At 44.5% G+C, this 119,497-nt stretch overlaps 2 protein-coding genes across 11 annotated transcripts; one reads left to right on the top strand and one right to left on the bottom strand.

Moving 5' to 3' along the window:
* Positions 1-7,564: 7,564 nt before the first annotated feature.
* On the bottom strand, positions 7,565-24,241 carry NTHL1 (nth like DNA glycosylase 1). Its single transcript, XM_030213243.1, is given in 7 exon segments — positions 7,565-8,138; positions 16,279-16,384; positions 17,754-17,804; positions 17,807-17,912; positions 18,239-18,409; positions 21,077-21,348; positions 24,157-24,241. Coding segments are annotated over 7 exon segments (858 nt in total). The 5' UTR covers positions 24,185-24,241; the 3' UTR covers positions 7,565-8,014.
* Positions 24,242-24,476: 235 nt separating this feature from the next.
* On the top strand, positions 24,477-116,547 carry TSC2 (TSC complex subunit 2). Of its 10 annotated transcripts, XM_030213657.1 has the most exons (42): positions 24,477-24,558; positions 27,532-27,693; positions 32,121-32,207; positions 34,167-34,277; positions 34,648-34,792; positions 42,858-42,975; positions 43,612-43,660; positions 43,792-43,917; positions 44,413-44,486; positions 48,319-48,445; positions 48,744-48,887; positions 49,042-49,179; positions 49,764-49,867; positions 50,797-50,878; positions 51,132-51,287; positions 58,911-59,018; positions 59,538-59,660; positions 59,770-59,876; positions 60,379-60,535; positions 61,913-62,035; positions 62,342-62,476; positions 66,556-66,745; positions 67,897-67,990; positions 72,174-72,276; positions 72,585-72,679; positions 78,049-78,177; positions 80,631-80,795; positions 82,877-83,029; positions 83,137-83,249; positions 83,500-83,673; positions 84,343-84,558; positions 86,427-86,495; positions 89,327-89,484; positions 90,798-91,282; positions 91,602-91,680; positions 97,339-97,425; positions 103,565-103,751; positions 105,312-105,451; positions 105,902-105,980; positions 106,387-106,478; positions 106,606-106,704; positions 114,963-116,547. In XM_030213657.1, exons 2-42 carry the CDS (start codon positions 27,556-27,558, stop codon positions 115,128-115,130), a joined length of 5,427 nt encoding a protein of 1,808 aa, XP_030069517.1. In that variant the 5' UTR covers positions 24,477-24,558; positions 27,532-27,555; the 3' UTR covers positions 115,131-116,547. The 10 variants fall into 10 exon arrangements, with proteins under 10 accessions (XP_030069517.1, XP_030069511.1, XP_030069510.1 ...); XM_030213651.1 differs by lacking the exon at positions 86,427-86,495; XM_030213650.1 differs by lacking the exon at positions 86,427-86,495 and having other exon boundaries at positions 43,777-43,917; positions 80,634-80,795.
* Positions 116,548-119,497: the final 2,950 nt, after the last annotated feature.

Raw genomic sequence — 119,497 nt, 5'->3', positions numbered from 1 at the left:
GAATGATGTGGAGCTCAATCACTATCTGCATTTTAATTTGACCTTTTAGCACAACCAGCACGCCAACCTGTTTTATGTTTTGGAAATATATATACAACAGCTGTCCACTTCGGTAGCCAGACTAACTTCAAAGAGAAAAATAAATGATTATTTACCTTTGATATACCACCTTTCTGGGTTACAAACAGAAAGTACAAGAAGGTTTTTTAAAGATGCAAATGTGACTCTTCTGAGGTCACAGAGTCAGCCCTATTGATGGGGGATCAGAAGTGAGGGATGGGATTCAGCTGTGGTAGCTAGTTTTTTTTTTTTTTTAACTACCACATATATTAAGCAGTGCCAAATATATTTAGAGACCACTGGACAAGTGGTGGTTATATGTATAATACTGATATTCAGTCTCTTTACAGAAAGCTAGACCATATTCTCTCATTATGACCCAACAGTAGCCATCTAATGCTGGAGTGTTTAGAACAGGGGTTTCCAACCTAGTCCTCGGGATATACCCAGCCAGTGGGGTTTCAGGATACCCACAAGATCCATTTGCTTGCACTACCTCATGCATATTTATTGCAGATATCCTGAAAACCTGACCTGCCTGGGGCTTTGGAGGACCAGAATTTATTTATTTACTATAGAGTTTGCTCACACTTTTTTCAGTAGTAGCTCAAGGCAAGTGATATTCAGGTACACTGGGTAGCTCTCTGCCCCTGGAGGGCTCACAATCTAAGTTTGTACCTGAGGCAATGGAGGGTTACGTGACTTGCCCAAGATCACGAGCAGCAGCAGTAGGATTTGAACCGGCCACCTCTGGATTGCAAGCCTGGTGATCTAACCACTAGGCCACTCCTGGCACAGATACAGCTAGGTAGACATAAAAAAACAGGCAGACAGACACAGGATACGAGACAATCAGAGATAGCCGTATCTCACAGGTCAGGTGCATCAGGGCTCTGATATCACATCGCCTCGGGACAGAAAAAACAGCCTGAGCTGGGACTTGCCCTGACTTACCTGCTCCTATTTCATCCTTCGTACCTAGACCTATGGATTGCTTCACATAAGGAATGACTCCAAAAGAGTAAACTCTCTCCGGACCCTGCCACCTTCCCCTGAATGGCTGCTCAGGCTGGGAAATCTGGCAGCAGATTTTGGCTGTTGAAGGCGAGCTGATAGCAAGGACTATGTACAGCATTGTCTCACAGATACCACCAGTGGCAAGGATGACAAATGAAGGTGGAAGGGTCCTGCTGGAAGGTTGAGCTAGAGGCGAGACACCCAGCAGGACTGTCAGTGTCCCTATCACAGTAAAAGGAAGCTGACAAGTCTTGGAGAGACTTTGGTCAATTGGCTATTGTTACAAATAATTTATTTTGGGGAAAAAAGAGATGGGGGAATGTAAAGCCCAGACTGGCATATCTGAGGAAGTGGAGCAGATGGAAAACAAGCTGATGAATCCATCCTGGCACCTTGACTTTCAAGTGTCATAATAAATAGGAAAATCTCGAGAATGTATTAGAAGGCAGAATGTACACTGCATACATTATTCCTTTATCCACGGAACAGGCCCAGGAGATGAAAGATGTTATATGAATGTAAAGTTCCTCCCATGGCTAGCGATTATAGCATTTGCCCCATTTAAGAAGGCAGCAACTGGAAGACTAGATGGACTGATCTTGTCTGCATTTCTTGAAACTTCAGATTCTAAGCGGTCTATGGCCGCAAGAATGATTGGAACTGGCTTTTCAAGACCTGTTTTTCCTGATGGGACTAAGTCACACAGAAGAAACAGTGTTTGGTAACGAGGGCTGGAATAGTGCAATTTGGCATGTCTTTCTTTTTCAAAGTTCCTTATAAACCTCTGGTTAGGCGAAGAGATGTTTTTTTTTACACTTTGTGAGCCATCGCAGTGGACCGTGTTTCTTGATGATAAAATGTCAGTAGTAACATAGTAGATGACGGCAGAAAAAGACCTGCGCAGTCCATCCAGTCTGCCCAACAAGATAACTCATATTTGCTGCTTTTTGTGTATACCCTACTTTGATTTGTACCTATGCTCTTCAGGGCACAGACCGTATAAGTCTTCCCAGCACTATCCCCGCCTCCCGATCTTGACTAAGCTCCTGAGGATCCATTCCTTCGGCACAGGATTCCTTTATGCCTATCCCACGCATGTTTGAATTCTGTTACCGTTTTCATTCCCACCACCTCCCGCGGGAGGGCATTCCAAGCATCCACCACTCTCTCCGTGAAAAAATACTTCCTGACATTTTTCTTGAGTCTGCCCCCCTTCAATCTCAGTTCATGTCCTCTCGTTCTACCACCTTCCCATCTCCAGAAAAGGTTCATTTGCGGATTAATACCTTTCAAATATTTGAACGTCTGTATCATATCACCCATTTCTCCTTTCCTCCAGAGTATACGGGTTTAGCTCAGCAAGTCTCTCCCTCATACGTCTTGTAACGCAAGATTGTGTACTGTGGATTAAAAACCGGTTAAAAGATAGAAAACAACAGAGAGTGGGGTTAAATGGTCAGTTTTCTCAATGGAGAAGGGTAGTTAGTGGGGTTCCCCAGGGCTCTGTGCTGGGACCACTGCTTTTTAACATATTTATAAATGACCTAGAGTTGGGAGTAACTAGTGAGGTAATTAAATTTGCTGATGAAACAAAGTTATTCAAAGTCGTTAAATCGCGGGAGGATTGTGAAAAATTACAAGAGGACCTTACGAGACTGGGAGTCTAAATGGCAGATGACTTTTAATGTGAGCAAGTGCAAAGTGATGCATGTGGGAAAGAGGAACCCGAATTATAGCTACGTCATGCAAGGTTCCACGTTAGGAGTCACGGACCAAGAAAGGGATCTAAGTGTTGTCGTTGATGAGACGCTGAAACCTTCTGCTCAGTGTGCTGCTGCGGCTAAGAAAGCAAATAGAATGTTAGGCATTATTAGGAAAGGAATGTAAAACAAAATGAGGATGTTATAATGCTTTTGTATCGTTCCATGGTGCGACCGCACCTCGAATATTGTGTTCAAGTCTGGTCGCAGCGTCTCAAAAAAGATATAGTGGAATTAGAAAAGGTGCAGAGAAGGGCGACAAAAATGATAAAGGGGATGGGACGACTTCCCTATGAGGAAAGGCTAAAGCGGCTAGGGCTCTTCATTTTGGAGAAAAGGCGGCTAAGGGGAGATATGATAGAGTAGAAGTCTATAAAATAATGAGTGGAGTTGAACGGGTAGATGTGAAGCGTCTGTTCACGCTTTCCACAAATACTAGGACTAGGGGGCATGCGATGAAGCTACAATGTAGTAAATTTAAAACGAATCGGAGAAAAGTTTTCTTCACTTAATGTGTAATTAAACTCTGGAATTCGTTACCAGAGAATGTGGTAAAGGCGGTTAGCTTAGCCGAGTTTAAAAAAGGTTTGGACAGCTTCATAAAGGAAAAGTCCACAGACCATTATTAAATGGACTTGGGGAAAATCCACTATTTCTGGGATAAGCAGTATAAAATGTTTTCTACTTTTTTGGGATCTTGCCAGGTATTTGTGACCTGGATTGGCCACTGGGCTTGATGGACCTTTGGTCTTTCCCAGTATGGCAATACTTATGTACTTATCTACATGTCTGAACTCCAACACTGCTGGTGTTCTCTGAGAATAGTTAGTTAGGCCTCATTTTAATTGCTTTTTCCACTTATTACCTCACTGATACAACTTCCAATTATTTCAATCATTGATCCTTTAAACTTGATTGTTTTCACAGACAAATGTTTCTTCTTTTTCTGTATGAAAATGGATATAAAGATTTAAAAGAGACAAAAAAAAAAAACCACAGGGGGACAGAAGAGCAGGAGAAGCATCCAAGTGCCCCCCTCCAACTGCTGCCATATCCCCTATTCCTGCTGGGCTGGCTCTTAGTGATTCAGATGTGCATTTAATTCTGTTTGTTGCAAAATTTTTTAATGTGAAACCTAGCAATGGAACCATACAATTTACTAGTGGTTGCTACATGTGCTCTTTTGGGATTCGGCCAGGTATTTGTGATCTGGATTGGCCACTGTTGGAAACAGGAGACTGGGCCCGATGCACCTTTGGTCTGTCCCAGTGTGGCAAGGTTTATGTTTGTATGTACTGCCTCCTAGTGTTGCACTGAGACAATGACACCCTATGGTAAACAGTAAAGCCCCTCCTTTGAAATCAATTGATCAGGACAGCAAACACTTTCATTTTTAACAGTTGATTTCCTTATGTTAACGTTTGGGTAGCACCCAGCTCCTTCAGCTCCAACACACACACAGACTGGTGGGAAATAATTATATCAGCCATGCTCTGTATGCTTTTAAACTAGTGTGTTATTTACACACTAACGAGCTCAGCTTCTAGGGTGCAGAAGACTCTGCAGAGTGTGCATTCCAATTTTAATGACAAGCTGGCCATTTTTATGCTTTTCAACCAAAGGGATGTTGAAAAAAAATATTACTGCATAAGCAGTATTTACCCCAGGACCCTTTATAAGGGCACAGCACCTGTTGATTTTATTGACCATCCAATTAACAGAACCATTTAGAATACTGCTTAACACTCCCCTGCCTCCCCCCCCCCCCCCCAGGCAAAAATGTGTGGGGCGAACACTGCATAAGTGGCTGAGAAGGTATATCTGGATGTAAAATAACTGAAAATTTAACACAACAGGACCAAACTTTGCATGGGGGAAAAATGGTGTGGGTCAGATCACAGTGGGAGTTATAGAGAGATGAACTCCCCCCCTCCCCCAAATGATCAAATGCAATTCCTTGGGAAGAGATCCAGCTTCTGCAGGAGAGAAAATAGGATACACAACCACAGCAGTTAGGGGATCGCTTCTTACAGACTCTCTCCCCTCTGCTGGAACTATTCCCATGAGGCATATACTGAATGCTTTCCCCTACCATGCAGTCCCCCACCCCCTTCCCACAGGGCCACCACGTGCGCTTCTTACCAATACTGATGTACATTTCATTTTAAATTCTACTGTGAAGCTTTGGGGCCCTTTTTATGTAAGATAGGTAAGTGTGGTAAGCGCAGGGGGTGGGGCCCAGCATTCAGCCTGCATTTACTGCAAGGGCAGACACCGTGTTACCTGCAGTGACATCTAGAGTGGGGGGCTCCCTTGCTATCTGCCACTCCAGCTAATGCAGTGGGGCCCATGCATAAAGTAAATCTAGCTAAGGACCTGCAGCACCCCCCCCCCCCCCCCCCCAAAAAAAAAAAAATCTGGCCCCCTTCCTGGTACAACAAAGCTGGGCTCCCTGACCGTAACCTCCCCCCAACAAAGCATCCTGCCCTCCTACAGCCTTAAACTCTCCCCCCTGCACTGGTAGTTCAGCTTGGCAACAGTCACCTCCTGCCTCCTAGCAATAGTCTTTTACTGCAGTACCATGAGACTACCACTAGGGGCAGTGGTGCCATTTTGGATGCCTATGCTGTCCAGGGCAGAAGCATAGCATGATCACTGAACTAGGTAGATCCTAGAGAAGGGGTGGGGTGAGCTAGGAGGAGGGATGAGAAAACAGAAAGCTGAAGGGAGCCCTGCTATGAAACGTCGCAACAACATCCACACCATTGGACTGCTGATGATATACTTCATTGTGACAGCTAGTCTGTGCTACTGCACCACGCACTGGCTGTCACTGCGTCCACACACCGCCCATTCTCACATTAAGCAGCTAGCGTGTTGTGTGTTTTTTTTTTTTTTAACATACTTTACTTGTTAGTGTGGATCTGGGCTAACATTTAACATGTGTAAAACCCCACCCTAGCTGTTAATACAGCTCAGTAATAGACCCCCCTTACTTACTGTCTAGCTTTCCTACTGGTTGGTAAAAATACTTCCAATTGATCATAAAGAAGATTAGTACTAGCTGCTGCCGTGGGAAAGCAGCATCCCTTGGTTTGTAATTTATCACACATGGGGGCTCATTTTTAAAGCACTTAGCCTTCCAAAGTTCCATAGAAACCTATGGAACTTTGGAAGGCTAAGTGCTTTGAAATGGTATCACTGTATTATTCCTTCTAAACCAACAGATTGTTTGGATATTACTCAATTCAAACCATCCAGGTCTGAGAGAAGAGTTACTGAAAGAATTCCATGAGCCATGCTCCGCATGCTTTCCCTTCTTGCTTCCTTTGAGAAAAATCCATAAATACCATAAAACAGATCATGAGTAATATCAAGACGGCCTAAAGATAAGAAAACGTGCTGGGTGTAGTTCCCCCTTTGCTTATTAAATTAAGCCATTTGCAGTGGCTGAAAGTTCACCTTCCTGTGTCAGAGATGATCACGGCAGTCGGGTGGGGTGGGGGTGTGTAGGTAGGTTGTGCTTTCTCTCTGCATGACCAGCACACTTAGAGGGGCATAATCGAACAGGGACGACCATCTCTAAGGATGTTCCGGCGAAGGGGCGGGGAAACCTGTATTATCAAAACAAGATGGACGTCCATCTTTCGTTTCAATAATACGGTCGGGGACACCCAAATCTCAACATTTAGGTCGACCTTAGAGATGGTCAACCTAAATGTTGAGATGGTCGACCTTAGAGATGGTCATCCCCGGTTTTCGCCGATAATGGAAACCGAGGACGCTCATCTCAAAAACCACCAAATCCAAGGCATTTGGTCGTGGGAGGAGCCAGCATTCGTAGTGCACTGGTCCCCCTCACATGCCAGAACACCAGCTGGGCACCCTAGGGGGGCACTGCAATGGACTTCACAAATTGCTCCCAGCTGCATAGCTCCCTTACCTTCAGTGCTGAGCCCCCCAAAACCCACTCCCCACCACTGTACACCACTACCATAGCCCTAAGGGGCGAAGGGGGGCACCTACATGTGGGTACAGTGGGTTTCGGAGGGCTCCCATTTACCACCATAAGTGCAACAGGTGGGGGGGGGGATGAGCATGGGTCCACCTGCCTGAAGTGCACTGCACCCACTAAAAACTGCTCCAGGGACCTGCAGACTGCTGTGATGGAGCTGGGTATGACATAGAGGCTGGAAAAAAATGTTTTTTAGTTTTTTGTTTTTTTTTTTTGGGTGGGAGGGGGTTGGTGACTACTGGGGGAGTAAGGGGAGATCATCCCCGATTCCCTCCAGTGGTCATCTGGTCAGTTCGGACACCCTTTTGAGGCTTGGTCGTGAAAAAAAGGGGCCAAGTAAAGTTGGCCAAATGCTCGTCAGGGACGCCCTTCTTTGTTCCATTATCGGCCAAGGATGCCCATCTCTTAACCATGCCCCCGTCCCTCCTTCGGTACACTGCCGACAAGCCCCCGTGAACTTTGGTCGTCCCCGCGACGGAAAGCAGTTGAGGATGCCCAAAATCATTTTTCGATTATGCCGATTTGGGCGACCCTGAGAGAAGGACGTCCATCTCCCGATTTGTGTCGGAAGATGGGCGCCCTTCTCTTTCGAAAATGCCCCTGTTAGGCTCCTACATTCGCACTGGTGAGGGGGGGGGGAGGGGTTTGTTTCCTTTGCTTTTCTCATCACCATTTTTTTTAAATCCAGAAAACTATTCTACCAATTCGTGGCAATAAAAAAACATTTATTAATCAACAACTACAACTTTGTACAAAACACAAGAGTGTGGTGGTATTCAGCATTCATTTTCTGCTAATGCTGCAAAACAATTGTTCTCTGTAACTGTGCACCACTGGCTGTTGTATGTGGATGTCCAATCTGTAATTGTAAATCGCAAGACCACCATAGTGGACCTTTCTAGAAGAAGGATACTTACAGTGTGAAGGTGGCAGGCAACACTGTCCTAATGCTGCCTGTGCCTGGCTGCTCAGCTGCATCTTTTATTATAATTGTTCCACTTCTTATGAAGCTTCTCATTAGAAACATGTAGGTGGTGAGCACATGCAAGTAGCTGTCTGTTTTTGAAGGCCAGTATCTGGGGCAGGACCATCTGAAGCACTGTGCAGATCCAGGAGGGACGGCGACTCCACGAACATGTAATGAGGAAGCAACATCCTGGTCTCAGAATCTTTTAGCAGCAGGGCAGGTGTCCTGGTTCAGACAGCGTCTGCACTGAGGTTTCACAGGGAGGCAGACCTGCTGCCCAAAGCCCACCAGAAGCCAGTTTATCTCACTCCAGAGGTCCCTGCAGAGGAAGGAAGTTATGAACTGTCAGGTTGCAAAAGGTGAACCAGAATTGTGACTTTCCTGAGGATCCCGTTCTCTCTTCTCACCTGGTTGAACAGCATTCAGGCTGAAGCCTGGAAAGTGTATTGATCATCTTGCTTTTCATCTTACCCCACCCCCGTCCCCAGAGCAGTGGTTCCCAAAATTGTTTTGGGGTCAGGTTTTCAGGATATCCACAATGAATATTCAAGAGAGATTTTCAAATCTCCCTTGTGAATATTCATGACAGGCTGGGGGTTCCCTTAGGACAGGTTTGGGAATCACTGCCCTAGAGGATGCATTGCCATTTGCCCTCACAACCTCTCCTCCTACAGAGCAAATTCAAAGACTCATATCTAAAATCCTAGATCTCTTTCGCTCCCTGCCCCTTCCAATCTCCAACTTCCTACCCCCAGTCAGTACTCAGCAGCAGGGGCGTAGCCAGACTTTTGTGGGAGGGGGGTGAAAGCCAAGCTCGGGGAGGGCCACAGCAAGATTCAGGAGAACAAGCTACATGAGTGGGTTTGAGAGAGTAAGTGCCTGGAAGGGTTGAGAGGTTGGGTAAAGTGAATGCCTTAACTTAGGGGTTGGGAGAATTGTGCATCTGTGTATTCCGAGTGGGGTCTCAAAGACAGTTATGGATTTGTGTGTGTGCGGGGGGGGGGGGGGGGGGGGGTGGAGGGTGGAGGCTGGAGGCTGGAGGTCCGACATAGCACAAGCTTTTGGGGAGGGAATCTGAGAAAGAGAACGGAGAGAAAACTGTATGGGAGTCTTCATGGGGAATGGGGAGAGAGAACAAGCTGGAGGCTTTTCACCTTGGGGGGGGGGGAGGGGGAGGGGAGAAATGAGAGCCAATTGGCAGTGGACTAGTGCTGGGGTTAATCTGCACGGAATGTTCAGAGGGCTTTAGCGCAGAACACAACATTTGCCACAGATGGCCACAAATTGTAGTCAAATGGATGTTAATGAACTCATTTGCTATTCCTTCTCAGTGCTCAGAGAACAGCGCACAAACCCTACTCTTAACTCTGGAAACCTACCGCCAGCTCAAAGCTGGCGTTAGGGGGTTTGAAGAGAAGATTTATGATTCTCTGTTTAAAATATGCTTGTTTTGATTTGTTTTGGAAGTAGAAAGAAGCTTGAGGAAACCTCTAAGCACTGGTACTGAGAAACAAATGTGTGTGAGTCTGAGTAAACCCGAAAGTGAAACACACTTTAAATATAAGCCTTTAAGGAGAAAAAAAAAAGTTCTGAAAAGCTTATATTTACAGGTGCAGAAGAACGACACAAACAGTACTTCGATACCCAAGTCACAATTCTTCTCATGAGATGGTGGACAATATACCAACAATTTAATTACTCTGCAGCTGGGGATTCTAAGAGATATACAATCCAAAAACTAGAATCCCTTTCATCTTCAAGTTCAATCCAAAGGGCAGTTATTACATATAATAGTCACTGCTCCACCTTGTTTAATCGTTCAAGACTTAAATAGACAGGAAAAACCAGTTGCAGAAACTCATATACTGAGGCATCATTAACAAGGGGAAATTTTTTCTTAACCAATTTTGCATTTACCAATCCTACTACCCTCATTTTAGTACCTTGGCACAAATTTTTGTTGGATCAATACTGATTAAATACCTCATTCTTTCTACAAACCCGTGATCCCTCCTTCTAACCCACAAAACCTCAGTCTCTTTAGTTTCCAAGCTAAATCACACATTATCGGTGCTAATAGCAAAGTAATATCTAACTGAATGGGAAAGCCTTCTGACGTTCAGCATAAAATTACTCATCACAAATACAGCAGAGAAGCAGAGGTTTACATTAAAACTTTAAACTGAAACCAACTCAAAATCATGCATGAAGTTGCATACAAAATAAAGAGCACACAAAGGTGCATGGCCCTTTGGCAGCTCCTCTGCTGCAGTGCTGTGGGGGCAGGGCATTTTTCTGCTGTCCCAGTGCCGACATTATCAAGGAGTAGAGGGCTGGGGTTCCAACACTGCAGGCAGCTGAACGGCAAATCTAGCCACAAAAAAAGCAGCTGGGTAAGTTGGAAATCCCGGGGAAAACTGCACCTTACTCCTCACCTCCCTTCTCAAGTGCAAATGCAGATACGAGGCTGCTCTGAACTGCTCCTGGTGACAGCCCAGCATCTTGTTTCTAAAAGTGGCCAATCCAGGTCACAAGTACCTGGAAAGATCTCAAAACAGTACAATACATTTTAGGCTGCTTATTCCAGAAATAAGCAGTGGATTTCCCCCAAGTCCATTTTAATAACACTTTTCATTTAGGAAGCCATCCAAACCTTTTTTAAACCCCGCTAAGCTAACTGCTTTTACTACATTCTCAGGCAACGAATTCCAGAGTTTAATTACACATTTAGTGAAGAAATATTTTCTCTGATTTGTTTTAAATTTGCTATTTTGTAGCTTCAGTGCGTGCCCCCTAGTCCTAGTATTTTTGGAACGAGTAAACAAGCGATTCAAGTCTACCCATTCCACTTCACTCATTATTTTATAGACCTCTATCATATCTCCCCTCAGCCGTCTTTTCTCCAAGCTGAACAGCCATAGCTGCTTTAGCCTTTCCTCATAGATAATGCTCACCTTGCACTTCTCACCACTTGTCAGCCAAGCCAGGCAGATTTTAGAAAGGATGTAGAAATCAGAATTCTCATGTTGAGGTCGGGACATCTAAAGTTCCCCCTAGTATCAGAGAACAGTTATCTGTCGACACATCCCAGGTAGGAAGTGTAAATCCCAATGTGGATCTTTTCGGACATAGATGTGCATTCCTCATTACAAGGGGAACGCACACTTGTATTTTAAGCCCACTCAAAGCATACTCAGACCACGCCCCTGCGCCAGATGCACGCTCTCAGCTTTAGATGTGTCTAAATCCTGGTTTTAACAAAGCCGGGATATACATTTATGCAATATAAAAGCGTCAATATCCTGGTTTATGCGTATCTAAAACCCAAACAGCGCTTCTACAAAAAGCTGTTTTATTTGAATTTACACTGTTAATCTTTATCTTGTTTTCTCCTCTTTAAAATGCCTGCTTTGCCCTTACAAATAGACTAAAATCCCTCCAGATCTGGAAAAGCAAGAAGTAGCATGAGAACATCCTACCAGAATTAGACACACCAAGTGCGGCATTTCTTTTGAAATTACTCCTCTGAAAGCCATTTATACAACCTTTAAAATTGCCAACACTAATTACAACTTGGTCTTGTCTGGAAGAGCTGAGCTCAGTGCCTGCTGATATACCTCCCAGACCTGGAAAGCTTAGGAGGTGTTGACAACTCATTTATAGGAACCTCCAGAGCTCCATAAACATTGAACACAATTAAAGCACTGCTGCAATGTGGAGAGCTTTTAACAGCAAGTGGAAGCGTTGTGAGGGAAGCTCCTTCTACTCCCTAGAGTGGCCCAGGTCATTACTTCATAAGAAGCAACCAGGACCGTCTGACAGCTGCATACGTGCTATTAAGAAACCAAAGAGCCAAATCCCCCATCTCTGCAATGAGACTGGCTGAGAAATGTCTGCACAGGGAATGTTGCCTTCGGGCCACAAGAGACGAGGTCCTGATTAGAACATGGGACTCGTGGGTCTGGTGGGGGAATGCGAAGATTAAATCAGAATTGCTCTGAAGGTATATAATAATAAGCAGGATATTTACATGCCATCTCATCCTATTAAATCAAGAATGGTTTACAGTATATCACAGAGCAGGGCTCGACAAATCCTGGGCGCCTAAAAATTTCATCCTGGCACCTGGATTTCTTACCACCGTTTTATTTCCCCCTTCACAGTGATCGGGCTCTGCAGATACTTGAGCCATGCAGTGCATGGTTGGGGAAGTCTTGCAGGATTTTCATTTGGTAAAGCCATGCTGCCTTAGATCCTGTAACCAATTGGCTTCCAGAAAGTTAACTATCCTTTCCTTCAGCAGCGACTCCATTATATTTCCTACCACCAACTTGAGGCTTACCGGCCTGTAGTTTCCCACTTCTTCCAGGTCCCCGTTTTTGTGAAGAGGGACCACATCAGTTGGTCTTCAGTCCTGAGCAACTTCTCCTGTCTCTAAAGATCTCTAAATCCTTAAGAGGACTTGCCAGGACTTCTCGGAGCTCCCTCAGTATCCTGGGATGTATCCCATCCGGCCCCATAGCTTTTCTTCCGTGAACGGCGCAATATCCACTCCATTCCCAGATATACCCTCGGCAGCCAATCGCTGTCCTTGTCCAAGATTTTCTTCTGTGAACACAGAAGTATTTATTCGCTTTAAACCTCATCACTCTCCACATAGCTATTCTCAGCATCTTTCAGTCTTACAATTCCATTCCAATCTTTTCTCCTTTCCCCAATATATCTGAAAAAGGTCTTGTCACCTCTCTTTACATCTTTAGCCATATTTTCTTCTGCTTTCGCTTGACGTATTTCCCTCTTGGATTCTTTGAGCTTAAGCTGTTAATCTCTTCCAGGATCCTCCTGTTGTGTTCTTCTGTATTTCTTGAACGAAGCCTCTTTTGCCCTTATTTTTTCAGACACCTGCTTGGAGAATCATATAGGCTTCCCGTTTCTCTTGTTTTTGTTTACTTTCCTTATGCAAAGATCAGTTGCCTTATATTTATAGCAGCTTTTAGATTGGACCACTGCGCTTCCACTTCACATGTGCCTACCCATGGCATCAGATCCTTCTTCAGGTATTCCCCCATTGTACCAAAATCAGCACGTCTTAAATCCAGTACTTTTGTGCGGCTGCACTCTGCTTTCACTCTTATATCAAACCATATCGCGTTATGATCACTCCTGCCTAGGTGGGTACCCACCCGGACACTGGAAACACTGCCTCCATTTGTGAGCACTAGATCCAGCGTCGACCCTTCCCTCGTGGGTTCCGTCACCATTTGTCTGGCCAAGGCACTTTGTATCCACGATCTCCCTACTTCTTTCCGATTCTGCCGAGGGAACGTTCCAATCCACATGAGGCAAGTTGAAATCTCCCAGCAACAACGCCTCTCCTTTCTTACCAAGCTTACGGATATCTTCAGACGGATCCTTCTTTAGCTTCTCCATTTGTACCGGAGGGTGTAGACGGAACCTATAACACCAGCGTGCATATAGGTTCCATCTTCTCTTTCCAGAGCAATTCATATAGCGTTTTCCTTTCCCCAGGTCCCCTGCATTTCAGCCGCTCCGATATTATTTTTCGCACACAGCGCCACTCCTCCACCTCTTTGGCCCTTCCTAAAAAAAATGCTAACGCTGTCGTGCTGATATTTGAGCTAAATATCTTTATATTGCTTGAATTAGGATTTCTTTCAACGATTTGTGTTCAATTTTACACACAGCCTTTTTAAAGGCAGAGTGTTTATGAAGGCACGTCCAATTGAAAACCTTTTAAAGACCGATATCATCAAATAACATTGACTTGGTGGAGCAGACTCCTGACGCAGGCCAGTTGGGCCGAAACACAGCTGTGTCGAGTCATATCACCTCAATAAATCTACATTGCATTTTTTTCATTCTTTTCATTTTTTCTTGTGTCGTCTTCTGTTTTATTTTTTATTTTTCATTTTTAGTGTTGTGTGTTTTTGCTGTTCATTTTTCTCTTTTTCCTATTCCCCCTTTTTTTCACGTCATCTTCGCTGTTTTTGACTACAGTCATTGAACCATAACATCCAAGTCTTCTTCAAACATTAGGGCTTGCAAGTTTTTTATTTATTTATTTATAATTTCACATTATTACAAGATACACTTGTTAAAGAAAACTCGGATTTGAAATATCAATCAGAAGAAATTACAATAGTATTTCACATATCCTTAGAAACAATATTTTCCTATCTTAGACCACCAACTAATAGGGGGGAGTTAAGGAACTTGAGGAGAACAAAAACAATTTTTTTTTCTTATTTAGGCAATAGGACCTAGACCGCCCCACAGGTAGTCAATAATTCATTATTTCCCTTAATCCAAGAGGTCATTTGACAATCTTCTTTGTTTCAAGAAAGCTTTTCAATTGTTCTGATTCATAGAAAATATACTTATTATCCATGTATTTGATTAGACATTTACATAGATACGCTAGCAAAAAGCTAGCTCCCAAAGCTTTAACTTCATCTCTCAATAAGAGAAATTCTCTTCTTTTTTCCTGGGTAAGTCTAGTGACATCTGGGTAGATCCACAAACGAGATCCCAAAAAAGTTTTTTGAGCATTTTTAAAGTACAGTTTCATAATTGAATTTAGGTCTTGCTCAAAGACCAAAGAAACAAGCAAAGTTGAGCGGATATGAATTTCTGGTAATGAATTTTCAAGAAAAGCCGTTAAATTTTGTAATCCATCCTCTTGCAATCCCTGTATTTCTAATTTTCTCCTTTGTTCCTCCGTTTTCTTCTGTGGAATTGGAAGGTAATATATTTTATTTATAGGAGGAATCATCTCGGGGGAACAATTAAGAACCTCAGTAAGATATTTCTTGAATAATTCTAAACCACTCAGTTCAACCATTTTTGGGAAATTTAATACTCTCAGGTTAAGTCTCCTATTATAATTCTCCAATTGATTTATTTTACTATGAATAAAGGTTTTATCCTTTATCAAGGAAAGAGTTGTATTTTTGAGAAACTGTATCAGCTGCTGCCTTTAAGACTGTTTGATTCAAAGTTTTTAACATTGCCCATATGGCCTCGAGGGTTACCTCCGTGCGAGCTTCCTGCTCTTGTTGTTGAAAATCTCTCCCGTTCGCTGCCGCCGCAGTGCCAGCCGCCGAATAATCCTCAACGTCAGCTTCGGACGTTGTCGGAGAATCCACTGCTTCTCGGTAGTTCGCGGGACACGGGGGTGGGGAAATGTCCGGTGAGGATAGAGTGATGGTATCCTGTTCCAGGGAAGCCGTCGCTCCTCCGACCGTTTCCACAGCGGAACTCCTCACCGCTATGACCCGTGGCGTGCTTGTAGCGAAGGCATCGAGTGTCGACTGGACTGATCGGGTGGTCGTCGCTGCGGGTGGTAAGCTCTTGACCACCCCTTTCCTTTTAGTATGGGGCATTTTTAAATGAAGAAATCTTGTTTTAAAAGTCAGAAAAGGAAAAAGGTCGAGGGAGACTCGTTGAACGCTCTCAAGCAGCGTCCGCCATCTTGAAACTCCCCCCAACAGTGTCACTCTTATGGACCTAAGTCTGGGCTTGCAAGTTTTGAACCCTCAGGCTATGAGCATTTGTGCTCATTGCATTCTGTGTTATTACCTGCATTTCAATGATTATAACCCCACTGCTGTCATGTTTTTGCTGGGGGTGACTTTCCGAATTCCCTTTCTTCCTATTGTCACCCTCACCCTCTAGTTTAAATGTCTAGAAACATACCGTCTGAACTTTTCCTGTCACAGAAAGATGTAGCCCATCGTTACAGTACTTATAAAGTCAGAGGACAGAAATATAGAACTTACAGAAACCAGTAGATCTGATTCAGAGAAGAGGAAGTTTTTTTTTTTCTTAATATAGGATAGACAAAGATCAAGATATCTATTAAGGAAGGGGGACAGGGAGAAGACAGCCATTTAGAATTTATCAAAACAATCCCAAATATAAATTCGATAATATAAAAATTCAAAAGAGCTTAACTTCAGCCTTGCACTGCTTTTCAAATTTGTACGTCATAGTGCTATGACAGAGAAGCAGCACCCGCTGTGCCCAAAAGACTAAGGGCCCTGTTTACTAAGGTGAACTAGTGTTTTTAGCGCATGCGCTCTGTAGGTACCCATAGGAATATTGTGGGCGCCTACACAGCGAGCGCTAAAAGCACTAACGCACTTCTAGTGCGGCTTAGTAAACGGGGCCATAACCCAGGCAGGTAACCCCGGTGAGCCCTTCTGCCCCCTTTCCCACCAAGCCAGCATGGGAGAAATGCTCTAAACTTGGACAGGCTGATCTAGGATAGTGTGGCGTGGATGAGGAGGGTCTGCCCCGGTGCTACAGGCACAGAGGCATATTTTCAAAGCACTTTGGGAGGCTAAGTTCCATAGGTTTCTATGGAACTTTGGGAGGCTAAGTGCTTTGAAAATGAGCCTGACAGTCTGCCAGCTTTCCCCAGTGCCATGGGTACCTACCTCGGCAGCCATTCTTCAAGCGCCACGCGGGTTTCTTCAGGCAATTTTGTCTCCTTTTTCACCCATCCAAGCCTGTTTGCAATTCTGTGCACATGTGTGTCTACCCCTATGTGAAACAAGTCAGGTATCGAGAGAATTAGTCACTAGGACAGAGCAACCGCCTCACCGTTAGCCAGTGCTGGGAATGCAGAGAACAATCGTGTGCACACGAGTGTACCTAATACATAAATTATATGCCGTACTCACAGAACGCAAGGACTCGGTCAGGAAACCTAAATTCTGGAGAGCAGTTACATTTTTACGTATGTTACATATAAACAAAATAGTTTATTTCAAATTTGCTATATCGCTTGCAGTGTACAATACAAAATGTTAAAATAAATTATAATAAGCAACACTTTCATCCACATCCATCCAAAGTATAGGTACCCGAAAACCAATGGGGAGAGATGTTCAAATGAGTTTTCAACAGTTTCTTGAACCTTTTAAGGAAAACTTTCTCCCTTATATTACCTGGCAAATCATTCCATAAAATAGGAGCCGAATAAAAGAAAGCACTAGATCTCGTTAGGCCCAATGAGCCCGAGACACAGGGGGGCACCAATCGAACCTCACTTTCCGATCTCAAATGCCACCCAGGCACATACAATGATATAAGGCCACAAAGGGTTTAAGGAAGATCATATACCACGTTATGGGCCAAATATGTCTTCACTCAATGTGTAATTAAACTCTGGAATTCATTGCCAGAGAATGTGGTAAAGGCAGTTAGCTTAGCGGGGTTTAAAAAAAGGGTTGGACGGCTTCCTAAAGGAAAGTCCATAGACCATTATTAAAATGACTTGGGGAAAATCCACTGCTTATTTCTTGGATAAGCAGCATAAAATGTTATGAACTTTTTGGGAATCTTGCCAGGCATTTGTGACCTGGATTGGCCACTGCTGGAAACAGGATGCTGGGCTTGATGGACCTTTGGTCTGTCCCAGTGTGACAATACTTATGTACTAACCAACAATTTTAACAATATTCTAAATTTCACCAGCAGCCAATGGTAATAAAGGTCAAGTGGATGGGTGTAACCTTGGAGTCCCATCTGTCTCTCTGAGACCTTCAGCCCAGAGATACCCTGCAGTCTATGGGTCACACTGCTGCATACGGAAGTATGATGATAAGACCCAGAACTATGGGTAATGGCGCCGCCCCTTTCCAATTCTACCTTGGCAGAGAGCGTTTCAAGTGCTGGAGCTGGGTGACTGATCCTTCCCTTCTGGTACTGTTTGCACAGAGACTGATGATACACCAGATGAATAGACTGGGGCGAGGCAAGTGAGCTTTTTATTTGTGGGGGTGTTGGGGGGGAGGGGGAGAATCCATTGTGGAAATCAGTATTACACAGAGCGAATGGAAGCTGTTTTTCCATTCTTTTTATGACCCGAGTAGATAACCCTTTGCAAAATAATTTCTAGCACGCTTACCGATTCCTGAAACACTGTTCCAAGCGATGTCCATGATTAAGTGAGCCATTTGGGTCCCACCCCTGGCAGTTTCACAAGCTCCTCCACAGTGCTGGGGATATCGGAGTTGTAGTGTTGTCGTAGGATCTCGGTGGTCTGCTTGATGTACTGCGCTTTCCTCTGAAAAATTAGATGTGAACCTTCTTACTTAAAAATTCGCAAATTGCTAAAATCTTATTTAAGAAAATTTTGAAAATCTGATAATGTATTATTTTGTAATGCACACTAAGCCTTTGGGCAACCTGCGGAACAGAAGTTCACTGCCCAGCCACTTGCAGTAAAACACATTTTAAACAGATAAATACGGTTTCCAAGAGATCTGCATTTAAAGCTTGCTGCTTGCGGTCAGACACATGGAAACTTTTGTCCTTTCCTTACATAGCCCTTGTGTCATCCTTATGGCTAGTTACAGGGGCCTGGGTGCCAAAGTATCAGCGCAGTCTTACCTTCCAGAATCCAACAGGGTAAATGAGCTTCCCCAGCATATCTTCGTCTGTCTGCAGAATGTTGTCCACGGTCAGACCTTTAGACCTCAGCCTGGCCATGGCTGTGGAAGTCACTTCATCCTTAGTCTGACTGGACAGCATTAGTGACAGTAAAACCTGGTATCGCATCACCTGTAAGAAGCAGCACATAGGAGAGACCGAGGATTCATTAACAGGAGCCCCCACAGGTTCAGAGAACAGCCAGCTTTTGGTGTGTGCAAATACACAGAGTGCCTTCCATCAGAGCTGGCACCCTCCCTAAAGAGAAGAGACTGGGTAACAGTGCTGGGCGGAGAGTTTTTGGGGGGGAGGGAAGTCATTACTGAAGGAGGGGTGTCACAGCTGCCTGCTGAGCAGGTACCAAGTTCTGTTTTCACACAGGGCACTGGCAGATCAAACATATAAACGGCGAGTGACCGTACTCACTCGCAAATGCGCAGTAGAGACTTCCCTCTCTGCCCCGCCCCCGCTTCAATACGTGATGATGGGGGCGGGACAGAGAGGGAAGTCTCTACTGGCATGCTGCAGACGTCGGAACCGCTCCCCCTCCCCTGGAGTCGCCACCGCCCCTCCATCTGGCCCGAGCACTGTGAACTTACATCACCACGCAGCAGCAGGCACATCAGCAAAGCTGCCGTCGGGCTTCCTTCTCTGCCTTTGTCCCTCCCTCGCTGACGTTGCTTCACACGAGGGCGGGACACAGGCAGAGAAGGAAGCCCGACGGCAGCTTTGCTGATGTACATGCTGCTGCGTGCTGATGTAAGTTTACAGTGCTGCTCGGGCCGGGTGCAGGGGCGGTGGCAGCGACTCCGGGGGTGGGGGGGGCTCGGAACCCCCCCCATTCCAAAAGTAGCCCGTTTTCATATACCTGCTCCTAGATCAGCAGCTGCACTTCATCTCCTGGATTCTATATATGGCACTCACACCCAATCACGCAAGAAATTTAACACGCTAATTAGCACCAATAATTGAGCACTAACAATTATTGGCATTAGCTGGATTTATGCACACATCTTGCTATGTGCTAGTCTATAAAGATGTTCCCACAACTGAAAAGGGGTGTGGCCATGGGAGGAGCATGGGCTGGTCAGGGGGGCAGTCACTAAAGATGCGCACATTCGGGGAATCCACGCCTAATTTACCAGCGCAGATTTACACCAGGTTGATGTAAATTATCGTGTCCAAATTTGGACCCAGTGCTACTCGCTATTCTTGAAATGACACCCAACTTGGAGAGCCGTTTATAAAAGAGCACTCAGCGCCGATATCTGGGCACCATTTACTGCATCCAGTCCCGTGTGTGTAAAGACAGATGATCACCGGGAGCAGGAGAACTAAGCTACGCTATGCTGTGATCAGCGCACTCCATGTGGGTGGACGCCCCAAGCTGCTTTGTATATACTATTTCACCTCACTCGTGCTGTGCAAGTTTTATCTTGGCCATGTTTAAGGCAGTTTTGGATTTCTGATATTCATTACCCTTCCCCCTGTTTATTATTAGTATTTCATTCAAGGCGTTTGCTTTTATTCATATTATCCACCTTGAATGTGGACTTTCCTTGGAAAAGCAGAATATAAAAGCCACTTTAAAAAAAGACTAGCCTAGACCAAGCAGCCAGGAAGACTGTGCCATGGGCCACATGCTGCACACAGCCTGACTTTCTGCCCCAGGTGCGACAGGAGAGAATCCCTTCCAAAGCCAATGCAGCTTCTGTTACCTGCTCTATCCCCGAATAAGGATTCAAAGCGGTTTACAAATTCAAAACATGATCGTCATAAAAATGACATCCTCTGGAATATCCCTCCTGCAGCATACTACAAGTAATGATACAAGCGTGATGTCTAATAATCAAAGAGTACAGTGAAAATAAAAATTTAACAACTCCTAAACAAACAAGGCACTTACTGGGGCAGAATCAAGGTTGAGCACAGACTACAGCTGTGACTGAGGCAGAAATAACCCCACTGTGGGCATGTCACAGGCGCTGCCTTTTAAAATGTTTTAGATGCTAATTTCAGTCCAAAGTCACCATCTCTACCCCCATAGGTGAAGAGTGGCATGTCTGTCCCATCGCCAAACAACAAACTGAAGGGCTGCTCAGCTTTGTAACTTCCTTTTGCTTATCACTTTAAGACTGGAAGACTAGTTCATGCAATGCACCCAATGCTTACTGCTCTCTACATCCCTCACACATCCTTTGAGAATCATCTCTCTATATAAAAGGCAACCCCAACGTTCTGAAGCCTCCACGGAAGTTGAGGCGCCCGAGATATCCGGTGTGCCCTGGAGTGTCTGCACCGCCCTTGCGTCAAAACGTCATGACGTCGAGGGCGGAGCTATGACACTCGAGGGCCGAAACGGAAACTGTGGCGAACAAGGCAAGTAGCTCGGAGGGACGGAGGGAGGGGGCCCCTTGCTAGCACCCGTTTCATTGCGTTCTGAAACGGGCATTTTTTCCTAGTTTGTTTAATAAAATACTGTGCTGAAGCTAGGTTATCAGAATACAGCAGGTAGAATGACAGCATCAATGTCAGGTCATATTTTCTGATGGTGCAATAATTCAGCTTAAAGCTAGTATGAAAGGGAAATGGGACTTGATATACCGCCTTTCTGAGGTTTTTGCAACTACATTCAAAGCGGTTTACATATATTCAGGTGCTTATTTTGTACCAAGGTTTAGCCTATATGTCACCTAACAGTCTCAATGGGCTCCAGCAGGGCAGGTTCACAAACAAGTGGCTGGTAGAGGCTGGAGCTAAAGTTTTCCCCTCCCCTCCCCCCCACAGATAGACATTTACCTCGGGAGCCACACCAAGGTCATGACACTTTGCAGCTCCCATTAAATCCACAGGTGCATCTCTGCCCTTTCTCATCTCCTGGATGTGATCCAGCTGCTGTTTCCAGTTCTTGGGTTCCCATTTGGATTTCTTTGTGTTTGGCTCTTTGTCCTTCTCTTCTCCAGCCTCCGCTGAAAGCTCATACATGACTGGAAGAGTTTTTCTCCTCAGGGAAGCTCTACGTGAGAGGACGGGGAGATGCCTCATGCCTCTACCTTGTTTCACAGCCTCATCTACAAACAATGACATTTCAAGCTATGAAAACAGGCCTTTGACCTGCTCAACTGAGCCACTAACGCTGTTGGTTGGCTAGCATTAGAGGAAAAGACTCAAACAGGCAAGCGAATGGCAGGAAACAGGATGGGTAAAAATGATCCAGGTCTTGTTTAAAAGCAGCTATAACTGCTGCCCCCCCCCCCCCCCCCCGTAGGACACAGAAATCGAAGTCAAGCAACAAGACATGTTATAATATGACACCAGATGAGATCCAACTGGCCTACCCATGCTCAACCCATACATTTGTGAGGAGCCTTTGAGACCTGGCTCCTGTCATCAGATGTTGCCCAAATATACAAGTAAACACAAATTACATTACAAAGGTGATGCTCATTTTAAAGCTGTAGAGCAAAAGGACTGGAGAGTTGTTGTGTCCACAGAGGTGAGAAAACTGAAGGAGATAACAGTTTTCTAAGTGCGTTTGCTTCAAAAGTTTTGATCATTTTAGACAAACTAAATGTTTTAAAAAACAATTAAGAGGTTTATAAGAAGGCTGCTTAAGGGAGGAGCCAGGAGCCCAGATACCCTCTCTCCTCCTTCATCAGCCACAGCCTCTGAGCTCCTGAAACAGGAATAGAAAACGCACTTGAATATGTTTACAACTGTGTTGCTACAGCAGAGATATGGAAACCACAACTGCTGAACTTATCCTACTAAACATGCAAAATGGAATTCCTGCATCTTAAAAGTAATCTCTTTAAAGGTGAATTATGTATTCCATGTTCAATATGTAATACCAGTTACATATTCTCCTCTTTTGTACCTAATTGTTCATTATATCATCCATGTTTCTATATATATATTGCCAATGGTATCTGCACTCTGAAATGGCATATGTCATGTAGGAAATTATAAGTCACATTGAGCCTGCAAATAGGTGGGAAAATGTGGGATACAAATGCAACAAATAAACAAATAAATAAAGGTATTTTTAGAACCCGATAATTCCAACACAGATCTCCTGACTTCACCCTAGGCTGGCACCTCAAAAGGACGCTCTTTAGGCCCCACTCCCTCCTCCGAACCTTGGTCACCTTTATTGGAATTCCTTGCTCACAAGGGGAAAAACAAAGCCCACTTGAAGTGGGCTTAGAAATGAAACCTATTTACTCAAACTTCTGGAGACTTGTGAAGTGCCCCTCGTTGTGAGAATTGGGAGTTACATTGTCATCTTTTCTTTTTTCATCAATAACCCTACCTAGTGTATCTGAATGTAACTCAACTTAAGCTACTACTGAAAAAGGTGTGAACTAATGCCAAATAGGTGGCCAAGACTATACAATCTATTTCCTTTCCACCTACTGTAGGTTTCACATTGTAAATTGCAAACCACATTATTGTCCCTAAAGATCCAACAGGCAGCAGCATCAGGTGATCAAACAAACCAAACTATAGCTGGCCCCCATTGTTTTAATGTAAAGGACCCTGAACAGAGATGTTGGTGGTTTTCGACTGTAAGCTTCATAAGCAGAGATAATCCGTTATGTGGGTCTGAAAAGCACTGTGTAATCCAGAGCTGCCAATTTACCCAGTGCCAGGATGGAAGGTATAGAGCAGTCCAGGATTTCTAACAATCCTATCCTGTTGCATTACCAGACCTGCAACAAAACATAAAAATCAGCCAGTACAAATCCCACAGTACCTTAAGATGTAGGTTCAAAAACAGGCAAGTCTCCCTCCTGGAATTGGGTACCTTGGCAGCTGTATGCACCACACAAAACATTGAAAAACCTTTTCTGTATTTTTTTAAGGTATTGTGTAATTGTTTTTATTTATATATGCAATTTTGTTATCCACCTTGGATAAAGGCAGATTGCAAATGTAAACTTGCCAGACTGATATTCAACAAAAAAGATGTGATAGCGCGAAACCTCTTTGTTTGAAATTACACTGGCTCCCTATCAAAGACCGCATTACTTTCAAAATTTGCTCCCTGGTCCACAAGATAATCTAAGGTGATGCCCCAGGATATATGATTGACTTAATAGATGTTCCAGCCAGATACAGAATCATTTCATCACGTACTTATCTGAACCTTCACTATCCAAGCTGCATTTGACTCAGATACAAATCAATCTTGGATTGAATTTTTCTTACTTAGGAACACAGATGTGGAATGCATTACCAATGAGTGTGAAAGCGACACACGACCATCAAACCGTCAAGCGAACTTTAAAGACCTATCTTTTGCAGGGCCTACTCTATTGATTCTACTTCAATGCCATATATTTTCTTATTTCCTTGTACCTCATTGTACCCATTGACCCCCCGCCTACCTTATCTGATCCTTTTTTCTAATTATATTTGTTTATAACCCACCGTACTTGGTGTCCACCATTACGGTATTTTGTAAGCCACATTGAGCCTGCTAATGTGTGGGAAAATGCAGGATACAAATGTTACAAATAAATAAACAAATCTAATCTAGTAATAACTGCACATGAACGGCTGCTGCTACTCTCATGTCCTTCCAGTTACATTCATTTGTGTAAAAGGCATTGCATGTTTGAAAGCCACTACTTGTCCCTGGAATCTCTTTGGGGCTCCAGAATCTTGGACTGGGCTCAGAACCTCAGCCCCTGGCCTGACCCTGGCTATTGTTTCTTACTGGTCCCTAAAAAGGATTCAAGGCAATAATAAACAATATTGACAATCAATCAACAACTCTCGTGTGCACCGAACCACGTTTCACTCCATGCCAGAGGGGGGGAGGGGGGGAGAGAAGGAGGTTGCCCCGCCCCCACCTGTACCCCGACGAGTCTCACCTGCCCCCGCCTCTACCATACGGCTCATTATTATTCCAATCCCGACACTAGAAGCGCCCGAGCCCAGGGGGGGCGGAGTCTGCTTTGAGGCACGTGGTTTAAGCGTGTCAGGACGCATGCGCAACCTCTTCCACCTCTTCTATAGGATGGAATCAAGGGGGGGCGGAGTCTAGCCTTCAAACGGCTCTTTACGGCAAGCAAGTGCATTTACGCTGGAATCCAGGAAGTTAGACTGAGAACTACCTTGGCGGGACTACAGTACCCGACCTTCCCCGCGGTTGTAGCCGTGAAAAAGGCAGGAAGTTCCGGGTGAAAGGTGCTGAAAAGACAGACTGAGCGCTTGGCCCTATCTGGCAGGCAGTGGAGGTTCCGCCTCCTTTGCAACCACTTGTCTCTGTGCTGGTAAGTGAGGCTGTGTCTTGGGGTCGGGTCTCGGGCGTATCGTTCTGTGTAAAGAGAAGGATTGTGTGTGACCCCCCCTCCCCCGGTGGGGGCTGATATGGCCTGTGTCACGCTCAGCCTCTGGCCCTTTCATCTGCTCTTATCTGAGCTGTGGAATTTAAAACAAATCGGAGAAAATGTTTCTTCACCCAATGCGTAATTAAACTCTGGAATTCGTTGCTGGAGCAAGTGGTGAAGGCGGTTAGCTTAGCAGAGTTTAAAAAGAGGTTGGACGGTTTCCTAAAGGACAAGTCCATAAACTGCTACTAAATGGACTTGGGGAAAATCCATAATTCCAGGAATAACTTGTATAAAATGTTTGTACGTTTGGGAAGCTCGCCAGGTGCCCTTGGCCTGGATTGGCCGCAGTCGTGGAGGCACTATAGAAATGCTAAATAGTAGTAGTGGTTAGCTTAGCAGAGTTTAAAAAGGGGTTGGACGGTTTCCTAAAGGACAAGTCTATAAACTGGACTTGGGGAAAATTCATAATTCCAGGAATAACATGTATAGAATGTTTATACATTTGGGAAGCTTGCCAGGTGCCCTTGGCCTGGATTGGCTGCTGTCATGGACAGGATGCTGGGCTCGATGGACCCTTGGTCTTTCCCAGTATGGCATGACTTATGTTGTGAAGGCGGTTAGCTTGGCAGAGTTTAAAAAGGGGTTAGAAGGTTTCCTAAAGGACAAGTCCATAAACTGCTACTAAATGGACTTAGGAAAAATCCACAATTCTGGGAATAACATGTATAAAATGTTTGTACGTTTGGGAAGCTCGCCAGGTGCCCTTGGCCTGGATTGGCCGCTGTCGTGGACAGGATGCTGGGCTTGATGGACCCTTGGTCTTTTCCCAGTATGGCATTACTTATGTACTTATTAGTAGGGTGTCAGTGTGTGCAGCCTGTGCTGTGCCCCGTTTTTTTTTTTTAGGGGGGGGGGGATAGTCCCAACACAGTGTTAGACTTTGTGCTTCTGACTAAAAACCAGGGAAAGTTCTCCACTTTTTCCCAAGTCATATTAGTTCCAGTGAGGTTGCTTTGGTCTGTTTGGTGGTTACATCTGGTTATGATACAGTATTTGCTTTTCGAAATCTCGGCTCAAAAGCGGCTTGTGGTCAGGGTTTTTTGTGGGTGGGTGGTGGTTAACTAGCGACTTTTTTCAGTTTGTAGGTGAAGGCGACTTATATTTGACAACAGCATTTCTTTTCTGTCTCACGAGGGCTTTCAATGAATCTACACTTGTACCTGAGGAAGGTTAACTGACTTGCCCAAGCTTACAAGGAGCCACAGTGGCTTCCCTTGGTCTCAGCCAGCTGCACTAACTATTCGGCTAATCTGTGCAGAGGGGGGTAGTTGACTTCTTGCCAAAGAGTTTATGTTAGACAACCCAGACCAGCAGAATTTGAGCCCTGGTTTCACTTGCGTGTTGTCCTATCAATTAGGCTGCTCCTTTACTAATCTTTCTAGGCTGTACATTGCCTGTGATGGGTTTAAACATTTTCTGCCCCCCCCCCCCCCCCCCCCCCCATGATCTTGGTTCCTTATCTTCACTCTTTGTGGTAATAGTTCAGAATCTCCATTGCTACAAAAAAAAATGCATGGAGGTTGGTAGCTCCTTAGTAAACTGAGAAGGGCGATGAAAATAATAAAGGGGATGGGACGACTTCCCTATGAGGAAAGGCTAAAGTGGCTGGGGCTCTTCAGCTTGGAGAAATGATAGAGGTCTATAAAATGAGTGGCGTGGACCGGGTGGATGTGAATTGTTTTGCTCTTTCCAAAAATACTAGGACTGGGGGGTACGGAATGAAGCTACAAAGTAGTAAATTTAAAACAAACCAGAGAATTTTTCACTCAACATGTAATTCAACTCTGGAATTCGTTGCCAGAAAATGTGGTAAAGGCAGTTGTCAGCAATTGGCTGACAGCAGTTAGCTTAGCAGAGTTTAAAAAAAGTTTGGACAGCTTCCTAAAGAGAGAGTCCATGGACCATTATTAAATTAGACTTGGGGAAAATCCACTATTTCTGGGATAAGCAGTATAAAATGTTTTGTACTTTTTTTGGGATCTTGCCAGCAGTGGCGTTCCTGGCCTGGATGGCACCTGGGGCGGAGTGCTGATGTGCCCCCCCCCCTCTGGGTGCAGCGCCCCCCCGCTAGATGATACCCCCCCCCCCCGGGTGCACGCCCTGGGTGCACGGAACAGGTTACTTCCTGTTCCAGGGCAGAGGGAGCTGCAGCGAACGAACAAAGTTTAGCGAACTCGGAGGAGCAGGCGCGCGCCGCGGCACCCCCCAGCGGCGTGCACCCGGGGCGGACCGTCTCCCCCCCCCCCCCCCCCCCCCTTGGTATGCCACTGCTTGCCAGGTATTTTTGAGCTGGATTGGCCACTGTTGGAAACAGGATGCCGGGCTTGATGGACTTATGTACTTCAGATTGCTTAATGCATAAGTATCGAGGGCAAGAACCTACTTTCTCATAAACAAGTGTATGTCCTAGTACAGCTGAGCAGTCACCACCCTCAGTCCATTGTTGCTAGGGACTACTATGGCTAGTTCTAGAAGTCTTTGCTGCTGGTACTTTGAAGAACCCCCCCCCCCAGCCCACTGGAGATGTGAAAATCCACCTCCATCAATGAGACACATAGGGGCTCATTTTCAAAGCACTTAGCCTTCCAAAGTTCCATAGGTTTCTATGCAATTTTGGAAGGCTAAGTGCTTTGAAAATATGCCTGATAATGTACTGTAGCTTAATGGAGTAGCTGGATCTGCCACATTCTGCAGCCCTCTGGGTTTTGCTGCCATATGCTGACATGTAATAGGCCTATGCTAAAATACAAGAGAGCAAGTGGTACCTAAATGACATCTGTCTGCTATTAGAAACAATTATTGGTTGACTGTGTGGCCTGGTTGTGCTGTATTTCTTGCTTTCTCTCTACACAGGGACTTGTGACTTGATTTTCAGTGATGGCGAAGCAGCAGAGCAAGGATTCGGGGTTCCGGGAAAAGTTCAAGCACTTTCTCGGCTTGACACCATCACGGATTAGTGCAAAGCAGACAGAAGGTAGACAGACAGAAATAATAATCACTGCAGAAATATTGAAGGTAAGTAGACGCCTTATTGGTGTTATAGTAGGAATGTACTGGGTGGGGGGGGGTGTTGATGCTTTTCAGAGCCTTCTCTTATAGAATAGTCATGGATTAACAGTTTCTAGTCTACAGATTTTCCATCACTGGTCTTCTTGCCGCCTATAAGATTCTTGTAAGATTCTAAAACTCTTTTGCCATAAATTATCTGCTCACTTGGATATATATTGTTGTTTGTGTAACTTAACTAACCAAAGTGAAGTTTTTATTACCTGTAGTTCTCCCTGGCCCCAGATCTGCCTATCTTGAGTCCACCAAACATTGTGTTTCTTTGCTGTCCCATCCTTTTGGAACACTCTCTCCCTCTCGATATGCTCAGAATTGTCACTTAAACTTCAAACATGCATTAAAAACCTGTCTCTTTCAACAGGCCACCTGCTCAGATTAGGAAATTTGTTGCTAACTTGCCACTAATTTGCTTTCTCTTCCTTATTTTCTCTCTGGATTTGTGTGTTCCTTGACTGAATGTAGACACTTTTTTTTTTTAGTTTTCTCAATTTTTTTTGTTTGTGAGCTGCCTAGAATAGGCCTGCTAGTTAAGGCTGTATAGCAAGTCTCAAAACTATAAACATAGCTTTTTGATGCCTTTTCTGTTCAGGATCTGTTTGGGGTGGGGGGGAGCGCAGAGGTCACAGATGCACTAGGGCAGTGATGGCGAACCTTTTAGAGACCGAGTGCCCAAACAGCAACCCAAAATCGAATTATTTATCGCAAAGTGCCGGTACTCATTATGGGCGGGGTCACCACATATGACTCCACCCCTTTGATAGCCACACCCCTTACACCAGCCATGGCGCATATAAACAGACATCATTGAAAATATTATACTAGTATAGGAGAAAAAAATAACATGATTTTCTTCCATTATAAATCATTTCTGTAAGCTGTTACAGCTCCAGTATACCCAGTGCAAAATAAGACAGCAGATGTAAATTCTCCAATTTGACATATTCCAAACACTAAAATGAAAATGATTTTTTCTACCTTTGTTGTCTGGTGATTTTGTTTTTCTATCCATATTGGTTCTAGTCGCTGATTCTGCTGCTCTCTATCTGTTCTCTTAACTCTGTTTCCAGGGCTTCCTTTCCATTGATTTCTTTACTTTCCTCCTTTCTTCTTCATTTCTTGCCCTCCATCCATGTCCAGCAACCCTCCTCTCCCCTCCAGCCACAAATGTCCAGCCACTCTCCTCTCCCCCTTGCCCTCCCTCGCAGCACCCAACACTAGGCCTCCCTCCCACCCTCCCTCCCAGCACCAGGAACCCCCTCCTCCTAAAATTTAAAAAGCGTACCTCCTCGGCTCGGAGTCAGGGTTAAGGCGGCGTGCGTCTGTAGCGGCAGCAAAGCGCGTGTGCTTTGCTTGACGCACCTTTGGCCTTCCCTGTCTCTCAAGCTCTGGTCCCGCTACGGATGCACGCCGCCTAAACCCCGACTCCGAGCCGAGGAGGTACGCTTTTTAAATTTTAGGAGGAGGGGGGTTCCTGGTGCTGGGAGGGAGGGAGGACGGGCGGGCGGTCTGTTGCTTGTTGGGTTGGAGGGAGGGCGGGAGGAAGGCCGAACTGGGAGGGAGAGTGGGCGGACCAGTGATGGCGACGGCGCGCGTGCCAAGGGAGAGGGCTCTGCGTGCCCTCTCTGGTACACGTGCCATAGGTTCGCCATTCCATAAATAAACATATATGGATAAAGGCGAGTTGGTATCTGGAATTTCAGAAAGCTTTTGCAAAAGTTCCTCATGAGACTACTAAGAAAATTAGTCATGAGATAGGAAGCAGTGTTATGTTGTGAATTAATTGGTTAATGGCTAGAAAACGGAGGGCAGGGCTAAATGCCCATTTTTGTGAATGGAGTGCCACAGGGACCTGTGCTGTTTAATTTATTTATAAGTGATTTGGAAAATGGAAGGAGAGTGAGGTGATTACATTTGCAGATGACGCAGCTATTCAAAGTTGTCAAAACACATGCAGATTGTGAAAAATTGCATGAAGTCCTTAGGAAAGTGGAAGACTGGGCATCCAAATGGCAGATGAAATTTAATGTGGACAGATTCAAAGTGATGTACATTGGGAAGAATAGTCCAAATCAGTTACCTGATGATAGGGTCCACCTTAGGAGTCAACACTCAGGAAAAAGGACTAGGTGTCACGAATACTCTAAAATCTTGTGTTCAGTGTGTGGCGGCATCCAAAAAAGCAATGCTCTAGTTGCATCTCTGGCCCTTTTTAGATGGTGCCTGGGATCATCGGGCCATATGTTAGCAACTGATCTGCTGGGCAGGAAAAATAACATCAGCTTTGATCTGATTTTTTTCTCCCTGAATAACACAGCTTGCAAAATTAAATGTAAGCGGTGTTTATTTACAAAGGTTTTAAAGGCAATTATTTCAATAGACGTGTACAAAAATGTCCAATCAGTACAAGTTTGATGCCTGGAGATAGGGAGAACGTTTGTTGTATAGCTTTGTATGGTAAAGAGAAATATAAATGTCCAAGTGAAATTAAATTATTAAATGGTGTTGCGTTCTTTGCATCTCACGTAGGCAGATGTACCTTGATGTGCAGTTAAATGTTATTTCCTTAATGCATGTTAGTAACTACTTCTCGTTAACTGCCCATCAACCAAGGGAAGAGGATGTAGATTGCAACTTCAAACTGTCATGAACCTAAATTGTCACAAAATGCACTTTTGGGGTTGTCGGGGGCAGGCTGTAAGTCAATCTGAGTTTGCACCTTCCCCCCCCTCCCCACCCCGACCAGTTTGAAGGGGGGGGGGGGATGATAGGTTGCCACAGTTTAGGTGGGCTGAGTGCAGCTGCATGGTTGAGTCTTTCAGGGTCCTGTGCTTTTCTTTGGCTGCAGAATGAGATCATGATTACAGAAAGTTTGACTTAGAGCACTGTTGTAGATCAAGCTTTAACTTTTTATTCAAGAACTCATTTTTGCTTCTATAAGCTCCTTAGCTCTGCTGCTTCAGCAGTAGGGTTAGATAGGGGGTCATTAATCCCTAGTACTGAAATGTTTCTCTGCTGTTCTCTGACTGATTTGCTTGCACAACGTTAACTTAAATGCTACACCTAAGGCATTTTATAATACTGAGCTTGTTTCTGCAGGACTACTACTACTTAATATTTCTAAAGCGCTTCTAGGATTACGCAGCGCTGTACAGTTTAACAAAGGACAGTCCCTGCTCAAAGGAGCCTACAATCTAATGGACAAAATGTGCAGCCAATCAAAGTGGGGCAGTCTAAATTTCCTGAATAGAGGTATAATGGTTAGGTGCCAAAGGCGACATTGAAGAGGTGGGCTTTGAGCAAGGATTTGAAGATGGGCAGGGAGAGAGCTTGGCGTATGGGCTCAGGAAGTTTATTCCAAGCATAGGGAGAGGTGAGGCAGAAAGGGCGGAGCCTGGAATTGGCAGTGGTGGAGAAGGGTACTGAGAGGAGGGATTTGTCTTAAGGGTGGAGCTTACGGGTAGGGTGGAGGTTACAGGTAGGAACGTAAGGGGAGATGAGGATAGAGAGGTAAGGAGGGGCTGCAGATCGAGTGCATTTGTAGGTTAGTAGAAGCTTGAACTGTATGCGGTATCTGATCGGAAGCCAGTGAAGTGACTTGAGGAGAGGGGTGATATGAGTATATCAGTCCAGGCAGAAGATAAGACGTGCAGCAGAGTTCTGAACGGACTGAAGGGGGGGATAGATGGCTAAGTGGGAGGCCAGTGAGGAGTAGGTTGCAGTAGTCGAGGCGAGAGGTAATGAGAGCGTGGATGAGAGTTCGGGTGGTGTGCTCAGAGGAAAGGGCGAATTTTGCTGATGTTATAGAGAAAGAAGCGACAGGTCTTGGCTGTCTGCTGGATATGGGCAGAGGAGAGGGAGGAGTCGAAGATGACGGGGAGGATGAGGGTGTTATCAACTGAGATAGAAAGTGGAGGGAGAGGAGAAGTGGGTTTGGGTGGAAAGACAATAAGCTCTGTCTTCGCCATGTTCAGTTTCAGTTTTGTGTAGTAGATTGGTCTTGATATAAATTCACAATCTAAATGGGTTATCTGAAGCAAAATAGGGCAACTAACAAGTTTGTAATTGAGGTAGAAGGGGCTTGAATGCAAGTCCCTCTTAAACCAGGGGCTCTCAACCCAGTCCTCGGGACACAGCTAACCAGTCGGGTTTCGAGGATATCCACAATGAATAGGCAGATGAAAGTTTGCCTTTTGCACTACCTCCATTGTATGGAAATCTATCTGGTGCTTCATTGCACATGTCCTGAGGTCTGGGTTGGGAACCTCTCTAAACTCTTAGCTATTGTACAACAGTTTCTGATGAACCATTTACAGCTTGATCCCTGATTTCAGCTTCATTTATGGCAAAGTTTGGAAATTGTTTTTCCTCCCTTGCAGGAACTGAGTGCAGACTGTGGGTTGAATAATCGAATAAAAGCAATTTATCACATCTCTGACCTGGCAAAAACCAAAAGATTTGAAGAGGTAGGTTCAGCTTTATAGTCTACACTTGAAGCCAAGCTCTTCTGCACACTAATATCGAGGTGTTTTACAATCCAAGTCAGAAACTGCAGAAGCTGAGGAGGTGGAGTGTAGGGGAAATTGTGCTGACTGTCCCGTATTACAGTTTACTGCTGAGGATCTTAAGGATCTGCCTTTTTTCTGACCCTCGGCTGGCATGTGTGCAGCAGAAGGAGGCATGATTTCCACAGCAGAAAGCTGTCTGCTTTCTGGTTTAGATCTATAATGAAACGGAATGGGAGTTGCTACTTAACCTGTGAGAATTTATAGTGGAGGTGCCCAGTTCCACCAGAGCTGAAACCTATTTGGGTCTCGAGCACGCTGCTTCTAATTCTTCTGATGCAGAAGCCACTTAGAGAATTTACCAGTATGAAATGGTGTCATTATGGGACACAGTGACTGGTGCCCTGGGCAGTGTGGCAGGAGGAATGTCCCCTCTGATTCAGTCGGCACAGCTGCTCAGGTGCACTGATCAACGTGTACTTTCCCCGGGTTCAGCTGCCAGCCCGTCTCTTTCCAAAAAAATTCTGTTAGCGATTAACATTTCCCCCTTTATACTTTCCCTCAGCCACCCCTTTTATCTTGATCCTAGCCCTCTTTCTCCTTCGGGCTGACTTTCTTCCTAGTTTTAGCCCTTCTCGGGAGGCTGGAGTTTGCTGTCGGTATCCCTGGAACACCTGTTCTGTTTTGCACTGCATGGCTCTTGCTGAATTTGAGCCACATGGTACAAACACTTCCACTGTAAGAATAGTGCAGGTGTTTGGGTATTACATGGCTCAGATTCCCTCAGTTGTTTAGTGCAGGAGGAAAACAGCATTCCAGAGGCAAGGCTAGCAGCAAACTTCTGGAAAGGTGAAAGTATTGGAGGAAGATATTCTGAGAGCTGCCACTGGCTCCTGGAAAGGGGATGGGACTTGATATACCACCTTTGTATGTGGGTGGGTTTTTATTTATTTATTGCAACTACATTCAAAGTGGTTTACATAGTATATACAGGTACTTATCTGTACCTGGGGCAATGGAGGGTTAAATGCCCAGAGTTGCAAGGAGCTGCAGTGGGGATTGAACCCAATTCCCCAGGATCAAAGTCCACTGCACTAACCACTAGGCTACTCCTCCACACACTTCGTTTGACAAATGAACACTTGCGTGCAGGGCACAGACCAATGTGCATTCTTTCATGCTCACTAAAGACTTTTCCAACTGGAACAACACTTGCACTGTGTCTAAACAGCTTTTGTTCTGTTTGTGACAAACCAGTGGGGTTTTAAGCCTGTAAAACTGTTTCTTGAAGTGTATTTCTCTAGTTTGGCCAGCAGGTGGTGCTTGTTTAAAGCTGTTCCAGAGAACTGACTGTTCCTTTTTTTAGTTAATGCAGATAAGAGGTAACCTCTTTTTACCGAGACCCTGTTAGCAGTTATATTTCATTACCTGTGAGCAGCTATGTTTTCCTGTACTTCCCAGGTACTATTTAGACGGTAAACAAATGTTTAGATTTATAACCGATCCATATTCAGTTCAATATTTTCTTCATGACAGACCCAACACAAACCACCAGGACAAGCAAGAGGCAATAAACAAAACGTCTGAGTGCGTTCTGGGAACTGTGGGACCACTGGGATTGTGGCCCCTAGTAACCTAGAAATCACTGGGGATAAGACTCGCCCAGAGGTGGTTGGAACCCAGTCTGTGGGAGGAGGGTGCTAGTGTAGAGCACAAGCGGCAGACCTGCCCCCCCCCCCCCCCCAGTTGGGCATTTTGTGACACTGTTGATTCCAGCATCTAATTGGTAGGCAGACAACTTCTAGACAAATTACCTTTATCTTTTTGATTTGGAGGGGTTTGTTCTGATGCCCTGTACTTCTTGAAGGTTTTCTCCCCTCTTGTGCTTGGAAGGGATGTTCTGATAAGCTTTTCTTGTAGCATGCAGTAGAGTCCGTGTGGAAGGAAGTGGCAGATTTGATGAAGCCAGATCAACCAGCTGAAGCCCGTCGTGCAGTGCTCTATCTGTTGAAGGCAATCATTCATGGACAGGTAAATGTGAGCCTTCTGCTCTTCTCATAGTGTTGATGTGTTCTACCTCCTTAGGATTTAAAGGTTTCACAGATAAGGGAGCTGCTGCCATCGACACATTAAACCCTTCTCAGGTGCACACGTGGACTTGCTGTCTTTTTCTTATCCTCTTTAACTGTCCGACAGATCATCAAATAAGAGAATACAGACATAGCTTAGGTCATCATTACACTAATTTCCCCTTACAGGATTTGAGACCCTTTAGTATAAAAAAAAAACCCCCAGAAGTTATTTTTGGTAACCACCATCTTATGAATTGTTTGTAAATATAGTGTATCAACTTGATCTGTTGGCAAGTACTAGAGGTAACCGGTGGTGGTTTTTCTTCAAGGGGGAAAGACTGGGTTTCCTGAGAGCAGTCTTCTTCAAGGTTATCAAGAACTATCCCTCTAATGAAGATCTGCAGGAACGGCTGGAGGTTTTCAAAGCTCTTACAGACAATGGGAGATATACAAACCACTTGGAGGAGGGACTGGGTATGTGAAGTTTTTTTTTTGGTGCTGTTAAAACATTTGGGCTTTGGATGTTTAGGAATCGATGTGCAAAGGAATCTCATTAGCCATTGTGTGGCTGGCTTGTCCATGAAGAAAGGGTTGGGGGGGTGCTGGGGTCAGCTCTTGAGCATATCAAACCCCCACAACTACCCAAAATGGGAAAGTACAAATGAGGGAGCTTAAATGGTCTTGAAGCAGCAGCAAGTCTTGTAAGTGGTCGGTCCCTGGCCTTTGGAACAGATCTCTGCAGTGTCCGCACAACTTGGTGAGCAGACTGGGGAGGGCCAATGCAGAAAGACATGCGATAAAGCTGCCTCGTATGCAACTTCTACTGTAAAGTTAATGATTTTCATAAATACCATGACATGCTGTAATCAATAGTTACATTTTGTAAACTTTGAAAGATTTTGGGGACCCTTTTTTTATTAAGGTGCATTAATTAGCATTCACTAAATGCTAAGAAGCTCATAGGAATAAAATGGGTAGCTTCCATTACGTAGCTTCCTGCAATTTGAGAACCTGTGGGATAGTTGGGTTCATCAACCAGAACTGAAAACTGAGCTGAGACCTATCTCTTGGAATCCACTCCAGCTCAGTATTTTCTTTCTCCAGCAGGTGGATGGACACAGTTTTCAGCCTCTGGTTCTGTGTGTTTTGCTCCTGGTCCAGTTGGTTTGGGGAGTGGCTTCAGTCTGCAGAGTCGTATCTGGAGGTCTTCAGATCCCTGTCTCTGGTGCCCTGTAAATTTACTTCTTCCCTCCATCTCTCCTGATTCCTGTGGAGCTTTCCTCTTTCTTAGCACACCCTTTAAAAAAAAAAAAAGTTTGCTGAAGAACATGGGACAGAGTAGCAGTCCTGGTCTTTCTTGTCTGGGGTATGACGTGTGGAAACTATGAGCATGAGGAGAGCAGCCAGCAATGGTGAGTCTGACTGCAGCTTGGTTCGGAACTACTTAGAGGACTGCAAGTTATATTTGGTGCAGGAAAGGGATGCCAACTTGCACTTGGGACACATTGTGCTGTGCTTGACAGTTGAGGTGAATGACTGTGTGCCTGCTGTAGGACCCACCGGCCGGCATTGGGGCAATGCATGCAAGCCGTGAATCCCGCAGGACACTTGAGGAAACGGTGGCAGTGCATCTTCAGATTTGGGCAGCATCTGAATGTGCCGGGGTCTTGGGGCTCTCTGGCAGGGCCAGTGTGCAATTTGATGCTTGAGAGCATAGGAGTGGGTGTCATTTTGTCTGGACAGTGAGGAGCAGCCGCTGTCTGATCATGCGCAGAGCACAGTCGCCTTTTTACAGCCTCGGGGGCCCAACAGAGCATTCAACTGCATCAATCTTTTTCTCTGGAGTTTTATATTGTTCTTAGATCAGGCCTAGTAAATAGGTTTGGGTACAGTTCCAAGATGCTTCAGCTTTAAGCTCTGCTGACCCTCTGACTCAGTATTTAACTTTTTCCTACGCTCACTAGGCTTTATGCTAGAACGCAATGGTTTCTTACATTAGTTACGCTGGTATTCCAGTGCTCATTCCTTTGAATTGTTCAATTGACTAGAGTTCAAAAATGTATAGATTTACAAGACAACTGGATGGTTAATTACAAAACTAAAGCTTTGATAAGCCATATATCTTCTTAGTAGTATTTGTGTCAACCATGTAGAGTATAAACTGTCCACTGTCATTAAGACCTTGGAAATTCAGGTTGATAGTTTCCATGGAGGTGCAGGTTGCTTTGCTGGTAAAGAAATGTTTCTTTTTAGTGAAATTGTGTTTGAAAATTTTGACACATCAATTTTGTGTGTTAAACATGAGCACTTTTTGTTTCGCAACTTGGCTATTGTATCTCTGCATATTTGGGCAGTACTAAGGGCCTTCTTAAGAGGTTGCAAAACATGGCCGTACCTTTAAATTTTTGGTTTATCTTAATAGGGGTACAAATGTAGTAATAAATAGGATAGCATTGCCTCCTTTTATAGGATAGTATTTCTTCATGTTACATTGGTTGCCGATTGGCGTTAGGTTACTTTTAAGCTAGCGTGCTTAAGTATTACAAGGTCTTGCACCTAGATATACAGTCTCTTCAAGAGCTAGGAGAATTAATAATGGCAACTTTTTCTTTCATTGAAGGGTAAGAAGAGATTTAAAAGGTATTTGAGGAGACTTTAGCATTCCAAGCAGCTAATTAGGGAGTATTCTTGTAGGGCTGTACTACCATCCTCCAGGAGAGAACAAACAGACAGATGAAGAAATGTTTACAGAGATTAGGGAAGCTGGAAAATTGGGCAATACTATAATAGTGGGTGACTTCAATTGACCCAATATTGACTGGATAAATGTTGCATCTCTGAGTGCCAGGGAGATGATTTAATTTTCGAAAGGGTCACTATAATGAGGAAAATTGGTTAAAAAGGATCGACTGCCGAGGTTAGGACACTAAATCAGGTGTGGATGTTAGCATTCCACACGTTTGCAGAGGTGGAAAGATGAGAACCATCTTTTAACCATGCTGGCGAAGTTCCTTCCCCTCCTGTCTCATTCTGTGTCTGTGCCTTCTATGTATTGTGTTGTATCCTCTTCAATAAATGTAAGCCATGTTGCGCCTGCTGTTGTGGGAAAATGTGGGGTAAAAATGCACCAAAATAAAATAAATAAGCAACATAAGCATCAGGTCAGATGCAAAGCATTAAAGAAGGCTAAAAGAGAATATGAATAAAAACTTGCTGCGGAGGCTAAAACTCACAGTAACAAGTTTTCCAGAAGCAGCCTGTGAGGGAATCTGTGGGACCGTTGGATCATGAAGTAGCAAAAGGGGCACTCGGGGAGGTCTAGGCCATAGCGGAGAAACTGAATGAATTCTTTGCTTGTCTGTATGGAAGAAGATGTACCAGAAGCAAATTACATATTACTAAGTCTGTAGTACCTGAAGATTGGAGGTTGGCCAATGTGATGCTTATTATTTTTAGTGGAAACTATTATAAACTACACATAGACAAACAAACATGGTTTAATGGGACAGTCGGCATGGGTTCAGCCAAGGGAAGTCTTGTGCCACCAGTTTGCTTCATTTCTTTGAAGGCGTGAATAAACGTGTGGATAAAAGTGAACCAATTGATCTAGTGTATCTAGATTTTCAGAAAGCTTTTTTGATAGTTTCTCACGGGAGACTCTTGAGAATTAGTCATGGGATAGGAGGCAAGTTTCTGGTGTGGATTTGGAATTTATTTGATAGAAAACAGAGGGTAGGGTTAATGGTCATTTCTCTGTGGAGGGTGAACAGTGGAGTCTGAAGGGATCGGTATTGGGACCTGTGCTATTTAACATTTTATGGAATTCGGAACGACAAGTGAGTTGGTTAAACTTGCAGATGACACAACTGTTCAAGTTAATACACATGCGCACTGTGAAATATTGCATGAAGACCTTAGGAAATTGGAATGCTGGGCATCTAAATAGCAGATGAAATGTAATGTGGACAAATGCAAAGTGATGCACATTGAGACAAATAATCTGAATCATAGTTACCTGATGCTAGGGTCCACCTTTAGGAGTTAGCACTGAAGAAAAGGATCTAGGTGTCATTGTAGATAGTACGCTGAAATCTTCGGCTTAGCGTGTGGTGGTAGCCAAAAAAGCAAACAGGATGCTAGGAATTATTAGGAAAGGGATGGTAGACTGAAAATGAAAATACTATGCCTCTGTATCGCTCCATGGTGTGACCACATCTTAGTATTATGTTCAGCTCTGGTTGCCATATCTCAAAGATATATAGCAGAATTAGAAAAAGCTCAAAGAGCAGCAACCAAAATGATAAAGGGGATGGAACTCCTCTTGTATAAGGAAAGGCTAAAGAGGTTAGGGCTCTTCAGCTTGGAAAAGAGACTGATGAGGGGAGTTATGATTGTGGTGTAGAATGAGATTTTATTTTTTTACTCATTCCAAAAGTACAAAGACTAGGGGACACTCGAAGTTACATGGAAATACTTTAAAAACAAATAGGGGGAAATTCACTCAGTGAATGCTCAAACTTTGCCATAGGATGTGGTAATGTGTATCTGGGCTTAAAGGTTTGGACAAGTTCCTGGAGGAAAAGTCCATAGTCTGTTATTGAGATGGACATGGGGGGAAGCCATTGCTGTCCCTGTGATTGGTAGCATGGAATGTTGCCACAATTTGTGTTTCTGCCAGGTACTTATATTCTGGCTTGGTGACTGTTGAAGGCAGGATGCTGGGCTGGCTGGACCATTGGTCTGACCCCATATGACTACTTTTATGTTCTCAAGTCTTTAGGAGAAATTATTATTACAGAATGAATTGTGGTGTGTGTTGTTTTTTTTTTGTCTTCCCAGATGACTCTTCTGGTTCTTATTAGATTGTGACCCGCTTTGAACTGAAAGGTATGAGTGAGAAGATGAAATGGTTAATGTACTGGCATTGCTTTCCATTGAGGAGCCTTCTGCTTTGCAGTCAGGCTTTCCATCTTTGTTGATCATAAGGGAGCTTAGAGGGCCTTCTAAGGCCTTCCTGATGTGTCCAATCATTCAGGACCTGATTATAGCAGAATGGATCTCATGATGGGGCTGAGAGTGGGAAGAACCATGGCTCACCTCTACCTATTAGTTCCAGAGGAGAAAGATAAATTGCAGCTTCCTTGAGTCATGGTGGTGACAAGACCACCACCTTGCCAATAGAAGGGGGCATTGCAATAAAAGATCTACAAGATAGGAAGCTAGAAGGCTTGCTAAAACAAGCCTTTCAAGTGGCCTCTTTGGGCTTTTAAGCAACAGTGGTCACCTCGTTCATGGCAAAAGTTTGCCTGAAGTGGCCTCAGCAGTTGGCAAACCAATATGGGCACCATAATACCCAGCTGAAAGCGGGGTTGGCCTACTTTGGTGGATGTTTGTCATGTTAAGGGTTATAGCCTGCAGTATGTCTTGGCTGTTGTGGCACGTCAGCAATTCTGGTTGCAGGATTGGGCATCGGATGCAGCGTCTGTCACATCTAGTTTGTAGATCTCAATAACTAGGGGAAAGTAGCGGTTGCTGGAGGAAGTCAAAAGCCTCTGGCCAGTCTTCAGGGGGCTCACTCTATTTTGAGACAGCAGACAGTACTGGCATGGCCGTCGGGGAATATGGTCTCAAGTTCCGCTTTGTCACACCAGTCTTCCTTTTGTGTGGACAGGAAGTCCTCCTGTTAGCTAGAGCATTCAGTGTCTCCAGAGTGTTGCAATGATGCAAGTCTGCTCCACTCAGGTGGAAGGACGTCTTCAGGAGTTTTGGGAGGTGTGTGCCAAAATCTTGTTGGACCAGTGGGTTCTGACCTTCTTACAGAAGATTACAAGTTCTTCCTGGTCACACCTTGTCGAAAGGGAACCAAGGTGGTCGAGGTTTAGGCCATTGTAGATTCCTTGCTGGCACTCCAGGCCAGTGTTCCAGTTCCCCAGGCTGAACAGGGACAAGGCAGATCGTCTACTTCATTGTCCAAAAGGGCATCTTTCGTCTGATCTTGGATCTCGGAGGTCTAAACAGTTTCCTCAGTGTCCTGCTTTCGCATGGAGACAGCATTCATAGCCTTGGGTTCAAGTAGGAGAATTTTTCACTGCCCTCTATCTCAAGGAGGCACGTTTTGCATATACCCATATGTCCGCAGCATCATGTTTCTACATTTTGCAGTGCTGGGCAGTGATTTCCAGTTCAGGGCTTTGCCTTTCAGTCTTGCTGCAGCTCCAAGAACATTTTACCAAGTTTATGATGGTGGCCTTCCTTGGATGCCAGGAAATCAATTCATCCATATCCCTACATGAAACAAATAGCAGTATGGTATCCTTGTGGATAGAAGTTCCATGTGTGAAGAGTATACTGGTAGGGCTGTACTGCTGTCTGCCATTGTGAGGGTGTGGAGGACGTTTGAGGGCTGGTGTTCTGAGCATGGTCTGTCTTTCCCTGCACATCTAGCATTTCTCCAAGTAGGCCTTCAGAATGATTGGCATTGGAGTTTTTAATTGTTCAGGGTGCGGCTTTGGCCTGTTTCAGGGACAGACTACTGAACACATCTCTTCCAGCTCATCCAGGTATGGTTTGATTCTTGCGAGGAGTGGGCTGCTTGCAGTTTCCCTTTTGTGTCCCGAGTGGAACGTTTGCCTGGTTAGTGTTAGGTTAGTGAGTTGTTTATGGTTGTGTTAAGAGTTTCTCCTTCTTGTCTACGTAAATACTGACAAGCTGGACTGGATGCCAAGAGATGTCTCTGCTCGGTTCTCTGTCACCACTTGCTGATGGTAGGACACAACTATTGCACAGGTTCTGGAATGAGTAGTTGGTATTATTACTCAGAATATTTCACAGGGGTAGGGGGGGGGGGGGGGGGGAGCTTTGAACTCGCTTCTGTGTTTACCATTTCTGCCAAAACCTACATCCTAAAGAGTGCCCTGAAAACTACTTCAGGCTTGTGGGCCAAGCCAGAAGGAAAGATCTGATGCTTTTTGGCTTAGCTCTATAAAAGAAACGCTATTGATGGCTTGAACGCAGCCTCTAACCCAAGCTCCCTTGGTACTAGCTAAAGAGAAAATTATCCTTCCCTCCTGATAGTATGGGTATATACTCTCACCTTCTTCCACTAACCATTGGTGTAACCTGGAACAATTGCAACTCATGATCAACAAGGTCAAAGACGCATCGAATTGCATCACTAAAAATTTAAAGCTTAGTGGTCGAGACCGTCTTGGTACTATAACGAGGCCTAAAACCTGACTGAGATTTATGCAAGAGGAGAAAAGGTGATTCGTAAGCTGAGTACCAACCATTCCCTCAATTACCTTAGTTAACAAAAGCTACAGGCCTTCAGTAACCATTTGAGATGCTGCACGGTTCACCCATCACCATCTGCTGGAGAAGGAGAAATACTGAGCATCTAAGGCTGCTTGATGCCTTTTATGGGCTGAAGCTCACAGGTCTACTTCTGTCCATCCAACTAAAGTTCTGGACTGCTCTGATGAGGAAAGTAAGGAGATTTCCCTTTCTCTCTCTACCAGCCAAGTGTAACGCATCATAAACGTTTCAAGTATAGTAAGCAAGATGTATGTACTGTTACAGCTTAATGGCCTTCAGAGTCACTTTAGATAGGGCAAGGAAGCTTCCTAACACAAAGTATATCTTTCATGCTCTAGTATGTACAATGGGATTTCTGTACAATTTCTAAGATGGTGGTCAGCAAGATAGTCATTACACCTCAGTGCTAACAAACCACACGGTAAGAAGCTTTACAGGAAAGCAAAAGGCCCATGTCGCTGTGATTCTACATTTGCTCACGGATGAGGATACACCAGTGAAAACCCTGCCTTGTGATAAAATAACTTCTGTGTATGGATAAGATGTTTTTTTTTTTTTTTTTTTTATGTTGGTGAGTTTCCCTTCCTCCTGTGTAAAATAACTCCTTTTGATTGCTGTTAAGCTGTCTCTGAGCACACATCTTGTTTCTGCTATGTTTTATGGTGTATTGTTTGGTGGGAAGAGGGAAATATATACTTTCCTAAAATTATTCAAATGAAGACACCAGCTAAGCTAGTGCTTCTCGAACACTTATCCAATATAAACCGTATTTTAACACTTAAAAATTGATGTGACCCTGGATGATGAAAACATAACTGGCCTCCCCCTCCCCCCCCCCCCCCCCCCCCCCCAACACACTACCTCTTCACATCCAGAACCTGTAGGTGGCAAATTACTCGGAGGGCCTTGCATGCCGAAGCATGTACCAGTTTTTCAGTCTAATGAAGCGCAGGCAGGAGAAGCAGCAGTTGGCACCTATGAACTTTCAATGATAAGCAGGGCTGTTGCTGCTGGACATGAATCAGAGTGAAGGCCCAGAAGAAAGAGGACTAGCCTTGTTTCTGTGACCTTTTGGGAACCATTGAGCTAGGCTCTTCTGGGTCTAGGCCATTCTGATGACGGGGAATCTGATAACTGGGGAAGGATCAAGGGAAAGTCTTTCATGTGCTTTTGTAACTGTTTGGCTTGCCTGGTGTCCTTTCATGCCATGTTTCTTTTTCCCCAGCTGAGTTTGTCCTGCAGTGGATGGATGTTCATCTGTCTTCGGAATTCCTTCATCTCCTGGTGAATTTGGTCAAGTTCAACAGTTGTTACCTTCATCAGTACATTGCTCCTATGGTCCAGTAAGAACTTTCAGGAATTCTTGAGGGTGGGCTGGGGTATTGTGCCTGTTTCTTGTTGGGCTGGTGGTTCTGTTGTTCTCTGGCAGAACTTGTACTAGCTTAGCTTTCTGTGGTATGCTCTTGACGGTTCTTCTCAACCCTCTGCTGGAAGCACTCCTAGGTAATTGGGTTTTCATGAATATATGAGATGTTTGGATAAGAACATAACCATAAGACCAATGGTCCATCTAGCCCAGTATCCTGTTTCCAACAATGGCCAATCCAGGTCAAATGTACCTGGCAGAAACCCAAAGAGTAACATTCATGCTACCAATCCCAGGGCAAGCAGTGGCTTCCTTATGTCTCTCAATAGCAGACTGTGGACTCTTCCTCCAGGAACCTGTCCAACCTTTTTTTTTTTTTTTAAACCCAGTTATGCTAACTACTGTTACCATATCCTTTGGCAACAAGTTCCAGAGCTTAACAATTCATTGAGTGAAAAAATATTTCTTGATTATTGAGGTGGTCCTACCGCTGAGCTTGGTGGTGGTGGGGGGTGGGGGTAGGTTCAGCCAGCTTTACATCTTTCTCCCCCCCCCTGCAATTAGGGATTACATATGCATAACTGTTAACTTCTGACTCTTTTTATTTCAACAGAATGATTTGCCTGTTGTGTAATCGTACAGCATCTTCTGTGGACATAGAGGTAAATATTTCTAGTGTTTTCTTCTTTGTCTTTTTTTTTTTTTCTTTTTCCAGAACTGTTACCATTTGGTTGTAGTTTGTAGGACTCACTATTTTTCTTCATCTTGGCTGAATCAGCACTCTCCTTGCCAGGTTTCCCTACAGGTTCTGGACGCAGTGGTTTGTTACAACTGCCTTCCTTCGGAGAGCCTCCCTACTTTCATCATTACTCTGTGCCGCACGATTAACGTGAAGGAGCTCTGTGAGCCATGCTGGAAGGTCAGTGACTTGAAGCGTGATTTGTACAGCTTGGTCTTGCTGAAGCTTTCACACCATTTAAACTAAACCAGCCTCAAGAAGTTGCTTAGCCCTGAAACGTTTATTGACCGGGTACTCAACTGGGTGCTAGCATTTTGCTTTTGCTAGTCTTTATTTGTGGTGGCCTAATGGAAACAGTTCAGGGCATGTGTGACACTCCTTCCCCCAGGCTGCACAACGGATTTTGAAAGGATGCATCTTTTTACATAAGCAGCAGTGGAATTCTTGGTGGCATCGTGCCGATTTGTGGGGTTGGACATGCTGGCATTACTGTTGATGCACAATGAAATGCATGTTCCCTTTTTCATATAGAAACTGGGCCTTTGGGCTTGTTAAATCCATTAAACTAGTGCTGTGTATACTAGACCCGTTATGAAATTATAGAAGAATTAAATCTCTAGCTTCTGATCAGTTTTTCTTGATGTAGTGACTTTTTTTTTTTTTTTTGGCTTGTAGCTCATGCGCAACCTTCTGGGAACACATCTTGGACACAGTGCAGTCTACAACATGTGCCGGATTATGGAGGACAGGTACGGCAAGTTAGTGGGTCACTGGGTTGTTCTGCTTATTGGCCAATGAAGAGATGACCATTCGCACTTCCTGATCTCTAGTACAGTAACTCTGCCATAAGCTTGTTGCACAGAGGATGGATGAGCTTTCTGACTTCCTACTGCTTCTGAGTACTGTGAAGCCTTTTAGCTGTGCATAGATTTTAAACCAGTAACTGTAGACTTCAGTTTCTGTCTTATCATGGTAAAAATGACAATTGTTTATATCGTGATAGTCTATAGGAAGACTTGGTGAAGTTAGTCCTCTAGTCTATTGGATAATTTTGCATTGGTTAAGAATTTCGTATCCAATTTTAAGATCACTTGTCAAATTTATAAATGCATTTATGGTGTGTGGTTTGGATTGTTAATGGTAGGAACATTTTTTATGTTTTCAGGACTAAGATTATCTGAGGAGTTCCAAAAATGTGACTCTTGATATTCCATTTATGAAGGGAAGGAAGTTGAAAGCTGTTTGGGGACATTGTTTTGTATTTCAAGGTTCAAAAATCTGGAATACTTCACTAGTGCCAATACAGTTGAGACCTGATTAGGCTTGCATTTTTTTTTTGTGGAAAATATTTCTCTTTATAATTGGTGAATGAATTAGTAGCTTAAATTGTACATCACATCGAATGAGATATTCTTGATGTGAACTGCTTTGAAAGGTGTTTTGTGTATGTGGATTTTTTTTTTCTTTTGGTTAAAGGCAGTATAGAAGATGTGGACTTGAGTAGCCCTTCAGAGCAAAAGCATGCCTTGTCCTCTTGCCTATTTCAGAGATTTAAATTTTTTTCTTTTTTTTTTTTTATAGCCTCCGTGGCCTAAAACCTTTGTTTTGCCTTGAGTTTAACATAGCCCACTTTTGCTCAGTGGTTTCTGAAATCAAGAAAATCACTTCCATTATCTACCAGAACAGAAGTGGGCCAAGTTTCCAACTACTGTAACTTTGGCCTGGACACAGTCAAACAAACAAAATACTTTCCCCATTTATGTAGCTTCCCACTATTCCAGAACATGTGGGATAGTTGTGTCCAGCAGGTGGAGATAAGAGAACTGAAAACTGAGCGGAGATCCCTTGGCATCCAGTCCAGCTCCTCAGTATTTATGTAGACAGTTAGTAAGAAGAAAAGTCAGAATACAACACTAATCGGACAATCAAACGTGTGGACCTCTCGTCACTGGACAACTTGTAGAGAATGAGAGAGATGCGGAAAGCACCATGCGAGGTGACACTAGTTATTTGACACATTGCTTTGCACCAACTAAACATCTTTGAACCTCGGGGAGGTGGGTGGGACGCTGGTGCTAGTGCCACCGTAAGGATGAAGCCCCCAAACTGGCTTCAGAGTGCACTGCAACATCCAACCTGTAGTGCTTGGCAGCATCGACCACATCGTCTTGCAAACTTCCGCCGTAAACAGCAAGATAGTCTGCTTGGACCAGGATCAAAGCACGCAGCCAGAGGCTAGAGAACTGAAAACTGAATTGAGATCTCTTGGCATCCAGTCCAGCTCCTTAGTATTTTCAGCCTCTGGTTCCGAATGCTTTGCTCCTTTGCGGGTCACAGTTGCGTTGACACAAAGGGTTTCAGAGCTTCACGCTGTCTTGTCAGGATCCCTTTCTTTGTTTTGTTGGTGGGGGTATCTTTGCATTCTGTTCCTTCCTTTTTTTTTTTTTTTTTTTTTCTTTTCTAAAAGTAGTATCAGCATTTCATCTCAACCAAACCGTGGAGCTTCTGTCCTTTTGCAGAGAGGGCGAAGAGGCTCAGTATTTTTCCTTGAAGCTTCTTGATGTGAATAGTCCTCACTAGATATCTGTAAGTCATGGATGAGTTTTGCAAGTCAGTTTGTGCTTTTTGGTAAACGGAGGCTTGGCCTCATGGCTTTCAAACCCCCAGTTGCTAGATGGGCGGAGGAGACTACCTTTCTGTTTCCGGCGAATATTTGTAAGACTGTGGTTAACGCTGCATACCTTTGCCAAGCATTACAGGGTGAATGTTGTGGTGGACTCCGGGGCTTTGATCCATGCGGTGGCTCTAGCACCAGCGTCCCACCCACTCTAGGGATTGCTTTTGAAAATACCACGGGTTCTAAAATAGTGGAAAGCTATATAATGGAAGGAGAAATTAGTTCTTACCTGATTTTTTTTTTTTTTTTTTTCCTTTCCATTAATCCTTCCCACTATTCCAAAGACCCGCATGAGATTTCTCCACTTGCTGGTAGATGGACAAAACCCACCAGTTCCTGGATTCATCTTCTGCTAAGGGTAAAGAACTAGTGAAGTACTTAAATTTGCTCACAACACAGTATTCAAAGTTGTTAGAGGATTGTGAAAATTTACAAGAGTACCTTACGAGACTGAGAATCCAAATGGCAGATGTTTAATGTGAGCAAGTGCAAACTGAACCATGTGGGAAAGAGGAGCACTAACTATAGCTACATATTAACATAGTAGATGACGGCAGAAAAAGACCTGAACAGTCCATCCAGTCTGCCCAAGAAATGTGCCACTTCTTTGTGTATACCTTACCTTGATTTGTACCTGTCTTTTTCAGGGCACAGACCTTACAAGTCTGCCCAGCACTAGCCCCGCCTCCCACTACCGGCTCTGTTATCCAATCTCGGCGAAGCTCCTGAGGATCCCTTCCTTCTGAACAGGATTCCTTTGTTTATCCCACGCATGTTTGAATTCTGTTACCGTTTTCATCTCCACCACCTCCCACGGGAGGGCATTCCAAGCATCCACCTCTCTCCGTAAAAAAATACTTCCTGACATTTTTCTTGAGTCTGCCCCCCTTCAATCTCATATCATGTCCTCTCGTTCTACCGCCTTCGTATCTCTGGAAAAGGTTAGTTTTGCGGATACATAATGCAAGGTTCCACATTAATAAGAGTTGCTGACCAGGAAAGGGATCTAGGTGTCATCGTTTAAGTTGAAACCCTCTGCTTAGTGTGTGGCGGCTAATAGAATGTTAGGTGGTATTAGGAAAGGAATGGAAAACAAAAATGAGGATCTCATAAAGTATCACATACCATGTAAAATGAGTTTATCTTGTTGGGCAGACTGGATGGACCGTTCAGGTCTTTATCTGCTGTCATTTACTATATTACTATAATGCATTTGTATCGCTCCATGGTTGTGACCGCATCTCAAATAGTGTGTTCAATTCTGATCACCGCATATCAAAAAAGATATAGTGGAATTAGAAATCTAAGTACAGAGAAGGGGATGGGATGACTGCTTAAGCGGCTAGGGCTCTTCAGCGTGGAGAAGAGATGGCGCAGGGGAGATGTGATGGAGGTCTATAAAATGAGTGGAATGGAACGGGTAGACATGAATTGCTTGTTTTACTCTTTCCAAAAATACTAGGACGAGGGGGCACGCAATGACAAAGTAGTAAATTTAAAACAAATCAAAGAAATATTTCCTCACTCAACATGTAATTAAACTCTGGAATTTGTTAGAGAATGTAGTCAAAGCAGTTAGCAGGGTTTAAAAAAGGTTTGAATAGCGTCTTTAAAAAAAAAAAGTCCATAGTCCATTATTAAAATGGACTTGTGGAAAATCCACTGTTTATTTCTAGGATAAACGGCAGCATAAAATGTACTGTTTTGGGACCTTGCCAGGTACTTGTGACCTGGATTGGTTACTATTGGGAACAGGGTGCTGGGCAATACTTATGTGGGGCCCAGGTGTAGTGTTCCAACTGCTTAATTGAAGTGGGTACAAATTCTGGGACTGCCCTCTGGCTCTGGTGCAGACATGCATTGTGATTTTTGAGGTGAAACTTTTTTTTTTTTCTCTTCTGTAGAATGTATATGGAGGATGCAGCAGTGCTTAGGGGTGCAGTGTTCTTTGTTGGCATGGCTCTCTGGGGAGCTCATCGGTTGCCTTCACTGAAGAACTCCTCGACATCTGTGCTTCCTTCTTTCTACAAGGTAGGCTTGGGATCAGGCCAGGCCAAAAAAACCGTTTTTAAATGCTGTATTTTTTTTGTGTTCAGGGCAGTAATTGAGAAAATTAAGTTGTCTTGCTCTTCTGCCGAAGCAGTTGGACATTTCTCTGTAATAAGCAACTGCCCAGAACCTTTGAGAAACTGAAATGCAAAACGCATTGGTCATAGTTGAGGCTGTTCTGCTCAAATTTTAATTGCCGTATTTCTAAGGTGGTAAAAATGCATGTTGCTTCCAGTGGGCTGTTAGTTGCTCAGATGAATTTGTGACTTGTCATTTCCAGGCCATGACCTTCCCTAATGCAATGGTGTCGTATGAAATTGTCCTGTCCGTAACGAGGCTTATAAAGAAGTATGGAAGAGAGCTGCAGGCTGTGACGTGGGATATTCTCCTGGATATTGTTGAGAGATTATTTCAACAGCTTCAGGTTAGTAGGACACCTGAACTAGAGAGCAATGTGGTGACGGATGTCTGGGATTCTTGCTGCAGTGAGCATGGAGAGGACCTGATTGGGCATCGCAGACAGCTGGTAACTCTGTTCATTCAGCAGTGCCCTGACTTGCCATTCTTTCTTCCTCCAGACTTTGAAGAGCCAGGAGCTGAAGTCTATTGTTCATGATCTGTTGAATACTGTAGAGGAACTTTATGACCTGAATGAATTTCATGGCTCTAAGGAGAGATACTTTGATGTTGTGGAGCGTTGTGCAGAACAGCGACCTGTAAGCACTTGTCTGGTTTCGTTTAAATCTGAGGATGGTTGAGATGGGGGTAGCACCTAAGCTGAAAGCCTCTAATAGGTTGGGGGAGTGGGGTTTGGACTCTTACACATGCTTCAAGATGTGTATGTTCTAGGCACCTCTTCATATCGCCTAGGATAATGTTCTTTTCAGTGGTTTGTTTTGGTAGTGTAGCTGAGCTGATAAATCATTTGTGGACCCTGGTGGTATCCCTGCCACCACGTTGCACTTGGCTGTGTGTATAATATACATAGTAGATGATGGCAGAAAAAGACCTGCACGGTCCATCCAGTCTGCCCAACAAGACAACTCATGTATGCTACTTTTGTGTATACCCTACTTTGATTTGTACCTGTGCTCTTCAGGGCACAGACCGTATAAGTCTGCCCAGCACTAGCCCCGCCTCCCAACCACCGGCTCAGGCACAGACCGTATAAGTCTGCCCAGCACTAGCCCCGCCTCCCAACCTCCAGTCCCGCCTCCCACCACTGGCTCTGGCACAGACCGTATATGTGGGTTATAATGATCCACTTCTGAAGCTCTCTTCTCCCTTCTAAATCTTATAGGAATCTTCTGTTGTGAACTTAATTACGTACAGAGCTCAGTCAATCCATCCTGCGAAAGATAACTGGATTCCGCATCTTCAGAGGCTGATGGAGAGGTTCTTCAGGTACTTTTACTTGTTACCTTGACCAGAATGTGACCCGTTTTCTGCACACAAGGCCACTTCGAAACGCAGGTTTCATTTTTCTTACACATGCTAACAAATTTTTTTTCCTTTTGTGCTGGGGTACTGAGAGCCAAGGACGTTTGACAGTATCGCTTGATGAGGCTGAAGCTGTAGCCACCATCTGTGATATACTCAAACCAAAGTAAACTATCGGTCGCTGCCAAGCCATGCATAGGCCGTCCTTATATCTAATAACGTTTGCTGTTGTATTGGGTGACTCAATATGGCAGCAAGCTCTGCCTACCAACTTCAGGCCAGATAAGGGGCCAAGCACACTTCCACTGTCCTGTCAATTAAACCAAAAAAACAACAAGAACGGAAGATGTACAGAAAGACCAAACTAAAATCACAGGTGTAAAAGCCAAATTCCTTTATTAAGACCCTACACGGTCCGTGTTTCGGCCAAAGAGGCCTTCAAGGGTCTATGGATTGGCATATATAGATATTCTTCCAAAGGTTCACTCAAATTAAGACAAATCTTCCTTTGCCCAGGTGGACTTTGGGCAGAGAGATCCTGCTCACCTCCTGCCTTACAGGTCCTGGTGTCTTAATTTGAGTGAACCTTTGGAAGAATATCTATCTATGCCAATCCATAGACCCCTGAAGAAGACCTCTTTGGCCGAAACACGGACCGTGTAGGGTCTTAATAAAGGAATTTGGCTTTTACACCTGTGATTTTAGTTTGGTCTTTCTGTACATCTTCCGTTCTTATTGTGTTTTTGGTGTGTTTTACGGGAGATTTGGACTCTCTTTGTCAATTAAACCAACACGCTGAGAGCTAGGACCTGTCTAAACTATAAAGTTTTTGTTTTTTTGCTTCGAATTTTAAGCACACTCCAGGACTATTCAGTCTGTTTTGTGCCCTGCAGGAATGAGTCCCGTAGTGCGGTCCGCATTAAGATTTTGGATGTGTTGTCATTTGTATTGAGCATCAATAGACAATTTTATGAGGTATGTATCTCTTTGATTTATGCTGGCTTCCCCTAAGTCTTAAGTTTGCTTTGTAATGACCACAAATAACTTCTGAGTTTTCATAGGCTTCAGTCTTATTAGTAACTATCTTTAAGCTGCCTCTCCTCCTTTGATTGTCTCGCATTCTCAGATCAGACTCCATGGGGTGACTAGCCTGAGGGCTTGTTCATGTTGGTAGGAGTCTTGCCTGTTGGGCACACGGGACTGAAGGTTTTCACCTCTCTTCCTTCAGGAGGAGCTTATCGAGCTGGTGGTGATTTCCCAGCTCTCACACATCCCGGAAGATAAAGATCACCAGGTCCGGAAACTGGCCACCCAGTTATTGGTGGATCTTGCAGAAGGATGTAACACGCACCATTTCAACAGCCTGCTGGATATCCTGGAAAAGGTATAACTGGCTTACAACAGCCAGCATTGAGTATTCTACAGTGGGTGTAAGACGGTGTTAATTTATTTTTCAAAACTTATATATGCTGCCTCCCCAAAAGAAACTGTTCATCTGTTTTGAGTTTTCTTTATTGAAAGCCACTTTGAACAGAACAACAAAATACAGTTGACTGTTAGATTAATCTACAAGGTAACAAGTAGTCTTTCAGTTTTATGAAATATTGGATTGATGCCTGATGTACTTCTAAGGGAGCTTATTTCAAAAGATTGGAACCTACTACTACTATTAAACATTTCTATAGCGCTACTAGACTTATGCAGCGCTGTACAAATCAACATGAAAAGACAGTCCCTGCTCAACAGAGCTTACAATCTAAATTGGAGAGACGAACAGACAGCTAGGGGTGGGGAAATTGCAGTGGTAGGGGTGATAAGTGAGGGTGTTGAGTAAGAGAGTCACGGTTAGGAGTAGCAAAGAGGTGGGCTTTAAGCCTAGACTTGAAGACAGCCAGAGACTGAGCCTGACGTACTGGCTCAGGGAGTCTATTCCAGGCATAGGGAGCAGCGAGATAGAAGGAACGGAGCCGGGAGTTAGCAGTGTTAAAGCTGTAGTCTGCTAGCAAACCTTAAGTACATTCTGTCTCTGAGTCGACCAAAAAAAAATGCCCCTGGAACTTGGGTCATCTAGGCTATTACCATTTAAGGGTATTTGCAAAATATGGTGTCTGTTGTCACTTGCATGCAAAACAAGTATCTCTAAAGCTTAACCCCCCCCCCCCTTTATGATTGGAAATCCTTGACGTTTAGCCAGCGAAAAGGCAGGGATTAGCCAATTTCTTAGCTCCTGCCATCGCCTCTTCATGACTCCACTGCAGAGCAGCGTATACAGCATTGTAGCCCTCCAACATTTATGATCCAAGTTTGCATAACTGATCTGTTGGTCTCGGTTGCTTCATTTGCAGTTTATAATATGTGCATTGTGAAACCAAGGTTTGGGCTTTTTCAAACCATCGGGAATAATTGCTCATCATGATTCTGGCATCCGTTCTGTTAAATTTTGGTGGTTTTTTTTTTTTTACAATCTCAAAAGAAGTAGGGTGTGGAAATATGAAATCGCTGGATTACAAACACAAATTTCCACCAAATGAAAATGTGTATTAAACAATGTTGGTTCCGTCATGCATAAATCCTAGAACGTTAGTTCTTTAAATCCTGAATTTACCTGGAAGGAAAGGCGTCGCAGATCGTGAAAATCTACCAGAGCTAACCAGATCACAACGATCTTCTCCATCATTAGCCAGAAAAAATCCTTCCAACTGCTAAATCCTTCAAGCGATTATTTTAGATTTTTACTGCTTTCTTTAACACTTAAAAAAAATTTTTTTTAGTGCATATCAGTGTTCAACAAAATGTGATTACATTGATAATAAAGAATTATTGGAAGTACTGTGCAGACACTTATCTTTTCTTGTCAGCACTATCTGTTGTTGGCACTGAAAACCTGTGCTGGACTGTATTTTCTTCACCCCAAGCCGACGATGGCCAGCATTTCGTGCTACTGCTTCAGGGTCTTTGTGGTGGGGCTACTTTTGGAACAGTCACAGATCTGCTTCTCTGTGCCTTGTCACCCCGCTAAGCTAACTGCTTTTACCACATTCTCTGGCAATGAATTCCAGAGTTGACTTATATGTTGAATGAAGAAGGAAAAAATACATGTCTCCTAGTCCTAGTACTGTTTTTTTTTTTTTTTTTTTTTTTTTTCTTCCCCCCCCCCACCAAAGGAGTGAACAAGTGATTCACATCTACCTGTTCCACTCATTATTTTATAGACCTCTTTATAGCGCCCCCTGAGCTGTCTTCTCCAAGCTGAAGAGCCCTAGACGCTTTAGCCTTTCGTTACAAGGAAGTCATCCCATCCTCTATCATTTGTCACCCTTCTCTGTACCTTTTTCTAGTTCCACTTTTTAACATTTTTTTTTTTTAATTTTACTGAGATACTGTGACCAGAATTGCACACAGTATTTGAGGTGCGGTTGTACCATGGAGTGATACAAAGGCATAACATCCTCCATTTTTGTTTTCCATTCCTTTCCTAATTCCTAACATTGTTTGCTTTCTTAGCCACCGCATACTGAGCAGAGGTTTGCACTGTATCATAAACAATGACGCATAGATCCCTTTCCTGGTTGGTGACTCCTAACGTGGAACCTTGCATCATGTAGCTATAATTTGGGTTGCTCTTGTTCACATTAAATTTCATCTGCCATTTGGATGCCCAGTCTCGTAAGGCCCTCTTGTAACTTTTTTTTTTTTTTTTTCACAATCCTTGAAGTTTAACAACTTTGAATAACTTTGTCGGCAAATCTAATTACCTCACTAGTTTACTCCCATCTCCTAGATTATTTATAAATGTTAAAAAGCAGCAGTTTCAGCACAGACCCCTGGGGAACCCCACTATCTACCCTTCTCCATTGAGAATATTGACCATTTAATCCTACTCCGCTTTCTATCTTTTAACCAGTTTTTAATCCACAATAGGCACTACCTCCTATCCCATGACTCTCCAGTTTCTTCTGGAGTCTTCCATGAGATACTTTGTCAAATGCCTTTTGAAAATCCAGATACACAATTGACCGGCTTAAATGTTGATGTCATTCTTGAGAAATTTCTACAATCAAAACCTACATTAATAAAATATGGTCACAAATTAAGGGATGAGCCATTTTAGTAAAACTGTATCTGTGTTCAATTGAACAATTCCTTTGGGTATCATGTTTAAAAATGTCTTATACATAGAAATTACATATATCTAGTAAAATGTATATATGGACAAAAACATAATTTGTATATAAGTAAAAGTACTTAAAATCATCATACTATAAAATGTGTATTTAGGACCCAAACAAATTTAAATCTTAATTCCTCAGCAATCCTCCAGACCATTCAAGACGCTTGGGTTATGCACTCCTACCAGCAGAGGGAGACTGAGAACACTAAAACTTCTTATTCAAGTAGCCTGTACAGAGCAGTGTTGCCAGGTGGGCGGTTTTACCGCCCAATTGGGCGGTTTTCCACGACCCGCCGCGGGAAATTTTTGCCCGCGGCGGGTTGCGGTTTTTTGGGCTCCTTTTTGGCTTCGGGGCGGTTTTTTCGCCGGCTTTTGCGGTTTTTTCGCCGGCTTTTTTTGGCCGCGGTGGGCGGGGTTAATGACGTTTCTGGGCGGGGTTAGTGACGGGGGAGGCGGGGCTGATGACGGGGGAGGCGGGGCTGATGACGGCGGGGGCGGGGGTGATGACGGCGGGGGGTGTCAGGGGCGGGGTTTGAGTTTGGGCGGGGTTTGGGCTGGATTTTGGGCTCCTTTAGGCTGGAAAAAAAATTTCCACCTGGCAACCCTGGTACAGAGACCTTCTACTAACCAGTATTTTCTGTCTCAGCAGAGGGTAGATGTGTGCAGCCTGTGCAGTGTACTCAGTCTGGTAGGCCCGTTTGGGGTTTCTAGGTTGGGTTGTAAATGTTAGAGAACCCACACTTGGATCTCTATTATAGGGTGTAAGTCCTAAGGGGCTTCTTATTCCCTGTGGGGTGTCACACCCGGGTGACCGGGTCCCTCCCCCTGTGCTCTTCCTCTGGAGGACTGCTTGACCTCGGCTACAGACCTTGTTCTGTACCCCTGAGGCGTTTAGGCATCAGCAATGAGGTTTAAAATAAACGTTTTTAAAAGGTGGCTATTTTGGCCGTTCTTGTGGCAGTCCAGAGACTTTATTTAAAATCATTATACTATAAAATGTGTATTTAGGACCCAAACAAATTTAAATCTTAATTCTAGATCACATAGAGTAAAATACATTTTTAATGAAATAAGGGAAAGGGAAATGGGACTTGATATACCGTCTTTCTGTGGCTTTTGTAACTACATTCAAAACGGCTTACATATATTCAGGTACTTATTTTGTACCCGGGGCAATGGAGGGTTAAGTGACTTGCCCAGAGTCATAAGGAGCTGCAGTGGGAATCAAACCCAGTTCCCCAGGATCAACGTCTGCTACACTAACCACTAGGCTACTCCTCCACTCATTCCACCAATAAGAGCCAACCTCATCAGTGATGTCACAATGGCTGCCTGATACTTGGCTCACTTCTGATATTGTGATGTCATAAGGGGAAAGGGAATGGGGCTTGATATATCGCCTTTCTGTGGTTTTTGTAACTCCATTCAAAGGGGTTTACATTGTATATGCAGGTACTTATTTGTACCTGGGCAACGGAGGGTTAAGTGACTTGCCCAGAGTCACAAGGAGCTGCAGTTGGACTTGAACGGGTTCTCTTGGATCATGGGTCACTGCACTAACCACTAGGCTACTCCTCCACTCATTCCACCAATAAGAGCCAACCTCATCAGTGATGTCACAATGGCTTGATTGCCTGATACTTGGCTCACTTCTGATATTGTGATGTCATAAGGGAAAGGGAAATGGGACTTGATATACTGCCTTTCTGAGGTTTTTGCAACTACATTCAAAGCGGTTTACATATATTCAGGTACTTATTTTGTACCCGGGGCAATGGAGGGTTAAGTGACTTGCCCAGAGTCATAAGGAGCTGCAGTGGGAATCAAACCCAGTTCCCCAGGATCGTCTGCTACACTAACCACTAGGCTACTCCTCCACTCATTCCACCAATAAGAGCCAACCTCATCAGTGATGTCACAATGGCTGCCTGATACTTGGCTCACTTCTGATATTGTGATGTCATAAGGGAAAGGGGGAACTGGGACTTGATATACTGCCTTTCTGAGGTTTTTGCAACTACATTCAAAGCGGTTTACATGTATTCAGGTACTTATTTTGTACCAGGGCCAATGGAGGGTTAAGTGACTTGGCCAGAGTCACAAGGAGCTGCAGTGGGAATCGAGCTCAGTTCCCTAGGATCAGACACCCTGGGAAAACTACTTTCTCTGCTTCTATTGAGGATAAAGTTACACTTTGGGATACCAAAGTCCACCACTGTCAATATCTGCCTTTTCTCAGTCCAGCCAGGGACATCTAGAGGCCCCGCTATCCATTGTTATCCTCTCAAATGGCTCGCTGATAATGGGTAAGGGGTGATCTTAGGGCTTATACATCACAGGTTTAACATTAGTCAGCTACAGAGATACTGCAGACCAGTAGAAGTTCTGGTGCATGTGCGTGTCACTTCCTGATTATATCTAAGGGATTTTTTTTTTTTTAAAATCAAATCTATCATTTTATAGACGTGACTACAGTTAGGTCTCTATTTTGATACTCGTGATGCCTGAATCAGGCATATCTTGGCCAAAACACGGGACTGTCTACTGTACCTGGTCTTTGGGCAATACAACTTCTATTTATTCCTGCCTGGATTGGTTGTCTTATGTCCCTTCTACTTTGGACGGTTTCTCTTTTGTAGGGAATCCTTTCTTGTTTTGTTAGGTCTAAAGTAATTGGAGCAAACTTTTCTTCTTTTGATTTTAATTTTATTTCCTTTTGTATCTGAATTTGTTTCATTCTCTTGAGTGTAAAATATAGAATTGATAAGATTTATAAAAGAGCCTCTGAAAATCAGTTGCTGCCCTAAATTTATGAAGTGCTAGGAGCTGTGTCCAGTCATAAGCAAAAACTTTATGTATTTTTTTTTTTTTTAAAGTCAACTATACAGGGTAAGGCAAAAGTAACCCTCTTCAGTGTGTGGATAAAAAGAAGGTATCTTTGCTCATGGATGGACACAGCGCTCCATAAACTTAGGGGCCCTTTTTACGTAAGGCATAGCAGATGTACTGCGTGCTAAAAGCACTACTGCAGGACATGCTGATGTGTTCTGCTCCAATCAGCAAGACTCATAGAAAGTTGCAAGCGACATGATCGCATCACACCATTTTTGCAAAAACTTCATTTGGTTACCAGTACAATACAGGGCTAAATTTAAAACTCTCTGATCTTCAAGGCCCTGAAAGGAAATGGCCCCGAGTATCTGAATAGGAGGATCCTCCACACACCGCCAAGGACACTAAGGTCCTCCCAAGGACTTTCACTAACCACCACCTCTCCAAAAGACATTCTACGATGTGATACCCGCAAGCGAGCCTTCTCCGGAGCAGCCCCCACACTCTGGAATGCACATGCCTGAAAGGCTCCACTTAAACACAAGACTATCTCTACTTCAGGAAGCAAGTGAAAGCTAGGCTCTTCAACCAGGACTTTAATGGAAGACGTAACTAACTTCTTAGTCTCACTCTCACACACAAGGATTGACTCGGGCAGCACATACTGCAGCGGGACGTGTTTATCCATTCCTACCCTAGATGAGAGAATATTTAACCAGCTCTCTGACCTCACATGCAACTTTGTCACCTTACTTTCTAACTTCTCTTACTCTGTTACCTATCTATATGTTCCATGTTTGCTTTACCCTTCACTATCAATTAAAACGTTCTATTACGTATTGTTGACATTGTAAGTAGTATACTATGCCATACTTTGTATTTGAATATTTTTGCCGCTGTAATTGTCTATTGCCTTCAGTGAGTTCTTTCAAAAAGGTGATCAATCCAAATAAAATAACCTGTGCAGGAAATTTTTTTTTTCTGCGCAGGAGGCGTGTCCGCACTGGGTAGCGTGGGTCTTACTATACGCTACTCTTAGTGCAGGAGTTGTGCAGGAGCCCTCATGTCTCCTGAACAGGTGGCAGTAAGGGCTCCCGACAGTGATTCCCTACTCTAATGTGGAAATTAGCATATGGCCGCTACAAGAAATCCAGATGTGGCCATTTTACTGTCACGCTAAAAGTGGCCATAGTGCCGGCCACTGTTTAGAGCCGCTTAGTAAAAGGACCCCTTAGTGCACTTCCAACTTTTATTTTCAGAGGCTTTTTTCTTTTATCTAAGACTTTTTTTTTTTTTTTTTTTTTTTTCATGCTTTATGGTTTAGATTTCAGTGGAGCAGTTCAGTTTTTGAATATAACTGCATAATGCTAGGGAGCAGCGGGGCTGGAGATGGGGTGATCCTGGAACAAACTTGGTTAGTGACAATATCGTCTATCCACCTGACTTACAACAGATCCTCTTAGGCGTTACTAGAACTATTTGACGGTATTGATTTTGCAACGTACCTACAGTCTTTTCCTTATCCTAGTAAGTTTTATTGACCTATTTATAGTTAACCTCTCTCCTTCCTAATTGTGGGCTTTTGTTATGATGTTTGAAAAAATATATATAATGGGGAGGAGGGAAGGCCGTCTATCTTGCTGGCAGACTGAGCATTGCCATTGTCTGGATAAGATCACCACCCACTATAATCTTGAATATTCATTGCCAGCAGCTATCTGTATATTTCATTTTTAAAATTTTAGCTTGTCATATATGTGAGTTCCAGGGCTGGTTACGAAGAATATACTTAATACTCCAGTATTTTGACTGCCGCAGCTGAATCTTCACCCATCTATCTTGCACGTTCTATTTCACTTAGCTGGTCAATGTTTACCCTTCACCTAAATCCTCCCTGTTGGCTTCCGTTTTAGGAGGCTGCAGAGATGGTCTAGTTTTGGGTGTGATCGCTGGCTTTCAGAAAGATTTGTTGCTAATTTTACAGGGCTGTTTCTCTGTTTGCAGGTAGTTATACGCCCCCTGTCGCCCCCTGTTGATTCAGGAGACAGGGACTCTCCTTCAGCCCTGGAAGACATCAAGACTGCAGTTCTGGGCCTTCTGGTGATTCTGCAGGTAACCGCTGTAATTTGTGCGAGCCCCTTAAATATGTTATTTCGGGTGTTCTTGAATTTCTGCTCCTATAATGTATTTTCTTTGTCATAGTGCTGAAATGGTCCATTCTCTGATGTGAAGTTTGCATTAGCAGAACTGCTTAGGCACTTGTTTTGGCCTTTTCGATGGTGGTGGTAGGAGCTGTGTGAGCAGAGTTTGCTCGATGAGGATTTCTACTTTTTAGTTTATTTTGTGAAATAATAGTTGAACACGGGCCAGTTTTCAATTTTGGCACTGTCCACTTAAGTGCTGCTGTTGAACATAATTTTTATATGGATCTCTTGATTAAATTATACCTGCTATAAGTTTTTGGCCTGCCCAAAATTAAATGGTTCACTTTATACAAGTAAACTGCTAGGTGACCATTATAAGCAGTTTTACAGGGGGAAGTTGGTCCTTTTAAATATTGGTTAAAACCCTGAAATGGCAAGATTGATGTGGTTAAAAGTACCTTTGTTAATCTTCTTGTCCTCCCTACAGACCAAGCTGTACAGTCTGCCTGCTGTTCATGCCACCCGAGTGTATGAAATGCTAATAAACCACCTCCAGCTGCATTATAAGCACCTGTACACCTCTGTCATTGCAAGCAGCATCCGACTGCAGGTACAGTGTGACTCATCGTCCCCCCCCCCTTTCAGACTGCTAACTGGTGTAACGGGGATGTGCTGTGACCCATCTCCCCTTTCTAAACTCCACTTTTATTCTCGTGCAGGTGTTTGACTTCCTTCTCCTCCTCTGTGCAGACTCTCGCCGACGGCTCGGCCTGCCTAATAAAGATGGGGTGGTGAGGTTCAGCCCTTACTGCCTGTGTGAGGCCGGGTAGGTTCTGAACACAGCTCTGGCTTGCTTGCATTGAGCATGGCAGCTAGATGGGGAAATGAGCAGATTAGATGGGTTTTGTGCTTAGTTTTTTCTAACTCATTAAACTAGCAGCTGAGCTGGCAGATACATCCTTGTATGGAATTGTTGAAGAGGGAGAAGGCTTATCAGGACTTTAACTTTTGCATTTCTTGCTGCTTCTGACGGTTTGTATTCACAGAATGAGGTGGCTTTTGATCTTTCCTTTTACCAACCCCTTCGTGCCCAGATCATGCCATACTTTGAGACAAGTTTCTCTCACATTTTAAGCTTATGGGTTCCTGTTTCTACTTAGGGATGAAACACTTGTGACTTTCCCTGCATGTTGTACAGCATGTGAGGTTTTTTAAAATTTATTTAAAATTGGAGTGATTCAGGTGCTGCTCAGTATAGGATAATTTGGGGGGAATGTGGCTGTGCTGTCTACTAGGGGATTTGCTGTAAGATTCTTTGTTCTGTCTAGTACTGAGCCTGAAAAGAGACCTGCAGAAAGGAAACCCCCTGGCACCTTATCTCCACCCTCTGGGAGTCCCAGCATCCCCTCGCAAGGCAGCGGGCTGCGTTTGGCTTACTTACCATATTCACTGGTGTTTGATGTCCTCCTCCAGTGTCTGAAGCAGGTATGCAGCTGCTCTTGGCGATTATTATATACAGCGCTGGAAGAAAAGGCGCATGGAGAGTTGTTTTATCATAGGTTCCTAAAAGGTGGAATATAAAAGCTGTAACTGTTTTCCATTACGTAGCTTCCCACTACTCCAGAACCTGTGGGTTAGTTGTGTCTTGTCTACTAGTAGGTGGAGAGAGGGAACTGAAAACTGAACTGAGACATCTCTTGGCATCCAGTCCAGCTTTCAGTATTTTCTGTCTGCAGCAGGTGGATGGGCACGCTTTTCAGCCTCTGGTTCTGAGTGATTTGCTCCTGTTTAACTGGTCCCCAGTTGAGCTTTGTGGGTGGCTTGAGTCTGCATATTTGTATCTGGGGGTGTTCAGATTAGTTTTTTTTTTTTGTCTGCATGATGAGCAAACAAAAGGGGATGTCCTTGAGCAAGCATTTAGCGAAACATGCCATGTTGGATTTAAACTCCACTAAGCCGACACTGCAATAAATGCCAATAATTCAGATGAGTAGTAAAATTTTCTGCTTTAATACAATTTAAATTTTGGTATACAGAATATAAAAAATATCTTATGTGGGGAAGGGAGGTGGTGTGAGACCAGTGACAATCCTGGTCTGTAATTCTCTGTGAGTAAAAAAAAATACATGATCACTGCGTGACACTTCTGAGATCATTTTTACCAGAGATTTTGTGGTTCACTGGACTATGCTATACTGGATCACTTTGTAGTCTGGAATAGGAAAAATAGTATCTAGATTGCCATAAGGGTGCTGTTTAGTCTGTGGCAGCTGCTATCCAGGCACATCCGATGGCTGGGACAGTGTACACTCTCTGGAGCGCATCAATGTGGCTACTGTCAAGGAACTGGGCAGTAGAGGCGGACCACAGTGTGGCGTATAGGGGAAGACCCAATTTTGGCAGCTACTATTTTAAGTGCCGAGGGTGAGGCCCTCCCATGTTGAGCCCGGCAGAGATGCTGGAAGGCACAGTGGGTGGGGAAAGATAAAGCCTCAAATCTCCAATGTTTCAACGTCAGTGTTTTGCCAATATCATTTTTTTTTTTAATATAAATACTTTTCTCCATATTACTCCTGAGCGACACTCGGCTTTCCCCATGATCAGTTTAAAACTGCTCTCCTTTTTAAAGTTAGCATCAGAGATTGACGCCATCCTGGGTGGGGGGTGGATCCTGCAGAATATGTTCAGGGAAGAGGAGCCTAGGGCTGAGATTGTGAGCTCTTTGAGCAGGGACTATCTCTCTTTGTTAAATTGTACAGCGCTGCGTAACCCTAGTAGCGCTCTAGAAATGTTTAGTAGTAGGACATGGGATACTGTTTTGTTTTTGTTCAGTCTCTCCCTTTTCCCCTCTTGATTTTGTAGGAGACTGACTGGAAGGTATTGAAGCTTCTGCTTGGTAAACTGCCTGAATCGCTCCAGTATAAAGTCCTCATCTTGACATCACCCTGCGACATTAATCAGCTCTCCGCCTCTCTCTGTGCCATGGTAATACCCCCACCCCCTTTAATTGTGGTTCTTCAAATGGTGCCTTAAAATCCCTTTGCATGATCTGCTGTAACTGCGGAGCCTAATAGCTGTGTAACAGTATAACTAATGAAATAAACTTTTATGGACAGAAATAAAATATTTAGATGTAAAATAACCCAGCTCCCACTTCTACAGGCATAAGCTCATTCTCCAAGCTTGTTGTTGCTGTATAGCTGGTCTGGCTGTACTGAGCCTGGATATGGGTTGGGATTACTTCTGCTGCAACATAGAAACCCCTGATGTCACTATATCCTTTCACTGTAGCTTGCTGACGGGAAAATTGGTGAGCGTCTTCGTAACACCCCGGATGGCTTCTCTCGCACAGACGTACAGCTGGCCGTGGTCCCAGTTCTTACTGCTCTAACATCCTATCACAAGTACCTGGATGTGGGTAAACAGGTACAGTATCAAAGAACAGCTGCTCGTGGCCTGTTTAATTTGTCATTAGGCAGACTTGCACATTCGCATGAAACTGGAGTTCCCACAGATCATTTTGTGAACAGAAAATAAAGGAGGAACTGAATTTCAAAAGTCAACTTTATGGTTTATAATGGGCTAGAAAACCCAGATCTGTCTGGTGGGTGTCAAAATATTTAATCATTCTGACTTCAAAGGTCTTATGTTCCTGTATTGTTTTAAAGTTATCTTTCAGGATTCTTACTATGAAATCACTGGCACAGTGTTCTGGTTTTGTAAAGTGCTGCCCCACAGGAGTGGAATCCTGGCTGGCACTGGCATTTTTCATGTGATGTGTATGTAAATTAAATCTTGTCTTTAGCATCTGGCTTGTTTCTCCAATATAGTATCCTTTTTTTTTTTAATTTTTCTTTATTGAATTTTTCATTTTTACAAGATAGACTTATAAATGGAACTACAGCAGTAAAATTGTCATAGGTTAGTATTACCATGAAACAATTCAACATAATCTCAAGCTAATAAGTATTTCAGTATACCTAACAGATATTAACTATGAAACATAGTCTACTTTCTTAGACCACAACAATCAGAAGGAGAGAGAGGAGATAAAGCAATTAAGGAGATAAAACAAGATACTCAAAGTAAATAGCCTGGTTCATATTCCCCCGTCAAATTTCCATTTCCTTAATATCTTCTACACATTTACTTGGATAGCTTTTTAGCATCTATAAACTTTTTTAGCTGGTCTGGTTCAAAAAATATATATTTATTCCCTAAAAACTTGATACAGCATTTGCAGGGATAAGCCAGCAAAAAGGTAGCGCCCATAGTTTTAACCTCTTCTCTGTAAGCTAGAAACTCTCTCCTACGATCCTGAGTAGTTTTTATCACGTCTGGAAAAATCCAGATTTTTTGACCATGAAAAAGTTTGGTAGCATTCTTGAAGTAAAGTCTTAATGCATTTAGATCTTGCTCGAAAACAAACGATATCAATAGAGTCCTTCGACAAGTTATCTCTGAAATAGATTCTTCCAGAAATGCTGATAAGTCTTTCAAGTTTATTTCTGGACCTTGATTATTATCACATGGATTCGCTTTGGAGATTTTATCTGGCAAATAGTAAACTCTGTTAATAGGTGGTATTGCTGATTGAGGATAAGCCAAAACTTCCATTAAGTATTTTTTAAGGAAATCCACTGGAGTAACTCCAATTTGAAAAGGAAAGTTCAGTAACCTCAAATTTAGTCTTCTATTATAGTTCTCTAAATGTTCCAATTTTAAAGAAGTTTTCATTGTCTTTTATCAAAGCATCCGTAACAGATTTTAACGATGTTGTTTCAGTTTTTTGAGCAAATTGTTCAGTCTTAACAGTTTCTAAGGTTAATGTTACAGCATTGCTGGTAAATAAGCTTGATTTTTTTATCTCGAAGTTTTTGTGACCGTAGTTGTTAGTTGTTGAATTGCTGCCCAAATAGAGTGTAGAGTCACCGCTTGGGGAGCTTGAAGCTCTATGATCGCACCATCTGTGTCCTGGGGAAGAGTTCTGCCGTCTGAGGCCTTTTGGTTACCGACTTCCGGTCCCATAGAGTCCTCATCGCTCATCCGAAGGGCTGCAGGGCAAAGCGGCGGATTAAGATCTGGCGGGGATAGTGATGTCTCCGACCCTAGTGGAAACGCCGCTCCTTCGGTGGATCCAACAGCGGGTTTCCTCATGCCAGTGTCCACAGGGGTGCTCGTGGCAAACTGCAGGAGCGTTCGCTGGCCAGGAGGGAGTGATTGGGCCGACGGTAAGACACCCTTCACTGCACCTTTTCGCTTTGTATGCGGCATATTGAAAAAAGGTAATATTGAACAGAGCTCAGCGTTGGCTTCCACAGAGCCTCAAGCCCGAACCGCCATCTACACTCCTCCCCTCTCTCCAATATAGTATCCTTCGTCACATTTTTTTACACTGAATGATCTCCAAGAATATTGCCTCCTCTCTCTCAAAACACCCAGGGAAAATCTGCTACAGTACAAAGAAAAAAAAAAAACCACAGACAGAATCCCCCTTAGTGACATACAACCCAGAGCTGGAAAAATTAAAAATCATAAAAGATCTGCAGCCTGTACTCCAGGAGGATGAATTACTGAAAGATATTCCCATTCCCACCAGTGCTGGCCTTCCGACAGCCACCCAACTTAAAACACAAGCTAATTAGAAGTAAGCTCCCAACATACTCAAAGAAGAGAATGGCACACATCCTTGCAATATATCAAGCTGAAGACTATGCCAAAACATATCTCTCTATATAAAACACACCTCCAACGTTCTAATGAAGCCTCACTTTCCCAGCGTTCTAAAAGTGAAGTGGCTGAGATAGGCATTCCTGCTCTCTGTATCCATCTCCTGAATTGACATCACGTACTTCCGGGTTCGTCACAAGCAGAAGTGACCAACCACACGAGGTTTCTCTGCTTCAGAATGTTGGAGGTGCATTCTATTAAATAGGATTGGTCAGTTCCTTTCCTGTATAATAGGCACCTCCAACGTTCTGAAGCTGACTGCATGGCTGAGGCATTCCTGCTCTCTGTATCCATCTCCTGAATTGACATCACGGACTTCCGGGTTTGTCATAAGCAGAAGTGACCAACCACACGAGGTTTCTCGGCTTCAGAATGTTGGAGGTGCATTCTATTAAATAGGATTGGTCAGTTCCTTGAAGCACAGCCAGAGCTCAGCGTCCTGCATAGTAATGCTCAGACACTAGAGAGATAGAGGGGGGGGCCTGATACCAGTGAGGGGGGGGGGGGGAGGTATCTCTGTCACACACACTCTGTCACACTCTAAGTCTCACACTGTATCACAGTCACTCTCTGTGTCAGTCACACACTCTCTTGGTCTCATACACTGTCTCAGAGTCTGTCTCACACACACTGTATCTGTGTGAAACACACTCTCATTGTCTCACATGCGCACTTGCACACGTCATTCTCACATACACACACACACTTGCACCCAGACTCACTCTCTCTCACACACACCCACAGTCATTGTCACATACACTCTCTCTCAAACATACATACTCCGAGGAAAACCTTACTAGTGCTCGTTTAATTTGTCAGAAACGGGCCTTTTTTTACTAGTATTCAGCATAAAGGAATCCTTTACATTCTCATTTTCCAATGTGGTATTACATCATTCAGTGTAAAAAAATGTGACGAAGGATGCTGTATTGGAGAAACGAGCCAGATGCTAGACAAGATTTAATTTTACATAGACATCACATGAAAAATGCCAGTGCCAGCCAGGATGCCACGCCTGTGAGGCATCACTTTACAAAACCAGAACACTGTACCAGTGATTTCATAGTAAGAATCCTGAAAGGTAACTTTAAAACAATACAGGAACGTAAGACCTTTTGAAGTCAGAATGATTAAATATTTTGACACCCACCAGACAGGAGTTAACAAAGATCTGGTTTTTCTAGCCCATTATAAACCATAAAATTGTACTGTTTTGTCCTCCTATCTCCATGCATATCTCCCTGTCCCTCATCCACCCCACTCTTCCTGTCTCTCAACCTATCCACCCCCATCCTGTTAGACTGTCACTGAAATGCTTTGATGTCTCACTTATATATATACTGTCATCTACTAACACTTATTTCCGATCTGATGAAGAAGGGCAGCCTTCAAAAGCTAATCAAGAAATGTATTAAGTTATGTCCAATAAAAAAAAAAAGGTGGTATCTTATTTTCTTTTCCATGTTTCATTTTGTTTTTTCTATTGATTACCTTTAAAAGTGGACTACCATGGCTACCACACCTCTGTACTCAAAAGGCAACATTAAAACTACTTCCTGAGTCTGCTGTCCTGTGACAAATGGAAGTTAAATGCAGTGCAGGTTGTAAAAACGTTTGAGCAAAGTGAGAACTCTGTAGGTGCCCTGACACTTGTGCTCTGTTACTCAGGAGAGCTTAGGGGGACTGTCCATTCAGAACAGTAGGGCCCAGTGTAACGATGCCTTCTTTACTAGACCAGCTTTTGTGACCTGTTGCGTGCTGTGTTCCTTCTGCAGCGGGAGATGGTGCGCTGCCTGGAAAGGGGACGTATTTCTCGCTGTGCCAAGCAGTGCGTAGTGGCGTTATCGATGTGCATCGTAGAGATGCCCGAGATCCTGTTGAAGACTCTCCCTGTCCTCATCGTCCAGCTGACGCACATTTCTGCCACTGTCACAATGGCAATCCCCATGCTGGAATTCCTTTCAAGTAAGATGCTGCTGCTTTTGTGTCCTTTCCTCTGCCCAAATGTCTGAAAACAGGTCAGAATTTGCAACTTTAAATCTTGAGTACGATGCTACTTTACTTTTTGTTGGTTTTCAGGCTATCTAAGTGGTGGACAGGGCTCACAATCTGTCTGTAACTGAGGCAGTAGGAAGTGACCTTGCCCAAGCTCACAAGGAGCAGCAGTGGGATTTGAACCAGTATCTTGAGCTGAGATGCAGCATCAGATTCCCCTTTTGTGCTGTAGAGCATTCAGCATAGTTTGGTAGTACATGATCATTCTGAGCAGCACACATGTGGTGTATTGATGTTTATCCCTGTGGCCGAACAGGGGACTTCATTCTTTGTGATTTTTTTTTTTGTATTGCTGCCATATGACACTTTCCCTTCAGGGTATTTCCCTTTGTTGGCCAGCAGGTGGTGTTTGACCTCTTCATTATAGCTGTAACAGAGGTCTGTTGTACATTCTCCAAAAGGGAAAAGTTAACCTGCAGTGTCATTGGTCAAACATTGTTAGTGCTAATGCTCTGTGTTGGCCCTGAAGCCAAAGATGTAGCCCAGAATGTGCTAGAAGCTCCCCAGTCTCAGTTGGGAGTGTGGAGGGAGGGAGACCTCTGTGCTGAGGCCCTGTTTCTTTTCCCCGACCTCCCCAGGTACCAAAGTAGTAAACAGTGTGTTCAGCTAGATTTAACACCAGATCCTTGTTTTACCTGTTCCTGTTTGATATTTAAACTTTTTTACCATTCACTGTTCTAATTTTTTGATAATAAACATGTTAATTAGCTCTCCTGGCAGTCTGTGGGTGTTTTCTAGGAACTGTGGGACCCCTAGGATTGTGGCCCCAGTACCCATAGAACCACCGGGGGGGGGGGGGGGGGGGGGGGGGGGAAGAGGGTTTGCCAGTGTAGGGGCACAGGTGCAGGCAGGTTTGGGCAGTGCTGGGTCAGATCCTCCAGGTGGCCACAGGATTAGCCTTAGGTGGGTGCAAGTGATAACACTTAAGACATTACGTGACAATCCATCTGAATTTTAAGTATATTCATATTGCGGTCATTTATAAGTGAAAACTTGTCATTGTTGATTAGCCTGGGTAGGAAACTTTGTTGTGCATCCACTGACATGACCTTTTCTTTCAGCTCTGGTCAGGCTGCCTCACCTCTATGGGAACTTTGCTGCTGAGCAGTACGCCAGTGTGTTTGCCATTTCTCTGCCCTACACAAACCCCTCCAAGTAAGTTCAAGTGCAGGATGACTATCTGACCATCTCCAAGAAGGCTTTCTGCATAAGACTAAGTTTGTTTTGCTTTTAAATGGAACAGAGGGTTAATTCATGTAAGGAATGACTGTATACCCTTATTCACTCACTTTATCCCAGTTCTCAAAGGGGTTCTACACATGTATGTTCACTTTGTCTTCTCATGGGTAGAAAATAAACATACAGAACTTCTCTGGACTGCTTTTCTTTTAGCAACTAAAAATTTCCATTTCCATTACATAGTTTCCTGCTCTTCCAGAACCTGTGGGATAGCTGTGTTCATCAACCAGCAGGTGGAGATGGAGAATTGAAAACTGAGCCATCTCTTTTGGCATCCAGTTTGCTCCTCAGTATTTTCTACAGCAGGTGGATGGACACATGCTTTTTAGCCTCTGGTTATGAATGAGTTATTCCTGGACCAGTTGCTCAGCTAGTCCCCAGTTGAGCTTTGCAGGTGGCTTGAATCTGCAGAGTCATATCTGGAGGTCTTCAGATCCCTTTCTCAAGTGCTCTGTGATTTACTTCTCTCCCTGTTTCCTGTGGAGTTCTCCTTTTTCCAGCACAACTTTAAAAAGAAAAAAAGAATTAAACAGGTTTACTGGAGAATGCACTTGTGCCAGAGTTGGGGTGAATTGCGACTCCTGTGGAGGCAGTTAACTGGTTTTCCCACTGTGGGACCCACCAGCCAGCATCGGGGCATTGCAACTCGTGCAAGCTGGGAATCCGAGGGACATGGGTGAAACGATCGTCTGCATCATGTCTTTGGATTTGGCGCACCATCCAAATATGCCGGGGACCGGGTCTCCGGCAGGACCAGGTGCCATTTTGTCAGGGCCGACAAGTGCAAAGTGATTCATGGGGGGGGGGGGGGGGGGGGGGGAGGAAGGAACCCGAACTATAGCTACGTGATGCAAGATTACATTAGTCACTGACCAGGAAAGGGATTTAGGTGTCGATACATTGAAACCCTCTGTTCAGTGTACAGCGGCAGCTAAGAAAACAAATATAATGTTAGGTATTATGGAAGGAATGGAAAACAAAAATGAGGACGTTATAATGCCCTTGTATCGCTCCATGGTGCGACTGCACCTCAAAGTATGCAATTCGGTCACCGCATATCAAAAGATATATAGTTGAATTAGAAAGGTACAGAGAAGGGCGATGAAAATTTTAAAGGGGATGGGACGACTTCCCTATGAGGAAAGGCTAAAGCTGCTAGGGCTCTTCAGCTTGGAGGGGAGATATATAGGTCTATACAATGAGTGGAATGGAACGGGTAGACGTGAATTGCTTGTCTACTCTTTTTCCAAAAATACTAGGACTAGGGAGCACGCAATGAAGCTACAAAGTAATACATTTTAAAATGAATCTTGGAAAATGTACTTCACTCAGTGTAATTAAACTCTGGAACTCGTTGCCAGAGAATGTAGTAAAAGCAGCAGGGTTTAAAAAGGTTTGGAAAGCTTCCTAAAAGAAGCGTCTGTAAGCCATTATTGAAATTGACTTGGGAAAATCCACTGCTTATTTCTAGGATAAGCAACATAAATTGTATTGTACTGTTTTGGGATCTTGCCAGGTACTTGTAACCTGGATTGGCCACTGTTGGAAACAGGATGCTGGACTTGATGGACCTTGTCTGTCCCAGTATGGCAGTACTTTGCTCTGATGCTTGAACATACTACTACTACTTAACATTTCTAGAGCGCTACTAGGGTTACGCAGCGGTGTACAATTTAACAAAGAGAGACAGTCCCTGCTCAAAGAGCTTACAATCTAACACTAGAATCCTGTATTTTTTTTATTAGTATTTTACTAGCTTTTTTTTTTTTTTAAATTCACTCAAGGTGGTATACAGTAAGAAAAAAATTGAACATAACCAATAGACAATTACAGCAATAAAAATATTCAAATACAAAGTATGGCATAGTATACTAATTACAATGTCAACACAATACATAATAGAACATTTTACTAGACAAGCATAGGGTATAAGTAAAGATGGAACATATAGGTAAGTGAGAGGAGTTTATTTATATATTGCATTTGTATCCCACATTATCCCACCTCTTTGCAGGCTCAATGTGGCTTACAATACATCATGGGTACTGGAAATAGAAGTGAATATACATTAGGTTTACGGAGGGTTTGTGTTACATGGTGGTGAATTACATGATGGTGTTAAAGCAAAAGACATTATAAGACAGTACTAGAAGTTCAAAAGATTATACAGTTACACATGTTGATCTTTGTGATATATCTTGTCGAAGAGAGAGGTTTTTAATAGTTTGCGGAAATTGGTCAGTTCATACACAGTTTTCAAGTTACGTGGCTGCGCATTCCAGAGCTGCGTGCTCGTATAGGAAAAGGTAGATGCATGCATTGATTTGTATTTCAAACCCTTACACTTGGGAGGATGAAGAATGAGGGGTGTGCGGGAAGATTTTTTTGCTTTCCTGGGTGGTAGTTCTATTAGATCATGACATCTGTGTGGGGGCTACTCTGGAGAAGGCTTGCTTGCGGGAATCGCATTGTGTAATGTCTTTTGGAGAGGGTGTGGTTAGGGATATCCTTTGGGGAGGACCTTAATGTTCTTGGAGGTGTGTAGAGGGTCATCTAAGTACTTGGAGCCATGAAGATTAGACATGGAGTTTTAAATTTAGCCTTGTATTGTACTGGTTGCCAATGAAGTTTTTGCAAAAATGGTGTGATGTGGTCACGTCACTTGCAACCTTCTTTGAGTCTTGTTGGTGCAGATCCTTTGTAGTCAGATCATTGTAGAGTTCATTACAGTAATCCAGTCTTGATGTTATGGCGTGCTCAACTGGGATAAGATTTTCCTTCGTGGTGTAAGGAGAGAGGTAGCATAGTCGTTGCAAATAGAAGCAGCTCTTGAAGGTTGCTTGGATTTGGGGAATAGGTGTAAATGTTAATGTATTCCAAGGTTCCTGATTTGAGGGGGAGTTCATACTTCCCAAAAGATTTTGCTGTCTGGTACATGTCCACTTGTGTTAGCAGAAGTTCGGTTTTACTTGGATTCAGGCAAAGTGGCTTGAGCTAATATTGAACAGGATGGGTGATATTATCGATGTGGTACCCCACCGGTTGATGCCCATGGTGAAGAGATAGGCAATGAGCCATAATGTTTGGCAGCACCTGTCAGGATCTGAAACACGCAAGTACTGTTCCATTGATACTGTTTCTGCCAGTTGTGCTACATGATATCATGATTCAGTGTCAAAAGCTGCTTAAAAATCTAGCAGTACTAACACCGAGGCAAATACCCTGTCTCGGTTTCTGGGGTTGGTTGGGTTTTTTTTTTAAAGCAAAGGGTGAACCACTGCCCTTTTCAATACTGTTGGTAGTTGCCCATTAGAGAGAGTTTAGTGGCACCTTCTATGAGGCCAATACTTTATCTTTGATGGGCAGAGGCAATAGGTAGTTGGTCGAAGGTCTCTTAGTATTTTGTCAAGGCTGTCTCCTCTGTCACTGGGTTAAGTGTCTCTTGTCAGGTGGGGGTGGGTTTATGTTCTGGTTAACTGATTGGAGGCTGGGAGGGTTTGCCTGTAAATCCTGGTGGAGACTTTTAATTTTGTTGGCAAGAGTATGCAGCAAAATCATTGCAGTTCAGTTTTGACTGGTTCTGTTGTGGGGGTTGCAGTAGGTTGTCTACTGAACAGCTGCTTGGTTGAATTGGCAGCCTGCGCAATGCATTGAGAGAAGTTATATTTTGGTTGGCACGAGAATGGAACCAAACAAAACTTGGCCATGCTTAGATGGCAACTCCAGCCAGTGCCAGGCAGACGTGTCTGTGCCCTGGATGTAGTGAGGCTTTGACATCTTCAGTAGTTGAACAAGGCCAGTGCCAGGCAGACTTCTATGGTGGGCCGAAGTGGGGCTTCAGTGACTAAGGTAGTTGAATAAGGCCAGTGCTGGGCAGACTACCACGGTCTGTACCCTGAAAATGGCAAGGACACATAGAGATCAATCTTGTTGGCAGACTGGATGGACCGTGCAGGTGTTACCTGCTGTCATTTACTATGTTTGATGTAAAGCTAGACCCCCCATTGCGGGTGAGGGAACCAAATTTAACAGTACTTTTGGCCTTTCATGATGGGATGGTCTTCTTCATGCCTTTTTGTTATCCTCCCTCTTTCTATAGGTTTAACCAGTACATCGTGTGCCTGGCCCATCATGTTATTGCCATGTGGTTCATTCGCTGTCGTCTTCCGCTGCGCAGGGACTTCGTTCCATACATTACAAAGGTATGTGGTATAGAAAATTTCACACTCAGCCAAGAACAGCCAAGGAAAAATGGAGCGACACTTGCCACAGCTGGACGCTGTCCTGCAGGTTGGAGGGAGCAGCTAGATAGACTTTGGATTGAGGGAGGGGGGTTAGGCTTTTTGTGTTCTGTATTTCTCTGTTTTTCTTGTGTGTTGTGTGTGTGGGGGGGGAGTTATCTTCCGGTGGATTGGGAGAGTTGAATAGTTGCTTTTCTTTGGAGGGGAGGGGGGGAACTGGGGGATTGGAGAGGTTTCTATTCTCTTGTGTCTGGGATTCTGTTCATCAGGGTTTGCGATCGAATGTCCTCATGACTTTTGACGATACACCAGAGAAGGGCAGCTTCCGAGCCCGGAGTACCAGCCTCAATGAAAGACCAAAGAGGTAAATAATTTCCCCTTAAAATCTTTTTTTAATAAACATACGTAAGTGTTCACCCATGCTCTGTCCTCGGGGATACCTAGACACACACTCCTGGAACAGTTTTGGAAGATGGAAAACTGTAATAACTGCTGCTTTTCTTGCCAGGGAAAGGTGACCTGCTGCAGAGATTAGTTGTCCTTGTTAAGCTGATGTCACTGAGCTCGGCTATAGTAATGGAAGACACTTTAAAAAAAAAAAAAAAAGTGTCTAATGCTTATTTTTGATGTAGTTATTACACGAGATTCATTTGGGGATGGAACTGAATCGGAGCTCTTTGACATAGTCCTATTGTCTTAAGCTTTCCAGTTCCTCACTGTTTCCTGTCAGTTATGTTTTGTCACTTTTCACCTGAAAGCCTCCCCCTTTATAAGGGGGCTCCAGTTTCCCGAGATATGTGTGAAATGGTGCTAGAAAGGACTTGATTTTGCCACCTTTTAAAACTATCAAAACTCTGTGTCCATGACCACAGCCTTCTCAGACTCGCCAGTAGCATCAGTATTTATAGATAAGCCTATTGGATTTTATAATTAACTGTTCATATACTATTGTGACACCTGCAATTAAAAATAAAAGTTCCTATGGTCCTAGCACCATCGAGGGGTTTCCACTAGGGCTGGCTAACTACTAGGCAGTTGCCTAGAGGAGCAGCTTCTGGGGGGGGGGGGGGGGGGGGGGCAGCTATAATCAAAGTAAAACAGTCCCGACAGGCACATTAACTCAAAACAAAGTTTTTAATTGTGTGATGTTCAATTATAGAATTGTAAGAATCATAATTGTTTAATGATCAAATTCTTATAAGAGCTGATCGGATAGGGACCTGAAAACTAACTTTTTTTTTTTTTTTTTTTTGGGGGGGGGGGGGAGGAGAGGCAAGTGAAATAGGGCCCCCTCAGCAAACCTTCAGCCTAATACACTTCCACTTTCTCTGTTTTTCCACACACTTTGAGCAAAGCTTGGACTACCTGTCATGGGCCGTTTCTGCACCGTGAGCTTGTGAACAAGTCTGGAATTATTGAATCGATGTGACTTAGTAAATTGGCTATTAACTGCCATCTGTTCATCAATCACCTTAAAAGCGCAATCTCATCAAATATTTGAAACCAGCATTTTGTCTTAATGCTTTCACTTTTAATTTGTGCTGTTTTTAATTTTGCTGTTTTCATTCTAAATGCCTCCATGATTAAAGGTTGGAATACTGCATTATAAGAGTTGGTTTTTTTTTTCCCCAGAACATCCTTGGTACCCCCTGACCTGCTTTGACAGGTGCTGCCACACTTTTGGTTGCATTCTCAGTAATAATGAAAATATTCCCGCAGTCTTCAAGTTAACCGTACACACTTCTATCTTGTTGCACTAAAAACTTTCATGCAAAACAGCGACTGAGCCTGGAAAATGCCACGAGACATTGAACCTTTTCAGCTCTAACCAAGTGGAAATGCAAAGCTGTTCGCATCTCTGGAAGAGAATTGGTCACAAAAGCTTCTCTGTGTCCTTCTGTCCTTTGGCTGTATAATTGAAGGTTACTGAAAACACCTGTAGAAAACTGCTACCTCCCGATGCGAGTACAAGCATCTGGCTAAGTCATAATAGAGACTTAAGCTACTTGGTGTGCAGTGGTGGTTAAGAAAGCAAATAGAATTGAAAACAAAAATGAGGATGTTATACCTATGGTGTGATTTCACCTCAAATACTGTGTGCAATTTTGGTCACTACATCTCAAAGATATATAGTGGAATTAGAAAAGGTACAGAGAAGGGCAACGAAAATGTAAAGGGGATGGGGATGACTTTCCTATGAAAGACTAAAGCAGTTAGGGCTCTTCAGCTTTGGAGAAAAGACGGCTGAGGGGAGATATGATAGAGGTCTATACGATAATGAGGGTAGTGGAACGGGTAGACGTGAATAAATAATAGGACTAGGGGGAATGCAGTAAAAGCTACAAAATAAATTTAAAACAAAAATCGGAGAAAACCTACTTTCTTCACTCAGTGTGTAATTAAACTCTGGAATTTGTTGCCAGAGAATGTGGCAAACATTTAACTTAGCAGGGTTTAAAAAAAAGTTGGGGGTAACTTCCTAAAAGAAAAGTTCATAAGCCATTAAGATGCACTTGGAAAATCCAGTGCTTATTTCTAGGATAAGCAGCATAAAACGTAGTTTTGGGATCTTGCCAGGTACTTGTAACCTAGATTGGCCACTGTTGGAAACAGGATGCTGGACTTGATGGACCTTCGATCTGTCTGTCCCAGTATGGCAACACATATGTTCTTATGTAAGATATACTCAGTGCATTCATTTTTAAAATCCCCGTGGGTACCTTCAGCAGCTCTTTTACACTTGGATCTGCTTTAGTGCCGGTGTATCTGAACTTTGGTCCCTGTTTCTGTAACTGTCATCAAATGGAAAGCCTCAGATGAGGTTTCTTCTCTCCCCACCCCTTTTCTCCAAGCAGGATTTTAACGTTGCTTCCTTTTTATATATCCTAGTTTACCAAGGTTATGTTAACTGTTTAGTTTTTTTAGTTACCAGAGAAAGTGGAACAGATTCCTGGTTGACCAGTGTGGAGGTCTAAAGGTAACTGTTTATATGAATACAATTCTGGAGATGCACCTTCAAAAAGATATAAACAGGATGGAGTTGGTCCAGAGGGCAGCTACTAAAATGGTCAGTGATCATTGTAAAAGTGTAATATATGTCCTTTGGAAGAAAGAGAGGAGATACCGTAGATGTTTAAATGCCCAGGAGACAAGTCTCAATTGAAAGAGAGCTGTGAAATGGGATAGACTCAGTGATAACCTGAGGAAATCCTTCATGGAAAGGGTGGTTAATTTGTGGCACAGCCTCTTCATGGAGGTGGTGATGAGGACTGTGAATTCAAGAGAGCTTGAGACAGGTATATAGGGCCTGTAAGGAAAAGGAGGGGATGATTGTTGTTGTTTTTATTAGCATTTGTATAGCGCTACCAGACGCACACAGCGCTGAACACCTGATACAAAGAGACAGTCCCTGCTCAAAAGAGCTTACAATCTAAATAATACAGACAGACAAGGAAGTAATGGGTGAGAAGGAAGGAAGGGACAAGGGGAGGGCAATTGAGTAGTGGCTAGGAGCTAAAAAGCAGCAATGAAAAGGTGGATAGTTAATGGTATATATGGGCAGGCGCGATAGGCCATATGGTCTTTATTTTTTGAGAGCTTCTAAGCAGGTATTGCATTGTGCATTTAATTTTGGCGAGAGTACAGAAGCAATTCAAAATAGAATAGGAATCTCACAATCTAAATTCCCTCCAAAAAGTAATTACCTAAAAATCAGGAAAATATAGATATTGCATATATAATTAACATAATCTTTAATACTGAAAAATATATATACAATTATCTTCTATAAATACACATCACAAATCACTTATAAAAATGAATACTAAGCAATCATTCGTACTTCACTCATACATACATTACCCATAAAAAATACATACCCAAGGAGATACCAAAAACCAAAAAGGGCAACAGTCAGGTCATCCCATGGGGGCACAAACTGGAATTCTAATAGTCAATCCAACAGGGTTCTTCACATCCAATGACTTCAGTTTATTTGCCTCTCATTTTCAGCTCGACACAAACGCTTTGTTTTGCTCAATTGGCGTACGAATCCTGTTTCGCTCGCTAGGCGTCTTCAGGAGCTATTATTCACAAAAAATCTTATCTATAGCACACCATCGCCGGGAATCAGTCAGACCAACCATCAAAGTTGTATCAAGTCAACCGGATTTACAAGATAAATAATAAACCAAAATCATTGGATGTGAAGAACCCTGTTGGATTGACTATTAGATTGCAGACTGTTGGAATTCCAGTTTGTGCCCCCACGGGATGACCTGACAGTTGCCCTTTTTGGTTTTTGGTCTCTCCTTGGGTATGTATTTTTTATGGGTAGTGTACGAATGATTGCTTAGTATTCATTTTTATATGTGATTTGTGATGTGTATTTATAGAAGATTATTGTGTATATATATATATATATTTTTCAATATTAATAAAGATTGTTAATTATATATGAAATCTATATTTTCCTGATTTTTAGGAGAGTACAGAAGCCTCAAATGTTTCTAGAGAACTTATTCTTTAGGTATTCTTACTCATTTTGTCTGAGGGCCTTGAATATCGGTTTTAAATTTGGCCCTGTAGGATCCTTGTCAATGCAGTTTTGCAGGAAGGTTGTGATGTGATGTATCATAGCTTGCAACCCTTGATTGTACAGCTGCAGCATTCTGTGTTGAAGCAAACTTTTTGTTTTGATCAATGTACAGGGCATTAACAGTAGTCTATGCATATTTCTACACAAGTCGCTAATCAGACATATATTTGATTATATACAATTCTACATTTGAAGGCGTTTAGGCGTGATTTAGGGAAGTGGAGGAAAGGGGCTGTAAGTACTGTGGAGTGTGATTTTACTTGTACTTTGCGTACGTTTTTGAGGTGCATTTTACTACTAATTTCTATAGCGTTACTAGATGTACACTGAACACAGAGACAGTCCCTGCTCGATAGAGTTTACAATCTAATCAGGACAGACAAATAAGGGCGTTAAGATGGGAATGATAAAGCAGACAGGTACTAAACAAGTGAATAGGGTTTAGGAGTTAAAAGCAGCCTCAAATGTGTAGATATGAAGACGGCCAGAGATGGAGCTTGATATGCTGGCTCGTGAAGTCTATTCCAGGTATATATGGTAGGGAAGAGAAAGGGAAATGGGACTTGATGTACCACTGACCATAGCTGGTTTCTGGACCAACTCCATCCTGTTTATATCTTTTTGAAGGTTTTGTCTCCAGAATTGTACACAATGTGTGAGGTTATACCAGAATCTTATATAGGGGCATCATCTCCACCTTTTTCCTACTGGCCATTCCTCTCCCTATCCACCCAAGCATCCTAGCTTTCACAGTCACCTTTTCTACCTGTTTGACCACCTTGAGATCATCTTGGTTCTTCATCTTCATAATGCAATATTCCAACTGTGTTCAGTAAGTACATTTTTTTAAAAATCTTGCTTTTTGAGTTGAATCAGTTCATTTTGTTCTGCAATGTGTTTTTTATATTCATTTGTTTATAATTTATGAAATGTTATACTTTCAAGATGTTTGTTTTTTCCTCCTTCCTCTGTGGCATCGTTTTGTTTTTCTTCTTTGGTTTGGCACCTTCACTTTCTCGGGTGACCCTATTGTTGACGCTATGAACTGCTGACCTTTCAACTTCTGTTCGTGCAATGGTCGCCACTTCCTCTTCTTGGGCCTGGCATTTCTGGCGGGCTTTGCTTCTGTGCTGTAGTTTGAGGCTATCCAAGCCAGTAAAGCAAGCCTTGAATAACTACTCCCCGGTTAAGGACACAAAAGACTCTTCTGCCGTTGATGCCTTCCGGGCCCGCAGCATCAGTGTGTCTGAACACGTGGTCCACAGGTAGTGGCACTTCAGAGAGAGATGGGGGGAGGGTCACAAGCTTTGCACTTGGAACTTTAGCTTCTGGGTGGGTTGGAAAATGCATGATGGGATGCCTGCATGAGTTCTCTAGCTTCCTGTGCAAACCTGTTGACCCACCATGTTGCATCGTAACACAAGTGTTTGGGTTGGATGGCTGTTCTAACCCATAGCATACAATAGAGTATTGCAAACTATGCCCTTATGTTAATTGATTTTCAAACTTATTTAATAAAGCACAGTTAAGAATAAAAGATTGCATTCTGCTCCAGTTCTCTTTTTAAACAAGCTAAATATAATAACCTGAAAACACAATTAGAAGCTGCTCTACAGGGTACCTATTTAGGTGTGAATTTGTGACCCTGCAGATCATGGCTGGACCCCCTGTGCTGAGAGTAATGTTGGTAAAAATTTGCTTGTGTTTGATATGAGCTCTGTGTTCAGGAGAATGGACAGCTGTCATGTTGTGAATTAGTATGTTCAGGGGATGTGTTGGTCCCTGACTGAAGCGATTGATTTAGAGTTAGGGGCAGGTGGTTGATGCTCTAGGTTGCTTGTAAAGGAAATGATGGAGGCAACACCACCTCTAGTAATAGAATTGTATGTAGCATTGGTCTGAAGACAGGGCAGTGCTTTTTGGATGAATGTAGAACCTGCAGATTTGGGCCTTTGGTCTAGGAAACGCTCTTTGTGGTTAAGCTTCTGATTTGGACCTCCTTGAATAGGGCATGCTTTGGGGCCTTATCTTTCATAACTGAGGCAGCATTATGATATGATTGAGGTCTACAAAATCCCGAGTGGTGTAGAATGGGTAAAAGCGAATCAAATTTTTTTCACTTTCAGAAAGTACAAAGACTAGGGGGACACTCTCTTGCTTTTAAAACAAATAGGACATATTTTTTTCACTCAAAGAATAGCTAAGTTCTGGAACTTGTTGCCAGAGGATGTAGTAACAGCGGTTAGCTTATCTAGGTTAAAGGTTTGGACAAGTTCCTGGAGGAAAAGTCCATAGTCTGTTATTGAGATAGACATGGGGGATGCTACTGCTTGCCCTGGGATTCGTAGCATGGAATGTTGCTACTATTTGGGATTCTGTAATGTTGCTGTTTGAGATTCTACATGGAATGCGGAGCAGTTGGGGGGAAGAGGGGGTGGTGGTTGGGAGGCGAGGATAGGGGAGGGCAGACTTATACGGTCTGTACCAGAGCCGCTGATGGGAGGCGGGACTGGTGGTTGGGAGGCGGGAAATACTGCTGGGCAGACTTATATGGTCTGTGCCATGAAAAGGACAGGTACAAATTCAAGGTAAGGTATACACATATGAGTTTGTCATGGGCAGACTGGATGGACCATGCAGGTCTTTATCTGCCGTCATCTACTATGTTACTATGAATCTTGTTGTTCTTTAGAATTCTAGAATCTTTGGGGTTCTACATGGAATGTTGCTCCTAATTGGGTTTCTGCCAGGTACTTGTGACCTGGCTTGGCCACTGTTGGAAACAGGATACTGGGCTAGATGGCCCATTGGTCTGACCCAGTATGGCTATTATGTGTCTGTAGTTTAAGTGCCTAGGAGGTGGCCCGCTTTCATTTGAAGGAGTGTATAGGGTGAGGACAGAGGGTTTCCAATTTTTTTCTTTAACGTAAAGGCTGGTTGTTTTTGGGGCAGGGCGTGTGTTGGAAGCTAACAGGAGCTTTGTAAGGAACGGCACATAACTAGGGTAGCTTAGGGTTCTGATGACTTGTGATCTTCAAAGAAAGCATCTAGTGTAGGAATAAGTCTTTACCCTGAGCTCCTGTCGCACATCTGCATGGTCTTGGAACATACTTTTTGCACACTGTATGATCTTGTCACTGATGCTGTTCTTGTGGTGTTAATGCACATAATTGTGGGCCAGGCCTTTTTTTTTTTTTTTTTTTTTCTCCGTTTGATGTGGATTTTTGGGGTCCTGAACCAGAGTGCAATCTTTCTATTTAATCCTTTTAACTGTCGTGTGCATGCTGAAACTTCTGTTATTAAAAAAAACCTCTGTCTGACCCTGCAACTTGATACTCTGCCTGAATTCAATTGTTTAAATGGCCTGACCCATTTCAGACATGGTCTGTCGTGGTTCAGATAGAGCTGCACTTGGTGTGCTATATCCAGGTCACACATGGTACCGAGAGTCCAGACCACACCACATTACTCTGATAATGACATGAAACCACTCTGTGGGAATTGTATGTTAACCCCACACTTTCTATAGACCTGGACTAGCATTGTAGTTAGCCCTTATGCCAGCATTGCAGCTGTTCTTGTAAAGAGTGCTCATTCTTATGGCTATACAAAAGCATGCGAGAGACTCCAGTGAACTGGTCGATCTTGGCCCATCGGCAGATTATCAGGTTGTCACTCGATGATGTGTAAAGAGGAAATGACTTGTCTCTCTCCTCAGCAGGATGCAGACCTCCATCACCAGCTCAAGCCTGGGCTCTGCAGACGAGAGCTCCATGGCCCAAGCAGATGACAGCTTGAAAAATCTTCACCTGGAGCTGACCGAGACTTGTCTGGATATGATGGCCAGATATGTCTTCTCAAACTTCACCGCTGTGCCCAAGAGGTGGGCAATACGTACTCTGCTTCTAGCTCTTAAGTTTCCAAAAATCTACTGGATGATTGTATTTTGTGTTTCTCATGTTAATGTCGCAAAGCCAGGTTCAGCAATATATTTAGCTAGATGAGTTTCTCTTTTGTGATACACTGGAGTTCAGGAACTTTAAAAGAGAAGTGCAGAGTAGCCAAAATGGGAGTGAGCTTATGTAGGGAGCTTTTCTTTCAATAGAGACACAATTGAGTACGTAGGCTTCCCTATTTGTTTCCCCTCTGGGTCTCAGATGGAGTCTGAGCTGGTATTCACAATGCTTAGCATGTCTCACGAATGTGTACAGTACTATGTTTGGGTTTCTGAGGGAAGAGAGCAGCTGTACTGAAACGGGGCCAAAAAAGCCATTAGTATGTCCAATATTGTGGCTTTTAAAATTATGGCCAAGATTTTAGGCTTTCAGGAATGGTGTTCTTTGTGCTAAGCCTTTACCTTAATGAGTGAGGCAGGAACTCATGTTTAGATCTAGGGCTGCAAGTCGGGGGTTCAGGGGCTCTTTGACATTTGAGAAAGCAAACTGATCCTCTACTGCTTTCTCTGTACCTGTAATTGCACTATTCAGTGTCCCTTGGGCTGTGAGTTTGTGTTGATGCTACGGTATAATGCCGTATTAGCAAAGACTGCACTTATGATTAGAGGGTGACGGAAACTGGCCCCACCCCTAAACCAATTGTAACCTTTCCCAAACAAATAGCCTCCTGATGGTTTCGTGGCTAGTCAGGGCAGGAGTGATCCCCAGTCACACTTACCCATGCTGTCTCTGCTGTGAACTCCATCGGTAGTCTCGAGGATGCCACTTGAGGTTGACAGTAATTTTGATTAGAGCTGGCATGGTCAAGAATTAGGAGCATTCTTGCTTATGGTGGCTGCCGCTGGAGTTTGTAGTATCCATTTCGATGGCGGAGACGATATAGGCAGGAGCAACTGGGGCTCACTCCTAACTACTGGGCAATCTTAAGTAGGGCTCTAGAGCAGCAGTGACTCCTGGAACCTTTGGGTTTTTTTTTTTTTTTTTAGATGACAAATGTGCATAGACTATACAGACTTGCACGTTCACCCAGGAAATAGGATAGGATACCTTTTTAATGATTCTAGCAGAATAATCAACTCGCGCAGCTTCTGGTTACAGGTAAACTATTCATGGCAATCTCTAGCCTTCCCGTTCATGGGGAGAGGGCATGAAGGGCATGGCCTACAGAGGCTTGCGGCTATAACTCCATGGTGCGTAGAGATGGAATATCGGAGCAAAAAGCCAAAGAAAAACATTCCCCTAAAAAGTACCAATGCATAGTGCAATTCACTCTTGCTTTGCCCAGCCCAAAACAGAGCAGAACCTGGGTGGGTCAACCAATCAAGTGAGTACGCGTGCACAGAGCCTGGCCAGGGTAACATGCGTGTACACAGAAAAAGGAATGCTTCTCTCCTTTGCTTTCTTGCCTGACAAGGGGTGGTGGTGAAGGTCTCTAACTGTTGCAGGGGTCTTCATAGACAAAGTAGTGCAAAACATGGGCATGTCGGGTAAGAAAAACAGATGCGAGGTCAAAGGTAAAGCCTTAGATACCTAGGGGGAGGCCTCTGAAAAGCCCAGTTCACAACCTATAATGGCCCAGTTTCAACAGAGAAAGCAGGTTTGTTCCATTCTGCATTAGGTAGGCCCAGGGTGGGTTTGAGCCTGCTCCTGTTTGGGGGGTGGGAGGCCGGAGAGCAGGTGGGAAAAGCACACCCCACACCACAGTTTTGGTTTCAGATGAGATCAAAACGAAGCCGATTTTGAGTCAACTTTGGTCATCCTCTACATATGATTAGCAATAGCCCAGACTTGTAAATTTCACACAGTTTTCATAAATCGAACATGCTGTCCTGGAAGGTCCCAGAATGATCCAAGAGTCTGAAATGTATAGCAGTTTGGTTAATATGAAACAACTTACTGCAATCTGAAACGGATTATATTTTTTCAGTCTGCTTCTGGGATTTCTTTCCTATATGTAAGTAAGTGGTCTGTTTGCAGATTGTCCTATATTCTTTGCAATCTTGTTTAGGTCTCCCGTTGGGGAGTTTCTTCTTGATGGCGGAAGAACAAAAACCTGGCTTGTTGGGAATAAACTAGTGACTATAACTACAAGTGTAGGTAGAGGAACCAAGTCACTGCTGGGTCTGGACCCAGGGGAAAGTCCCAGCAGCACAGAAGCCAGGTAAGGTTGCATGTTTCGATGTAAAAATTCCCCTGCTCAGCTTCAGCACACTTCACTAGCATTTTCATTCATTTTTAGTGAATTCTTTTTTTTTTTTTTCACTTAAGCTTTGAACCACCTCTGCAAGTATGGCAAACCAAAGAGGCCCCAGCAAAGCTGGAGTCGCAGACAAGCAAGCAGATGTCCAGGGGATCCCGTCACAGAGTCCGATCCATGTCGGGTAATATGAGCACCTCCGAAACGTTCTCTGTTGCCTTTGTGAGATTTTTTTTACTTGTATCTGTATAGCTTAGTCTACAGAAGAATGGGTTGTTGTAGCATGAGAAGCAGGAACTAGACGGGGAGAACGTACAAAGAAATCCCTTTCATATGTGCCCCAAATTCAGCAGTCTGATATAGGATGCAGGGAGAAGGCAGGTGTACTTGTAAAACACGCTTGGTATCGCATTTCATTTGCTTGCGTCTTCTAGGGGGTCACGCCCTGCGAGGAGCAGCTTCACAAGGACTACAGGCTGCTTCTAGTTCAAGAGCGGAGAAGACCACATCCTCCTCGAAGACCCTACAGAAGGAAAAGAGGAGCTTGGCAGACTTCGTACCATTACTGACTCAAGGCTGGGCTGAAATACTGGTCCGCAGGCCCACCGGTAACTTCCTTTTCCAGGGCTGATGGCTGCACTTCTGGCTCTGCTTTATCTAAAACTTTAGTTGCAGTGTTCTAATATTTAGACCCAAAATTTACACTTCCGACTGACTTTTGTCCGGTTTGAACTAAGACCAGCTTTGATTTATTCATTTGCTGATTGTATCTTAAGTCCGGTGCTGGATGCTAAAATGAAAAGATGGAATTGCTGGAGTTTGGAGGGGGGGGGGGGGGGGGGTGGAGCGGGGGAGGTTCTCCAAATGGGTTATTGTGCATACCATGACGGTAATGAATCTCTACCTAAAGCCGGGGAGAGGGGTGGACCATGACTTCAATCTTTCAAATTTAATGCTCTCTTTAATACTTCATGCCAAAGAGAGCTTCCTTCTGGAGTTTAAGATCTAACTTATATAGACGGCTTGTCCCAGCATGCTTGAAAATTCCTTTGCTACCCAAAACGCAGGCCCCTTTCTGCTTTTTTGGTCTTGGATTGCATTTTCTCTACACGATTCAGAGTAATCGCTGCTTGGGTCAGACACCTCTATGATCCATGACATTCGAGCGTTTTTCTTGTACTGCCGTGTCCAGCAGGGGAATTGGAATATTATACTTCCTATCTGTTTTTCTTGTAGCTTTCAGCACATTATAACCTGATTATATGATTGCATTCCAGGTAATACCAGTTGGCTGATGAGTTTGGAGAATCCACTCAGCCCATTTTCTTCAGATATTAACAACATGCCTTTACAAGAACTGTCTAATGCTCTCATGGCAGCCGAGCGTTTTAAAGAGCACCGTGAGACTGTGCTATACAAATCTCTTTCCGTACCTTCATCCAGCCTGGCCACAGGGACATCGAAACCCTCCATGCTGCAACGCTGCAAGACAGGTGAAGTGTAAACAGTTTGAGTGCTGCACTGTGAACGCTGCCAGCTCATTTCATAGTAGCCCATGCACACGTTTCAGCACACCTTGTACTCGCCTGCAGTGCAGGGGGAAGGGATTCTGAGTGCAAGTCCTTCATATTTTGGCCCTTTATTTACTAAGCTGTAATAAAACAATGTTCTTCCTGCTGGAATTCTGTGCAACTACGATGTGCAGAATTCCTCCTGTCTGCATAGAACTGCGCTTGAGGCTGGATTGATGACCTCCCTTCTGCCCCTCCCCCCTTTGAGCCTCGGTGGACCCTCCGCAGCCTGTGGCACAGGCAGACTGACTCTCCCATTGCCCTCCCAGGCTTACTTGGGGGACCTAGTGGCCTCTCTGGGGGTGGAAAGAGCCCTACTGTTTCCTGCCTGCTAGCTCATGGTACCACTTTTTCAAAATGGCCACGAGACTTTTAAGCGATAATCTCATGAGACTGCTGCAGGAAATCTCTTCAGCCATTTGGAAATAGTGGCAGCATGAGCTAGAGAGCGGCGGCAGCAGCAGCGGGCAGGAAAGAGTGGCGTTCTTTCCTGCCCCTAAGAGAAACTCCCATGCAGCCCCTACCTCATGGGGGAGTGCAAGGGTGGACTGGAAAAAAATATTATGGCCTGTGGGTGCAGGGAGGGAGATATAAAGAAGAGGATGCTGTGGGTATGTAGCTGACTGGACAAAAAAAATGAATGCTATATATAATGTGTGTGTGAGGGAGGGGTCTGTAAAAGTGGGTGCAGGGAGGGTGCTGGGAAAAATATCTATATTGGGGGGGGGGGGACTGTAATAAATTATAAGCTTGCAGAATTTGCAAATTTTTGCACAGAAGTTTTGAAGATTTTTTTTTTTGCAGAATTTTGGCAGGAGTATTTATTTTGCAGTAACACAGCCTTAGTATGTAGGGGTTTTAACGCCAAATGTGTTAGCCTAGCAAATGTAGTCATTCATGCAAAATGAACTGTTCCTGACACCAGTGGCCCAGTCCCACCCATATATCCTTTGTTTTAAATACGTTAATTCACAAACAGCAATACTTGAATAATCAATGGAACCAAACGGAATACTCTCCCATCGGTGTGACAAGAACTTTTGTAATACCACCTCCCCTCTCCATCGTATCCTCTTTAGCTTTGCAGATAGCCCCCCCTCCCCCAAAAGGATAGCGCAGACTAGGGAAGCAGCATTACGCCAGTCCTCCCTGGCACCACTTCTCTTGTCCACTTGTGCTTCCTAGACATGACATCGGGATAGGGATCTGAAGCTTGGCGATGCCCTTCCAGTCTTCCCCATTGCTCCAGAGGGAAAGGGATTTTATTCTCCTCCATCTGTATCTCTTCTGTGAATAGCTGACACAAAACAGATTTTTGCTCTTCTGAATGACTGGTGCTTCCATTACCTGCTGAAGGGAAAGAGATGTAAGCGATGGGAAGTGTTTCTGCAGCTGACCCCCTCCCCTCAGTTTCCTGATGTGATGTCAGTGGGGGGGGGGGGGGGGGGGGGGGGCGGGGAGTCGTCGTAGGAAAGCAGTTCAGTCTGGCAGATTACTTTAGGCATTTTCTGAGGACTGTGCATTGCACTAAATCGGGGGCTTTCAACCCAGTCCTTGGAGACGGCTATCCAGTCGGGTTTTCAGGATACCCACAGCAAATATGCATATGAGAAATTCGGGTACAATGGAAGCATATTCATTGTGGGTATCCTGAAAACCTGATTGGCTAGGTGTGTCCTCAAGGACTGGGTTGAGAACTCCTGCCCTAAATTCTAGGGGATTCACTGCTGCCTCACCTTCAGGGCTTTGTTTCCTTTTCCATACTCTCCTCTTAATTTCCCTTTTTGCAGTGGCCTGTCTCTCTTCCACTTGCCCACCCAGCTGTGAAGGAAAGCTGTACAGGAGCATTTCCTGGGCAGGTATCTATACAGCCTTGCACACAAACAGCAGTTATGCTGCAGGACCACTGGTACAGTCCTTGGCATCCTTGCTCACGTATGGTCTTGGTTTCCCCCCACCATGAATGAATGGGGTAATGACGTGCATGATTTAAACCAAGCTAGAAATGGATGTATGGGAGGCCCTTGGCACTGTTCCTAGGCAGTGAGAATATAGGACTGGGCTGGGGTCCTCGTTCTCAATAATTCTTGTTTTATATCACTTAATGCATATCTTGCTTCAAATTTCCATTGTTGGGTGCATAGAGGAAAAAAAAGCTGAAGGTAGAGATTGGGTTGTGTTCCCCCCCCCCCCCCCCCCCCAAATTATCTGATGCCAGCTACAAAAAACACAGCCAGGGCTCTATTTGCTTATCTTCAACTTTGCAATAACTGTGGGTAGGTGGGATTTCCCCTGTGAATCATGCACAAAAGTTTGATCATCATTTATGGTGCAGAGTTGTAAAGTCTAAAACTGAAGCAGGGATGTGACGGCCTAAATAGGTCACACTAAGTCTGGTAAGTCCATAAGATGCTGTTAAGGTGAACTTGGGGAAAATCCACTGCTTATTTCTTCTAGGATAAGCAGCATAAAAGTCTCTTACTATTCTGGGATCTTGCCAGGTACTTGTGACCTGGATTGGCCATCTAGGTTTGATGGACCATCGGTCTGTCCCAGTGTGTTTTTATGAATGCTGTGCTCTAGAGGCCTCACTGTTGCAAGCGGCTTAGCTGTTCCTAGATGCAAATCTTTGACATGCTGAATGTCTGTGCTATAGGGGACTCCTTTTTGTTTGCAAGCTCTGGCAATGCCCAGTGGGCCTCACTGGTTCATATTCATACAATCAATCTTTAGTTTTCAGCTTTAGCCAAAACGGGGGGAAAAAAAGCACTTTGTCTGCCTGTAATCAGCAACCCTCTGCAAAGCCTGCAGGAGATTCCCAGGAACTGCAAGCACAGGCTAACCACTGGGAGAGGCATTTTAACAAGGACTTCTCAAGTCTGGCTTGTTTAGGTTCCTAGGTCAATGCAGATGTATTATCTTGTGAGACCGTGTAAGTAGAAAATCATGATTTCCTGCTTTTTATCCTCACGCAAACTGTTCACAAGTGGTAATGCTTATAGTCCAAAAATTCCCATATACAGGTTCAAAGTGGATAACATAACATTCAGGAAAAATCTATATATAAAGACCTAATCAAGAAACTTTTATATAGGGCATTCATTTGTTTATTAAATCATCCTAAGTTTAGCAGGTGAACACCAAGCTGATACTGCTTGGAAGGGAAATGAAGCTGATAAGACTTTAATGTTTGACTCTAACAAAACATGGAAAATTAAATGAGTCTTTAGCTCATGAGGAAGAAGGGGCGAATGGGAAGGAAAATAGATAATCTGGGTATATGTCTATAAACATCTTAAACCTAACATAACTTTAAAAATAACAGACCTTAATGGGCAACCAGTGAAGTCTTATGATCTGACTTGAACTGGATCTCTAATCTAGAAATCAAATTGGCCGAAAAAAGGTGGTAATAGACCATTACAGTAGTAATGGAGCGAGGAGTAGCCTAGCGGTTAATGCAGCGGACTTTGGTCCTGGGGAACTGGGATCGATTCCCGCTGCAGCTCCTTGTGACTCTGGGTAAAGTCACTTAACCCTTCGTTGCCCCAGCTAGATCGCTTTGGATGTGGTTGCAAAAACTGTAGAAAAGCGGTATATCGAGTCCCATTACAGTAGTCTAATTTAGAAAGAAGTACTGCCTGGACTAAGATGGAGAAATGTTTTTTTTTCCTTGAAGAAAGTTCAGTATAATTTATAGAAAGTAGCTTTAATAATCAATACAGGGCTTTAAGGGCAAAGATGCATCTTAGAAATATTGTCTACTTTTAATGTTAAACCCATCAGGGAGAAAAATCTTGGGGAATATTATTCCCAATTTGGTCTAGCCAGAGTAACTGTCTTGTCCCTGTTAAGTACAGCACATTGGTTCAGATTTTGTACTTCATGTCTTGGTATCGACAAAAACATATTGGGCAAAGCAGAAATTTTCAGCTTCCACCAAAAACATATGGTCAGTTTCAGCCGAAACTGAAACGGGCAGGAATTTTGGACCAGTTTCAGCAGTGTAAAAAAAAAACCGAAGTTCAGTCGGCCTCTAAAGTGTGTGTGTGTGTTGTAATTCTTGAGTCCCTGTGCTGGACAGCAGTGTTCAGTAGTTGCTGGATTCACAATTTGGTGTTTGCTTGGATCACACCTTGGGAGGAAGTGGGTGTTAGGCGAGTTCTGGCTTGGACCTGCTAAAAGACCAGCATGTGTTGCGTGGCATGTATAACATCTCTGCTCGTTTTGATGAGTGTTCTTTACTCTTTAAGTTCTAATCTGCAAGACTGCTTTTAGAATTTTTTTTTTTCTCCCTGTTTGCCACCAACATTTTGTAATTTTTAATTTTGGGAGGTGGGAAATCCTTCTGTTTGTAGTGAATGTGTAGTGTGCTGGATATTCAGCTCCCTTTACACAAAGTTCGTAGGTGATGGTCCATTCACAGTATGAAAAGCAGACCTTCATCACTTGCAGTCCATTCTTGCTTCCTTTTTATGAGGTCACGTCCTCCTAAGCTTGAAGTTGGATTTCTCTGAGCATGAATTGTGTAGTGACTTTGATAGCTAAAGTCAGGTACAAGTGGCAGGAAGGCTTAAGCTTAAACCAAAGGAATGGAGATGTGAGATCTGGCTGGGAAGACTTTTTCCCGGTCACAGTCCAACTGAGTTGTATTTATTCTGTCTGCCCCACTGTCTTTCCTTTGTTCTAGCAGATTCAGATGTGGTTCCAGAAGGAGAGCTGATGGAAATGGATTTCAGAGAAAAGGATTTGTCAACAGAGTCTCAGGAAATTGAAGACTTTGAACCTGTTGCTGATTCGGCAGCGAGTGAAGAGAGATTTAAGCCAGCTACCAAGATGTACAATAGGGTGAGTGGGGAGAGGTTTAACCAACCAACAGCGTGGAAGTGTGGTCACTGCTCTCTGAGGGGCTGGTGCAGAAGCATTACCGTGGCTGAGCAATGCAACAGGGTTTCAGTGCAGGTGTTTACCACGCATTTTAATACATCTGCAGTAAGGGCGGTTATTAAGAATTCCACAGCCATGCAATACAAAAGATGTTCCTGTTTTGTTATGAAAGACTGGTGCAGGGCGCTGACATTTTGAAGATGACAGCACTGAAACAAGGAGCAAGTGAGCATCCCTCCTGCCCCGTTTAAGGTATCGGGTCTGGAAGGCCTGAGTAATGGGTTGTGGGGTGGGTGCTGCTCAACTGTCAGGTCAGGATGGCGTAGGGGAGGAGGTGAGTCACTAGACACCAGGGACTCTTTGGAGGTGGTAATGGGGGGGGGGGGGGGGGGGGGGCACTGGACTACCAGGCAAAGGTGGCTTTTTTTTTTAATATTGGGGGAGAATAGGTGAAGGGGACGGGAAGGGAGGTCAGGGCTGAGGGCTGACTATTTCTGCCAAAAAGTCACTTTTCCAGTCACTGCCCGATCCAATCACTGCTAAGGCATGGACAGGAAGGGTGGCCTTTCACAATGAGCTGTACATTACTCTGCAGTTAACATGGCAGTAATCTGCAGTCTTATGCTTACAGCATATTGATGGGATTTTTTGGAGTCTGTTTAATGCTGTAGATTTGTTGCACCAAGCCAGCTGTACCATGTGTGTTTTTTGCATTGGCACTCGAGTAAGACTTTTGTCACCTGACCAGTGCCCCTAGTTCTCTTACTCCCCCCCCCCCCCCGAATCCCATTCTATCACATAGGGTCTGAACACGGGTATGATTATTTGCACAATCAATTCTGTATTAGTAACGTTACAGCTGATTGTTTAGGGTATATTTGTTCTAAAAAGTTAGACCCAACTATTACCAGTCAATGTGGCAAGAGACTAGTATTTGTATTCGTTTACAAAGCTTCTATAATGGTATTATGACAAGGATTCTAACTGGTTTTGGGGATTTTTGGTGGGGGTTGGAGGGAGTGTAAAGGTGGAAAGAGTAGAGAGTACGAATGCCTTGAATAGATATTCTCTGCATACTAAAGTGTTTCCTTGGCATGAGCAACTGGAAGACGCAACATCATGTCGCACAAGAGGTCCAAGATACTAGCTAACATTTTACTGAGGCTACACAGCCGAATAGCACTATGGACCTTAATGTAGATATTGGCTTATTTCAAATGTGCTGTTATTGGAGGAAATGGTTGACTGTCATTTTAATTTTTTTTTTCCTCAAGTCCTCTTCAACATCCAGTCAAGAAGACAAACATCGGGCCCCAGAGGAGTTGGAAGTGGGTGGCATTCCCATTGAGAAGTCGGGGGCAACTGAGCAGCATGTGTCCTTTCAGCATTCACAGACCTTGAGTAAATCTAGTTCCTCACCAGAGCTACTGACCCTGCAGGAGCTGCTCAGCACCACAGATAAGGAGGAACCTAGGAAACTCTATCTTGATGTGAAACCCAAGTCACAGTCTGGAATGCTTGAAGGAGAGAGGGCTGTACCTGTGTCCTCGAAGGAAGGAGAAAGCACCAGTGCTGTTACAGCCCAATCAGAATCCAGCTTCTTTTCCCAGTATCCCCATTCACCCAGTGGCTACCGGCCAAGAGGGCATACAATCTCAGACTCTGAGCCTTCCAGGAGGGGGCGGAGGATAGACCGGGACCCTTTAAGGAGCAGGACCACAGCATCTAAAGCTGAGAAAGTGCCTGGAATTGACCCAAGGTAATGACTTCTGCAAAATCAAAGCTACAGCAGTAGTTTCCCTGTACGTTTTGTCTTTCAAGACCATTGTAAAGTTCTTAACAGGGTTAGTGGTTTCTGAGAGATTAGGGTCATGCTCTCTTCCTCACTGGCAGGAAAAGCAAACGCTCCATGCCACTGGCCAATGCTGAAATATTGTCATAACAGTTTAGAAAGTTCTGAAAGTGTAGCAGTGGGGGCAGAGGAATGGATAAGTTCCGGAAACCATTTATTCTTGATTCCTGCCCTAAGAGGTATAGAACTAACCAATTTTTTCTTTTTTTTTTTTTTTTCTTTTAAGCTTTGTGTTTTTACAGCTATACCATTCCCCCTTGTTTGGAGATGAATCTAACAAGCCAATCCTTGTACCAAACAATCAGGTACATTGCTAAGCTCTTAAGACTTATTGGTGTGGAGGATGGGGGTTGAGAGCTCTGAGCTTGATATCCAGATCTGTTGTGCTAAATGTGGATGTCTTCTGTTGGGTACCCTCTTCACTGTGTAGCAGACAGAATGGAACATAGATTGCCTAGAAGCCATTTGCAGTCCTACTGTGAAATTGAGCCTCCTTCCAGATGTGGCTTTTCTTTTCCTATCTGAGCGCTGCGTGCAAATTAACTTGAGAATGTAGAATTGTGATTTGGGCAGATCTGACTGAAACATCCTTACCCCTTTGGAAAGAGTTTTTCAGGGTTACAGACGGGTGCCATGGATTTACAGGGGTTTGTTGAAGACTCTGCCCTAAGTGTGCAGAGAACAATTCCAATAACCCTCAAAGGCAGCTCATCTATCATTTATACAGCAGCAAATTCTGCTTAAAATGTCAACATTCATCTGTGAAAAAACGCCAATCAGCATTCTAATTTGTTGGCGCCCCTGAATGTAATCATTACCAAATTTTGGACCAATTTTTCTTTAATAAAGTTTTCCCGTAGCGTCCCTCCAGACCGCCTAGACAGATGGGAGACTGAGAATAATCTAGGCCAGTCTGGAGGAACTAAAGAAAAGCAAATTAGCAGGTAAGGTCTAATTTCTCCTTTTTTATATTTAAAACATTAAGCATCCATGACCAGTTAGCTTTTTCTGGTCTAATACCTAACAATTGAATTGAATAATAAGTAATGCACAAGACCAGCCCAAAACCCATGGGTTTTGCTAATCAACCAGCAGATGGAGATGTAACTTGTGAACTAACCCTATAAAAGCAGCATGCAGACTGAGCTCACCTTTTTTTTTTTTTTTTTCTGTCTCCAAAAGATGGTGACAGGTAGCCATATAGCTCGTTGACCAGTTGGAGAACCTAGCAACTAACTGAGCAGGGTGTATCCAGAAAAGCATGGTTTTGTTGTATAAAGGACCTACTCGGCGGAGTCTCTTGCAGGCAAAAGGTCAGCTGCATGATGGGCATCTTTACTTTAGGACCACAGCTCAAGAGAGCTTGAGCACTCAGACTTCTCCATCAGTGTTCCGTCACCACCGGAAATGGTGTAAAGACCTGGCTTGTTTCAGCCTCACAGCCTTGTTGGCTTTGTAGAGAGCATTTTGAGCAGGAATGGTAGCAGGGGGGCCCTGGCAGCTGCTGCGTGAATTCAGGACATTGCAGCTCAGGGGGTGGGGGCATTCTGATCATCTGAGGATCCTCTACAATTCTGCAGCAACCATGTACTGAGTTGCTTTCAGCTTTGGAGAGGGAGTTAAGTGCCCTCCATTATGCAAAGCCATGTTTCCCTCACAGAAGTGACAGGAACAGTGGCCATTTCTAGCAGCATCTCCCCAGCCTTCCTCTGCTACTGCACCTTCATTCGATCTTCTTGGACATCAATTATAGGACTTTTTCAGCTTTAAGGGAAATCTTTGGGGAAAATGAATCACCTGCTCCCAAGGGCTATGAAAGCTCCTCAGAGTTTGTCCTATTCAGGGGTATTAGTACCTTATTGACGCCCAGGATTAATATTGAGGGTAGGACAGCAAAACAGTCCCGGTTATTGCCTCAGAATGATTGAGAATCCCATTCAGTATCTCGATCCAGTAATTGGACCAAGGGGGGGGGGGGGGGGGGGGAAAGCTTTGAGTCAAGAGGAACTTTCTTTGTGGAACTGCTTAAGGATGGGGAACTCCTGTAGGTGAAAGATGACATATTTGTAGTTTGCTGCTTCCACAGAGGAATTGTATGCGATTATTATTTGGTCTCTGGAGACTGATTTTGTAGTTCCCTGTTCAAGAGTATCCCATGGCGAGAGATCTAAAATCTTCCAAGATGGGAAAGCCTTCCTAGAATCTTCTGTGCATCAGGTCTTCAAGAATCTGATCTTGGCAGATTGGGACGCTCCTGAAGTTAGAGCCATGGATAAGCTTGTACCCCTTGCTACCGCAGGAAGAAAGTTGAAATGGCCCAAGGTGGATGCCTTGGTGACAGTTAGTTAGTAAAAAGCACCATTCAAGTAAAGGGCAGCTCAGTGCTTAAGGGCATATAGGATAGGAAGTTGGAGACCTTGCTGAAGCAGTCAATTAAGGTCTCTGCCCTGGGCCTCCAGGCTGTAATCTGTAGCCTATATATCTGGTGCTTTTCTTTGTTAGACACGTAAGCTGTAGAGGAAGATGAGGTCTCAGTAGAATCTGCCCGGCTGGAGGTGGGTATGACTTGTCAGATGACTTGTGTCATCCGACTAGGAAGCCAGCTAAAAAGTGGTAGCTGTTTCTGTTGTGTCTCCATTATGGCTGCGAACTTTCAGCCAACACAGCTTCCAAGGCCCACTTTAGCAAATTTAATTTGTCAGGTGAATAAACTGGAGAAGTTAGTAAGATTTGGATGATTCCAAACTGCATTCCCCCATGCTTCTCCATTAGCTCCAATTTTGGGGAGATGAAGCTGTATCGGCCAGGCGCTCTGGGTTCTTTCAGCATTCCCATTTTTACTCACTCAAGCCCTCCTTTCAGGATGACATAAAAGGAAGATCTTGGAGAGCTGGGGTTCCAGAGCTTCCATCCATCAAAAAGATGGCTTTGGTGATCATTCCTCAACCTTCGCAAGTAGGCATATGTCCCAGTTTTTCACAGAATGGACCCAGGTCACGTCTGATCAATGGCTGTTGTACCTGTTTGACATCCCAACTGGAGTTTACTCACCCTCTTGCAGATTTCATCTTTGTTTCTCCTTGTCAAGCTCCATTCAAATTGGCAGCAGTTCAGCCTGTTCTTTTCAGAAGTTACTGAAAGCTTTTCTTTAGAAAAATCGTATCCATGGATAATATGCAGTTTGACATGTAATGATTGAACGTGGAATCGGTTATCTTAATGGAGAAAAAAGCATGTTAGAAAAACCTATATTCCTTAGCGTCCCTCCGGCCCGGACCAGGATTGGACTGATGGGTTGTGCACGCCTACCTGCAGGTGGAGACTGAGAAAAAACTGTGACTCTAGAGAGCCAATAAGAGCCCTGGTCATGTGACCTTAGCCCCAGTATTTTCTGTCTCCCAGCAGGTAGGAAGCGAGGCCTTTAGTCTCTCTCTTTCTCTTTTGGAGGTTAATAATAACAATGCTACTTCTTCTTCTGTGCCTAGGAATTCTCTGTTAGACGCTGGTCAGATAGAGATTTCTTTTCCTTAAAGCATGTTACAAAAACCTATATTTTCATTTGTATCCCACATTTTCCCAACTTTTTGCAGGCTCAGTATGGGTTAAATAGTACCGTAAATGGCGTTAGCCGGTTCCGATATGAACAAATACAAGGTGATATAATGTTAGAATAAAGTTCATGTATGGTAAATACATTAGGGCAACTTAGAGAGGGAGAGGAACAGTTTTGATATGTCCATTTCAGTCTTTGGTTACGTTATGTCGCAGGTATCCAGGTTTTTTATGTTGGGTCGGTGGGGTATGCTTTTCTGAACAGGTTTGTTTTTAGTGCTTTTCGGAAATTTAGGTGGTCGAGTGTGTAGTTTTTACTACTTTTTGGCAGCGCGTTCCATAGTTGTGCGCTTAAGTGGATTTGTATTGAGTCCTTTGGTGCTTGGGTAGTGGAGGTTTTAGGTATGATCATGCTGATTTTGTGGTGTTTTTGGTTGGCAGGTCGATGAGGTCTGTATCTGTACACAGCTACTACTGTCATAGGCCTCCAGGCTTACTTGACATCATCAAATTAAATGTACAATAGACTTTGAAATATGAAAGTAGATTCATCATTAGGGAATCCTTTTACAAAGGCATAGTATCGTTTTTAGCGTGCGCTAAACAATAGATGCCCATATAGTCCTATCAAGTCAACAACGGCACCCTTATCTTTTTCATATAGTGAAGGGAGCATTCAATTACTCATATACGCTCTACTTCTCTGTTTATCTCTAATGTATCCAGGTCTATATAATCAGACAGTCATAAAAGGATCATCAGGTCAACGTATCCACCTCTTAAATGGCTAATATATTTCTTCATGAGCCAAGCATTTTCATAGAGGGGAACCGTAATCCTCATTAATCCCAATCATATTTTTTATATTTTTAAACTTAAGTGCAATTTTAATCTATCGACTGCCTTCATAAATGTTTCTCAACTTGTTCTTAGTCACAGTTCATTCCATTCCGTATATATCAAACTTGTTCAAAAGATAATGCTTAGCTTTTCAGCTTTCTCAGATATATTCCATAATGTGTGGTGGAGACTGTAAAATCACCGACACAGATCCTTGTTTTGCAGTATTGCTGTTTCAAGGTAGTCTCCCGTAATAGTTCAAGCATTTAGCACATACTAAACGCTACTGCACCTTTGTATAAGGACCCTAAACATGGACAAGCATTCCGATGATTAGATGGAGTGAATGCAAATTCATCAGTATACATAAAGAAGGAAGCACAGGATTTTCAAAACTCTTCACCAAATGAAGAAAAACAAGCAGCAAATAGATACTTACAGGTGCAAATAAGTGTTAATTCCAAGAACCGTAAGGATTAGCAATTAGTTGCCCAAAAATTTCTATGCAGAACAAGGTGGTACGTCTCACCCTTTGGAAACTTTGCAGACAGTATAACATTGCTGTACAGAAAAAGCACCAAGCTCAAGACCCAGAGGATAATCACTTGAGATTCCCAATCCAACCAGTAAGAAGCTGGATGCAAGGAAACAAACATGGTGGTGAAAGAGAAAAAGAAGAACTGTATTTAGTAATTTTTGTGGTCTCTGTTTTGACTGGAGGGAAGGTTTCTTAAATACCTAAAAATTCAGAGGCAGACTGGAGTATATAGAAAGATATCACTCCCTCTTTAAAGATGATGAGGGAATATGGTTGAGGCCTAGGCTTGAGAAGCTCAGCCAGCAGGGTGTGGTTCAGCCAGAGCCCAAAGTTGGGGAAAGGCAGGGAGCCCCAGAGCAGGAAGAAGCAGACCTCTTAGAATACGGTTACAAAGCATAAGAAACAAAAGGGTAGCCGTGAAGTAGGAAAAGCTTTCAGCTTTCTAATAGACGGCACATCAAAGAAATGTGAAACTTATCTTAAATTGTGTGCAAACTGATTCTTCTGAGGTCTGGTAGTTACCAGACCCTCTTGTTTTTGTCATTGAATGCCAAGCTACTTCTGAACTAACAGCTTGTCAGAGGAACAGGTTCCTGTATTTTATTTTTCCCTTTTGAACCACAAAATTAAAATAGTGTTCACGTTTTTAAAACCGTGATGTGCCCATTCATGCTATCAGAGAGACCAAGAAAAATGGATTTCAAGCACACCAGGATAAGTTGCCTATATGCATTACATCTTATAAACTCCTCCAGAAAGAAGCTTCTCCTATGGTTAGTATTAGCAGTAAATTTTGAGACTTAAGGTCATACTCCACATACCCTGGCTTGAGATTCCATCCTGTTATGGTATGTATAAAACTGACCCATTTGAAGTAATTGCCCTTGTGAATGAAGATATTGCTGCTGTATAAATGAATAGCCACTTTTGAGGGGTCTCTTTTTTTATATAGTTGGCTTTTGTATTTGGGCTGTTTGGATTTCTGTTGGACTTTGAAATGTTTTTCTTCCCTCCCCTCCCCCCACCCCCATAGACCTTTGATAGGGCTGTGAAGCTGCTGGATCAGATTCCTTCTTATGATACTCACAAGATTGGAGTAGTGTATGTTGGGGAAGGACAGGTAAGGGACCATGTGTTCACGCTAACTTCAGCATAAATCTGATTCTGCTTTGATTCCTTTTTATCCCATAGATCAGTCCAGAAACTTATGTCCATTGACCAACAGATGGAGACAGAGAATTAAAGTAGTCCCTGGTATAGAAGATGCACTATTCAGTCCATATCACTTTACTACCTTATTGCATCTGCGGAATGTGGAAACCCCTCATAGAATTAGACACACTACCCTACTTAAGCCCTTGAGAGAGGTGTGGAAATTTATAGGTACATTTTTAGGTGGAGACTCAAGAATAACGGAGCTACTAAGTATTAGAGGAAATCCGGTCTTCAAACCAGGAATGGAGAATAAAACTTTTGATGAATGGGAAAAGTTAGGTATGAAAACCCTGGCAGACGCATTAGGGGAGAATGGGGATATTAAACCATTACCGCAGTTGCTTCATCAAGAGGAGCCAGGCTGGCATGATACTTACGCATATTATCAACTTAAACATTACATACAAAAATTAAATAAAGAAACACTTAAACTTCAGTTAGGTAATAAAATTATTAACTTTTTTGAGGAAATTACAGAAAATGCCCCTTATATATCACAACTATATCAGAGATTGTGGAGCCTAACTCCTGAGAAGGAGATGACCCTGCTGAGACAGAAATGGGAAAAAGGTATAGGGAGGGACTTGCAATCCTGGGATATAGTAGCACAAATCAAAAGCATTCCATACCTGATAGGGGGAACTGATTATAGAGAATGTGCATTTAGAATGATACACAGGGCATATTTTACTCAGGTTCAACTGTATAAATCAGGGGGTATTGAAACAGCTCTTTGTTTAAAATGTAATAACGTTGAGAACTCCATTTATCACGCGATGTGGAACTGTGGATTAATACGATATTGGAGATAAATAACTACTTATCTTACAGGTGTGTTATGTAGTAGAGTAGCTATGAATCCATTGCAACTAATATTAGATATGAAGGAGGTACAACCGAGTTTAAATGCAGATAAACTATTGCTACGGCGCAAATTATGTCTGATAGCAAGGAAATGTATTATGCAACACTGGACTATGCATAACCCGCCAAATTTCTGGCACTGGCGTAGTCAAGTACACCAATTGTTGGTCTGGGAAGCAAAAGAGGCTAAAGGAAATGATAAAAGGAAAACGCGATTTCTTAAAATCTGGGGCTGCTACTTGGAAAAGATGACACAGAAAGGGCGGAGTCTGATTATTAATACTTTATGAACGGAATCTATGTGATACCAGAAACGTTTGGAAATTAATGTGGGTTACAGGGGAGAGTAAGAAGAATGGGAGGGCGGGGGGGGGGTATGGGAAGGGGAACTAGTAGATATAAGGATGGAAGAATGAAACATAATAACATTATGGAAGATAATAGTTGATTTTATTGTATTACTACAGGATAAATGAGATGGACAATATCTGTTTATGTTAAACACTGGCAATAATACAGTGTTATGTTGATTTCTTTAATAATAAAATTGTTGAAACATAAAGTAGTCCCTGGTGATTCGCCCCTTTAAGGATAATAGTACATCTTTGGAACCTTCAGTATTCTATCTCCAGCGGATGAACTTCCTCTGTGGTGATGGCTCCTGTCTGTTTCCAAACTGTGTCAGTTGAGCTTGGGGATTTTCTTCTTTTGAGGTCTATGCAACACTTGCTGCTTGAGCTGGGGTGACACCTGGTGGTGCTGGGTCCGTTCCCCCTCCTGCTTTCAGCAGATTCCCTTCAGGTAATTGCCTCAAGTTCTGGTTCACAAGCCCTTGTGTCTTTACCCTCAGCTGGCTGTGCTGGAGGATGTGGAGGCTTCAGCCATGTCTGGCAGGCGGAAAGCTATGTCTTTCCAGCTTGACTTTACTTTTCACTAAGGTAGAATTGCTTTTTTGCACCTTGGGGCTTTTCTTTCCCTTATTTTGCCTTCTCTTCTATGGAGTTTTGGGGTCTTCGATTTGACGCTTAGTCATCTAATTTTGTCACTCAGACGGGAAATCTTATTGGTGGTGGCCATTAACACTTTTCTTTTAGTGCCTCTGATGCTTTAAGTGGTGTCAGCTCCGCTATCTGACTTGTTTTGTTTTTCAAAACAGCTGAAACACAAAAACCCTTGCAGGACTGTTTCCTGAACCTCCCTTGCAGGTTCCTTAATTTGATTTAACCAATCTGGACAATCTGAATTTATTCACCTCTGGTATCTTATTTTCATTTCATTCCTGCAATGGTGGGAGATACTGTTGGACCCTTTTAGTCCATTCCCAGTGTCTTCTCCAAGGTGGTCTGGTGAATATATTTGCGATTTTTTGTTGTTGTTGTTGTTATTTCTACAGTCGTTGCAAGAAGCTGGTCTGCTTGCTTTGAATACAGAGGTATTTGCATACATCTGTAGTCACGAACAGGGCTGCAGTCCTGCTACTTGATTTGGAGTTTACTGTTTGACCCCGATGTAGACTCTCGTGCGTCAAAATACGGCCCGTGTCGGGTCTCTTATTTATCAAAGACTGTTGGATTTATATCTCCAGTGGTGATTCGTCTTTGGCCAGCCTCTACTTTTTCCTGCTGGTGAATACCAGATCACTTCAGGGAAAAGTTCCTCTGGTTACTCTTTTATAGAGGATCATAGCTTGGGTTTCCTTGGTATTTCTTAAACATGGCTTAAGAAGGGGAGACCTTCTCCCTTTTGTATGAAGCCTGTCCTAGCTTTTCCAGTGTATCAGACTCAAATAGGTAAACATAGAGGTGGTATTGTGTTTATCTATTGTACTGTTTGCTGTGAATTCTCTCTCTACCTCCTCTTCAACATCCCGAGGCACTACTTTTCAGAGTTTTTGTTTTGTTTTTTTCTCTTCCCATTAACGTTTTCCTTATTGAGAAGGATACCAGTTTCTAATCTCCCACTTTTCTCCAAGATTTTAGAAAAAGGTGCTCCTTAGCATCCAAAATGGACCATTCCAGAACATATGGGTTATATCTGTTGATGGAGACAGAACAAGAGCTGTAATCTTTGTCCGTGCAGCCTGAGCTCTTCACTATTTTGTCTTCAGCAGATGGTGGTAATGTAGAAGCAAATGTGAAGGGAAGTGGGTCAATGACTCGAGAGACCAGGACAACAAACAAAATTCAAGAAGGGAGTTGGTAATAACACTGGTGGTCTAGAAGCCAAACTGACCTTCACTGGCTGTGTAAACAAATGAAACTCCGAAAGGGAGTTGGTAATAACACTGGTCTTAAGAGTCAAAAATAATGCGCGCAGGAACAATTTGAGACTTTTGAATTTTCCGAAATCACCATTGATAAATCCTACAGATATGCTTAAGAAATACTGTACTGAGGTATTGGGGATTCCAGTGGAGGGGTTCCCCCCATAACGAGAACCCAATACATAGCCGGTAGATCTGCTCAATTAAATGAACAACCTCAAACAGCTCCTGGCACTATATTAAATTTAACAGAATTCTTGGAGAACTCTCTCGAACTGATATCTGAAAGAACTACATTGTTGGTAACTTTTGCCCTAGAGTTTGACCGAAACAATATTCTTCGGTTATATTTTCGACATATTAACGATTCTTTCATGGGACAAAAGATTCAAGTGTTCCCAGATTTAGCAAGGGTCACACAGAAGAGGAGAAAAGAATTTCTTTTGTATAAATCTAGGGTGTTAAAATTAGGAGGCACATTGGTGCTGAGATTTCCTTGTAAATGTTGTATTTCAATTGATCTGGTGAACTGTCTTCTTTACTCCCAAGAAGTTATTGGAGTTTATTGAATCAAGGGAAAAGGCTGTTCCTACCGAGGAGGCACTCCCTTAGTTTAAATATGCTGAATATCGGCTGTGTACATTTGTTGCTCCCATCTGTTAGTAAATTGTTAATTTATTATAATTTTCCATTTGAACTATTTCTTAGTATCTTGACCAAATAATTGTGGACAAATTATATAATTTCTTTTCCTTATTTTTGAATGATATAAAGTATTATGTCATACATTTTATTATATTTCTGATATTTCAATGCATTTATGTTTGATATAAATGTCAAAACTTATAAATAAAGAATTTAAAAAAAAAAAAAAGTCAAATAATTGGCTGGCAAGTCCTATTTTGCTTCCAGCTGCACTTGAGCACTTGGGGCCTCCTTCCACAATTCCCACCTGGGATGTATTTGTTTGGGGGCTCCCACCAGCAAAAATGTCAAGGTGCGATCGGGAGCAAAGAAGTCCACGGTGAAGCTGAAGTAGCTGCCTGGAAAGCCCAAGTACGCCACCAACCTGTCCACGTTCAGATTGAAGGCTCTGCAATGGTACACCCACACTTTAATAGCCTTTCAGCCTGGGAATGGTAGTTCCAGTTTCCAGGGACAAATGAGGAGCCAAAAGGTATTCAATTTACTTCGTGGTTCCAGGAAGAATTTTTTTTTTTTTTTTTTTTGTCCCATTCTAGACCTTGGAGTGAATCGCTTCTTGAAAGTTCCTCTTTTCAAGATAGAAACTCTGAGATATGTCATTGCACCAGTAAGGCCTGGTGACTTCTGGCATCTTGGATCTCGGAAGCATACCTTCATGTTCCAGTGCATTTATTTTGTTATATGTAATTCCTAATAACTGTCGGCCTCTTATTTCAATTGATGTAACTTGCCTTGAGTCGTATTTTAAGAGTTGGTGAGAGAAGTCCTTGATAACATACTAGTTTGAGCTGATTCAGTTCAGGAAAGCAAAGAAATAACAATGTGGGTTCTTGGTCTTTTGCACTCCCTAGGTCGGTTAATAAAATCAGGAAAAGTGCAAGCTTGTGTCTTCGTCATTCTGCTTAGGTATACCTCTACACTTGTCTAATATGCCTATGCTTGCTGCTTTAAGAATGTAAGAATTCCCATTTTGGGTTAGAACAAAGGTCTGTCTCGGGTGGATCCTACTTCTATCCCTCTGCCTGTCGGCGTACCTCAGGGTTCTGTTCTTGGTCCCCTCCTCTTTTCTATCTACACTTCTTCCCTTGGTTCATTAATCTCATCCCATGGCTTTTCCTACCATCTCTATGCTGATGACTCCCAAATCTACCTTTCTACCCCTGATATCTCACCTTGCATCCAAACCAAAGTTTCAGCGTGCTTGTCTGACATTGCTGTCTGGATGTCTCAATGCCACCTGAAATTAAACATGACCAAAACCGAGCTTCTCATTTTTCCCCCCGTTTTCTATTTGTTGATGGCTCTCTCATTCTCCCTGTCTCCTCAGCTCAAAACCTTGGGGTCTTTGACTCGTCTCTCTCCTTCTCTACTCATATCCAGCAGATCGCCAAGACCTGTCGTTTCTTTCTTTACAACATCTGTAAAATCTGCCTGGCTAATGGTGGTTGGCGGTTTCTTACTGGAATTTGTCTAAACCCTTCCTCAAACTTTGCTGCTACAGCATGTGGTCAAGGCATCAAACCCAGCAATATTCCACAGCTTGGTTGTGAGGAGTGAAAAAACAAACCCTTTTAACATCAATGCAAAAATATATACTCCATTAAACTACCAACCAGCAGATCAAAACTTAGTTATTCCATATTTACCTGTTTAATCTAGGAAAGCTGTTCCTTCTACTGTCTTTCTGGTTGCTCTTCTCTATTTCTGTTATCTCTTGTTGAAAATATATTTATTGAGCAAATAAAAAGCATGTAAACTACAAAGTGAGTCTGGTACATATTTTGACAACCCCCCCCCCCCCCCCCCCCAACCTCCCTGATGAAGCATCAGAAATGCACACAATACTCAACATGTAATTTCATCATGATATTCTAGGTATTTTCCTTTATTCTTTTCCAAAAGTCTTAACATCTATTTGGTGTTTGACCACAGTTGTACATGTACTGAAGATTGAACAAATTGTCTATATATGGGTTAAAATTATTTAAAAGCCTATTGATTATTGAAAACACTTTTTTTTTTGGCTTGGTAAAGGAAGTAGAAATATTGCAAGCATGTGGTTTAAAAAAGGAAAAAAAAAAACAGACAATGTAGTGTTGACCTGTTGGTTTGTGATTTGATGTCAGGTTGCTATAATTGAACTTTGATTCTCACATGCTGCACTTCCAGTTGGGATCTGGCAAGCCAGTGATTCTTTCCTTTTCACCCACAGGCTACGAACGAGCGGGCCATTCTGTCCAATGAGCATGGCTCATACAGGTACACTGAGTTCCTCACTGGTTTAGGGAAGCTCATTGAGCTACGGGAAACCCAGCCTGATAAGATTTTCCTTGGAGGTCTGGATGAGTTTGGTGAAGATGGTCAGTTTACCTACTGCTGGCATGATGACATAATGCAAGGTATCTCTCTTCTTCCCCCCCCCCCCCCCCATTCTGTTACATTTTAAACAGACTTTGAAGAATGTGTCCAAAAAAAAAAAATTAGATATTGCAAAATACAAATGTCTGAGTTTTAGATTTTCTACATTTGATAGAATAACATTTTCTTGAAATTCATTAAATGAGCTTGTAGTTTTGCTTTCTGGTTCATTTAATAGTCTTGGGATTAACTCCAGAATACATGTTCCAACTTATTGATTTACCAACTAGACATTCTGAGGTTTGTCAGATCTTACATGTTTGCATTACCCTCACTCTAAGAAGATTGTGTAAAATATTTGCAGCAGGTTTTTCATATTGAGCCACCTATTGTGGAACTCATTGAATCATAATCGGCTCAGAAAGATGTTAAAACTATTTGGTAAATTTGTGATATCGGTACTTGCTATAGGCAAGTGTACGCTGCTTTAAGTGAATTCCTTCAAAAAGCCAGTAAATAAATTTAATAATAAAAGCATTGCCAATGGCAGTTTGTTGGACAATTAACTCCCCCCCTCCCCCACTGACAATGTAATCCTCAGGTATGCCTAGTTCTATTGATTTGTAAACCACATTGAACTTCTTGGAGGCTATTGTGGGTTAGAAATATACTACTACTACTATTTAGCATTTCTATAGCGCTACAAGGCGTACGCAGCGCTGCACAAACATAGAACAAAGACAGTCCCTGCTCAAAGAGCTTACAATCTAATAGACAAAAAATAAAAGTAAGCAAATCAATGAATGTGTACAGGAAGGGTAGGTGGTTATGAGTCGAAAGCAATGTTAGAGGTGGGCTTTCAGTCTAGATTTAAAGGTGGCCAAAGATGGGCTTTTAACCCAGGCCTGTTTACTGAAGCAGGGACAGAGTTGCATCAAGGTGCTTCAGTTTCTCGTCCCGCTGCACCTAAGAGATCTCATTTAGACCTCCAGGCGTAGGCAGATGAGGAGGCTCTCTCCTTCAACTGATGTAGCTTTGGTCTATTCAGAGGAGGGAGATGATTCGAAAGTACTGAGTTTATTTCATAAAGAGAAGCTCTTATTTCTGAGGCACTGGCAGCTCTTTCCATTGAGGAGTCTTGTGCTTCAGCATTAGGAGTTCCATCTTTGTCGATCAGGGGGCTTAGAGGTCCTTCTAAGGCCTTCCTGATGCATCCAGACATTCACCTAAATACAGCAGAATGGGACTGAGTGGAAAGAGCCATGGCTCGCATACGGAGGAGAAAAATTGCAGCTTCCTAGAGTGGATTCCATGGTCTTGTTTTTCTAAGACTCTTGTCCCTTGTAGGAATAATTTGTATGCCTTTTATGGTTGCATGATCAAACTTAGTACATGTAATGTGTGCATGATAACATGTAACATCTTAACAAGAAGTTCTTATGGTCCAGCATTCTTTTTATGCATTTTCCATATGTTTATTTTGATAGGAGTTCCTTTTTCACAGCTGCACAACTGTGCATGATCACGGGAGTAATGTGCTAAGTGTGATTTGAGAAGTGCTTCTCTGGCTTCAGCTTTTTTTTTGCCTGCTCTTTCTGCAGCGATCTTCCACATCACAACGCTGATGCCGAACAATGACGTAGATCCAGGTCGCAGCAACAAGAAGAGACACGTGGGCAATAATTTTGTGAATGTGATTTACAATGACTCCGGGGAGTACTTCAAGCTGGGAACGATCAGGGTATGGCTCTTGCTACTTCTGGTATGATCAGCCTCTTGTAAGGACCCTCTGTAGCCCTAGAAATCTGGGCAGTATATTGAGGTTCTAAGGTTATAAAAACTCTTGTTGAAATATGTTAAACCTTTTGCAGTATATCTACGCAGTTATCGTAAAGAAGACGGGGGGGGGGGGGGGGGAATAGAGGGGGCAGGAAAGAGGAAGAGCAGAGTGGGGTACTGGGAAGTTTAGGTGAGGAACCAAAGGTCTCTGATGTTTGATTGATATACCGCTTTAGTTAGGAAAGCAACACTCACTCAAGAGGGAGAGGAGAAACCAATCATTCTTTGTCACCGCTCCAGGTAGACAGCTGTGTCTTAGTGGTTTTGAGCAGTCTTTGAATCTTTCACATTTTAAGCTTGTTTCATATTGTATGTGGATGTGTCCAATTTATTGTGTTGTATCCTTCTCCAGGGTCAATTCAATTTTGTGCATGTGGTCATCAAGCCTCTAGATTATGAAAGTAACCTGGTAACCTTACAGTGTCGTAAAGGTAAGATTCATTCCCCCCCCCCCCCTACTTTTAATTTCTGCAAGTCTCCTGGGTGGGATATGGGAAGACTTCTGCCACTACCCTTTGAGGTGTCCTAGGCCAGTGTTTCCCAAGTCAGTCCTGGACTTACCCCCTTGCTAGTCTGGTTTTCAGGATATTCAGTGAATATGCACAAGACTGGAGATCCTGAAAATCTGACTGGCAAAAGAGTACTCCAGGGCTGAGATGGCAAACTGTAGCCTAGGCATTTACAGGATGCTGGAGAATTGCAACAGCTTAACGTTGTGCATTGTAATTAGGTTCAGTATTTTCCTATCCGAGGGACCTGAAAGATTGCGGGTGGGGGAATTGACACATTCTGAAGCGTCAGATTAGAATTTAAAATGTTCTCATTTCTTTTCTCTAGATATGGAAGGACTTGTGGATACCAGTGTTGCCAAAATTGTCTCTGATAAAAACCTACCTTTCCTTGCTCGTCAGATGGCATTGCACTCAAACGTAAGCACTGCCAGGGCTCTGGCCACCAAGCTTCAGTCTTGAACGCTTCAAAGTTCAGTGTTTGCAGAAAGTGTCTCACCAAGTGTATATAACAAATGGTGTCCTTTTTTTTTGTTTTCCCTTTCAGATGGCATCACAGGTTCATCACAGCAGATCTAATCCCACTGACATTTACCCATCCAAGTGGATTGCTAGGTTGCGCCATATCAAGAAACTTCGACCCAGGGTATGGTTTCATTAATTGTTGAAATTGTGGAAGAAGGGGGCAGACCAGCTGCAGAATCTTCTCATAAGATGTCGGTGTTGCTTTTCTGGTGAGGGTGTGGTAGACTGCAACAAGGGATACATAGAAATGTCTCTGAAGACACAATTACCCTGTGTGGCCACACTGACTACTGCCTGCAGTACTTGGGTTTGTATCATGGTGCGTGGAGGAAATGCAGGTTTCTTCTGTACTATTATCCTGGCAGCAGTGCTCTGCACCAATATGCAGTAAAGTGTTGAATAGAGCCAACCAGGTTTGATGGAGCCGGTGGTGGGAGGCAGGGCAGACTTATACGGTCTGTGCCAGAGCCGGTGGTGGGAGGCGGGGCTGGTGGTTGGCAGACTTGTACAGTCTGTGCCAGAGCCGGTGGTTGGGAGGCGGGGCTGGTGGTTGGGAGGCGGGGCTAGTGCTGGGCAGACTTATACGGTCTGTGCCGGAGCTGGTGGTTGGGAGGCGGGGATAGTGCTGGGCAGACTTGTATGGTCTGTGCCAGAGCCAGTGGTGGGAGGCGGGGCTGGTGGTTGGGAGACGGGGCTAGTGCTGGGCAGACTTATACGGTCTGTGCCAGAGCCGGTGGTGGGAGGCGGGGCTAGTGTTGGGCAGACTTATACGGTCTGTGCCAGAGCCGGTGGTGGGAGGCGGGGCTGGTGGTTGGGAGGCGGGGATAGTGCTGGGCAGACTTGTACGGTCTGTGCCAGAGCCAGTGGTGGGAGGCGGGGCTGGTGGTTGGGAGGCGGGGCTAGTGCTGGGCAGACTTATACGGTCTGTGCCAGAGCCGGTGGTGGGAGGCGGGGCTAGTGTTGGGCAGACTTATACGGTCTGTGCCAGAGCCGGTGGTGGGAGGCGGGGCTGGTGGTTGGCAGACTTGTACAGTCTGTGCCAGAGCCGGTGGTTGGGAGGCGGGGATAGTGCTGGGCAGACTTGTACGGTCTGTGCCAGAGCCAGTGGTGGGAGGCGGGGCTGGTGGTTGGGAGGCGGGGCTAGTGCTGGGCAGACTTATACGGTCTGTGCCAGAGCCGGTGGTGGGAGGCGGGGCTAGTGTTGGGCAGACTTATACGGTCTGTGCCAGAGCCGGTGGTGGGAGGCGGGGCTGGTGGTTGGCAGACTTGTACAGTCTGTGCCAGAGCCGGTGGTTGGGAGGCGGGGATAGTGCTGGGCAGACTTGTACGGTCTGTGCCAGAGCCAGTGGTGGGAGGCGGGGCTGGTGGTTGGGAGGCAGGGCTAGTGCTGGGCAGATTTATACGGTCTGTGCCAGAGCCGGTGGTGGGAGGCGGGGATAGTGCTGGGCAGACTTGTACACTCTGTGCCAGAGCCGGTGGTGGGAGGCGGGGATAGTGCTGGGCAGACTTGTACAGTCTGTGCCAGAGCCGGTGGTTGGGAGGCGGGGATAGTGCTGGGCAGACTTGTACGGTCTGTGCCAGAGCCAGTGGTGGGAGGCGGGGCTGGTGGTTGGGAGGCGGGGCTAGTGCTGGGCAGACTTATACGGTCTGTGCCAGAGCCGGTGGTGGGAGGCGGGGCTAGTGTTGGGCAGACTTATACGGTCTGTGCCAGAGCCGGTGGTGGGAGGCGGGGCTGGTGGTTGGGAGGCAGGGCTAGTGCTGGGTAGATTTATACGGTCTGTGCCAGAGCCGGTGGTGGGAGGCAGGGATAGTGCTGGGCAGACTTATACGGTCTGTGCCAGAGCCGGTGGTGGGAGGCAGGGCTGCCCTGCCTCCCACCACCGGCTCTGCCACCTAATTTCTGTTATGCTCCTGAGGATCCATTCCTTCTGAACAGGATTCCTTTGTTTATCCCACACGTTTGAATATACAGTTGCTCAGTTTTATAAAAATCGTTCTTTGTGTATAGAGAAGCTTTCTAGACTTACCCTTTTACAGCCTGGAGTGTACAGAATAGCTGCATGATTTGACTCTCCTTGGCTTTAACAGTCCGGAGTATCTTGAGTGTACTTTTACTAAAGTTAAATGCATGGCCTATTTTATACCTATGAGGCCACGTGGCAGTTAACACATGCTAAGCTTTAATAAAAGGAGCCCTAAATGCTTTGAGTCGCTTGACAAGTTTCCTGGTTTTGTGTTTAGTACTTCTTTATTTCTCCGAGGACAAGCAGGCTGCTTGTTCTCACGACTGGGTGACGTCCGCGGCAGCCCCCACCAACCGGAAATAAGCTTCGCGGGACGGTCGACACGCAGGGCACGCCCACCGCGCATGCGCGGCCGTCTTCCCGCCCGTGCGCGACCGCTCCCGCCAGTTACTTTTTTTCCGCGACTGAGAGAGTTGTGTTTTCCCCTCTCTCTCGTTTCAGCCGCCGGATTTTTTCGACCGCGTTTACGCGGATCGTCGCTTTTGGCCTGTTCGGCCTCTTCTTCTTCTTTTTCTCTTTTAAAAAAAAAAAAAAAAAAAAAAAAGAATTTTGCGCGGACGCCTCGTTGCGGCCTAGTGGCCGCTCGGTCGGTTTCAGTTTTCGTGGTGTGATTTTAGCCACCATTGCCGACTTTGACTTCGCCGACGCGATTTTTCCGTCGATGTCCTCGAAGGTCCCGAGTGGATTTAAAAAGTGTGGTCGCTGCGGCCGGCCGATCTCGCAGACCGACACCCACGCTTGGTGCCTCCAGTGCCTCGGGCCGGAGCACAATCTCAAGTCGTGCGTTTTGTGTCTCGGTCTCCGGAAACGGACTCAGGTTGCGAGGCAAGTTCTGCGGGACCGTCTTTTTGGAACTTGCGCCGGCCCCTCGACGTCGACCTCGACGGCATCGGTATCGAAGACCGGTTCTTCGGTACCGGTATCGATGCCCGAGACATCGGCACCGATGGCAGCGACCCCAGGAGAACAGGTCCCGTCGGCCCGCCGGTCCGCCGGCGAGAGTGGGGTAGAGAGACCGCGTGGGCAGTCGGCCCCCGGTCACTCCCTCAACTCGTGAGCCACGGGACCGAACCCTGTCGGACCCGGTACCCCGAGACCGAGGGGGATCGACCTCCTCCTCCTCCATGCCCTCCGGCACCGGTGACGTGCACCGGAAAAAAGACAAGAAGCGCCGTCACCGGGAGCCCTCGGTGCACCCTGAAGAGGAGTCGACGCCGAAGCGTCATCGCAGAGAGGAGAGATCTCCGTCGGTGGTGGAGGTACCGACGCGTCGGGGTTCCGGCACCTCGGTGCCGTCTCCTGGCCCCCAGCAGCTTCCGGCACCGACACCCTTACCGGCCCCACCGCCTTTCCCGGCAGCGGGCCTGGACGAGTGCCTCAGAGCCATCCTTCCGGGGATCCTGGAAGGGCTGATGCGCCAGGCTGTGCCGGCGCCGGGGGTGCTTGCGCCCTCGGCGCCGATGACTGTGGCGCCGGCGAGCTCTAGCCCGGCGCCGGGGCAGTCGACACCGCCGCCGCTTGCGGTGCCGGTCTCGACAGCCACGCAGGTGGAGTCCCCGTCGACGTCGATGGAGGGAGCTCCGTCCCCGCTGGCGCGGGAGTCCACCGCTCGACGACACCGAGACCTCGGTGCCTCGACGTCGAGCCGGGCCCGGTACCGGACGCAGCTACATGAGCTCATGTCCGATACCGAGGATGAGGACTCGTGGGGGGAAGAGGAGGACCCGAGATATTTCTCCTCAGAGGAGTCTACGGGCCTTCCCTCGGACCCCACGCCGTCACCGGAGAGGAAGCTCTCACCTCCTGAGAGTCTCTCCTTTGCCTCCTTTGTGCGGGATATGTCTATAAGCATTCCCTTTCCCGTGGTCTCTGTGGAAGAGCCGAGGGCCGAGATGCTCGAGGTCCTCGACTATCCATCACCACCTAGAGAGTCCTCCACGGTACCGCTGCACAATGTCCTGAAGGAGACGCTGCTCCGGAACTGGGTGCGACCACTAACTAATCCCACCATTCCCAAGAAAGCAGAGTCCCAGTACAGGATCCACTCTGACCCAGAGCTCATGCGGCCCCAGTTGCCCCATGACTCAGCGGTCGTGGATTCTGCTCTCAAGAGGGCACGGAGTTCGAGGGATACCGCCTCGGCGCCCCCGGGGCGGGAGTCTCGCACTCTGGACTCATTTGGGAGGAAGGCCTACCAATCCTCCATGCTCGTGACCCGCATCCAATCTTACCTGCTCTATATGAGCATTCACATGCGGACCAATGTGCAACAGCTGGCGGACCTGGTCGATAAGCTCCCGCCGGAGCAGTCCAGGCCTTATCAGGAGGTGGTCAGGCAGCTGAAGGCGTGCAGAAAGTTCCTGTCCAGGGGGATTTTTGACACCTGTGACGTGGCATCTCGCGCTGCGGCCCAAGGTATAGTGATGCGCAGGCTCTCATGGCTGCGTGCCTCTGACCTGGACAACCGCACCCAGCAGAGACTGGCTGACGTCCCTTGCCGGGGGGATAACATTTTCGGTGAGAAGGTCGAGCAGATGGTGGACCAACTGCATCAGCGGGAAACCGCTCTCGACAAGCTCTCCCACCGGGCGCCTTCAGCACCCGCCCCCACGGGTGGGCGTTTTTCCCGGGCACGGCAGGCTGCACCCTATTCTTTTGCAAAGCGTAGGTACAACCAGCCGGCCCGAAGGCCTCGCCAGGCACAGGGACAGCCCCAGCGCGCTCGTTCTCGTCAACAGCGTGCGCCTAAGCAGCCCCCTGCGCCTCCACAGCAAAAGCCGGGGACGGGCTTTTGACTGGATCCACGGGAACATAGCCGCCCTACAAGTGTCCGTACCGGACGATCTGCCGGTCGGAGGGAGGTTAAAATTTTTTCACCAAAGGTGGCCTCTCATAACCTCCGACCAGTGGGTTCTCCAAATAGTGCGGTGCGGATACGCCCTGAATTTGGCCTCCCTGCCTCCAAATTGTCCTTCGGGAGCTCAGTCTTTCAGCTCCCTTCACAAGCAGGTACTTGCAGAGGAACTCTCCGCCCTTCTCAGCGCCAATGCGGTCGAGCCCGTACCACCCGGGCAGGAAGGGCAGGGATTCTATTCCAGGTACTTCCTTGTGGAAAAGAAAACAGGGGGGATGCGTCCCATCCTAGACCTGAGAGGCCTGAACAAATTCCTGGTCAAAGAAAAGTTCAGGATGCTTTCCTTGGGCACCCTTCTGCCAATGATTCAGAAAAACGATTGGCTATGTTCCCTGGATTTAAAGGACGCATACACTCACATCCCGATACTGCCAGCTCACAGACAGTATCTCAGATTCCGCCTGGGCGCACGGCACTTTCAGTATTGTGTGCTGCCCTTTGGGCTCGCCTCTGCCCCACGAGTGTTTACAAAGTGCCTCGTGGTGGTGGCGGCGTATCTACGCAAGCTGGGAGTGCACGTGTTCCCATATCTCGACGATTGGCTGGTCAAGAGCACCTCGGAGGCAGGAGCCCTCCGGTCCATGCAGTGCACTATTCAACTTCTGGAGCTGCTGGGGTTTGTGATAAATTACCCAAAGTCCCATCTCCAGCCTACTCAGTCTCTGGAATTCATAGGAGCGCTGCTGAATACCCAGACGGCTCAGGCCTACCTTCCCGAAGCGAGGGCTACCAATCTCTTGGCCCTGGCTTCGCAGACCAGAGCGTCTCAGCAGGTCACAGCTCGGCAGATGTTGAGACTTCTGGGTCATATGGCCTCCACAGTTCATGTGACTCCCATGGCTCGTCTTCACATGAGATCTGCTCAATGGACCCTAGCTTCCCAGTGGTTTCAAGCCACCGGGAATCTAGAAGATGTCATCCGCCTCTCCACCAGTTGCCGCACTTCACTGCTCTGGTGGACCATCCGGACCAATTTGACCCTGGGACGTCCATTCCAAATTCCGCAGCCCACGAAAGTGCTGACGACGGATGCATCTCGCCTGGGGTGGGGAGCCCATGTCGATGGGCTCCACACTCAGGGTCTGTGGTCCCTCCAGGAAAAGGATCTGCAGATCAACCTCCTGGAGCTCCGAGCGATCTGGAACGCACTGAAGGCTTTCAGAGATCGGCTGTCCTGTCAAATTATCCAAATTCGGACAGACAATCAGGTTGCAATGTATTACGTCAACAAGCAGGGGGGCACCGGATCTCGCCCCCTGTGCCAGGAGGCCGTCGGGATGTGGCGTTGGGCGTGTCGGTTCGGCATGCTCCTCCAAGCCACGTACCTGGCAGGCGTAAACAACAGTCTGGCCGACAGACTGAGCAGAGTCATGCAACCGCACGAGTGGTCGCTCCATGCCAGAGTGGTACGCAAGATCTTCCGAGCGTGGGGCACCCCCTCGGTGGACCTTTTCGCCTCTCAGACCAACCACAAGCTGCCTCTGTTCTGTTCCAGACTTCAGGCACACGGCAGGCTAGCGTCGGATGCCTTTCTCCTCCATTGGGGGACCGGCCTCCTGTATGCTTATCCTCCCATACCTTTGGTGGGGAAGACCTTACTGAAGCTCAAGCAAGACCGCGGCACCATGATTCTGATCGCGCCCTTTTGGCCCCGCCAGATCTGGTTCCCTCTTCTTCTGGAGTTGTCCTCCGAAGAACCGTGGAGATTGGAGTGTTTTCCGACTCTCATTTCGCAGAACGACGGAGCGTTGCTGCACCCCAACCTCCAGTCTCTGGCTCTCACGGCCTGGATGTTGAGGGCGTAGACTTCACTGCGTTGGGTCTGTCTGAGGGTGTCTCCCGGGTCTTGCTTGCCTCTAGGAAGGATTCCACTAAAAAGAGTTACTTTTTCAAGTGGAGGAGGTTTGTCGTGTGGTGTGAGAGCATGGCCCTAGAACCTCGTTCTTGCCCTGCACAGAACCTGCTTGAATACCTTCTGCACTTATCAGAGTCTGGCCTCAAGACCAACTCAGTAAGGAATCACCTTAGTGCGATCAGTGCTTACCATTATCGTGTGGAAGGAAAAGCCATCTCTGGAGAGCCTTTAGTCGTTCGATTCATGAGAGGCTTGCTTTTGTCAAAGCCCCCTATCAAGCCTCCTGTTGTGTCATGGGATCTCAACGTCGTCCTCACCCAGCTGATGAAACCTCCTTTTGAGCCACTGAATACCTGCCATCTGAAGTACTTGACCTGGAAGGTCATTTTCTTGGTGGCAGTTACTTCAGCTCGTAGGGTCAGTGAGCTTCAAGCCCTAGTAGCTCATGCTCCATATACCAAATTTCATCACAACAGAGTAGTGCTCCGCACCCACCCAAAGTTCCTGCCGAAGGTGGTGTCGGAGTTCCATCTTAACCAGTCAATTGTCTTGCCAACATTCTTCCCCAGGCCGCATACCCGCCCTGCTGAACGTCAGTTGCACACATTGGACTGCAAGAGAGCATTGGCCTTCTACTTGGAGCGGACACAGCCCCACAGACAGTCCGCCCAATTGTTTGTTTCTTTCGACCCTAACAGGCTAGGGGTCGCTGTCGGGAAACGCACCATCTCCAATTGGCTAGCAGATTGCATTTCCTTCACTTACGCCCAGGCTGGGCTGACTCTTGAGGGTCATGTCACGGCTCATAGTGTTAGAGCCATGGCAGCGTCAGTGGCCCACTTGAAGTCAGCCACTATTGAAGAGATTTGCAAGGCTGCGACGTGGTCATCTGTCCACACATTCACATCACATTACTGCCTCCAGCAGGATACCCGACGCGACAGTCGGTTCGGGCAGTCGGTGCTGCAGAATCTGTTTGGGGTGTAAATCCAACTCCACCCTCCAGGACCCGAATTTATTCTGGTCAGGCTGCACTCTCAGTTAGTTGTTCTTCGTAGGTCAATTTCTGTTGTTTCCTCGCCGTTGCGAGGTTCAATTGACCTGGGTTCTTGTTTTGAGTGAGCCTGAGAGCTAGGGATACCCCAGTCGTGAGAACAAGCAGCCTGCTTGTCCTCGGAGAAAGGGTATGATACATACCTGTAGCAGTTGTTCTCCGAGGACAGCAGGCTGATTGTTCTCACCTTCCCTCCCTCCTCCCCTTTGGAGTTGTGTATTTCATATTTTTTGCTAGTCATTCAACTGGCGGGAGCGGTCGCGCACGGGCGGGAAGACGGCCGCGCATGCGCGGTGGGCGTGCCCTGCGTGTCGACCGTCCCGCGAAGCTTATTTCCGGTTGGTGGGGGCTGCCGCGGACGTCACCCAGTCGTGAGAACAATCAGCCTGCTGTCCTCGGAGAACAACTGCTACAGGTATGTATCATACCCTATTTTGTACAGAGTGCAGCCATCTCTGGGATGGGTTGAAAGCTCCAAATATCTTGTATTTATAATCTGGATCTAAGAATAATCTATTTTTTTTTCTCCCAGATACACGAAGAACTGCAAGAGCAAAATTCTATGTTCCCGTACAACCTTCACCCTGTACTTCCAAGCAAACCACCTCAGCAGGGACAGCAGGCATCCAGCACCACCTTTGAAACAGGACAGCGGACTCGGCTGGTCTCCTCAGTGGACGACTTTACAGAGTTTGTATAACGTGCACTCACCTGTTCCGAGACTTTTTGCTGGTGCAGACTTCAGGAATGTGAAGCGGACACAGAGGTTATGGCTGTCGACCTGATGTTACCGATCCTCCGTTTCCCTTGTCCATGATGTTGGATGGAAGGACTTCACTTGCTGCTTAACTCATGTAGCCAGTCCACTGCGGTTACTACCCTGAATCCAGCCACATCTCAGGGTTCTCTTTAGTGGCTGTATAGTGGACTCTTTATGGACAGGCAGAAGGACTGTGCACGTGTTGCCTGGTCTTGTAAAACTGTATAGTGACTGCCTTCTCTGGATCTGTGCAGTCAGTAACCTCATATCTGCTGATAGCGGCTTCCATTTGCAGTCTGGGAGAATCCAGAATAGAGAGTACTCTTGAATTTTTGGCTTTGGCCTAAGTAGTAACATTTTTAACTGTGTTGAAACTTTACTATCACTGAAACATTAAGACTAAGATTTGAATCTAGAATTCCCTGGGAATGTGAATGTGACCCATTGCAGCTTTCTCTGGCCCCAGATAATTCAGGGCACGGTTTAGCCCCCTGTCTGTTATGCCTCTGGGTTTGAAATATCCGAGGGAAATGAGGAGGGCCCTTTCCTCTCCTCTGACGGAGGCAGTTGGCTTGTGCTGCAGGGTTTTTACAGGTGTCTAGTTGAGCACACTGCCTGCAATTTACAGAGGGCCTTTGTAGTGGAACATGTTAACCAGCAGTTTTCCTGCTTTGAGCCTTTACCAGGTGTGTCACTGCTCCCCCCCCCCCCCCCCCCCCCCTCCATTTGGTAAAGCAGTTTTTTGGTCTCCTGCTTCACAGCTCAGAGATCTGGCTTTTCTTTATACTTTTTCTTGTAAGAGTTGGCTAGTTCTAGCTCTGACAGAACCACACCAACTGTATGATATCATTCAGGGGCTAGATTGGCTGTGCCTGGAGGGTGGGGGGGTCAGTGGGAAGGCAGTCCTCCCAGCAGTACCTACCTGCTCTCACTGTCTGGGCTGCATAACTAGTCCTCAGTGTGTCCCTGGAAAATCGAGACTGTTTGTAGTACAAACAGTAGACAGTTGGTGAAAAGTCCTAATAACTGAGAGCATTTGTAAAAGTTTCTCAGAGCAACATTTAGACTCCTAGGACAGGCCTTGCAAGATCTCCCCCTCCCCTTCCATCTCCATGCTGGCAACTGCCGACTGGTGTCAAAGCCCAGAGATCCTTAGTATAGTGGGAGGAATGACTTCCTGAACAGGCTATGATCAAAATTTCATGTCTGTTATTAGTCACTTACTTCCACAGTACCCTGCTGGTAAAAATCCCACCTGTTTGGAGGATAATCCTGCACCTGACAGCCTGAAAACTCCTTTAACTTAATACTTGCACTTTTTCTATGGTTATAAATAAAATAAAGTGTGTCAATCTGGTGTTTGCTGCAGTGTAAAACTTCTTTTAACAGTTTTTTGTAGAATCTCATAAGAATGTGTGAAATTGCATGGAGTCATTGGTGTGGGTTATTAGCACAGCAGGGAACCAGAAGCTGTGCTGTATTGTGCCTGCTCCTGACTTGCTCGTGACTCGGTTTCCGATCCAGCTTCTCCCCATGTTCTTGAGCACAATGAGGAACTCTGAGAAACCCAAAGTCTCCTAATGCTGAAAGCATTTAAAACGGAGGCTCTACAGGGGCTGAATGAGTGGTGTTAACCTGCTCAACTTCGATTATGAGAGCCCCCAGCTCTGGCACCAATCAGTACATGAGGTTCCCTGTTAGCAGAAAGGATGAGTGAATCCTACCCCCCCCCCCCCCCCCCCCCCCCCCCCCACAGGGTGCTCTACTATTAGTGCATCTCAAATTCCTATAAGCAGTGCTGTTCAGCTGTGGTTTGGTTTTTGTGAAAGCAGTTTCTGCCTTCTCCCCATGGTACTCAGCCAGTCAAGCTTTCAGGATGTCCACAATGCATCTGTATGAGACTTGGCATGCACATCTGGTTCATGCATATGCATTGTCGATAGCATGAAAACCTGGCTGACTGTTTAAGCTGTAGAGCAGGGCTTCTCAACCCAAAACAAAACCACCCTTGGTAATATCCTAGGCTTTTTCTGAATTTGGATCCACAGCCTGGCCCCTGCAAGACTGGCACAATTGCCCTGTCTGAGGAAATCTAGCTCCCTCCTTCAGTCTCATAACATGCACTAGAGCAGGACTGTGCAAAATTTGTGGCCCATTGAATTGGTGGGGGAAGCAGGGCCTGCTGCTTGCTTTGAGTGGAGGTGGCTACCCAGTCATGAGGCTCAATTCAACCCTTGTTCTGTATGAACCAATAACTAAAAATGGCCACTGGTTTCGAAGGGTGTCTATAAATGGACTGACTGGATCTGTCCTTGGGGCACACAGTCAGGATATCTGTAACAAATATGCATGAGATTAGCATACAAATGAGATGCTGCATGCAAATATCTCATGCATATTCATTGTGGATATCCTGAAAACTACCCTGAGGGCTGGAGCAAACACTGCATTAGGGATTTATTTTTATCGATGCTTAGCAGGTCCAACCGGTACAACTCATGGGCTGCAGTTTGTCCACACAGGCTCTGGAACAGTGCTCGGTGGAAAAAGTGTCCCTCTCCCAGCCTGGAGGAGATTCGGTTTTACAAACTGAGGTCTGAAGTTCTGCGTTTGCACTATTTTAAGCTAAAAAGGCCTCTTTGGTTCTCATATAAGTTGCCTCCCACTGGTTTGTACATCAGCATATGCCATTTGAGGGAAATGGTGCCTTTTTTTTTTTTCCTTGGTACATAACAGTCCAGCTGTAGCCCAGAAATACAAGTCCAAACTTCTCTCCTAGGGGGAAAAAGTAAGAAACAGAGCAGCCAGTAGGAGGCAGTCACACTTTATTGGACTTTGTCATATGTATATTTAAATAACCTTAAGTGCCACAAACGTTCATATTTAACCCTGACTGTACCGTAAGGGCAACATTTTAGTACATGTCCTAAATTGCACTTTTTGCAAAGATTACTTAGCTTTGTTGCAAGTGAAAGGGAATTGTGAATGAAGCCTCATTTCAAAGGTCAATAAATAAGAATTAGTTAATCTTAGTGATGCCAGTGCAGTATACCAAGCTGTCCACATCAGCCTGCCTCTAACCCACCTGAATCTGTTGCGTTCTCACTTCCTATAGTCAGACTAGCTGGTAGCCCACTGCCAATGACTGCCAGAGTGCTGTGGCCACTAAAGTTTTCAGGCTTGGCACAGCATTGCTTGTGTCTGAAAGCTGCTGCCCCCCCCCCCCCCCCCCGAGTACAGGTATGCTTGCCTTGTAGTAGCACCATATGCTTTTAATTGGAGACAGATAGCTGAAGATGGGGGTCCAAGGATACAGAAGGACCAAGAATGGGACAATCAAAATACCTTTACTAATCCAACCTGACACAGGCTGTGTTTCAGTGTAAATACACCTGTGTCAGGGGTCAAATGTTCAAGGCACTTAAACACAGCCAGCGAAAACTCTTCCCAAACACAAATGCTTAAGCATGATTAAGACAGGGCTAGTTGGATCAGCAGAAGAGCATTTTGATATGCAAAATCAAATGCATCGTCAAACAAAATGGAGACAAAGATACTGCAGCTTCCTACCCCAGGAGTTTGTATCAAGTGGATGAAGAAATGTCATGTTTATAAGCAGAAACTGGCCCATTACATCTTTCTGCTACCAGAGTGGATTGTAAAATGCCTTTTTCACAATTGCCAGAACAGCCTTAGTCCAGTGCAGGGACTGGGTGATGTTGCCATTATGGACCAAGTGGCATTGGGACGTATCCCTGCTCTTTCAAAGAAGGTATGTTCAAAGCTCGATGCCATCTAACAGTCCATTTCTTAGGTTTTCATGGAAAATAATCAGAAGACCAAAACAACTGTATTGCTGCACAATAAACGTCAAAACATGTACTGTGCATCTCATTTCCTCTTTTAGCCTTCTAGGGACTTAGAAATCTGGCAAGTCTTCTGCATTTTTACTTGGCACACGTGACACGAATGTCTCCTTGCACACTATTTTAATCTTAAACAAAACAAAAATTGCTGCCTATGTGGCATGTGTGTGTTTCTGGAGTTTAAATTAATTCCATCTCTGGTGCATTAACTCTACTAAGGTTGTCATATTTGCCTTGACAACAGAGGACAAAATATAACTCGGCCCTGCCACACCTGCACCGCACTATCACCTTGACCCTTCCTCCAAGAAAGTCAGATTCCCTGTCCGCTCCCCAATCTTCTTCCAGCCTCCCTCCACCCACATGACTCTATTCACATTCCCTCCCCTCCTGTACCTTATTGTTGAACCCTGGTGATCTAATGGCCTTTTGGGGGCAGGA

Source organism: Microcaecilia unicolor, chromosome 8, assembly GCF_901765095.1.
Source record: "Microcaecilia unicolor chromosome 8, aMicUni1.1, whole genome shotgun sequence".
Taxonomy (NCBI): domain Eukaryota; kingdom Metazoa; phylum Chordata; class Amphibia; order Gymnophiona; family Siphonopidae; genus Microcaecilia; species Microcaecilia unicolor.
The sequence above is the reverse complement of the archived record's forward strand: the minus strand, read 5'-3'. Positions and strand labels throughout refer to the sequence as shown.

What these genes read in the sequence shown, in the direction of transcription:
- TSC2 (XM_030213657.1), top strand. Translation starts at nt 27,556, where the DNA reads ATGGCGAAGCAGCAGAGCAAGGATTCGGGGTTCCGGGAAAAGTTCAAG. An exon ending in GCCTTCTGGTGATTCTGCAG is followed by an intron (nt 59,019 to 59,537) that starts GTAACCGCTGTA and finishes TCCTCCCTACAG; the next exon opens with ACCAAGCTGTACAGTCTGCC. An exon ending in CCGCCTCTCTCTGTGCCATG is followed by an intron (nt 62,036 to 62,341) that starts GTAATACCCCCA and finishes CTTTCACTGTAG; the next exon opens with CTTGCTGACGGGAAAATTGG.